This window comes from Pituophis catenifer, unplaced genomic scaffold (assembly GCF_029215685.1).
Source record: "Pituophis catenifer annectens isolate HBS135680 unplaced genomic scaffold, rPitCat1.0.hap2 SCAF_1, whole genome shotgun sequence".
NCBI lineage: Eukaryota > Metazoa > Chordata > Lepidosauria > Squamata > Colubridae > Pituophis > Pituophis catenifer.
Genome location: NW_027256881.1, coordinates 151355220 through 151485467, shown reverse-complemented (window position 1 = coordinate 151485467; position 130248 = coordinate 151355220). Strand labels below are relative to the sequence as shown.

At 38.4% G+C, this 130248-nt stretch overlaps 2 protein-coding genes across 4 annotated transcripts; both read left to right on the top strand.

The window, feature by feature from the left end:
- The first annotated feature begins 447 nt into the window (after window positions 1–447).
- ESF1 (ESF1 nucleolar pre-rRNA processing protein homolog) lies at window positions 448–39301 on the top strand. 2 transcript variants are annotated; one of them, XM_070956487.1, is made up of 14 exons: window positions 448–539; window positions 5866–6519; window positions 7649–8052; window positions 10029–10142; window positions 10964–11064; window positions 13565–13717; window positions 15415–15529; window positions 18079–18226; window positions 20923–21084; window positions 26225–26346; window positions 31435–31528; window positions 33837–33904; window positions 36403–36549; window positions 38698–39301. In XM_070956487.1, the coding sequence occupies exons 2-14, from the start codon at window positions 5901–5903 to the stop codon at window positions 38983–38985; spliced, it is 2535 nt and encodes an 844-aa protein (XP_070812588.1). In that variant the 5' UTR covers window positions 448–539; window positions 5866–5900; the 3' UTR covers window positions 38986–39301. The 2 variants fall into 2 exon arrangements, with proteins under 2 accessions (XP_070812588.1, XP_070812586.1); XM_070956485.1 differs by having other exon boundaries at window positions 448–543.
- A 16858-nt stretch (window positions 39302–56159) lies between these two features.
- On the top strand, window positions 56160–126286 carry TASP1 (taspase 1). Of its 2 annotated transcripts, XM_070956464.1 has the most exons (14): window positions 56160–56232; window positions 57250–57463; window positions 60188–60255; window positions 63895–63963; window positions 74177–74297; window positions 77178–77262; window positions 79107–79186; window positions 84302–84408; window positions 93164–93283; window positions 95276–95354; window positions 98829–98939; window positions 116771–116881; window positions 118184–118257; window positions 125350–126286. In XM_070956464.1, the coding sequence occupies exons 2-14, from the start codon at window positions 57322–57324 to the stop codon at window positions 125440–125442; spliced, it is 1260 nt and encodes a 419-aa protein (XP_070812565.1). In that variant the 5' UTR covers window positions 56160–56232; window positions 57250–57321; the 3' UTR covers window positions 125443–126286. The 2 variants fall into 2 exon arrangements, with proteins under 2 accessions (XP_070812565.1, XP_070812573.1); XM_070956472.1 differs by lacking the exon at window positions 56160–56232 and having other exon boundaries at window positions 57445–57485.
- Window positions 126287–130248: the final 3962 nt, after the last annotated feature.

Sequence of the window (130248 nt, the reverse complement as noted above, 5' to 3'; positions counted from 1 at the left end):
AACCACAGTGTTATTGTAAATTGTATCTCTGTGTCCCCTCCCGTTGTTATACAGGGACAGGAACCAAATTATAATTGCATTTCTAAGTCTTTTTCTGCTCCAGCATTCAATGCATAGATGCCAGTGCTGGTCTATGCTGAAGGATAAATTACAACCATGAACCAATGCTTCATGGATCTGTGTTATAAAAACAAAAACGATAGAGGGGTTGAGGAAGTTGATTATAATCCAGATTTTTAAAACGACCCAAAATAGTAGGGACTGAAATTTCCTTTAATGTAGTTCTCTGAAATAATCAAAACACGTTCGATCTAATGGCTTCCAGTGAAGCAGTACTTCCTCTTTTTTTTTTCTCCTCCCACCCACCCCCCGCCTCCAAACCTCCGGTACCTTTACGAAGTTAAGGTAATTTTGTCTCTTTCCAGTCGCCGTAGGAAATGACGTAAATTCTCTGCGCACGGAAGTCGTTTCGATCCGTGCGATCAACGCGGGGTCCGTACAGGCGAGTGGATATATTGGTAGACTAGCGCGATTGACACGTAAGTAAGTGTGATTTTTACCGGGAGGCGTTACGGGGTTGTGAGATTCCCGCGTGGGTGTTTTCTTTCCTTCTCTGTTGTCTCGTGGCTCAGGTATAGATAATGGGACCTTGGTTTTCATTTCCCTTCGCGTTGCACGTTGTTGATTTTTGTTAAGTGAACACCGGATTCAACTCTGATTCCCGCAACATGATAAATCAAAATGATGTTTGATGTTAACTAACGTGGAATAGCTGCTGCGTTGTTACATTCTCCATTAAAATACACTAGTACCTGTTATTTCCATGCATGCTATATTGGTTAGGATCCATGAAGGCCCTGCCTTCAAAGCTCAGTCCTAAGATTTATTGCTTGGTTTTTGACTAGTGTTTTAAGTCCTGCCCATCCCACTATATCTGTGGAAAGTAATATGAGAAAGGATCATACATATAGTTTAATGATAAGGCTTGATCTTCTAATTAAAGGATGTAAGCGTAACATATGCATTGATAAATGCATAGCACATTTATTCAAGTCTGTTAGGTTTGATATGCATATAAATGGAACCAAAGCAACTTGAAATCTTTTTCAGTGTTATTTCAATTTATCTGCCTCAACATTGGTGGACTACCTAATTCAGGGGTGAAATTCAGCAGGTTCTGACAGGTTCTGGAGAACCCGTAGTGGAAATTTTGAATAGTTCGGAGAACTGGCAAATATCATCTCTGGCTGGCCCCAGAGTGGGGTGGAATGGAGATTTTGCAATATCCTTCCCCCAGGAGTGGGGAGGGAATGGGGACTTTGCAGTATCCTTCCCTGCCATGCCCACCAAGCGATGCCACACCCACCAAGCCACGCCCACAGAACCGATAGTAAAAAAATTTGAATTCCACCACTGTACCTAATGTTATCCTTAATTGGCCTAAAAATGTTGGATGGCACTTAAGGGCGACATACAGTTCCTCATAGGGCCTAGATGCTGAATTTATTGCATTCCTAATTTAAAGCATCACAGATACCAGCTCTTTGAGGATGTTTATGTAAAAATTTGTTTGGCTGCATTTATTAATGAAATGTTTTACATCTATTGCATATTTGTAACATAATGTCACCCTAATTTGAACTGTTTAGAAGAGGGCTGTCAAACTCATGTCATAGTAGCATCACGTGACGTATCGGGATTTCCCCCCCTTCTCTAAACCGGGTGTGGACGTGGCAAGCGTGTGATGCATCTGACCTGCGAGCTGGAAGTTTGACAGCCCTGGTTTAGAACATACATTCAGTGGCTCTAGTAGCCATACACATCTCAAGAAAAATATCTTAAGTAATCTGCTGGTGGGCAATACTGTGGTTCTCCAGAATTGGGATGGTAGCATTCTGACATCTATCCAAACTATAAAAGGATAGTGCTGGGTCAGCAGGCAATACAATAGTTGCATGCATTATGAATTTCAAAATATTTTTCCCAGGCAATAAAAAGGCCCCACTCACATAGGGGGACACACTCTGGACTTGATTTTTGTCTCTGGTCAGTGGTTGAATGATCTTGGTAGAGGGGACCTAGATATCAAACCCTTGTCATGGACAGATCATTCGCTCCTTCAATTAGACTTTCCTACCGCCTGCCCCCGCCGCAGGGAGACGGAACCGACTAGATGGTTCCGTCCCAGGCGCCTGATGGACCCCGAAAGGTTCCTGACGGAGCTTGGGCCGTTTCCTGAGACTCTAACACACGACTCGACTGAAGAGCTGGTGGCCGCCTGGGAAAGGGCGGCCGCTGGAGCTTTGGACCGCGTCGTGCCTTTGCGGCCTCTGACCCGATGCCGATCTCAATTGGCTCCTTGGTTCTCTGAGGAGCTGAGAGAGATGAAGCGTCGGAAAAGACGCCTAGAGAGCATCTGGAGGACTAGTCAATCCGATTCCGACCGGACACAGGTGAGGTCTTATATCAAGACCTACCTAGTGGCGATAAAAGCGGCAAAATCTAACCATTTTTCCGCTCTTATCGCATCTGCAGAGAACCGCCCAGCCGCCCTGTTTAGAGTGACCCATTCCCTTCTTCGGGGGGGAGTGCAGGAAGATCCCTTGCAGGGTCGTGCTGAGGATTTTGTGCAATTCCTGCACGATAAAGTCGCTCGGATTCGGGATGGCTTGGACTCCGATTGGAAGAGTCCATGGGAGGAGACGAGGGCAGGTCTTGAGAATGTTATCTGGGAGGAGTTTGATCCTGTGACTCCCGAGGATGTGGACAGGGTTCTGGGTAAGATTAGTGCCGCCACGTGTTTATTGGACCCGTGTCCCTCCTGGTTGATACTGGCCTCCCGGGAGGTTACACGAGGCTGGCTCCAGGAGATTGTAAGTGCTTCTCTGAGTGAGGGTGCCTTTCCTGCCGCCTTGAAAGAGGCGGTAGTGAGGCCCCTCCTCAAGAAGCCTTCCCTGGACCCGGCTGAATTAGCCAACTATCGTCCAGTCTCCAACCTTCGTTTTGTGGCGAAGGTTGTTGAGAGTGCGGTGGCACGACAACTTCCCCGGCACCTGGATGAAGCTATCTATCTAGACCCGTACCAGTCGGGCTTCAGGCAGGGGTACAGCACAGAAACGGCATTGGTCGCGTTGGTGGATGATCTTTGGAGGGCTCGGGACAGGGGCTGCTCCTCTGTCCTAGTCCTATTAGATCTCTCAGCAGCTTTTGATACCATCGACCATGGTATCATGCTGCAGCGGTTGAGGGGGTTAGGAATAGGGGGCGCCGTTCTGCGGTGGTTCTTCTCCTTCCTCTCCGACTGCTCACAGTTTGTATTGGCAGGGAGACAGAGGTCGACCTCGAGGCGTCTCGCATGGGGAGTGCCGCAAGGGTCGGTCCTCTCGCCCCTCCTGTTCAACATTTATGTGAAGCCGCTGGGTGAGATCATCCGTGGTTTTGGGGTGAAGTGTCATCTGTACGCTGATGATACTCAGCTGTACATCTCCACCCCGGACCACCCCAACGATGCCCTTGCTGTGATGTCTCGCTGCCTGGAGGCCGTGCGGGTCTGGATGGGGAGGAACAGGCTCAGATTCAACCCCTCCAAGACCGAGTGGCTGTGGCTTCCGGCGCCCCGATATAGTCAGCAGGTGCCATCGCTGACTATTGGGGGTGAATCTTTGCCCCCCACGGAGAGGGCTCGCAATCTGGATGTCCTCCTGGATGCAAGGCTGTCTTTAGAAGAGCATATGACGGCCGTGGCCAGGGGGGGCTTTTATCAGGTTCGCCTGATCTGCCAGTTGCAGCCCTTTCTGGACCGGAACGCCCTGCACACGGTCACTCACACCCTTGTTACCTCCTGGTTGGACTATTGTAATGCTCTCTACATGGGGCTCCCCTTGAAGAGCACTCGGAGGCTCCAGCTGGTCCAGAATGCGGCCGCGCAGATGGTTATGGGTGCAACTCGTGCCCACATGACACCCCTCCTGCGCTAGCTGCACTGGCTCCCAGTGGTCTTCCGGGTGCGATTCAAGGTGTTGGTTACCACCTTTAAAGCGCTCCATGGCATAGGACCCAGGTACCTTCGAGACCGTCTTCTGCCACCAATAGCCTCCCACCGACCAGTCCGCTCCCACAGAGAGGGTCTCCTCAGGGTGCCATCGGCCAAGTTATGTCGGCTGGCGACACCCAGGGGGAGGGCCTTCTCTGTGGGAGCCCCAGCCCTGTGGAATGAACTGCCCCCGGAAATACGTAAGATCTCTGACCTCCGGATGTTTCACTGCGCAATGAATACCCTGTTGTTCCGCAAGGCCGGGCTATCAACATAATAGTTTTAAATTGGGGTATTTTAAATTTCTGGGGTTTTAATTGAGCCAAATTTATTTAATCATTTTAAATTTTAATTGCTGTTTTGTCTTGTGTTTTTAAATAGGCTGTACACCGCCCTGAGTCCTTCGGGAGAAGGGCGGTATAGAAATAAAATTATTATTATTATTATTATTATTATTATTATTATTATTATTATTATTATTATTATTATTATTATTCCATCTTTGAGATGGCATGACTAGACTAGCAGAAGAGGAAGCTGAAACCACTCACAGTTCTTGCACCTTAATTTGCTGTATGGCTTAAAACATGAAAATTAGTGAATCTTATTGAAAGAAGCATTTCACATTAATATAGCAGCCATTATGGATACTTCTACTTTTTAGGAGACTTTTTGAAACTTTGGTTTTTATTCCATCTGTCCCATTTCTTGGGGGAAGTAGATCAGCTATATTCATATACCTTGTGATGATGTCTAAATTAAACTACAATTTTACAGAAGATTGAATGTATTTTCCTATTTATGATATGCTTCTGAAAATTTCTATTATCAAAAATAATGTCTTTAGTCTTTATGGAATGTGCCATTTTAATTTTTTATAACTTTATTAAGTTTCAACAAAAAATATAAAGAAGCAGAAAAAAGGAATTAGGCGAAGAAAAGATGAAAATAGCAAAATTAGGAGTGCAGAAAAGAAAAAAGAAAAAAGGAAGAAAGAAAAAGAGTGACTTCCACATTTTTTCAGTAGAGATAAAATATCAAATATATTAACCTCTTACTCTGAAATTAATAATGCACAATATTTTTATAATCATAAACAATTCTAATACTCAAATTCCAAAATTAAAGTTCCCTTATTTCAGTTTCAAGCAAAACTTCAAAAAAAGGTTTCCAAACAAAAGCAAAGCAAGACGAAATCATTTTTTAAACCAAAAATGTTAATTTTTCCATCCCAGCCAATTTCATCAATCTCATCCATTCTTCCATTGTAGGAATTCTTCCGCAATAGAAGTCTCACTGCTATTGTCATATATAGAAATAAAATCCCATACTTTCTTTCAGTCTATTTATTTATTAAATCTTAAAGGAAAATCTCTGGTTTTAATTGAACATTTATTTTAAGACTTCTCTAAACTAAAGTACATAACTGATCACAATATTTCTTAGCTTTGTTACATGTTCACCAAAGATGATAAATATTGCCTTCCTGTTGATTGCATTTTTAACATATATTTGATGCTCCCTTATACATCTTTGATAATTTATCAGATATCAATGATACTTCATCTTATAAAAAGATTAATAGGATTTGTATACTAATGATGAGCATGTTATTGCTTAAGATGTATAAACTTTTATTGAAAATGAATATGGAACATAAATGAACATGAAAGACTATATGATTAAATGGGCTAAAAATTTTGGATACAATATAATGCCTGATCAATGTGAGAATATGTGGAGTAAATTTATATTGAATTATAATTTGAACTATTTTAATTTTAGAAGATAGTGTTTCTTATTTTACGATATAATTTTTTCTTTATTTTCAGGTTCAGGTTTGTTGCATTCTTTTAAAAAAGCAAAAATGGCATCTAAGAAGGAACTCACGAGTGACAAGCGGTTTTCTCGCATCACAAAAGACCCTCGGTTTTGGGAAATGCCGGAAAAGGACCGCAAGATCAAAATTGATTCAAGATTTCGGGCTATGTTTCATGACAAAAAATTCAAGTTGAAATATACTGTGGATAAGCGAGGTCGACCAATTAATCGTACCTCTACGGAGGACCTGAAACGTTTTTATGAACTTTCTGATTCAGATTCTGATATTTCAGAGACTGATAATAAGCAGACTGAAAAGAAAACAAATCAGAAAAAGGTCAAATCTAAAGGGGGAAAAAGTTCCACAAAGTCTTCGGTCGGTAGGCAAACAAGCAAGCAGGCAGATGAGGTTTCATCTGTCTCACAGTCAGATATTTTAAAAAGTGATGATCAGAAAGGCAAATCGTTTAAATCAGAAAAGGATATAAAAAGGAAAAAAGCAACTGAATTTCCACAAGACTTTACAGTAGCACCCCCAAAGCAGAACAATTGTGATGAAATTTCTAAAGATTTTTTATGTAAAAAATCTTCAAAGAAGACTTTGAAGAAGTCTTTGAAGAAGAAGACAAAGAAGACTGTAAAAGAAAAAGCAGTGGGAAATTACAGTAAGTAAAATAATTCAGGCCATTGAAAAAGTGAATAAGGTTGGTTGAATGTTCTGTAATTGTCATTTACATCAAGTTTATTGCTCCTTGGATGGGGGAGCTGTCAGAATCGCCCCATGATTTATAGCTAATGAATTTGAAACCATCCAAAACACACAATATGCTTCTTTTAAATCTTTAAACTAGCTGACAACCTTCATGATGTTATGGAACCATACTATTTCATTAAGCATAGTTTAAGAAAACAGTGCTCTGATGTGTACCACCACATGATTTATGTAATACTAATGACTTCTCAGATTTGTAACATGCCTGGTTCCAGTAAAGATAATAGCGACAAAGCTGTAGAATTTATTCAGATACTGATCATTAACTGTCCTCCCCAAAATTGTTAGGTAAATAGATCCACGATAGTACCTTCACATTTGGAATGAGGCATTGAATATAGTAATTTTAATGATGTTATTAAGATATTGGTTCTCATCCTGCTTTATTGTAATTCTGGTGTTTGTTTTATTGCCATACTTTATTTCTGGTGGAATATTTTGGCTTAAGGCAGAGATCTCATTCGTACTAAATATGTGGATTGATTTTGTGTCGTCATATCATATTTTACTCCTAGCAACTCATATTTTTCCATGACTATCTATCCATCCATCCATCTATTTAAATAGATAAATAAAGCAGATTTCCTAATATAAATTTGTACAGCTCTTTGCATATACACAATTTTAGAAATGCAAAGTAGCCAATATATCAGCACCTTAATTAATTGCAATTCATGTGCTTATTTAGGTAAAAAAAATTAGGACTTAGGCAAACCAGCTAACTCTTATTTTTATGGCACTTTTGGCTTTTTGAAGTGACACTATTATGGAAATTTCTTTTAACTGCTCAGGGAAAATGGGTAATTGTCTATGACAGTTATTATAAACATGCTATTTATAAGCTGTTATTGGGCAAAAAGTCATGTTCAGTTTGTGAAAGTGCTCTCTCCCCCTCTCCCTCTCCCCCCCACTTACAAAAACACTAGACTGTAGCGTGGGAAATAAGAAATTGTGATGAATTCTTTTGCAGAAGAATTACCTTGCAAGTATATGAAATGTCTTGTTGGCTTTCTTTAATTTAGCAAATGATTTCTCTGCCAGCCATGTTAAGGAGGCATATGTGAAAAATAAAAGTTGTGAAGTTGAAGAGAGTTCTAATCTGCAAGAATCAAAAAGCAGTGAGGAAAGTGAAGAGGAAGATAAATTAGAAGATAATAGTGATCTGCAAGAGGAAAGTGATTTGGGAGATAAAGGAGCAATAAGAGAGGAAAGCACTTCAGAAGATGATGAAGAAGTTTCAACGAATGAAAGTCAAATGGAGGATGATGAGAGTGACAGTGGGCCAGATTTGGCTAGGGGGAAAGGTAATCTTGAAACCAGCTCTGAGGATGAAGAGGAAGATGATTTCTTGGAGATATTTCCCAAAGATCCAGAAGTTATACATGAATGGGGAGAATTGGGGAAAGATGCCCCACAAGCAGATCAGGTAAGGTTAATGATACAATAAGCAATCTCTGATCCTTTAGGATGTTGAGTTGAATCAATTACGAATAGTCAATGAACAGGGATGATAGATTATTCCAACAACATTTGGAGGACTACTGCTTACTTGCCCTATTTAATGAATCTTAAGGGCCCACTATTTTAATGTACTATTTCATTGCTATTTGCAATATCCAAGATATTTTTCTTTTTTTTCTTCCATTCAATCATATCCATTTCTCAGAGATTGCCTGGACAAATCCCTGCAGTTTTTTTGGCAAGGTTTCCAGAAGTGGTTGTTTGCTTGATCGCTTTCTAGGACTTAGGAAGATATTATGCACAATTTCTCTAGCACCTGAAAGATTCCACGTGATTGGTGTACACAGTAACAGTCCAAATAAAACTTACTCAAGAACTTCATATGCTAGATGAGTTTGTACATTAGCTTCCTATCTTACAGTCCAGCCTCTCAGCCTGCATGATATTTACAGCTGGTACAACCTTCCACTTCTAGGTATCACTGCATCTGCTCACCCAAACTAAGTTGGGGTGCCTATCAAACCATTTCCTCTTTGGGTATATTAATGAAGCTATCCACACATGACGGAAACATTTTCTCAGTCTTTAAATTGGGTAGAGGGAAAAGGAATCTTCCATTATTGCCCCATTATTTAGATAGAGCATAAATACCATGCAGTATCTCAAATCTTTACAGCTATTTTATTCAGTCACTTATTAGGGATAGTATACATACACCTACCTTTATACATTCTCTGTGCCTTTGTCTCTCTGCTTTTGTGCATTTATTTGGTGCCATTTCTTTGTGCCAGTCTCCTCTCTGGACTTTGTGGGATTTATGTTTGTTCCCTCTGTGTTTGAGTGTGGTTTTCTTTCTGACTCTGCTATCTCCCTTGCTGTGTCTGTCCTCTGTATGTCTCTCCTGCTTGTCCATTTCTCCTTGTGACAGTTTGTATTTGAAAGAGAATAAGGGGGGTGGGGGGGAGAGATGTTTTCCCTGTTTGTGTTACTGATTGTACTTCTACTAGGGTCATTTTGTAATCGCCATTACTTACAAAATAGTTGCACTCACAAAAATTTGTGAGTGCAACTATTAAAAAATACCAGATGTATTTATAATAATACCAGATGTATTAAAACTTTAAAAAATAGCAGATGTAAACATTGGATTCAGAATGTTGCCTGTCCTTGTCCTACAAGTCTGTGAATAAAAAAAAAAAGAATGATTTCTCTTAGTTCATTGACTCAGGGAAAAATAGCATCACCAGAAAGGATTGTCTTGTGTATTTAAATATATTACTCTAATCTGTGTTATCAGTCACTGTTGTTTTAAGGCAGGGGTGTCAAATTGGATTTCTTTGAGGGCTGGATCAGCATTGTAGTTCTCCAAAGACCGCCTCGGGGGGAGGGGGAGGTGGGATGGATGCCTCCTGCAGCACCCTGCCGGCCAAAACGTGGCACAACGAGGGTGCATGTGGCCCCCTGTACCCTGTTTTTAGCCTGGACGGCCTCCTGCAGCCCTCTGCCAGCCAAAACAGAGCCTGGGGGAGGCACATGCTGCCCCCCCCGCACCCCAGTTTGGCTGCCAGAGGCACCACAGGCCAGTCCTTTGCTATTTCTAGGCTGGGCCCATGGGCCAGATTTAAACACCTGGCGGACTAGGTCCAGCCTGCGGGCCTTGAGTTTGACACCCCTTTTTTAAGGAGTGACTTCAACTGACTTGGATGTGATTTATAGTTCTTCAGTTATGGGCTTGGTTGAGAGAGCAAAGTTAAGTTCTGATTTTAAGCCTTCCATCTTCTACTCCGGTTCAAGGCAAGACATTTTGTAGCTTTCAAATTAAACTGTTTTCCCCTGCTAGATACAAACCTACATTCACAGCTGAATTTTGAATGATAGGCCCAATCATAATGTTTCTGTGCATCATATTATCCTATTATAAATTACTTTTTTTTGATGCAGGTCACACACAGACTGGCAGTTTGTAACATGGATTGGGATCGCTTGAAAGCGAAGGACCTACTGGCTTTGCTTAACTCATTTACACCCAAAGGTGGTGTTATTTTTTCTGTAAAGGTAAGCACTTGCAATAAATACCTATTCAGATCAGGAACAGCCAGGGAAATAAATGCCTTGTCATTTTGGTAAGAGACTGGGAGAAGTTTTGAAAACAGCACTTTCTTCTTTCCCTTTGACTGGAACACTGGCAAGATTGCAGCCGCAGCATCCAGATAAGAAAGGGAAAGAAATTGATTAATTGATCGATTATGTGCCATTTAGCATCAACTCTTAGCAACTACATACTATATATAGATTGTCTCTGTTATCGTCTGTTCCTACCCTATACTTTTAGATCACTGTAACTCAGTCCATCCATCTTGCTGCTGGTTGTCCTCTTCTCTTTTCCTGCATCTTTTCCAATACTAGAGCCTTCTCTAGAGAACTGGGTCCTCATAATGTGTTCAGAATAGAAAAAGTACAAAAATGAAAAATATCCAGAGTGGACATTTATCCTTAAGTATGAATGCTATACTGTATTTTTTGTGTGTGTTTATGTATTCATTCAGATCCAGATTATGTATTTTCATTTTTTTAGCAGTGGCATAAGTATAGATTAGAGTCTAATTAGCTGTTCTGGGAAGATATTCATACTCTACTACCGAATCACTTGAAGTTATTCTATTTATAGATACATGTGTTAGGGTGTATATAAGATAAAAATGGAGACTTCCTTTTTTGTTTAGTTTTTCATAGCTTTAGTGATAGCCTGGTGGTGTCGTTTTTTTTTTAAAAAAAATATTCCATCTGAACTTCTTTTTATAATCCTGGTGGTTTGATAGCAAAGAAAACGTAAAAAGCTACTACATGGTATATATCTTCATTTTGTTACTCTTTAGATTTACCCTTCAGACTTTGGAAAACAGAGAATGAAGGAGGAAAAACTAAAAGGCCCTGCAGAACTGTTAAGCCTTCCTCAAAATGTCACAGAAAAAGACAGGTATTTCATGTTGAATTTTGGATGATTCCTTGCATACCCTTTTCTATGCATTAAGTGCATTTAATTTCTTTTGTTAAGGGTTCCTTTTACATAGTCCATAAGGATTTGATCCAGAGTTGCTTTAATCTTCCTCCCTTCCTCCCTCTGTTTCTAAATAGACTTTGGAAAGTTCTGGGCAAAACTAATGAGCACTCAAGGCAGTGCTTTTAATTGTGACTCCTGAGCAAACATAATAATGGAATAAAAAGAAAGCTTACCTTTCTGCTAAAGAATGGAAGGCATAGAGTAGCAATAATCAATTGAAATAACATGGCTATCAAAATGATACCTATTGACATAGACTTTAGAAGCCATATTCTAAGTGCTCTTATTTACCGTGCTGCATACTTTATATTGCTTAAATTTAAATTTCTGTTCTGTATATGCCTGTGTGTATATACTGTTAGTTTCGCCATTGCTGCATATTCTCCAAATTTAAATTCCCAATCAGATATTGTTGGTACTGTGTCTTTTTTTCTAAACTTTCCAAAGTTTGTCCTTGTAGCCATAGGCATGTACCTTAATAAATTATGATATTTTTTTGTTTTCTTAATGTATCCTTGAAGCTGCAGTTACAAGCTGAATGCTTCTCATTTCTGAAATAACTCTGGAATTTTGCATAATGTGTTTCACCACTAGGTGGAATCTTTCTCCAATATATAGAGGCTTTCTAATTTATTGGTATTGGTATATGTGACTACTGAGTAATAAAATCAAAAAGTGTGTTGTGAGAGGAAGTTTAGTTATTTCATTTGTTCATTGCTACTATTAGTACACATCCTGATTTCTAAGTTTAGAATGTAGTATTGCAGGCTAATTCTGCTGACTGCAGACTGCCAGCAGTTCAGCAGTTCGATCTTGATCGGCTCAAGGTTGACTCAACCTTCCATCCGTAAAATGAGGATCCAGATTGTTGGGGGCAATATGCTGACTCTGCAAACCACTAAAAGAGGTCTGTAAAGCACTATAAAGTGGTATATAAGTGCAATTGCTGTCAGATGATATCAATGGTAGCCACTTTTCCAGAGGACTCTCCATTTTTAGGTTGTAAATTGTAGTATAATGAACAGAACTGTAGCATATTAATATTTATTTATTTCATTATATATTCATTAAGAAAATTTTAATAGCCACACAATTCACAGTAACTCTAGGCAGCTTACAGAAATAAAAGCCCATTGCAAAACCCAATAAACCCCCTACCCTTCTGTTGACAACGATCAAACCAACCACTTGATGAGCTCCATGTCATCCAGGAGTCCCCAGGCTTACTGGTAAAAACCATGTCTTCAGGGCCTTTCAAAAGTGTGCCAATCTTCTTTCCTTCTACTACAGAGAAGACCCTTCTTCTTAGTTCCACTAGATGGACCTTCTTAGGAGAGGGGAACCGTAACATCCCCTGCTTTCCCGCTCTGGTGGGTCAGGTAGATTTAACTGGGAAAAGATGGTCTTTCAAATAATCTGACTCCAGGCCATGTATGGCTTTAAAGGCGACAACCAGCACCTTGAATTGGACCCCAAGCAAATCAGTGCAGATCCTGCAAGAGAGGTGACACATATGCAAATTTAAACTTGCACAAAAGCATGTAGGCCACTACATTTTGAACTAACTGCATTAATATGTATTTGGATTTCATCAGGAAATGTTTTTTGATGTTCAATATTGTGATATTTAAGTATCTCAAAACACAGAATTGCCTAACACTGCCAAAGCAGCAGCAAAAGTTTTCTTTCGAAGAACAGTAAATGCTTTTCTAAAATAAAATTAAATTCGTTTCTGATTGGTTTTTTTTTCAATGGAGGGCAAGTCCAGTAAAACAGATGCTACAACTTGCCTATATTTTTAAAAAGCCTTTTTTTAGCCATGTTGCTAGATTCTTGGCTGATAAATGTACCATTCCTGTACAGGTGTGCTGTGCATTGGTGTTATACTATAATGTAGAAAACTATTTATAAATAAATAAATATAGAAAAGATGGCTAAGATTCAAAGAGGGTTGTTAATAGTTCAGAATGCGTTCGTGTAACACTGAATTTGTATGTCTCAGGTAGCAGTTGCTTTTGAAAATGAGGTACTTTTTAAAAGGTGTGGTTTAGGGAATGCTATTCAAAGGATGAATGTGAGGGGGGGGAGGGAATCCTTTGGGTGATTGTAAGTTGCAGATAAATTGTCTCTATATCCCAAACTACAAATAGAGGACTACCAAATAGATGCATGGTATTTAAAGTATAGAAACCTTGCAAATTCTTCACTTATCCCTGCAAATACCAAGAGCGTTAGGAATATTTATTATCTCTGTGCTTTAATCCTAGCTAATGCTTTTTCCCTTTTAAGATGGAAATGATATGATAGTATATTGCTTCTCACTGCCTCTTTTTCTCTAACATTTATTTATATATTGATTTATATATCAAACTTAACCACCCATCTTGCCTCATACTACTTTTCTCATTCCTTATAGCATTTATAAGGAGAAATTGAGAGACTATCAATTCAAACGCCTGAAATATTTCTATGCAGTAGTTGACTGTGACTCCCCGGAAACAGCCAATAAAATATATGAAGAGTGCGATGGACTGGAATTTGAAAGCAGCTATTCTTTTGTGGACTTGAGGTATCGTATATTTATTTTTAAGAGCTAGTTTGGTTTGACCAACTTCTAATTATTTTTCTCATTACAAAGGAAGAAAAATGTAACAGTTAGCTTTCAGGACTTTGATTGTAACCTGGGTGCCCACCTACAGAAATGTATTTAATTTCCTCGTGTTCTCTTGATGGTGTTTTGACCAAACTGAGTTTGATACGTGTGTCTCAAATCCATGTAAAACACTAGATATTTGGTATGGTTGCTATCTGCTTTAAAGTGGTTTATCCAGTGGTCAAATCTGAACTGGTTTATTACTGGTTCGCTGGCTGCACAGTGCGCACCACACGCCAAATGCGAGGTGTGCGCGCGCAGTTCACGCCAAAAGGAGCATGAGGTAAGTAGAACAGCGCGTGAGGGGGTGATCAGCTGTGGCGCGCAATCTTTTTTTTTACTTTTAAAAGGTTTACTTTTAAAAGTTAAAAAAAAAGCCTCTGATGATCGTGCTGCTCAGCTGTGATCGTCAGAGGCTTTTTTTACCTTTTAAAAGCATTTTTTCTACAACCTCTCAAAGAGGTTGTAAAAAAATGCTTTTAAAAGGCTCTGATGATCCCAGCTGAGCCGCGCGATCATCAGAGGCTTTTTTTTTTTTTTACTTTTAAGCCTCTGATGATCGTGCGGCTCAGCTGGGATCATCAGAGCCTTTTAAAAGCATTTTTTAACAACCTCTTTGGCCGAAGAGGTTGTAGAAAAAATGCTTTTAAAAGTAAAAAAAAAAAGCCTCTGATGATCACGCGGCTCAGCTGGGCCTTGTGGGGGGCAGGGATTTTTGCTACCGGTTCTCTGAACCACCTGCCACCATCGCTACCGAATCGGGCGATCCAGTCCGAACCGGGAGCATTTCACCCCTGGGTTTATCCAAACTGTCAGTTATACTAAGTTACAACTCTTGCAATTGTTATTGGGCATGCTGGCTAGGAAATATTGGAACTGTGATCAGGCATAACAGAAGGGCTGCAGAAAGCTATCAAAAGGGATGGTTGAAGACACAAAATTGTGTCTGATCATTGACATGGTCCATACCTTCTGGATTAATGTATGGATTGGAAAATAGTTGCCCACATTCTTTTGCACTTTCTTTCACTTACACTGAATTTTCAGTTTCTTAACAGAGAGAAGATGTATATTAGAAACTGATATTGGGTGAAAGAGAATCCTTTAAAAAAACAAAATAAATAGAATGAACATATGGTAATGCAACAGCAATGTAAAGCTCACTGCTAATCTTTAGATTTAAGCTGCTTCCTCCGTCCTTCGCTCTCCACTGGAGAAAAAAAAAACTGGAATCTGGGTAGTGGTTAGGATTGTCCCCCAGATTAAGTGTTTTTAGCATTAATGATAAGATCAGATTATTATGAATTCATTATTATTAATGATAGGATTGCTGCAAATGACCAAAACCACTGGAAAACACTTGCTGCCCAATGTGCTCTGCACAGGAGATGAGGAGGAGGAGGATAAGATGATGATGGTGGTGGTGATGATAGGATCAGTATCATTTTTCAGTTCCTGTTCTGAGTAAAAGGCTAACATTTTCAGTTTGTAATTCCTCCTTCTCTTATCCAGTCATTGCTTTTTTCACGGCTAATATTGTTTGAAACTAGGCCTATCAATTTTGTCTATTTAAGGCATGTTTAATAATAAGCTGTTTTCTTCTGGCTCCTAAGATTTATTCCAGATGATGTGACATTTGACGACGAGCCAAAGGACATGGCCTCTGAATTGGACGTGGCTGCTTATAAACCAAAGTACTTCACATCCGCTGCTGTGGCAACATCAAAGGTACCTTAACAATGTTTTTATAGCTATTTAGAATTTTGTTTAGCTTTGTGTGTTTCATTTGTAAATATAGCAGTGGTCAGAGTGTAGCTGGAAGGGGGAAATAACTCCATATGTGTTGATGCAATATAAATTGTACTTGCAAAAGAACAAAAACAAGAGCTCTTCCTGGAAAGGATAGTAGTATTTAGATAATGAAATAATAGGGCAGCAGTTTATTATAATTCTGATTTTATGAAGACATCATGCGAGCTTTACATTGCTTATTTTTTGTCATTTTAAAGACTGCCTTTGAAAGCCAATTTAAAAAGTCTAGAAAGTACAGGTTGTGATTCTAAGCGGGGGTTCCATTCTACTGCAACAAATCACAAAGAGCAATAACTTCATTAAATCTATCTCTGTTTCTCTATCACTGTGTACAAGTAGTCCTCGACTTACGCCCGCAATGGAGCCTCATTCTTGTTGCTAAGTCGTGAAGTTAATTTTGCCCCATTTTAGACGACCTTTCTTCCCACAGTTGTTAAATGAATCGCTGCAGTTGTTAAATTAGTAACACAGTTATTAAGTGAATCTGGCTTCCCCATTGATTTTGCTTGTGGGAAGGTCCCCAAAGGTGATCAAATTACGCTGGGACACTGCAACCGTCATAAATAGGAGTCAGTTGCCAAGCATCTGAGTTTTGATCACATGGCTGTTGGATGCTGCAACAGTCTTAAGTGTGAAAAATGGTCATCAGTCGCTTTTCAGTGCCGCTGTAACTTTAAATATTCACTAAATGAACTGTTGTAAGTTGAGGACTACCTGTATATTTGAACCAGGAGTTCAGTCTATGGGAATTGAAAATTCCAAAGCCTGCATTTGTCCTTTTCCTTCCGCAAGCACTTCATTCCATATAGATGGTCTCTGCATGGTCTTTGTGGATTCCTCTTTGTTTAATGGAGTTTCTGTGGGTTTCACATGGCTCACCGCTTACCCCGTGGGATGCACAATGATTGAAGCAGCAGCAGCAATAGCAGATTTATTGAAGAGACAACCTAACCCCAATGAAACTTGCACAACTTATGCTTGCACAAAAGGCAGTGTGCCTTTTGGGGAACACATGAAGTAACAGAAAGCCACTCAGACTTGTGCAACCCACTGATGCATGAAAATCTTGTTTATTGAGGTCTGGCATCTGTTAAATTTGGATATATTATACTGTATATACCAAGACTACTTGTATTCCCTTTTTAGTGATTTTTCTTCCCCAGTTAGTGGTAGAATAGAGGAGCATTTTTTTAAAGTGACATGCATGGATTCATTGCCTTGGTCTTCAGTCCAGTGAATCTGTGATGGAATCTTTGAGTGGAGAGCAGTTCCCATCCTTTCCTACCATTGGCCACTATGGGGCTTAAGTTTGAGAAGTCCTGTCTTAAATTATAAATTACAAATGAACCATTTATCAATAGTTGCAAGGCTGATATTAGAAGAACCTGAATGTTTAATTCAAAAATGGAAGCCTGTTTTTAAACTTCGTTCTTTGGACTGAAATAACCAAATGCATGTAGTTATTATCTGGAAAGACTTCATAACAGGAAATGCTTTGGACAACCCTTTCTATGATTTAGTCTGTTGTCCTAGTAACCAGCTTTTTACCTGTCTCCAATGATCAGTCCCACTTACTGTTATTTTAATAAGGCCCAGGTGACTAAAATATTCCAATATCTTGATAAATCTGAGGAAAGGAAAATAAGAAGGATGAAGTAATATGTGCAGTTGCTGGCCATCTTCTCACTAGCATTAGTTGCTGTATTCCATTCAAAATTAGAGCTGCTCTGACAACCTATAAGGAAAGGCAGACATAACTTTCCCACTTTGGCTCATTCATCTGTTCCTTTTTTTTCTTTTTACGACCTTGAATCCCTTGCTTTGGGATGGGGTCAGAGCAACTAAATGGAGCTGAGCGTTTATTGGCCGGATGCCCTTCCTAACACCTAAGCAGAGTTCACAGCAGATATTTTCTCTTTGTGCCCTGATAGAGTATATTTGTTGTTGCCTAGGATTGAACTCTCAACCTTCCAAGTGGGAGGTGAGCGTCTTCACCTCTAGGCCACCGCACCACTCATAGATTTCTATTTCTTACTCAATACATTTTGTTTCAGTAATATTCAGTAATATTCTGCCAGTGCTTGAAGATTTTGCTGGATTCCCTTTGGGTGTAAATTACAGTTCTTAGCACTACAGCTGAATATCTTATGACCCAGAATGGGAACTGGCATTTGTATGATGATTTCTTTGGAATAAGCAAGATTGCATTTAAATTGTGACTAGAATTTATATAAGGTGCTAAAACAATATGCACATGTCTTGGTTTTCGCTCAGCTTGTTGCACAAGCTTAGCCATTGTAATTGATGGCTTCGTATCATGTGAGGAAATACTCATTTGAAGTGTATCCACTAAACTATTGTTAAGCAAAGTTGTTGACAGAAGTGCAGGAGCCAATTTTTATGTGATTTTCCAATGCATTTTTACAATAATAAGTTGCAGCATATTTATCTTGCCTATTGGTAAGGTAGACATTACGTGGGACGAGACAGATCAAGAAAGGGTGACTTCTCTGAGCAAAAATTTTAAAAAAGATGAACTTCTGGACATGGACTTCCAAGCTTATTTAGCCTCATCAAGTGAAGAAGAAGAGGAGGAGGATGAGAAAGAAAAAGGTATTGCTAACTGATAAAGGTTTATCTAAGCACTTCAGGATGTTAAAACAATATTGTGCTAACAATTTTCATCATCTTTATTAAAAGTTACTAAATTATGCTTTTCATAAATCAAACATTCAGTTCTTTTTTTAAAAAAATATCCTCACCAACACCCATGCTTTACCCAATTAGGAGTTCCATGTGAAACTTCTGAGGAACAAGCATGGGAAACCATATTATCTACTGTACAATAAACCTTCTGATTAATAGGTTCTGTCCCCCGTCCCCGTCCCCCCCAATTATTTTGTGGACATGAGAGGGGAATTATTCCCTTTCATTTTAAACCAAATTGCAGAGCCTTATGATGTCTGAACTCAGATCTATCGAAGTAGGTAGTGAAAAGTAGGCCTTTGACTTACCACCACAATTGAGTCCAGAAACTTGGTTGTTGAGCGAAGCGACATCAGTGAGATGTCGTGTGACTGTTTCACTTGGTGATTGCAATCTCAGCACTCCCAGTTGCGGTTGCTAAGCAGACGAAATCCCAAATTAAGGAGCGCACCATGCTCCTTAATGGGTGGGGAGACTCTAGGAGGCTTTTCTCAGGGGTTGAAATCCTCCAGGTCAAAATCTAAGCAGGATTTTCAGCCCTTGAGTGAGAGATACTCATGTATGGCCTCCACTGAGCCTTCCAGAGCTTCCCTCACTTGTTTGAGACCATTCGACACTCTTTATCTTGTATTGCCTTTCCACTCTCTACTTAGATTTCAGCTTCCTCTTATCTCTAAGGGCTGGCTGAAAAAGCTGCCTGCCAAAAGATGACAGCTCCCTTATGTGTGGAAGGGAATGCCTTTGATAGAATGCAGGAATGGAGCCCAGGTCTTCAGGATCTGAGCTCCATTTCTCCACCCTTCAGGAGATGTCAGCTCTCCTCTGTATGCAGAAGGAAAGCAGGTCCAGCAGGAAGGATATGCTGTAGATCTCCAAAAGAGTTCTATCTGACAGGACCCAGGCAGTGTGCCTTTTCTGCTTGGGGTCCACACCCCCCACACCCCCCACACCCCTGGGACAAGGTAAGGGTTCTCCATCAACCTTGGGTATCCCATGGGGAACCAGCAAGATGGATATATAAGGTCAAGACTTTTATGTTTTTTATTTTATTTATGTTTCATTGTTTTTAGATTGTTATATAAATTTATGATAGGGACACGGTGGCTCAGTGGCTAAGACACTGAGCTTGTTGATTGAAAGATCGGCAGTTCAGCGGTTTGAATCCCTACTGCCGTGAAACGGGGTGAGCTTGTCCCAGCTTCTGCCAACCTAGCAGTTCGAAAGCACAAAAAATGCAAGTAGAAAAAAAATAGGGACCACCTTTGGCGGGAAGGTAACAGTGTTCCGTGTGCCTTTGGCGTTTAGTTATGCCGGCCACATGACCACGGAGAAGTCTTCAGACAGTGCTGGCTCTTCGGCTTTGAAACGGAGATGAGCACCGCCCCCTAGAGTCGGGAACAACTAGCACATATATACGAGGGGAACCTTTACCTTTACTTATAAATTTATGTTTTTGTAAGGTGGCTATGTAATATGCTAAATAAATAAATGTTTAATAAAACTCAGTGTTTTATTAAACCCAAGCCTCATTCATTCCTCGGTTACCCAACATTCTTTAATTGCTGCTGGTAGAATTAAACCTGGTTCTTTCTTATTATAATCAATTCTGCATCCTAATATTTATACAATGTAAACTTTTAAATCTCTGTACAACAGTGTTCTCCACTTCTGCTAATTGCTTTTTTTTCCAATCAGAAACTTTTGTTTAGTTCTGCATCTATATTGGAATTCAAATTCATTTACTCATTGATCAAATTCATTGATTTATCATGGTTAACACTGGTTTGGAAAATACTTTTCTTGCATTATTTTCCTGTTGTAACAAATTACATGAAAAGTTCATTGCTAATCATAGTTGAGTATTCTGATTAAAGCTTTATCATGAAACAAGAGATATATGCTGGCATATTTTCAGCCTAGAACGTTCTCAGATTTTGAAAACATAATAAGTTTTTAATAGAAAATGCAAGGCCATTCATTCTTTTAACATGTTCCTTATGAATTATAAGGTATTGTACATAACATTCTAAATATAGAAATTCATAACATTTATTGGGGACTAAGCAAAAACAGCAAAAGAGAAAGAATAAATCTGGGTTGTTTAAAGAGCAAAGGGAAAAGTGTAATCTGATGGAAACAGCAATGTGTATTTATTTTCTTCAGTATATTTATTGAAAGTATTGCATAGGAGAAAGCCATCTATCTTGCTCTGATTAGCTGCATTTACCCAGAGTTTTCTTTAAAAGGAAACTATTTTTTTAAAACTGAAAAGTATAAATTAAGTCATTGAGTTTCCCATCAAGTGGAGTTCATGAAAAGTGTCATTGGAGAGTGTTCATTTCCAAATCCTGGAATAGATATCAGAACAATCTTTTTTATTTAACATGAAAATCAGGGTGCAAATGCTTAGTTGTCAGATAGTTGTTATGGAGGGAAAAAACTCCAGACTTCATCTGAAGCATGCTCTGCAAGTTTGGAGATTACTCCTTGTTTTTGGCCTGGTTTCCCCATCCCCCCCCTTTCCCCCTTCAAATATGACTGACTTAATTTCAATTTTTATATAACAATTTTTGGAAAGATTCTCACTTCTCTTTTATTTAAAGGTAATGATGAAACCGACATAGCAGATGGTGATAAACCTAAAGAACATTCCAAAGATGAAGAAGACCAGATAGCAAAATACAGGGAGCTTCTTCGGAGTATCCAGGAAAAAGAAAAGAAGCACCAAGACACTGATATGGAAATGGAAATTAAATGGGTTCCTGGTAGGTGACTCTTTCTTTTTTCTAGAACTTCTGATCTCTTCTCCCCACTGAAAAAAAGGCTGAATTGCTTAAATTCCATCATTAAAGTATACACCGATTGCAGCAATCAAACTAATGATTAGTTAATATTAAGTCAAATTATTCTACTTGAAAGTATTTAAATATCAGTTTCTGGAAAAGGAACATGAGCATACAAGAGATTTTGTTTTACATTACATCTGTAGGGTTTTGTTTGGTTTTGGTTTTGGTTGTAAGATGGATTTGTCAACCACGAGCTTGGTTCTATGGCAGGGGTGGGCAACTGTGGCCCTTTTACAACCTGTGGAGTTGAAGTCCACAGGTTGTAAAAGAGCCACAGTTGCCCACTCCTGTTCTACGGTAGTTGTGAGTGGTACAGAGATTGGGTGAAATCTTTGCTGATTTTTTTTTTAGGGATAGCAAAGTCTTTCTGCCACCAGAACAATTGTAGAAAACAGCTGCATGATAACTCCCAGGTTGACATATTAAAAGTTTAGCAGCTGCAGAATAATTATACTCACAAATACTGTACTGTATTTATCGTTCTGAGAGTTGTTGATTTGACAACAATTCAAATTTATGACAGCCTCAGAAAAAAGGGACATATAACCTGTCCTCAAAGTTACGACTGTTACGACTGTTGCACCACCTTTGCAGTCACGTGATTGCAGCTTGGGCGCTTGGCAGTCGGATTTCTGATGGTTTTGCAGCTTTTTGCAGCCACTTGAACCAGCCAGCTTCTGACAAGCAAAATGAACTGGAGAAGCTAAATTTGCTTAATGACCATGCGATTCACTTTACAACCACTGTATAAAAATGGTTGTAAAATTAGGTACAGTTACAGTTAATGACTCCATTGTTTACTGATCAAAATTCTGGTCCCACCCAATCGTAAATCAAGGACTACTTGTACAAGGTCTGTGGAGAATTGCTTTGGCATATGCAGAATCCTTATGAAGAAAGGGAAAAATAATAAGCGGTGCTGGCTTTTTCATGACATATTTTCATTTCTTCTGCTCTAAATCTCATGTCTGCCTTTTCACTTTAGGAAAAGATCTGTGTCCCATCTTGCAGTGAGGTATTGTTGCTAAGGTGAAATCTAATAAATGACTACCGTATTTTCCAGCGTATAAGACGACTGGGCGTATAAGACGACCTCCGACTTTTCCTGTTAAAATATAGGGTTTGGGCTATACTCACCGTATAAGACTACTCCTCTTCCAACGCACACCAAATAAAAATTAAAAAACATCAGCTGGCTCACCCACAATGTAAAAGCAACTGTGCTAGACCCAAAATGGCCCCTGCAACAAGCAGGAACCTCACACAGCCACAAAAAGCCCCAAAACCCAACTTTCATACTTTACACACACAAAATTCCACATACAGCTTTGTGAGATTTTGTGTGTTTGTGTAGTTAGAATGAAACACTACAGAAACACACTAAATCTCAGAAAGCTTCACAAATTTTATTTTATTTTATTTTATTTTATTCTTATTTTTATATGAAAGGTAAATTTAAAACTTCCTAAACTTTAAATAGCTAGGTCTAAAAAAGAACAACTAAAAAAAACCCCAATTAACTATTTTTTTCAAAGCTCTCAAAGGGGAAAAAGACTTACCCAATAGAACAGGGGTCTCCAACCTTGGCAACTTTAAGACTTGTAGCCTTCAACTCCCAGAATTCCTCAGCCAGCTTTGTTTTGCTGGCTGAGGAATTCTGGGAGTTGAAGTCCACAACTCCCTGCCTGCTTGATTGCAGGCAGGGAGTGGCTTGCTGATGGAATGGATTCAGGCAAGCGAAGCAAGGCAAGCGTTGCGACTAGCAGCTAAGGTAAGCAAGCTGGAGGGGGAAAACTTTTTTCCTTTTAAATGGCTCTGGCGATCCCAGCTGAGTTGCCTGATTAGCAGGCAACTCAGCTGGGATCGTCAGAGCTTGGATCGCCAGAGCCATTTAAGACTCGTCAGAGCCTTTCGGGCTGGTTTGCCTGGTTACAGGAGAACAACACCCGGCGTATAAGACGACCCCCGACTTTTGTTAAAAAGTCATCTTATACGCCGGAAAATACGGTAATATGTGCTCTCTATTGGTGGAAATGTTTCATTCTTTTTTTAAAGCAACAAGATTCTAGGGGAATCTAGGGCAAAAAAACTTTTCACCCTGTAAACATTATTTACAGTGCTTTAATTTTGTGACAGATCCGTTAGAAATTTATTGTTCAAAAATTACAAATGAACACGTTAGAAATATGGCATATCCTGCAACTTCTCACCATTTTCTCTTATTTCCTCTAAACAGTGCTTTAGCTTTACACATTGTGGTTGCTTAGACAAATTGGGAAATGGTTTGGCAAGTGGCTTGTAAGACAATCTAATTTATGGCAGAAGTTCATTCCCTTTGTGCTTCATATTACATCCAAGTTGTCTTCTTCCAAATGGAGCAGTTGATTTCATTCTCTGGAAAACTCTTTCAAGTTTTTTTTTTAGGATTCCTGCTATGAAAAAATACGCTTCAACGCCTAACCTTGCCCTTTTAAAATAACACTTTAAGGATGCCATCAACATGTAAAAAGGCAATTTGTTTTTGTAGTTATCTCAGTAATCTCTTAATTTGCTAGCCATAACTTTGTTGCTTTTCTTACAAAGAGCAGATAGGTTAGAACAGACTGATTGCATTTTGGCATGCTATAAAGGGAGAGGGGAAGCACTGATCCAAAATTGTCTTAGCTTCTATCATAAATTGCGTATCGCATCATGTTTCAAACACCTGGTATAATAGAGCTCTATTTGCTGGGATTGAAAAAAAACAGTAGGACAGAAGCATAGGTCTTTCCTCCTTTTGTCTATCTAGATTAGCTTTAAAGAACAACTTGTGCTTTCAGAACATAGCTGTTGATGAGATCATTTTTGCAGAGTCCCATTGCAGTTTTAAACAGCCATAGTTGTTCTTAAACTAAGTCTGAGAAATTAAAGTCTGGATTGCTAAATGCCAGTCGCTTATTAATCCACGTATATGCTTATTAGCTAGCCTGGTTTGGCTCCCCATTGCAAGTTATACTTTCCCAGTTCAGATCTTGAGGTAAATAGTGATTTATATGAAATAAATCACTGTGCTGGAATACATGTGGAGAAGTAAGACCTCACATAACATAATATTTCTATAAAAGACTTCTCAATTCAGATGGCAAAGGTAATTAGACTATTTCATATTTTAATGTAGCCATTTTACAATGATTTTTGAGACTGGTTTATTGCCTTTTTTAAAAAACATATTGAAGCTTTGCATCCTGAATTTCCTCTTACTGTATATGAAAGGTTTTTGTAACTAAACCTTCTCACATGCCCTTCTGTAATCAAAGTACTTGTAAAAGTATAATTAATACATCATAATATGGCTATGGTCTGATTTCGGAGTTGGTTTTTTTTTTTTTAAGAAAAGACCTCTGCACTCACATATGCATGTGAAATCTGGTATCCTGCTTGGTCTTCGTAGGTTAATTAACCATGCAAGTATAAATCTAAAATATTGCAGTCTGTGAAGTAAAAATACATACCTCCTAAAACAAGTTTAACAAATATAAATCTAAAATGTTGAATAAAACGTAAGTTATTCCTTTGACCAGTTATGCCTTGTTTTCATGGTCACTCCCTTAAATTATGCCTAGAAAATTGAAGGGTTTAAGGTAGAAGGTGAAACATTCATTTTCTGGCAAATCACTCAAAAAAGAGATTATCCTCTCCTCAACCATCTGGAACTTACTAGTAGTTTCTCTGGATAGTCCCAAGTACAGGCCACTAGTCTGGGCTTAATAAAAACTATATGAATGACATTTTCTAGGTTTTAAACCAGGAGAAAAAAATGCAGCCTTTTCTTCGGATGGAAATATTGTTCTTTTTCATGGGTTTATCTGGATTCCTTCTGAATTCAGCTGCAAGATAAGTACTTCAAAACTATTAATGAGGTACAAGAGAAGATTGCCATTATCTTAAAAAAATGTCAGGGCTTCATTTTCTCTGCTTCAGTCCTTCTTTAAATACATTTTCTGCTGTCTTTTTTCATGCCATTGTTAACCAACACAACATATAGATACCAAGACTAGAAAGAGGATGGCTACCGTATTTTTCGGAGTATAAAACGCTCCGCAGTATAAGACGCACCTTATTGGGGGGGGGGGGGAGAATAAGAAAAACAAATTCTGCCTCTGCCTACCAGCATCCATCGGTATTCATCTGGCTAGTGTCCTTGCAGCAAACAGCCAACAGCCTGGTCAGCTTCAGCACATTAGCCTGATTTAGCATGAGCAGCTGATTGGCTAGTGGATCTCCTCTGGAATATCCCCAATCAGCTGTTCCCAGAGTTTAGCAACAGTTCCTGTTTAGCAAAGGTTCTCTGGTTGTGAGTGTGCATGGGCCTCATTGGGGCAGATAAGCAGCTTCAAAAATGCAGCTGATCGTCGCAGGGTGCTCCAGTGAGTACAGCAGGGGAAGCTCAGAACCGGTCCGGCAAGGCAGCAGCTGTTCCGGGTTGCCATTTTGGCCTCTGGGCCTTGCTTTTTCACCCTCCGAAAGCTCAGTTTGAGAGGCTGCCTTTGCAAACTCCTTTGCAAACAGAGCTTTTGGAGGCTGTTTGGGAGGCTGCAAAGGCAGACTCTCAAATGGACCTTTTGGAGGGAGGCCGAAGGGTGGGGGCCGGCAGGTAGGCGGGGCTACATTTGATATATAAGATGCACCCAAATTTTCACCCCCTTTTGGGGGGGGAAAGTGCGTCTTATACTCCGAAAAATACGGTATGTATATGGATTCCTATTTACATATTGGAAACCCCAATCTTTATGCAATCTACAGATTGGACAGGCAGGAAAATTGGGTGGAATTCAACAAAATGTGGCAAGGAATTGTTCAAAAGGACTAGTTTATCTGGCTTGCTGAATAAGAACTGGGTTGAATCCAACTTAGTAAGTGCCAGTCAGACCACTCAGAAGAAGTCATCACTGATGGTTGTTGTGGGGTTTTTTTGCCTCTTAGTGAAACTTCACACTCATGCAACATACTATCCCGTTCAGATTTTAAAATACTGGTTTGGCGTAAAGAGCTGCTGCCTGTGTTCTCTCATTGGTTACAGGTCTGAAAGAAAATGCTGAAGAAATGGTAAGAAACAAGCTAGAAGGCAAGGATAATCTGACTCCCTGGCAGCAATTTCTAGAAAAGAAGAAAGAGAAAAGGAAAATGAAGAAAAAGCAAAAGGTAATTTATGACCTTAAGTTACGCAGTTTTAAAGGTTTCTATCTTCAGAAAACCCTGAAGAACTTGTACTTATTTTAGTACACAGAAATCTTTTATCTAGGATCCTTATGCTGGGATTCATTTCAGGCTAGGCTTATTGAGAGGTAAGACTGTTTTTCAGAACATTCCCAATACATGGCTGCACACTGCAAGGGAACCCATGGGTATTAGGTGCTGTCTCTCAGGGAAGTTTCATTTGTTTATCATTTATTTATTGCTCATATATGTATGTCTCACCTTCAGAGAAAAAAGATAACCATGGACGATTTGCAGAAAAAAAAGGAAAAAGATATGCATAATAACAATTTCAGTTGATAAAAGTTAACAAAAAGAGAGTGTCACTGAAAGAGGGAAAAAAAGAATTGTCATAGCAAGAATGTACACCAGTGGTTATCTTCACCTAAGTTGATCTGTGGATTCAACCTCTGCTTGCTTCAACACTGTCAAAAGACTCTCCATGAAAGAATGTAGCCCTCATTAGATAAAATGCAGATCTGGTTTAGAAAAAAAAAACAGTATATAGCTAAACATTTGAGTTCTCTCTCTGGAGTTTCAGAGAAGAGACATTTTACTAATCTCTTGCTTTAAGAGATGTGAAGTTTATCCAAGGGATGCAGGTTTTAGATCTTAGAAATGAGAGTCCTTTGCTTGGAATTGAAAAGACAGCAGTGTGAGTGTGAGATGATCCAATCTAAATAGAGTAATCCATTAGTAGGGTGTTGCTCTGAAGAGCTGTGTTTCCCAATTGCCACTTGTCATGCAGTGGGATGCTTGAGAATGCCTCCAAATGACTTTAGTAGTCAAGCTGGTTGATATGGAACGCTTTCCTCAATGAGCCCCTTGATATTTCTAAGGAATTTTTATCTGCTAGAAAGTTAATTTGAAACACCACAGCTTTCTTGTTACTTGAACTGCAGTTAACGAGAGTATAAGATCAGGCAAATGATTGCTCATCAAGAAATCAAAACACTGTTTTTCTTTTGCCTTTGGTAGCCTTGTGAATGAAAGATAAATTATGATTAAAAGAAAAATAAATATATTAACTCTGCAGACACATCTCCTTTGATACTAGTCCTTGATACATTCTCCATCGCTAAAGGGAATGTTCATTAGTGTTGTTGAAAAACCATCTTGAACGCCAAGACCTGAATAAAAATGATGTCTTTTTAAAAAAGTCTTACGCAATAGACAGATTTTCCCTGCTGATTTTTTTCTTCTTTTTAACACTGGAAAGCTCATCAAAGAAATAAACATTTTGGGATTCTGCTAGCAAACTGATTTCAGAGTCTCCATGATTAAGTTTTCTCATTGAGAAATCAAAAGTAGAAATTCCAGACATGTCTTTATTTTAAGATTAACCTTCTTCTCTGAGGATGTGTTAATTCCGTATGGATTTCTTTTTTCAGAATGTGTCAGCCCAAAAAAAACCAAAAACCATTATATTCTATAAATTGAGTTTTAGAGTGTACTTTATTTTGGAACAGTTGATCAAGCAACTTTTATGACAACATTAGATAATCATCTGTTTGAAGATACAGTGCTTATGATTATTATGATTTTGAGTTATTTGTATGATCTCTGTAATTAAAGTGGGCTATACATTATCTTATGAAACTTGTAGAAGGATCAATGCCTCGTATCAGACAGTTATGCTAGGGTACACATCTCAGACATAAAATGCATATCTTCATGCGCGAGAAGGGCATGTTCTGTCCATGTATACAGTCAGATTCTGCCCAATCCCACCCTTTCAACTGAAGAAATGTTTAATCCTTTTAGATCAAAGAGAAAAGTTGAGTAATGGGGCCAGGAAAAAAGAGAAAACTAACTCTGTTCTCTTAAGCCCCTGATTAAAGGTTGGAATCTACAGGAAGCTGAAAAAGTCCAGGAAAGCCAGAGAAGAATTTTTGTTTCAGAAACCTATTTACCTCTAAGGAATAAATAAACAAGTCTAGCCAGAAACTGGCATAAGAATTTTGATTTTTTAAAATTTTTATATGTGGTATTAGTTAAGCCTTCTAATTTCTTACGTTTGTTTTTTTATATAGATATGTAATTCTGTGCAACCTCAGTCATATATTTCTACCTCATGCTGTGTATTAGATTAGTTTCATCTTTTGGTTAGCATAGCATATGTTTTTGTAAATTTCTTAGAGATAAATGGGGTTTCATGTGCCACATTAAAGTTTGATTTTGATTATGGTGCCTGTTGTGAGAGTGATCTGTATCCCAAAGGAGGACTGTGAAACACCTAGTCTCACACCTTTATGCTATATAAACTCTGTGTATCTCCCCCCCCATCATTTTTATATTTTAATAGTCTATCACAGATACACCAGGTGAGGGGTTTCCTAGAAGATAGGTAGTGAGAGCAGGAACTACCAAGCTGTTACAGCAAAGTATGAATACGGTCAGATTCTGAAGATGCAAAGTGCTTCTGGGAGAGAGGCTTGAGACCCCTAGCCTTCCATCCTATACACAGATTCATGCTGCTATATATTTTTAAGAGCTATTTATTGACTTCTTCATATTAACCTGTTTTTCCTCCAGTCTAGACCTTGTAAATGGGTCTATCATTTTGTCTTCATGGCATCACTGAGAATCACTAAAATGAGAAATAGTGACTTGCTTGTAACCATTTAGTAAACATTAAGTCAAGTGTTTCTTTAATCCAAACTTGCGCTATAGTCATTACATTCCCCCACATTATCATATTGTGATTATCTCAGCATAAACTCAAACTTAATCCGTGTTTCTAAATACTTTTTTAGAAAGCATTATCCTATCTTTCTCATCCTTTTTCGAGACACCTGTAGTTGAAATGATTCCTAGCTTTAGCAAACATTCCCTCCTTTTTTCCATTCCATTCCATGGGATATTTATTCTGAGAAGGAGCTGTGATGTGTAATGAATAAACAGTCGCTTAGTCTAAGAAAGACAGAAAATATTCCTAGAAATATCCCGGTGTCTTGTTTACCATAGTTTTCATTCACTAAAAAAATAGGGAATGGATTTGAATATTGTAGATTCTCCTACCATTCTTGACTAGGCAGTTTATGAGCCATCAAAATGTAGGACAAAACAAGAATCCAATAATAAATTCTTGTCCTCCACAAACAAGAGCCTTTTAAGCAAGGTGCTTGTTTTTGACTGATTTATATGTGAATTCATAGCATGCCATAAATTCTGTTGTTTCCCAACTCTGCAAACCTATAAGTTGGTCTGGTCCCCAGATTTCACATTGGTTCATCAAAATGGCATGAAGACAAACTTATTTTATTGCATGAAGCCCAACTGACACCTAGTTTAATAGTTAATAATGATAGGCAATGTGATTCCCTTCTAATGTTTTGATGTGTGAACTCCCATGTGGCCAGTTATAAAGTATTGTAGAACTAAAATATTTGCAAGGCATTTGATTCTTTACCCATAGATTCAGACAAGACTAAAGAGATTCAGGATTGCATTTTATGCAGATATGAAATTTATTGCATGGTGTTCAGCTGCCTCAAACTTGTTTTACTGAATTGTTATGAACATTTCTCTTTCTCTCTTTCTCTTTATAATTTGTATACCGCCCTACTCCCGAAGGACTCAGGGCGGTGAACAGCCAAATAAAATACATATAGTACAAATGTTAAAAAACCATTAAAATACAATTAAATAATTGGCCCGGAAAACGAATTTAAAACACCCCAAATTCATAAGATAAATTTAAAATTTAAAAATTTTAAAAACAATTTAAAAGAGATGTTGGGCCAGGCCGGCCTGCTGGAATAGAAATGTTTTAATGGCACGGCGGAAAGCACGCAGATCCGGGATCCTCCGTATCTCAGGGGGGAGTTCGTTCCAGATGGCGGGTGCCTCCACAGAGAAGGCTCTCCCCCTAGGGGCCGCCAGTCGACACTGTTTGGCTGACGGCACCCTGAGGAGCTCCTCTCTATGGGAGCGTACTGGTCGGTGAGAGGCTACTGGTGGCAGAAGGCGGTCTCGTAGATACCCCAGTCCTAAGCCATGGAGCACTCTAAAGGTGGTAACCAAAACCTTGAAGCGCACCCAGAAGACCACCGGGAGCCAGTGCAGCTCGTGCAGGAGGGGGGTCACATGGGAGCACCATGTCGCTCCCATAACCACCCGCGCGGCTGCATTCTGGACCAGCTGGAGCCTCCGGGTGCTCCTCAAGGGGAGGTAAACATTGAACAAGAAACTACAGAGTCAGGTAGTGCATTCCAGGCATTGACCACTCTGTTGCTGAAGTCATATTTTCTGCAGTCGAGTTTGGAACGGTTTACCTCTCTTTTCTCTTTCTCTTTCCTCTTTATAATGTTTACCTCCTCAAGGGGAGGTAAACATTGAACAAGACCAAGAAGACAAAGAATTTAAACATAATAAAAAGAGAAGTGTCCCTGCATAATATCTTGGTATGTTTCAGAAATTCAGGATTATCCTGAACATTGGAAATTAAGTACACAAATTTGGCCTATGCCACTTTTTGATCCTTGAAAATTACTGGGTTACCAGCATTTCTAATAAAAGTGAACTAAATGGATTACACATTTTTCACTAACAAAAATTATTGTATTCACTTCTTTTTTGCATTGCTTCATTGTGTGTGTGTGTGTGTGTGTGTGTGTGTGTGTACCATGTTTCCCTGAAAATAAGACCCTGTCTTATATTTTTTTGAACCCTGAAATAAGCGCTTGGCCTTATTGCCATGCGCTCAAAAGCCCGATTAGACTTATTAAGACACAGACACACATATATATGGCAATCCTGCATCATTTTGTGCTAGCAATTCAATTTTTATCATACATTTCCTTATAAAGCAAGATACATTTCCTTTCTTAAACTGTCTACATAGATCCCTATAGTCCTTGGTTGTCTTAATCTCGGCAAAGCAATTGTTTGAAATCATTTTCTTCCTCTATGGAGGGTTTGTGCCTTGCGATAACTTCTTGAAACTTGTTTTGAATAATTTATGCTTGATGTATTTAATCATATTACTACTGGTAGTATTTAATACTGAAAATATAGTGTGTTTTGTTTCAGGCTGCTGCCGTTAAGGAAACGCTGAGTGAAGATGAATGCCCATCTGATGTAGATTTGAATGATCCATATTTTGTTGAGGAACTTGGGAGATCAGGTTAGATGCCAGTTTTGCTATCCTATATTGTTAAAGACGATACAGTACTTGTCAAATGTTTTATCCAAGACGTTCTGACAAAAGCAGTCGGTGCTCCTTCGGCAGCTTTGTACTTGTTATATGTGTTTTTAAAAAACCTGTTTAATCATTTTTTGTTATTTAAAAGTAGGAATAAGAGCAGAAAAACTACTGAACCATTTTTGAATAATACAGAAATAACAGCATTTTCTAATTTTGTCTGTTTCTACTGTTGCCATTGGTTCATTTGAAATTGCTGGAGAGGGCTGGAATTAGTAAATCATATCAAATCAGGATAGAAAAAAAATTACAAGTGAAATGTGATTATATTCCAAAAATGCTTTATTGTACGGTGATAGGGCAGGTTCAGCACATAACTGCAAACGATGCTCAAGCTCTGTAGATGAAACTGTTAATAGAATTTATTAGGTGTAGCCACCAGGGTTGCTTAATTTTCAGAGATGGCGCCCTTGCATTTTATACTCTGGAAGCTGCTTTGACCAACTCCTGATTTCAAAAGTAATTTGCCTTGTCAGGAAATTGCTTCTATATAAAATAACGCCAAGACAAGTACATTACAGAAATTGTGCAGCACTCTAAATTGTGCTTTTCATGTTTTTAATTATTGAAAGCTATCCATTAAGCAGTGTAGGTAGATTTTGTGTTTGTTTGTTTGCTTACTTATTTGTAGCCCCAAATGCGTTCCAGAAAACCCCAACTCCAATTAAAACCTTAGAGGCAAGCATTTTCTCAAAGTTCCATTTATTAGAGTAGGTATACTGGCACATCTGGGAAAACCCGAATCTGAGAGTTCTGGGTTCTCTCTCAGTAAATCAAAATCCCCAAATCCATCCCCTGCACCCATCAATCCATCACATTGTCTAATCACCACCCGTCCCATCTCGAGATATCACTCCAACCACTCCTTCTCCAGTTGCAGGACTGTCATGACCTTGACCAAAAAGAATGCTATTTTGTCTAACTACATTCCCTCTACTAAATCCCCCCTCCTACTTTCCCACACACAAGAAGGTGGCAGCGTGGAAGCTTCCATTGCTAATATGGCTTCCAAAGCTGACAGCACGACAGTTAGGATACAGCAATATCAGAAGAGGAATAGAGGGTGTGCATACAAGTCCATGCATATGTGTGTGTGTGTCTATGTATCAACAACAAATTTAAATAGGTACTATTCAATTAAACTAATCTAAAAGTGAAATGCCTAGTGGAACAACACTAATTTGGCTGGTTTTAGAAACATCTTTAGAGTAGTTGCTTTCCATACCTGCAAAGAAATAATTTTCCATGAAAATGAGGCCACCATTGAGAAGGTCTCTCTTCTGGCCCACATCTGGTGAAAGAGAGGTACCTGCAACAGAGCCTTTTTAAATGACCAAACTAGATAGGGAATATTTGATTTTTGAAGCTGTTGCTTGATGTATACTGGTGTATACATGGGGTGTACTTCAAACGGCTTTAAAGATGATAACTGGTATCTTGAATTGGGACTATGGGCAACCAATGATTTCCGAACAAATAGGCTTATAAACCAGAGTTTACAGAAACTAAAGAGGAATGAAAGGAGTCAGATTGTTTTGTATAGTTAATATATTCAGCTTTCTAGCAAAAAAGAAAAAGAAAATCCATCTGCAAGATGATGAATTTATTATTTTTCAGCCTTGGAAACCAAGTCTCTATATATTGGTAGACACACAGCATTGCGGTTTGCTTTTCTCAAAATGTTTTCATATAGCTTTGATACAGGAACAAGCGTCTTGAATGAATTACTTACAGATATTTCCTATGTGCTTGCCAAGGGAGAAAGAAAGAAAGAAAGAAAAAAAACAGCTTTTACATAATGTTTACTGCACATGATGTTACATTTGCTTATTTTACTTCCTGAAACATGGTTTGAGATTTGTTTTTTCTTAGGTCTAGCATGCATCTCCCTTCTCTCTTTTTCCTTTTTCTCTTTTCAAAAGACTTTGCACCATTATGAGATCTATATTTGTATCCCCTAAGGATCTCAGAAATAAAAAAGAAGTGCTATTGGGGTAAATGTTATCCATTTAAAGTACTTCAGGCCACCCTTTATAGGAGGAGTCTTTTCTTTTGAGGAAAATAATCTCCGACTAAACCTTTTCCCCCCATGAAGATGATTCGTGTCTTATTTTCCACAGATAAATTCTATTATGTTTTTAAAGCCTGACATTTCAGAAAGTTTTCTATTATCTCTATTACAGACCATTATTTATGTGTGTTTTAATACTTAACATTTATTCCTGCTTAGGTTTGAATAAAACATTAAAGAAAGGAGAAGCTGTTGAAGAAGAAGAAGAAGAAATTGAAAAGCAGAAGGTAGGAGTCACTTTAAAGAAATACTAATGTTAGATATAGGAATGAATACTTCTAATAGTACTTGTGCTGTCGGGGGTAAATAGAACCTGCCTTTTGTTCATAAGATACCAATACCTCAAATATGAAAACAAACAATTGCATCCTTAAGGCTGAAAATAGATGTGAGGCTACACTCTTTGAGACACAATCATTTTCAGGAATTAACCAAAACGTTCCTTTTATTATTGCTTTTTTTTTTTTTTAAAGGAAAAAAAAGGGCCCTTACATTCTTGTCCCAGTTTAAAAACGTTTCTCATGTAGGTCTTTCCAGTAGTAACAAGACTGGTACAAATGTTGGCTTTAGCAGCGCTAAAGGATTACAGTATTTTTTGGAGTATAAGACGCATTGGACTGTAAGACGTACCTTAGTTTTTGGGGGAGGAAAATAAGAAAAAAGCTGATTGGCAGGTGGATTGGCCTCCTGGAATATCCCCAATTCAGAGGTGAATTTTAACAACAGGTTCCTTGGTTGTGAGCTCTTTTTGCTTTTTTTTTTTGCTTTTTTTTCTGCCTCTGAAACTTCTGAAACTCTGTTTCAGAAAAAACTTTTTCCTGCCTCTGAAAGCCTCTGAAACAGAGCTTCAGAAAAAAAGCCTCTGATGCTTTGTTTGGGGGCTTCTTTTCTGAAGCTTCTTTCCTGATGCTTTTTTCAGCCTCCGAAACCTCCGTTTGAGAAGCTGGGCGGGGCTACATTCGGAGTATAAGATGCACCCAGATTTTCACCCTCTTTTTGGGGGGGAAAGGTCCGTCTTATACTCTGAAAAATACGATAGCTGTTTTTTTCCTTTTTGGTGAAGCCTTACTTCTGGAGAATGCCAGTGATGAGGAGAGCTGAGCAAACAAGCCTGAAAAATATCAAGTGTCCAAACATAATGTGCTTTCGTTTTCACTGTTGGTGTTTTGATCCATCAGAAGAGGAAGGATCAAATGAAGAGGGATGTTTGGGAAGTGGAATGCTTAAAATCTCTTAAGAGAGAAATAGGGGAGTCTTCTCTCTTGCTGTCCCAATCCATGTCTAAACAGGAGAGAGGAGCAGATGTCACCCCCCCTTTTTTTATTCTGAAACCACACTGTTTTTACCGCAAACATTCTTTGAGAAAATCAGTATGTAAACTACCTGTAAATACCACAGTTCACATTACTTTGCCAGTGCATTTATTAATTAATGCATGTGGCTACGTGGCTTTGTATTGATAAGGTTAACAATGAGCTGCATGTCATCTTCAGACGGTTAATGTACATGAATATCACCCAATGTGCTGAAACAAGAAGCAGCTTATGTTGCAGGAAATCAGGATGATCCCCTAATTAAAATGACTATGAAAATTAGTGGCTGGGAAAGCCTAATAGAAAAATAGAATTTATTTCTTATTCCTTAAAAAAAAGACATGAGATGGAAGTTCCATTGGAAGAACGGATGCCATTTTGTGAAATGATTCTCTTGTATTAGCCAGTGTAGCAAGATTTGTTGACAATAAATCATAGGATGACTTTCTCAGAAAGCCAGCTTTCTTTCTTCTCATTTCTGAAATGCCTATACTTGCAAGACGTTCCAAGAGTTTGCCATGTAGTCTGAATCAGTTTAAACATCACCAGCATCCGTGTGAAAGGCAATGGAAAATGTTTCCTCAGGGACATTCCACATAATGTCATGATATTGTATATCTTTGGAACAATACACGGCTGCTTTGAAATGTCTGTTATTTGTGATCATGTTTAAGCAGTTGCCAGATGTTGACTGTCATGTTAAGGTACTGGTAAAGTCTGAATATAGCTTGACTTCTAGTGATTTGAGGAAAAACTCCATATTGTATTTCTGTACCACTGTGGAAGTAATTTGTTGTTGTCCTTTTCCAGAGTGTTTTTCCCCCCAGTAAAGTTTGCAATATTTCCTGGTGGCCTCCCATTTAAACAATAATAAAACCTTGATTAGTTGTTTAGGACAAGCCAGGGTTTGCTTTTTGTATGCCAGTTAGATTATAGTAGTGAGACATGCATTTTTGTCTTTTTTTAATGCTTCAAAAAGGTGATTGTCTGAAACTGGAACATTTTGACTTGAAAATATTTTGAACATATCTAATAAACACAATTAGAGTTACCATGTGTAAATGCAAATGCTTAATCTGTAGATATATAGATATGTCAAAAAGTATGCCATTTTCAAGTTGCTAAAAACATTAGCTGCTTGTTTTAAAAACATAACAAATAAATTACAGAGATTAGAATTCTAATCTAGTTTTATTGCAGTGAGGGTAATGCAATTAATTGCTTTTTCTTTCCATTTTATAATAAAGCGCTCTTATCCTTGCTAATAAAAATGTTTTGTAAATAGATCAGCTATTATGATTGTCCCAGTCCTGCATTAGCACTTCAGTCTTTGACTGAGATATAGAAACATCTGAAATCTGTATTACTTGAAGTGGGATACAAACAGGGCCTTTTTGTTCTGATTGTAATAGGCTGAAATGGCTTTGTTGTTGATGATGGATGATGATGAGGAAAGGTGTCACTTCAATTATGACAAGATTGTAGAACAGCAGAACCTGAGCAAAAGGAAAAAGAAGCTGCTAATGAAGAAGGAGGAACTGGTGACAGATGACTTCCAGGTAACCTTTTCTGAAATGTAGTAAACACACAGATCATTTTGAATTAATATACACTAATAACCACATGGCTATTAACATAAAAATATATTTTACTATTACAGTGTTTTCCCAAAAATAAGATCTCCCCGGATAATAAACCCAATCAGGCTTTTGAGCGCATGCGCTAAAATAAGCCCCCCCCCCCGAAAATAAGCCCTCCCCAAAAATATTTAACTGCATGCGCAGCCGGTCCCCACCATTTCCTCCAGTTAGCGTTAGGGAGACAGAGCTGGAAATCAGGTAAGAAAGCAAGAGGAGCCCGTCTTGTTCCATGCACCCCAAAACAATAAGACCTCCCCGAAAATAAGGCCAAGTGCTTATTTCGGGGTTCAAAAAAAAATATAAGACAGGGTCATATTTTCAGGGAAAGCCAGTATCATTCCCATCATTTTGATAAATTGCCCCATATCACTTAAGCCTCAAGTAATTGTTTACTCCTGAAATCTTATTTGGGCATAATAGGAATGAATGGTACATACTCTTCCTTTGCCCTTGTCTTTTCATGAATATGTAGAATGTAGGTAAATGGAATAGAAGGAGGCTAATGATAATGATGATATATCTCACCCTTTTTATAGTCATGGTAGTGAACATACCTGATACTCCTTCCTCCCATTTTCACCACCATCATCCTGTGTACTGAACTGAAAGTCACCCAACTGGCTTCCATGCCTAGGGGAAGCCTAGAACTCACAAGTCTCTAGGCCTACGCTAAACTAAGTGGTTTCTTTGCCACTACATTAAACTGACTCTCTAAAACAAGCATATAAACAATTGATCTAACTTTTGCAGTTCATGTGCAATGTTGTTCAATAACAGGCCTAGTAATAGGAACTCCATCACTTTTAATTGGTGACACACAGGTATGTAATTATGAAGAACAAATCCAAGTTTGATATTTTTCTCCACTTTTATTCTTGTTCTCATCCACTTTGATTCTGTCAATCTAAATATATAGCCACAGAAATATTTACATGCAAAAGTTGCTTGTTTTATGCCTATATCCCTTTTCCTGTAATTTTTCCTTTTGATGATACCTTATTTCCATAGTATCAATCTTTCTCATTCAAAAAAGAATTCCTTTGCGTTTTCTATCTGAAAACATATTCTTGAAAAATACTTTCATTACGCATTTGAGGTTGTCTCACATAAGTAGTTTCCAAGAATATTTCACGGACAATAAATCTGTTGGCTCTGTGGTCCAGGTCTCCACACTGTTTCCATCTTAGCAAAAGGAATGTGTCTTTATATAAAAAAAAATAGAAATTGAAGCATACTTCACAATTCTTTTGTATAAGAATTCTATTGCTAGTGTACGCTAGTATTTTAGGAAGGTGCAATTGTGAATAATTCTGCTGGTATGCAAGAAAGAGGAATAGGGGTTGTATATAGAATTAATTCTAAGTTTATAGAATATGGCTTCTCTGACCATTTCAGATCAGCTCTTGGTCTATGAAATAGGGGAATACGGATTGATTGGAAAAGTTGCTCTTCATATGTTTTCAGGAGAGCAGCATGGCCTTGGTTTCTATGTTGTTCTTATATAAGAAGACTCGGAAGAAATAGTAAGAAAGTGAACAGAATGCATAGGCAGTCCTCAACTTATGACTGCAATTGGGACTAGAATTTTGGTCATAAGTCATGACAGACATAAGTTGAGGCATCCACATGACCACAGCTGACTTTAATTATTGTTTTTACAGTGGTCATTAAGTGATTCATGTGGTCATAAGTATGAAACCATTCTTCCAAATAGGAAGATTTTTTTTGCAGGCAAAAAACAAACAATCTGCAGGCATGTAACCATGGGACACTGCAACCAGTTGTAAATGTGAGATGGTTGCCAAGGGCCAAAATCTGGTCATGTGACTGCAGGGGATGAATGGTATTTTCATGTAGGGTAAGACATGCTCCAACATATTTAGCATATTGTGAAATATATGGTCTCTTGGCAGATTCTCCGTCTATGTATTTAACATTACTGAGAACTGCTCCCTCAGTCTGAAGGTCATTGTATGTCCTCTTAAGCAACATCTATCTTGCATGAAATAGTTACCGTTTTCTCATTTTTCTTTTGGCAAATAAAATTTCCTTTATTGCTGTTGGCAGGTAAATGTTGATGATGCCAGATTTCAAGCCATGTATACTTCCCATTTGTATAATTTGGATCCTTCTGATCCAAACTTTAAGAAAACAAAAGCAGTGCAAAAGATTTTAGAGGAGAAAGCTCGCCGAAGGCACCAGGGGTCGACTGAATCAAAAGGAGAGCCGGACAATGTGGCAGAGAAGAAACCTGTTGCCAAAACATCTCTAGATCCTGCATTGTCAATGCTAGTCAAATCCATCAAGAATAAAACAGAACAGTTTCAAGCCAGGAAGAAACAGAAAGTTAAGTAAGTTGACTGAAAAGTTTGAAGATGAAGTGGACTTTCAAAGAGGACACAATTTATTTTAAATTTAAAAAAAAAACCACTGGATCCTTGAACCTTTCTTCACCTTTTTTTCCAGTTCAAGTTCAATGCTTATAAAAATCTTGCCAGAGGAATTGCAAATTAAGCTATCCTAAAAGCAAATGGAACTTATTTCGGTTATATTAAAAAATGAGATTGTTTTCTTTTCATAGCATGTTGTGGGATTGGTTCTTGAACATTTTTAAATGGGGAAAATATTTTGGATATTTGTAATCACATTAATAAAATGGATTAAATAGAAAGCATGTGACTGTTATTACTGTGACTAGTATTGAATAATAACAGTGCTTAAAAGTTGTATGGTACTTTTTTCTTTTACATTCAATTCTCAAAAATTTTCAAAGAGTTATCGAAGTTTGTCATGGGTATTTTTAAATGTTACATTAGTTCTTTGAATCAAACATAAAAATTGAAATTAAGAGTCTGACAACCTATGTACATTACCAAATTGCTGTACAATTCAGAGTTCTGGCTAATCATTAATACACAGATTATTCCTTCAAAATATGTTCTTCTGTAATTTTACAGGATGTGGTAAATGGCTGACAGTGCAAACAAGAATCAATATTCTCCCAGATTTAGATAATTCAGTATTTTCTTTCTGAGAATTGCTAGATGTATATATCTGCGCTCGAAGACTTGAATGTCTTAATTGATTAATTGTTCCAAAAGGACTGAATTTATGAGACAAGCTTGATTGCCAAGCAAAATAGTACAAGCAACGCCATCCTCTATTTTCAAAGCAAATTGGGAGCAGCTGCTATATTCAAGTCTTTGTGGAACAGGTTGCTCTATGTACTGGTTGAAGTATTCTCTCTTTCCCTCTCATGCCAGAAGACACAACTCGGGAGTCCTCTTGTAAGGAGGGCATACTTACTTTTAGAGCAGCTAAACAAAACTAGGATTTTCTAGGACAGTGATGGCTAACCTTTTCGGCAAGGAGTGCTGAAAGCGTGCACGTATACCCATAATGCAATGTGTGTGCCCCGCCCCCAGTGCATGTGCGTGTGATCCCCATGTGTGCACCCTGCCCTCCCATGCATGCTCGTGCGACCCCCGCACATGCATTCCATCCCCTGTGCATGCGTGCTTGTCCCCTGCATGCGTCCCACCTCCTGTGCATGCGCGGCAGAGACCCGAAAACCAGCTGGCTGGCAGGAGGCACGAGCACATGCGCAGCACAAGGACTGAGCTGGAGCGATGGCTCACATACCCGCAGAGAGGGCTCTGCATGCCACCTGTGGCATGCGTACCATAGGTTCGCTATCATGGCTCTAGGAAGTTTTTGCATGTGACATTTGATCCATTTTGAACCCACAGACAAGGATTCAACATCTTATCATTTGGAGCTGAGCTCAGTATATTCCACATACCTTTAGCTGTCATACCAAACTTAAACTTTATGCAAACCCTATCTTTCATTTGAACTGCAGCCCAGGGAGATGGAATGCTGACCTCTTCTTTCCCCATCTCAATTGAAGTGGAATATTCTTTTTTTATATGGTATATATCGATTTTAACTGTACTGAATGCCTATATGTAGCGTCAGAAGAGAGAGGAACAAGACAAATGGCTATAATACAATTTGGCTTGAAATACGTGCTTGAATCACACCTTTGACAGCACAGAGCTGACCTCTTGGAGATGTCACCCTAAAAGCATTGGCTTATGGAAACTCCTAGGGAAGATTTAATCATTTGGATCTGACATATGAGCATGCTGGAGGAACCACAGGTATTTGGACTTGTCCAACCCGGGATTTACTTGGAACATTTTCATGGCAGAGTTTCTACCGTCTTCATTTGAGGAAATGCATAAAACACACATGGTTTACAATCTGTTTGCCATAAAAATAGTTTGCTTCCCCGAGAGCATTTAAATTATTGTTTGGAGCCCTGCTCTCTCACACTATTGATTTCCTCCCTGTCCTTCTCTATTAAAGACACAACCAACGAGTCTACAGTCAACAATGATAAAAGAACAATTATAATAATGCAAGTTGTCAAAAACCCGAGAAAAGTAATCTACAAAAGTAATATGTTGACTTAAAATAATCATTGCCAGTGTGAAGGTCAGCCTAGCTAGGGTTACAAATCTTTGTCTTGAAAACCTATTTCAAATTTTAGGTGTTACTTGACAACTTGGGCGGGGGTGGGGGGGGGGAGAGCTGGAAGCTGAAGTCAGATATTCCAAGAATGCTCAGTTTAGGGGAGGCACCGCTAGAGTTTAAGGGTAACTCCAGACCAATCCCTGTTCTTACAATCTTTTATTTTTAATCTAGTCTTCAGTTGAACAGTTGTTAGATGGATGATGACATTTTGAATTTATGAGTAGTTTTGCAAAATGGCTGTCACTGACTATTAACAAATAGATGCTAGATCTAAATAGCAGGTTTGGATCTCTTGATGAGTCACTGGTTTTAAAGAACATTTCAGTTGTACCTTCTATCACACAACTTTTGCATAATGCTTCCTACTATTTCCATGTGCCTTTGTCCCTTTTTGGGATTGTTGGGTATACTCCCAAACAAAGCACTAAGTTGCAACCAGAAATCATTTTCAAGAAACTTTTGGAGCCAATCTGAGTTCTAGAGGCAGTCTTGGAAATAAATATAATGCTCAAAATTGAAGTCTATATATCTAGAGCAGGGGTCAGCAACCCATGACTCTGGAGCCGCATATGGCTCTTCCATCCCTTTACTGTGGCTCCCTGTCACCAGTCTGTTCCACAATTGATAGGGCTTTCGGTTAGGACAGGTAGAAGAAAAAGGACGCCACTCTAGGAGGAGACTCTATGGTGGTGGTGGGAATCGGACTTCTGGTCGGCAGAGGAAAAAGGATGCCGCACTAGGAGGAGACTAGGGTGGGGGAACTGGACTTCTGGTTGCCTCCAGAATTGAATGGGGGACTTCTGGTTAGGACCTTTGTGGCTCTTTGAGTGTTTAAGGTTGCCAACCCCTGATCTAGAGGCTGACTGGCTGTTTTGCAATATCACAGCTTTCTAGTTCTTTCATTAAAATGTTAGTTTTAATATTAAAAAAAAAACCCTAGTGGTGCCAAGAGAGATCTCCACAGACACATGGAAACCAATGGATATCACACGAATCTAATGTTTCATAAAGTCAGTGGATTTACATTGCTCTCTTATTGGTTGAGTGTTTATTTAAAAATCCTGTAAGGGCTAGAAGCATCAAGAGCTTTATGCTAATTAAATTAGTTTATAAATGATCTGTGCTCTTGAATCTCTGCCTCCTAGTCCATGTTTGAGAAATGGTTTGGGTGAAGCTTGACAAAAACATTTCTATCTGTAATCCTCGGGAGTTCATGGCTTCCATGACAGCCATGGACCTGACCCAGTTAGTTCATGGCCCCACTCACAGAGGGGGACACACGCTGGACCTGATTTTTGTCTCTGGCCAGTGGTTGAGTGGTCTTATTATAGGGGATATAGACATGAAACCCTTGTCATGGTCAGATCACTCACTCCTTCGTCTGGACCTTCGAACCGCTACACCCCGCCGCAGGGAGGCGGACCCAATTAGATGGATCCGCCCCAGGCGCCTGATGGATCCTGATAGGTTCCAGACGGAGCTTGGGCCAATTCCTGAAGATCTGGCACACGACTCGGCCGAGGACCTGGTAGCTGCCTGGGATCGGGCGGCTGGTGGGGCCTTGGATCGAGTCGTGCCTTTGCGGCCTCTGACCCGGTGTCGATCCCTCGCGGCTCCTTGGTTCACCGAGGAGCTGAGGGAGATGAAACGCCGGAAAAGACGCCTAGAGAGCGGTTGGAGGGCCAGTCTCGCTGAATCTGACCGAACACTGGTAAGGTCGCATATTAAGACCTACCTAGTGGCGATAAAGACGGCAAAGTTTAACTACTTTTCCGCCTCTATTGCGTCATCAGGGAATCGTCCGGCCGCCCTGTTCAGTGTAACCCGCTCCCTGCTCCATCCAGGAGCGCGGGAGGATCCCTTGGAAGGCAGGGCGGAGGATTTCGGACAATACCTGTATGACAAAATCGCTCAGATCCGGGGGGATTTGGACTCTGACTGGGTAGATCAGGGCAGGGTGACGAGGAATAGTCTTGAGAATGTTACCTGGGAGGAGTTTGATGCTGTGACTCCCGATGATGTGGACAGGATTTTGGGGAGACTTAGTGCGGCCACATGTTTACTGGACCCATGTCCCTTCTGGTTGGTACTGGCCTCCCGGGAGGTTACACGAGGCTGGCTCCAGGGTGTTATCAACGCTTCGTTGAGTGAGGGTCACTTCCCCGCCGCCTTGAAAGAAGCGGTGGTGAGGCCTCTCCTCAAGAAGCCGTCCCTGGATCCGGCAATATTGGCCAACTATCGTCCTGTCTCCAACCTTCGCTTCCTGGCGAAGGTTGTTGAGAGTGTGGCCGCGCGACAGTTTCCACAATTCTTGGAGGAAACATCCTATCTAGATCCGTTCCAGTCGGGTTTCAGGCCTGGACACAGCACGGAAACGGCATTGGTCGCGTTGGTTGATGATCTCTGGAGGGCTCGGGACAGGGGTTGTTCCTCTGTTCTGGTCCTGTTAGACCTCTCAGCGGCTTTTGATACCATCGACCATGGTATCATGCTGCACCGGTTGGAAGAGTTGGGGATGGGGGGCACCGTATTACGGTGGTTCTCCTCCTTTCTCTCCGACCGGTCGCAGTTCGTGTTGGCAGGGGGGCAGAGGTCGACCTCAAGGCCTCTTATATGTGGAGTGCCTCAGGGGTCGGTCCTCTCGCCCCTCCTGTTCAACATTTATGTGAAGCCGCTGGGCGAGATCATCCGTGGCTTTGGGGTGAGATACCACCAGTACGCTGATGACACCCAGCTGTACATCTCCACCCCAGGCCACCCCAACGATGCCCTTGAAGTGATGTCCCAGTGCCTGGAGGCTGTGCGGATCTGGATGGGGAGGAACAGGCTCAGGCTCAACCCTTCCAAGACTGAGTGGCTGTGGCTCCCGGCATGCCGATATAGTTAGTTGACTCCATCACTGACTACTGGGGGCGAGTCGTTGGCCCCCACAGAGAGGGCTCGCAATCTGGGAGTCCTCCTGGATAGGCAGCTGTCCTTGGAGGAACATCTGACGGCTGCAACCAGGGGGACCTTTTGTCAGGTTCGCCTGATCCGCCAGTTGCGGCCCTTTCTTGATCGGGATTCCCTGTGCACAGTCACTCATGCCCTCGTCACCTCTCGCCTTGACTACTGCAACGCTCTCTACATGGGGCTCCCCTTGAGGAGCACCCGGAGGCTCCAACTGGTCCAGAATGCAGCAGCGCGGGTAGTGACGGGAGCAGCCTGGCGCTCCCATGTAACACCGCTCCTGCGCGAGCTGCACTGGCTCCCGGTGGTCTTCCGGGTGCGCTTCAAGGTGTTGGTTATCACCTTTAAAGCGCTCCATGGCATAGGGCCTAGCTATCTTCGAGACCGCCTGCTGCCACCGACGATCTCCCATCGACCCGTGCACTCCCACAGAGAGGGCCTCCTCGGGGTGCCATCAGCCAAACAGTGCAGGCTGGTGACCCCCAGGGGGAGGGCCTTCTCTGTGGGGGCACCTACTCTCTGGAATCAATTGCCTCCAGAGATAAGGAGAATCCAAGACCTTGGTGCCTTCCGCCGTGCCCTTAAAACCTTCCTTTTCCAGCAAGCCGGGCTGGCCTAATTTTTTAAGTGTTTTTAAGTGTTTTGTTTATTGTTTTTAATTAATGGGGCCAAATTTATATATGTATATTTTAACTGTATTTTAATATTTGTACTTGATGTTTTTACTTGGCTGTTCACCGCCCTGAGTCCTCAGGGAGAAGGGCGGTATACAAATTCAAAATAAAATAAAAATAAAAATAATAAAAAATCCTGACTATTACCACTAGATTTATTATAGAGCTGATAGCTCCTCTTGACCTATGGCTTTTATACACTTGCAGGTAACATACAGGTAATATTTTTTTGGATGTGTTGTCATCCTGAAAAACTAGAAGACATAGTAAGAATTTCTGGTCTAACATAGCAATAGCACTTAGACTTATATACCACTTTACAATGTTTTACAGCCCTCTCTAAGCGGTTTACAGCATCAGCATATTGACCCCAACAATTTGGGTCTTCATTTTACCCACTTCGGAAGGATGGAAGGCTGAATCAACCTTGAGCCTGGTGAGATTTGAACTGGCAAACCGCAGACAGCCGGCAGTCAGCAGAAGTAGCCTGCAGTACTGCACTCTTAACCGCTGCGCCACAGTGGCTCATGCCTTACTTAGGATCATAATGAGCCGATTTGGTAAGATATGAATGAGCAATAAACTGAAAGTCAAGCCTGGGCATTTTATGGCTCGTGGGCCATATCTGGCTCTTCAGCTGTCCTACGGCCTGTAGCGTTGGCAGCGGAGTTCCAGCCCTCCACAGCAGTCCCATTTTCTTATGCAAACCCATGAGAAAATTAATTGCCTAACCCAGTTGTAAGTTATTTCACTCATAATGTCATGAATGGAATTTGCACACTCATTCCCCTTGAGGCATTAGAATAGTATCTGGAGGGTGTGCGGAGAAAGTGTTCTTATTTAAGCAACAAATATTTCTACTTATTAAATTTAGAAAGAAAATAATCATATCTCAACCCACAGTTCGCTTCAAATGCTTTTTCGTTTTCCTTGCCCAGAGTATAAGTATAGTTGAAATCAAGCAGGATGCAGAAGATAAATGACAGTTGTCCAAATGGACCTTTTTTCCATTGTATTTAGTTAACCTGTCCCTCTGCTGCTAGAGAACCAATAATGTGATAATGGCTTTAGGATTTCTGTGATAGCTTCAATACATTGGTTATTGTTTCATTTTGCTGAAAGGAAAACCCTTTGTGAATGTTTTTGGCACCAAGTTCTACTTCTTACTTTAAAAATGATAACATGTATTAAATAATAGAATTGGAACAGAAATGCTTTGCAAATATAAGCAATCCCTCAGACTCATGTTTGCTCTCATGTTTAGTCTGGCATATATTAGTTTGTTCCAACAGAAATTTGGCTTAAAAAGAAAAAAGGTAGCACACTGAATGATGTCTAGGGAGAGACGTTTGAATGAATCATGGAAAATGATTACCTTTCTCTTTCACTTTCAGAGGCTGAATCTCACCTTAGTCTTTACAAAATATTGCAGGGTTACATAACTTTTCTTCACTGCTGCATGGAAATGCTTTTCACATTCTTTTTTTAAAAAAGAGAATTCACTTCTTAGCTTATTATATTATTTACATGAATAGCTATAAATGTTTAGCAGTATTGTGTTAGATCACATTGTTGATACAATCGCTTCTAACAACATCATCACCGCAATAGATACATGTATTTGCATTACATATTAAAAGTTGATTACCTCTTCTAAGGAAATATCAATAACTGATGGTCCTTGAGGATTTGTCTCCAGGAAGCACTGAAACTGGGACAACTCAGAAGTTCATGACTATCATGCCAACCATAGATTTGTCCCAAATTATTGAGGCCATGATTGAAGCTGGAGGTCCTACACTAGACCTTGTCTTGGGGCAGTTGCAATGTGCTTTGAAGGTGGAGGAACTCAACTTGAGTCCTTTGAAATGGTCAGGTCACTCTGTATCTCTTGACTCCTGGCTAAATAAACAACCCTTTCTAGGTCTTGTCCCAGTGTTTAGGGACTGTAAAAGTCAGCATGTAGCAAGACTGAATGGCTGTTAATGTTTTGTTTGTCCAATCTTTCAATCTGGAAATCTTCCACTTTTAGTCCTGAGCAGGAGGGCATTGCTTCATTCAGGATTGGAGTGTAATTAAGACATCTTTCTGGTCTCTCACTAGTCATTCATACTTTGGTTAGCTCACAGTTGGACTACTGCATTTGGTTCTGCATAGGGCGCCCTTGAAGACTATTTGGAAGTGTCAGCTGATCTGAAACGTAGCACAAGCAGTGATGGGCAAGCCTCACTTTATCCATGTAACAACCCTTCTATGTGAGCTGCACTAATTGCCAGTTAGCTTCTGGGCATAATCTAACAAATTGGTTCTTACCTATAAAGCCTTACATGGCATAGGATCCACCTAACTGAAGTACCATCTACTTCCCATAATGTCTGCCTATCCTGTGTGTTCTGATAGGATTGGCTTGCTCAGGTCCCCTTAATCAAACGACATCACCTAATGGAACCTAGAAGGCAAACCATCTATGTTTGGGGCACTTCTGGAGATGCACGTGGTTCCCACCTTGCCCATCTTTAAAGTACTCTTTAAAAACCTGGCTTTTCAAAATAACAGAGCTGGAAGGGACATTGGCAATCTTCTAGCTCAAGCAGGAAACTCCATACCATTTCAGACAAATAGTTGTCCAATCTCTTCTTAAAAACCTCCAGTGTTGGAGCACTACATCCCTTGGGTTAGATGGGTGGATGGGCACACGCGTTGTGAGGAATATGGACAGAGGATTTGTGCTTCCTGTTTCTATTACTGTGGTTGTTTTCTCCTGTATTGTTTTAATTCTGTAAAGTTGCCCAGAGTTGTCTGGAATGGGACATGCAAATTCAATCAATCTATCAAACAGTAGCAATACAAATCACCTCACAATAATTGGTTAATAATAATTAATAATAATATTAATTAATTAATTAATAATAATCAGCTCCCCTATGTGCTTATTTACTCAGATATTCATCTACTTCATTGGACTGACAGCTTCAGATCCCCAACTATCACTGAGGCAGTCATTCATTCATTCAAGATTTTGACATCTTTATACTGGCCTTGGACTGACTAATCATTTCAACTGAAATTTCCTTCCAATAAAGGAAGGATTCTCCAATAGTCCTTTAAAGGAGGGTTCAGAGAACCAGAGAATGCCAAATCTTGCTTGTCCCCAAGGAAAGCAGAGTAATGATGAGATGAGAAGGAGCTTTATGCTATTTTCAGCTTGTCTTTCATGTTTGGAAGCTGTCCTGTTTTTCAAACCCTCTCACAGAATCTTGTTTATAACCCAATACTTCAAATCCTCATTAGTCCTGCTTCAGCTGAATTGTGCTATCAAGTGAACCAATATTTGGCAAATAGAGGCAACATTTTGTTTAGCAGGAATGTTGTGCTTCTGTTTCCCTGTTGCTGCAGCCATAAAGCAGATTGTTTTCTAAATTGAGGAAATAGAGAAAAAGATAGCTAATCAATGTTAAAAACTCAGTGAAAAGTAACTGTGAAAATGTGCATGCTTATGCATTTCAAATGTGATTTAGCATCCAGTCGTTTCCTTTAAAGTTGGCAGCCATAATACGAATACTAAATATGTAAATCAGATGCTTACAGATGTTATGTTACGGTTGGAACCACAAGAAGTTTTGATTTATTTAGTAATAATATAAAGAAAAAGATCAGACAAGCAGAGATAAATAGGCCCACATGCTTTTTATTATTTCTGCCCTCCAGAATTAAATGTATTATTTCCAATCAACTGCGACAGTTGGTTTTTATTCCCTTTCATATTCCCACAGCCTCCAAAAACAACATGACTAAGCCACACTGACACATAGTTCAAATAAATAATGGTACTAAAGAATGAAATGTAAAACATAAAGTGCTAAAAACGTTACAGGCCTTGCAACCTGCCTTTTCTGCTGAAAAGTTTTATTTGAGATGACTAAAATGGTGTTGCATGTTGATGTTAAATGTTCACACTTCATTTTTAAATAATTACAGTAAACACTGAATGCTAAGTATATAAATGATTGCAATCATGGCAACCAGCTGTAGCCACAGCAATGATATTGAAAGAACTTGATAATTTTTCAAATTGCAGGTATACTTAGTTTATACTTTGATTTCTGCTAACTCCTTTAGTGTTGCTGTCCCCTAAGGGAAGAGGGAGGCCAAATGTAGCTTGCATAATAATCCATTGCAGTCAATATTCTCTCATGCATACAGCATTTACAAACGTAGGAATCTTGTTCACCTGAAAATGATCCCTATGGACTATGCACACCATTAAAGATGGATGTTAGAGATCCCTTTCATTGCTCAGGGTTCCCAAACTGAACAAGGGTTCAAATCAAAAGGAAGCCAAAATATGCTGTAGCAACTTCATTCATCCATTCAGATGGCTGCTTCGCCACTGAAAATTCGGATGTTAGAAGTGTAGATCAGCCCCATAGTCTCACTGCATAATATATGGGAAGAGGTAATCCCAGGGAATGTTATGTTAAAAAAAACAAATTAAAAAAACCCACCATCATTTGCATTTACTACCGTGTTTTCCTGAAAATAAGACCCTGTCTTATATTTTTTTGAACCCTAAAATAAGCGCTTGGCCTTATTGCCATGCGCTCAAAAGCCCAATTGGGCTTATTATCAGGGGATGTCTTATTTTGGGGGAAACAGGGTACTTCACAATTTGCTGTTATAAACAACTGTTGCTACTTGTAAGGCATTGTGTTATATATACTGATGCTTATAGCATTTAATGATCAAAAAGTAAATTGGGGGATTTTATCCCTAATTTAGGGTAACGAGAGGAAAGAAGGAAAGAAGTTGAAGCAGGGCAGTTTTGTTCAATTTGAATTCACATTTGGCTACAATTGAGACCTACCTCTATAGGTAGTCCTTGGCTTACAACTATTCATTTAGTGACCATTCAAAGTTACAACAGCACTGAAAAAAACGACTTTATCATTTTTCACACTTAGCACTGTTGCAACATCCCCATGGTCACATGATTAAAATTTGGATGCTTGATAACTGGCTTGTATTTATGATGGTTGCAGTGTCCCGGGGTCCTGTGATCACCTTTTGCAATCTTCTGACAAGCAAAGTCAGTAGAGAAATCAGATTCACTTAACGACCGTGGCAAGAAAGGTAAAAAATAGGGCAAAACTCACTTAACAACTCTCTTGCTTAGCAATGGAAATTTTGGACTCAATTGTAGTTGTAAGTCGAGAACTGCCTGTAATTCAAAGGGCGTCAAGAAGAAAAATGTGTGAAGGAAACTGAGCAGGAAAGGGAACAATGGTTTTTGCATATTTGCTTAGGGGCACATTTCCTACATAAATAGAAAATAAGGCCGAAAGAACCACCAGAGAGAGTTCAAGTCTGTGGGTGAAGATACCATGAGGAAAGAAGACCCAAAAGCTAAAGTAGAAATAAGATCAAGAAAAGGAAGAACACATGGATGGATTTCCCAAAGGATAGTCAATTATCAGAGAATTTTTGCATGAATGGTTTGACTAAGCCAGGAGAGTAGAATGAATATTCATGCAAATCAGGATAGCATGAAAGCTCCAGTGTTCTATATCTTCCTTTCGTTTTCTTTCTGGTTTCTTATTTATTTATTTAATTTATATGCTGCCCATCTTCCCAATAGGGCAACTCTGAGTTGCTTCCTGGTTTCTTTCATTTCATATGTTGCTTGCCTGGCCAGAGTGGTTAAGCTAATTCACAGATAGCCATTTTCATTTTTAGTCCAGCGAATCATTCCCAAGGCATACAGAAGGGAAGACTTGGGATCTCACCAATCTGAAAGCAGCTTGATTTGGGGCAGTGGTGAAATTCAATTTTTTTTTACTACCAGTTCTGTGGGCATGACAGGGAAAGGATACTGCAAAATCCCCATTCCCTCCCCATTCCTGGGGAAAGGATATTGTAAAAATCTCCATTCCCACCCCGTTCTGGAACCAGCCAGAGGTGGTATTTGCCAGTTCTCTGAACTGCTCAAAATTTCCACTACCAGTTCTCCAGAATCTGTCAGAACCTGCTGGATTTCAACCCTGATTTGGGGGCCACAGCAATATTCTACACTCCTACACTCAACTTCCGTAAACCTTTTCATTTGCCAGTATGAGTTGGACTTTGTGTCACCAAGCTGCTTAATGTTTGGCTATTTTGAATGAGGAGTATTAATGGAAGTTCTTGCTTCATTTTGTCTACTTTATTAGCAATAAAAATATCATCCAGGAGCTTTGATTGTTGTGAACAAAAATAGTAGCGTGAAAGCTGAGCATTACATGTTGAGCTGTTCGTGGTTAGAAGTTGAGGCATACAGCTGCTTTTGCTAAGGTTAGTGGACAAAAATAGAGAATTCCAGTCTTGGCCTTTATAATCTTTTGGGGTTTGGCTCTCATAAAGCTAAAATTGAGAAAACAGAATAAAGAAAGCCACATATTACTCAGAAACTCACTGCCATGCCACTGAAAAGAATAGTGAGCCGGTGTTAAAAAACCAAGATTAAGAAAGAATGCTATTTTGACTGATCCAGAGAAATCTGGCTGTAGCATTTTGGTCATGTCAAGAAGGCGATTAGCTGAAGAAAGCATTTTATGCTGGCAGAATATCAGGAAAAAGGCCCTTTCATGTAGTAGAGCATGAACAACTACAAACAGACCTGCCCTCCAGGTTTTTTCAAGTCACTGGAAAGGTTCACTTTTGACTTTTGGCAACAAGTCTCCCGTCTCCTAACTCACAGTTGCTGCTTTTGTGTTTTCCTCTTGTGATTTTGTACTTCTGGTCAGCTCCATTCCAGGTGAGCTCTCTCCTTTAAAACTGTGCAAACAGGCAAAACTAAAAATATGTACTACATTACATTACAATTGTTCAAAGCTTATGGCTGGCCCACTAGAAGGCAGCCACACATATTATCCCAAAGGTGCTTTTTCAAAAGACAGCTGGACTTTGTTTTTCATCTAAGTCATTTATGAAGATATTGAAGAGTACTGGGCCTAAGATGGAACCTTGTGGTACCCCACTGCTTACTTCCCTCCATGTAAATGTAGTATTATTAAGGACTACTCATTGAGTACGGTTTGTTAGCCAGTTACAAATCCATCTGATGGTGATGCTATCTATCCCACTTTTTTGTAGTTTACCAAGAAGTAGGTTGTGGTCTACTTTGTTGAATGCCTTGCTGAAGTCCAAGTATATTATGTCCACAGTATTTCGCTGGTCTACTAATTTAGTCACTGTGTTGAAAAATGAAATAAGATTGGTTTGATATGATTTGTTTTTAACAAATCCACGCTGAGTTCTATTTATTACTTTACTTGTTTCTAGAAGTTGGCACATTTGGTTTTTTAAATTATCTTTTCCAGTATCTTCTCGGGTATTAACGTTAGGCTGATTGGTCTGTAGTTTCATGGGTCTGTTTTTTTCCCCTTTTTTGAAGATGGGAACCACATCAGCTCTTTTCCAGTCCTCTGGTAGTTCCCCAATGCTCCAGGATTTTTCAAAGATGTGGTACAGTGGTTCTGAGATGACATCTGCCAACTCCTTTAGAACTCTGATCAGGTCCCAGCGATTTGTACTCATCAAGATCAGACAGGTGTTTTCTTACCAATTTTTATTTTAACTTTTATTTCTAGTCTGTCTTTTATAGTTACGTTTTTGGTAGGGTGGACTATTGGTTTTTTTTGCATGAAGACCAATGCAAAGAATGAGTTAAGCAGCTCTGCTTTCTCTCTGTTGCCTATTACTTCTTTGCCGTCTTCTCTCTTTAGTGGACCCACTGTTTCCTTGATTTTTTTCTTGTTATTTATATGTTGAAAGAAACTTTTATTATCTTTGACTTTTGTTACAAGTCTTTCTTCATTCTGAGCCTTTGCTTTCCTGACTTTGTCTTTGCAGATTCTGCCTATCTGTTGATATTCTGACTTAGTTATGTGTCCTTCTTTCCATTTTTTGTACTTGTCCTTTTTGTCTTTCAATTTGTCAGAGAGAGCTTTGTGCAGCCATGCTGGTTTCTTCTTGGATTTCTTGTTTTTCTTTTTCAATGGTATTATGCTGGTCTGGGTTTTTATTATTATATTTTTCAGTTTCCCAAGCTTCTTGAGTTTTCCTCTTGAGATTTCCAAGGAATCTTTCCCAAGTTCTCTATGAATTTGTTAAAATCAGCTTTTTAAAAATCTAGAACTCTGGTAACCTTATGTTCTATTGCTTGTGTTTGCGTTATGTTGAATTCTAGTAGGATGTTTACTCTCATTCAAGGTTCCTGCAGTTTCAACTCCCTCTATCACTTCTACTCTGTTTGTAAGAATTAAGTCCAGTATGGCTGTCCCTCCTCTTCCTTTTGGACAACAAAGTTGTCAACTAGGTTGGTCAGGAACCTATTCGATTTCTCACTTGGTGCGGAATTAGTCTTCCAATTGATGTCAGGGTAATTGAAGTCCACCATTACTAGTGTAGTGTGTTTCCTACATATATTTGTTAGTTGTTGGCAAAAAGTACATCTATTTTTTCTGCTTGGTTGGGTGGCCTATAGTATAGACTTATGGCAATGTCATTCTTTTTTTCCTTTTATATTGACCCATATGTATTCTAAGTGGTTTTCGTCTTTGATTCCATGCATTTCTGTAGCAATATAGTGGGCCTTTACATACAGTGCAACTCCAGCTCCTCTTTTATGGGGTCTGGGTTTTTTTGAACAGTTTGTATCCTTCTATCAGTATGCTCCAGTTATGGGTTTCATCTCACCAAGTTTCTGTAATTCCAACTATATCATATCTACCTTCATGTATTAATAGTTCAAGTTCACCCTGTTTGTTCCCCAAACTTTGTGCATTTGTATATAGGCACTTGAGGTCTTTATGTCTGACTCTGGATATGCTTTCTATGTCTCCTATTTGGTATTTGAGTTTGTCTTCCTTGCCATCCCTCCTTATCTCATTATTTGACTTATTTTCTAGGGGTTTTTGCTTGGAATTTGTTCCTGGAGATTGGTCACCCCCCCCAACTTTAGTTTAAAGACCTCCTAATAAGTTGAGCTAGTCATTATCCGAAAATGTTCTTCCCAGTCTTTGTGGGGTACAGCCCATCCCTTGCCAAAAGCCCATCATGGTCCAGGAATCCAAAGTTTTTTTTGGTGACACCAACCCTTTAGCCAGTGGTTCACTTCTGGGAATCCTTTATTCTCTTACAGGATTTGCAGTAGATGATAAAATTACTTGTGCACCTAACTCTTTAACTTTCTTGCCTAGCTGCTTGTAATCACTCAATATTGTTTTCAAGTCCTTTTTTCTTCATTTGTCCCTATGTGTAGTAGTAGTAGATAAGGCTAGTAATCTGTGGACCTAATTATTTTGGTTAGCTTCTCAGCCACATCCTTGATTTTTGTTCCAGGGAAACAACATACTTCCCTAGATTGTATGTCCAGTCTGCAGATGGCTGGTTCTATTCTTTGAGAATAGAATCTCCCATCACCAACACTTGCCTTCCTTTTTTAGGGGGTGCAGTCTGGGGTGCCTTTCTGTTTATCCCAGGTGAGTTTGTTGATGTGACTTTTTAAGGGATATTTGATTATGTCTCTTTTCTAATTGTTTGCATTGGGTTTTTTTTTGAGGGGGAGGTTGTGGGTCTGAGTATTGTCAACTGGGGGAGAAATCAGCTGTTGAGTTTTAATGGGGGTGCTTCTGTGGGTTAGATTGGGCAGCAGGGGTTTGTTAGATGTGTGATGTTTCTTTCTTTGATTATTGGGTTTCCTTCTATGTGTGACATACCTCCGTTTGTCTTCCTCCAAGGGTTTATCAGCAGAGTCAAACCCTCTGGGAGTTAATTTTGTTCATTATATAGCTTTCTTGCATAGGTTGGATTTGGCTAGAGTAGCCTCTAGATCCCTTACTTTTTCCTCTAGTAGTTCACATAGTTTATACTTAATACATGTATAATTTGGGTGTTCTTTGGGCATAAGCACTTACATGGAACATATATTGCGTACCACAATAGTATCAGTCACCTGTTCCATGAGTTTGTTCCTTTGAAGGTGAAAATGTTTTGTATCTTTTTTTCTCTATCCTTTTTTCTGTGTGGTCTTGAGGGTAGAAGTTGAAACCGTTTATGTCCAGGATGTGAGGGGCTCCGTAGATATTTTCACAGTGCAGTACAAAGCATTCTAATCACTCTTTCTTAAGCAGACACCATGGGCCTAGTCTATGCAATTAACATTTAGATTTAGGGAACTGTTTTACTGAATCAATTTGTCTGGGTTTTGAACACACTGCACCACAAACTAAATATCCATTTTAACAGTGTATTTATGTGAACCCCTTTCCTCCCTCCTTTTATCTCTTGCCAGGTAGTTTAGATTGTAAGCCTGAGCAGAGAGTTATAGTTGAATTACTTCCAGAGACCTTTGGTAAAAGGGCTGGAAACAAAAAATACTACTGTGTTTTCCCCAAAAATAAAACCGTCTTATATTTTTTTTGAATCCTGAAATAAGTGCTTGGCCTTATTGCCGTGTGCTCAAAAACCCAATTGGGCTTATTATCAGGGGATGTCTTATTTTGGGTAAAACAGGGTATCAACATTTGAGTTTTTTCACTTCAGTTGTCAGCAAATCTACCCAGCATGCTAACACTAAATTTAGGCAACTCAAAGGCATGTTCAACAGAAAGTCCATATGGGCTTATGACCAGAAAAGCAAATATTGATTATCTACCAGCTGCTTTCATTTTAAAAAAATAAAAGCCAAACTTCTCCAACAACAGTCCTGCAGAGAACAAGAACTCTAGAGCTGAAAAATTACTCTCCCCCTCCCTTTCTTTCTCCTTTGGAAAAGAGGTAGGGTTTATTTTAATATATTATTTTAAATTCCCCGCCTTTTCTTCCATCAAGAAAAAAAAACCGGGCTGAGATTGTTTCGGCTTCCGCCACTCTAGCCCTTCCTCGCACATGATGCAAAAGATTCAATTCGGAACCGGAAGTGATCGGAAAATAGACTTGGTTGGGTTCACCCCCACCCCTCCCCGATACAAAAAGTCACTGAGAGGCTGATGATAAATGCGTGGGTGTGCGCGCCCGCCCGCCCGCATCCAGGACGAGACGAGCCTTGTAACGACACCTCACTGGAACTGATGAACGAAGGAGCGACTCCCGCCGGCAAAGCAGCAGGGTATTTCCCCACTTTCCTTGAAGGGGGGGGGAGGCGATGACGTCACGCTCCGAGGCAAGGGGCGCGTTGGTGATGTGATCAGAGTGCGACTCCTGCCCTTTGCCCGGCCGGAGAGAGGAGGGGGGGGAGTGGAGCGGGACTCTCCTGCAGGATGCCTGAGCCTGCAGCCATGTGGGCTGGAGGCAAAGCATGAGGCTTGTGGGAGGAAGCTGCAGGGTGTGTCTCGTCTCGGGGGACTTATCTGCCTAGTCGAGGGTCCAACCTGGCCGTGGGCGAAGCCTCACGGAAATGGAGGTAGAGCTGATGGCCAATGCTTTCCATTCTAAAGCGGGAGATAAGGAGCCTTTCTGCTTAACTTGCATGCATTCTTCTGGTTCAGCTATTAGATTTCCAAGCCCAAACTGGGGATTTTGCGGCTCTGGGTCATATGTTTCCGGTTGCTATGACAATATTGGGGAACGAGTCCTCTGCTTTCTTCCGTGTCTCTAAAAAAAAGCTTTATGGAGGAAGGAATGCAAAACACCCACCATTTTATGGTGTTTTCTTATTAGAAGGGGAGCTTCACCCTGTTTGATTCTCGAGGAAGATGCTTGATGGGAACCAGCGTAGAGAACAGATTGTGTGTAAGGTCTCTTGGGCATGAAGTTTCCATGGCCCAGAACCAGTTTTTGAGACACACTTTTAACACTGTCTCAGCAGACACTGTATAGGTGTCTTTCTTATCAAAGGCATAGGATTGAAATCCCAATGTTAAGATTGATTTCAGTGCAAATATGAAATAATGGTCTGCTTGAGCTTCCCTACTGCAGCTTCCAAATGATTGCTTATACTAGGGACTCTAGTAATACTTGTATAGCAACTGTTATTAAAATCTTGTGAAAGAATAGAAGTTAAGAGTGAGTAGAGGGGGAAGACACTTTTTGGGATAGCCTTATTTTAGTTGTTAAAGGAATCATACTATTTTGCCTGAAACTGAATTTTCCTAATCTCTGCCAGGGTGAAAGACTCCTAATAAATCTGTGAAAGCTTATAAAAATTTAACATTATCACTAGTTCATTTTAAAGTTAAAAATTGGTTATACAGCTTAATAAGTAGCAAATTAATACATCCCTGTATTGTATAATTTTGCTGAATATATGGACTTTTGTCAGGCTGTTACTGTTAGTCATGGATGTGGAAAAAAATCTTGCACCTGAATAGTGTTTGGTTCTAACGCAGCTGCTCTGAACAGAATGTGTTTCTTGAATGGAATCCTCCTTAGCCAAAAGTAGATAAAATAATGGGATACTTTTGCTTGATTTTATTTTCAGGAAGACTCTTTTCCCATGTTTTCCCTTGGATGGAAGCATGCTCTGTTCCACAGGAAACGATAGCCTTGAAGTATGATCATGGAAAAGGGAATAAGCTCTGTAGAAGTTCCTCCTGTGTCAGCTCATGCCACTGCAGTAAGGATGATGGTAAAAGAACATGAAGCCAAACCGGCTCAAAAAGTGAGACGAGTGGGATTTGTACTTGTACATGCAGGTACATGTCAGAATATCACAAAGTAGGTGGGCTGTGTTGTTAATGTTTTAGTACTATATATGGTACTTTGGGAGAGGTGGGAAACAGGTGACGCACAGGTAACTTGGGGAAAGAATGGTGAATATATGTTTATATTTCATGACATGTTTCTTAGGCCAGTTGTGGCTGAACTGTAATCTGCTCTTTTCCTTTCAGTTATGATAATCCAATTAACTTTTTTATTCAAATTAGGGATTTGAAGGGAACCAATGTAGGAAACAGTTAATCAGAAGGCTTCCTCCTTTTTAAATTGGCCGTTTTGATGGATAGATTTAGAGCATGATGCACGAAAACATGCTTTTAGAAAAAAGACTTACCAGGCATTTAAATTGAAAGCTATAATCCCTTCAATAGAAAACAGAGGTGCTGATCTCTGAAGAGAGTGTGTTATTGACAGGGCCAATCTTTAATATTTTCTTCCTCCCCCTTTGCTTGAGCAGCATTGAGATATTGCTTTTGCCATTGCTCAGAACTTATCAGTTTATGGTTTGCTGAGATTTTTTTTGAATAAAGGGCAAAACATTTTACATCTTGCCATGGTTTATCTAATAATTTTATTAAATTTTATTAAACCTTTGCTGAACATGCTAAACTGTAAATCATAGTTACCAAATTTTCATCCTGAGGATCATGCCAAATCCAACCAAAGCACACACATTATGGTTTATTTTTATATATTTCTCAATGCTCAGTAAAGTTCTTATCAAAGAACAATAAGGATTACTGCAGTTTAATCTTACAAAAAAGATATAATTTTCAGTGTCTTTCTTATTTTAATGTCAAACTTAATAGCACAGAAGTAAGGTCACAGTCTTTTTAAGAATCCAATATTTAATATGATCTGTTTTGGAAAAGGCAATATTTTCTACCAATCAAAGAATGCAATAATATACGTTACTATGATAGAGATTCTGTCATACAATAATATCTTGTATGGTTCCTGTTATAGTAATGAATTCATAAGTAATTTTTTTTTATATTTTAGATCTATCATCTTTGATTTGGCAGTGTTTTTTTTAGGAAAATCTTGTTTTTGACATAAGCTTGACTCCAGGTGATTCCATGGGCATGTCAGTATCATTTTCTTTGGAATAGTTTGGATGTGATTTACATTCTCTTTACTGAGGTATTTTTTCACTTCCTAGCCTAATATTTTGTGCTCATATTTACTGGAAATCTCCCAATAAATTCCAATCCTACCACCTAGTTTGGCAAAATTTTCTTATTAACACTTTTGCTAGAGAGTTAAGCAAGATTTGTTTAATATTCTGGACAAGTATTATGCCATAAATATACTAAATGTTTTGCACTGTTAGATGAATATTATTATAAAGCACTGGTACAAGAAGTGGAGAATTTAGCCACTAAGAAAAAGTTCTGTAATAACTGTTAGTTATGGAAGATATTATTTTAAACATAACAGCATACTTGGATAATAGTAGTAGTAAAAATTTCTGGCATGCTCCCTAAAGCCATAGTCCAGTGAAGCAGTCCATAATGTGCAAATGATGTAGTTCCACTGTTAGGCATGGAGAGACAATAATACCACTTAGTTGAAACTTCTCTTAGCAATGCATATGTGAATAAAAAGTTTAGAATGTGAATAAAAAGTTTAAATATATATACATTTAAGCAGTCTATGAATTGAGGCTGAATTTAACCAAATAATTTACAGTGTAATCAAGGACTTGTGTAGGTATAAATGGCACCACTTAGAAGGCAAAGTGTTTTACAGAAGAGTAAACACTTTTGCATTTCTGTTCTGTGGGCCTGCTAATATGTCTTGATTTTTTAGCTTTCCTCAAATGATAATAGAATTTAAAAGGATAATATTATATCATCATGTTAAAACCCACTTCATACATCTGTGGTTAATAAGAGATACATAGTTAATCCATTTCTCTTTATATTTTGATGTTTTATTGTGATTGATGTGATAATGAATGGTATGGTGGTCAAGTGATGCTCACCTCCCACTTGGGGGATGCTCACCTCCCAGTTGGGAGGTTGAGAGTTTTTGGTTTTTTTTTAAATTTGATTTATATGCCGCCCTTCTCCAGAGACTCAGGGCGGCTTACAATGTGTTAAGCAATAAATTCAATCCTAGGTAGTGGCAGATGTTTCTCTATCAGGACGCAAAGAAAAAAATATCTGCTGCGAACTCTCAGCTCCATCCAGTCACCCCAACTCTATCTCAAATTAAGTGATTATAGGGTCATAAAAGGGAGATTGTAATTGAGGTGATAATGACAAAGATGTAGGCTTGCATACAGACAGGGACAGCATTGTTTTCTTCATTTCATGCTACTTCAGATCCCATTTACATGTGCAGTTTCTTTTTTCAGGGCTAGATATTTGAACCAATAGTGCTCGCTATGTAGATGTCTAATCTGCAGTGAAGTTTTAGTTGACATTCCCTTAAAGAGCTGATGATCATAGGGCTGCATGATTCACAATCGGATTCCAATATCCAATATTCCAATATTACTCTTTGGAAAGATAAATCCACCCAACCTGTTGAAAATGCCCTTGAAGGGGATACATCTGGTTTGTAGTCCTCTTACAAGGTAGATATATTTTTGATATGGAAAGGTTTTATTTTAGAAAGAGCTTTCAAACAAAATGATTCTGCTTATAGTATTTGATCACTTTTACCCTCTTCTCTTACATATTCTTTGCTAACAGGTGCAGGTTATCATTCTGAATCCAAAGCCAAAGAATATAAACATGTGTGCAAAAGAGCATGTCGGAAGGTAAGATTGTTAGAAGGTAATTGTTTGAAATGTTATATCTTTACTTCTACTTCTCAGTAATCCTTAAACAATTCCTAATTGCACTTTTTAAAAAAATTGGCTATATATATTCATAAAATATAGAAATGAAATTATTTAACAAATTGTATATAAGAAAAATTATTTGTATCTGTATAGCATGAAACGTCATCAGACAATAGCAGTTTGAACTTGCTAATACTTTCTTGTAGAGTTCAAGAGACACTTGGCACTTATGGAAGAAATACTTTTATTAGTGCAGTCTTTGTTGGGTTGAAAGTTTAGACCATGATTGGGCAATTTAATGTCCTACAGCTGCTTTATATTGGAGCACTCTTCCCGATCTTTTGCCATTGACCATACTTGTTTGGGTCTAATGAACTTGAATGCAGACATTTGGAGGGCACTAGAGTGAGTATTTGTAGTATAGATTATGGAGTTAAGGTGTCAACTCGCAAAGCATCCCTGGCTTGCTCTCGAGTTGCCATAGGCAAGGGGGATAGGAAAACAAACTTTGCAGCTGCATCAAGAAGCTGGTATCTCAGTCAAAACATAGCACATTCCAACTGATAAGGCAAAACCGTCTCCACGGAAACCCACAGTGGCTGGAGGGGAGTGATCTCTACAACCCACAAAATTGCTTCGTTGGAGAATGTGACTGATGAAGGGAGGGGGGAAACAGGGTCAGAACCGGGACATAAATGAGGTCAGAGTTGGCTTCATTTGGTCTGTGCCGATTTGAAGCTTCTAATAAATAACTTTTTTTGAAGCCTGGTGTGAGGCTCATGATTTAATTAGGGCATTGGAACCCTGACGTTAGGTTTGTTTGTTAACTGTTGGAACATCTGGCGATGCCTTGATCTTTCAACTCTCATTTTTCCAATCTGCAAGTTTAATATGTTTTTAAATATGAAAATAGCACACTTTATTAGTCCTACAATCTTATATGTCACTGATGTCTAACCTTTTTGTCGTTGTGTGCCAAAAGAGGGGGGAGCGTAGGGGTGTCAGCGTATGGCACGGTGGGCCCAGTAGGCCCATTTTGCGCCCTCCCCAGGTTCCAGAGGCTTTCTAGGAAACTGGGGAGAGCGAAAATGGGCCTTCCGCTCTTCCCCTGAGGCCCTCCAGAGGCCAGAAACAGCCTGTTTCCCAACTTCTGGTAGGCCCAAATATCAGCTGGCCAACACGCACATCCGTGCTGCAGCTGAGCTAGAGCAATGCTTGCGTGCCCACTGATATGGTTCCACATGCCATCTGTGGCACGTGTGCCACAGGTTCGCCATCACATTTATATGCATTTACCTGACTATAAATCCTGCTCAATATGAGATTTATACTCAAATATAAGAATATGCAATAAAGACATTTGCACTATTAATGGCTTTGGTTAATGTTTTTCGCCATGGATTTGGTGTAAAATATGTCATAAGTAGTGATATATTATTAATTATAACCATACATTTATCAGTATATAACTTTAACTACAGGTATTAGATTTTATAAGATTCTCTGCAACAATGGTTCCATCTCAATATACAGTAATTGTGTAGAATGGCAGTCTAAAATATATGGTCTTCCAGATAGTGATGGACAGAAGCTCTCATGGCTGGTAGTCTGGAAAGAAGAACTATTTAGTCCAACAAATTCTAGCTGGTGGTTGGTTACTTATTCTTGACTTAGAAATAACTTTGACTTAGCTGTAAAAGTGCTTTCCAAAAGCTCTTGTATTGCTTTTGTTGTAAGCCAAGCATACCGAATGAAAGAATTCCCAAAATGATAAAGCAGCATTTGAAAATGTTCTGCTTGATTATATAATTAGGAAGCTACACTTAACGGTAGAAATCCAACTGGAAATGGAATAGAAAATGAGTTCCCAGTCATTATCAACATTTTGGTTGATTCTTCCATACCCCGGAGATTTAATGAAGATGTTGGAACACTGAAGTAAAATATTCCCAGGGATATCTCTGTTTCCAGTCTATCAACTGTCTTGATAATTTTCAACTTCTGTTCTTGGAATACAACATAGTTGCCTGCTCAGAAGATAACACAAATAAATGTCAGACTGAAGAAGACTCCTGAGGAATGTAGTGCTAGGTTAATGCAGTGAGTTTGGTAAATCAATCAGTTTGAATAGAAATTTATTTTAAAAACATCCATAATCAATTACCATATTTTTCAGTCTGTAAGACGTTCCGGACCATAAGACGCACATTAGCTTTAGAGGAGGAAAACAAGAAAAAAAAATCTGCCTCTGCCTCCCGGCATCCATCCGGTATTCATCTGGCTAGCATCCTTGCAGTAAACAGCAAACAGTAAACAGTCTGGTCAGCTTCAGCACATTATCGCAGCCCCAGCACGTGGCTCATCAGGGCTTCGCTCCGTTGTGCCCACCACCGGTCAGCTGAGTGACAGCTGGATCCCAGCCTCCCGTAGCCTTACCAATCAGTGGGCTGGCTGACGGAAACGCTACCATTGCTGCCTCCTCTGGGTCTGCTGCCTCTGCTGGGAACGCTGGAGCCTTTGCTGCTGAGCAGCTGATTGGCGGTTGGATTGGCCTCTTGGAATACCGCCAATCAGCTGCTCTAGGCGGCAGTGGCTAGAACAGCTGATCGGCGGTATTCTGGGAGGCTGATCCAACCACCAATCAGCTGCTCGGCAGCAAAGGCTCCAGCATTCCCTGGTGGCGGCAAATGGCGATGGCGACGAACACCATCGCCGCATCAACCCCCTTCCCCCCACCGCAATGTTCGCTCCATAAGACGCACAGATATTTCCACCCATGTTGGGGGGGAGTGCATCTTATAGACCGAAAAATACAGTAGTGAGTAATTTTCTGCTTTGCTTCCTGTTTCATCTAGGATATGATTATTATTATTATTCATATCCTTTTTTAAAATATACTTTATTATTTTTCTACAAAAAGTAAAATATAAAAAACAAAAAAGGAATTAAGGAAAAATATAGAAAATGTAAGGGAATGAAGAAAGAAAAAATAGGAAAAAAGATAACTTTCTTCAATATAATTACAAATTAACATACATTACCCTTTTTTTTTTTTTTTAATTTGATTTATATGCCGCCCTTCTCCGGAGACTCAGGGCGGCTTACAATGTGCTCAGCTTTTGATCTAACATTCAATAATACCTAGTATTGTTATCAAAAACAATTCTAATTATCATTCAAATCATCAGATCTCAAAATTAATATTTCTTACAATTTTCAGAAAAAAGTCCCAAAGTGGTTGCCACATAGAAAAACTATGGGGAAGAGTTAGACAAAGACTTTCCTTTAATCAAGGTAGTTACTTTTGCCATCTTAGCCAGTTCCATCAACTTCAATTAAATTAAATTCAGTTTGATACTCATATCCTAATACCATTCCTTCTTTTAAACAAGGATGTTCACAATGTAGTCAGATACCTTAAATTAAGTGACACCACAAACATAAGTAAAGTGTGGTTCCTTTGTTTTGCCTAAGAATAGTCATTATCCACTCTTTGAAACTTTGAACAATTCTCTTTTGGGACCAAATGACTCACTGGGCTTTATTGTGTAGAAAGAAAAAAGTATGTACAATATTTAAGAGGCAATACTTTATACCTAAAATTCTGTCTTCTAGGCAATTGAAAAGCTACAGGCTGGGGCTCTTGTAACAGATGCAGTGACTGCAGCGCTAGTTGAACTAGAGGTACTTACATTTATTCAGGTGTTCTTTTGGTGGCAGTTTGACTATATTTTTCTGTTCATCTTATATTAAATGTATTAATTGACAACATACAAATTTTTAATATGTAAGAAGATTATTAGCCCTGATTTGCCCCTCTCTCCAGGGGGTCTGATCAGAGCTAAATATTCTGACTTTTCAGTGGAGTTGAATCAGGAAGAAAGTGTCTTTTAAAAGGTTCAGGGTTTTGTACAGTAAATTACAAACATACTTGAAGGAATGTTTCTGACTATTTAGACTTTATAAAGCTTGTTCTTAAAGATTACCCACGTTTATTGGATGGATAAAGGAAGAGGAAGAGAAGAATTAACTTTTCTAGGCACTTGTATCTTCTAACCTAGTTCCCATTCCGTTCAGCTGTTATATAATATTCCAGAAAATAAAATATTGGACAAAAGTTAGAAATTGCTCTTCCTCTTTTATTTGTTCATGATATTCTGATATTAGGTGTGTGTGTATGTGTGTGTGTGTGATTTTTTAGACTGAAAGTAAGTAAATACTTTTTAAATAAATCAGTGTCAGTTGATGTATCATTGAGGCAGAGACAGCAGTTAATATGTTCCAGTTAATTTGAATGGCTGCTCTTATCTCTTACTGTGAAAACAGTTGATGCTAAAATAATAAATTGACCAGATGGAAGCACAGTTAAAATATTTTACCTTTCATTACATGGGAAAATATAATATATTCAAATACTTAAGGAAATCTGGACAAAAATGACTCTTCATAATCCTGGCAAGGATTTTATGGTGATTATAAATACCTCAGGATATATTTTATACCGTAGCAGACTTCTGGGGACAATTGACCTAGACTTTGGAAATGGTTGTTTCAAATAGTTTGAATTTGTTTTTTTCCCCCTTTTTTCAATACCTATCAGTAATTAAGGGCCTTAATTCTACTGGTATGCAATGAATTACGGATTTACAGCATGTTGATTTAAGGTATTTTCTTTTATTGATCGCATCCCTGATGTAAATACCTAGAACAGGAGCTTGTGTTTATGTACCAATGTAAGAGACAATGTGTAGGGAAATAGCAGATATTCTGAGTAGGTTCTAACAAGGTACATTCAGTTGTATACTTAATGGCTCGTATTAAATTCTTTTAATAACATTTGACCAGAGGTAAAACTTTGGATGAAAAAAAGAATTTAGAACAGTGGAGTAAATCCTCTTTTAATTGAGGGTATATATTAACAACAATCTAGACATTTCCCCTTCTTACTAATAATACAGATTGCAAAATGTAATTTCTACTTCCAGAATCAGTGTCTGCCAAATCTTTGACTAGTAGTTTGTTATTTCAATTTTAGTTTTTTACAAAGTTAAATGTAAGAATAAGGGAGATAGATGTGAACGCTTCATCTTTTACTGTATATCTGAATAAACAAAGAAATAGCTTTTAAAATAGAGTTTGGGGGCTTTCTGCTTTCCAGTGTTCTGTCCTTTTATTTCAACAATCGTTAACAAAAAAATTTGAAAACCCCGTCTTAATTCGATATAAAATGGAGAATAACACAACAGAATTAAGTAGGATGGTTCCAACTCCATCTGTATGCACTTCTTTTTTTAAAATTTATTTTATTAATTTTCAACAATTAAACAATTCTTATTTGTCTTTTGTGCACAACTGTGACCATTTACATATCTTAACACTACGATTCACTTATACTCTATACATTTTTACTAAAACTACTTCTACTTTATCTGGTTTCCCCCCATTTTTCTATTTTCGATCCAATTGTACCATTTCTCCCATATGGCGTGGTATTCTGAGTCGATCAATCCTTTCAATTCAAGTGTCAATTTGTCCATTTCAGTGCAATCAAATACTTTTTAAATTATCAAATCTTCAGAGGATATATTTGTACTTCTCCAACATTGTGCAAAGGCCAGCCTAGCCACAGTTATTACGTGTAGAATGATATATGTTATTTTTTTGTCATATTTCCTTTTCGTTATCCCTAGGAGAAACAATTCCGGAGTGTATTCAATCTGGAAGCCTGTTATTTCCTGTAACCAACAGTGAATTTTCTTCCAGTGTTTTTTTGTTTCGAAACATAACCACCATGTATGAAAGAAGGTACCTTGCTTTTGTCCACATTTCCAACAATTTGGGCTATGATTTGGATATATTTTTGCTAATCTAGAGGGTGCCAAATACCAGTGATAGAATATTTTAAATTGGTTCTCTATATTTTGCCGATTTCGTTAATTTATAATTTCTATTCCAAATTGTTTCCCAATCATCAAAGTCAATATTATGCCCAACATTTTTTGCCCAAGCTATCATAGATAGCTCCCTTCACTATATTTTCGGCTCTGTCAAATTCTAATAAATAGTTATAAATTTTGGTTATCGATTTTTTATCCGGGCCAGTCAATATTTTATCCAATTGTTGTGGCATCGTTTCAATTCCATACTCCTCTTTATCTTTTATGTACCGCGATTTTAATTGCAAATAAGGCCACTAATCTATATTTATTCCCTGTTCTTACAATTCTTGTCTATTTTTTAGATTCCCTTGGCTATCCAAAATTTCATTATATTTGGCCATTTTACTCATATCTAGAGTGTTGGGTTGGATCATTGCCTCCATTGTCGAAACCCATCGAGGGATTTTCATATAGTGGTTTTTCTTGATTTCTTTCCATATTTGTATTAGAGCTTCTCATATTTTATGTTGAAAAAAATATAAATGAGATTTATTCTCTCTGTCCCATAAGAAGGCATGCCATCCTTTTTGTAAATCATGTCCTTCCAGCGTAAGTAATCTGTTTCTCAAATTGATCCACTCCTTAATCCAAACTAAGATTGCCGCTTTATAGTAGAATCGCCAGTCTGGGAGCCTTAGGCCGCCTCTGCTTCTACTGTCCTGAAAGTCTGTTAATTTTATTCTTGCTTTCTTACCTGCCCATATACATTTTGTTGTAATTTGGTTCAAATCCGTAAATTTCTTGTCTAATTTTATAGGTATGGTTTGAAAAAGATAGAGCAGTTTCGGCAAAACATTCATTTTAATAGTTGCAATTTGACCTAGCATAGTAGGTGCCCCATCTTTCCAAATCCAATTTTATTTGTTGTATTAATTTTACATAGTTATCTTCCCTAATCGAGGAACACCTCGCTGTCAGCCAAATACCTAAATATTTAATTCTTCTCGTACTCTGCAATCGTAATTCTTTCTCTAATTCTCTTTCCTGTTGTAATGTTATATTTTTACTATCATTTTTGTTTTTGTCTTATTAATTTTAAGGCCCGCTACTTCTCCATACTTTTCTATCTCCCATATTAAGATAGGTCCTGTCTCCCTTGGGTCCTCCATAAAAAATACCAGCTCGTCTGCAAATGCCTTTAATTTATATTCTTCCTTTCTGATTTTGGTTCCTTTGATCTCTGAATTTGCTTTAATTTTTGTCAGTAGCGACTCTAATGTCAAAATGAAGAGCAGAGGTGACAATGGGCATCCCTGGCGAACTCCTTTCTTTATTTCAAATGTTCTTGTAATTTCTCCATTTATTATGATACTTGCTTTTTGGTAAAAATAAACTGCTTCAATCATTTGTTCCAATTAGAGAATTTCATTTCTCTAATTTGTCTAATCACATATTTCCAATTTAAATTGTCGAATGCTTTCTGCACATCCAGAAAAACAAGTGCAACTTACTTCTCTGGATGTGCCTCATAGTACTCTAATATGTTCACTACTGTTCTTGTATTATCCCTAATTTGTCTCAATGGGAGAAAACCATTTTGATCAGAGTGAATAATCTCATTTAATATCTTTTTCATCCTTCCTGCTATGATAGTCATGAAGATCTTGTAATCAGCGTCTAAGAATGAAATTGGCCTATAATTTTGAATTCGGTTTGCATCAGTACCTTCTTTCATGACCACTATTATATGCTTCTCTCCACGAAACAGGCATTTTTGCCTCCATTCAAACTTATATAGTTCTGAAAGTATTGGTTCTATTATTTCCCCCATGTTTTTATAAAATTCTCCTGGCAAACCACCTGGTCCTGGCGTCTTGTTATTTTTTTGTCTTTGAATCACTTCTTTTTACTCAATCAATGTTATCTCCCCATTTAACATCATTCTCTTTTCCTCTCCTAGTATAGGCATACTTTTCTTTTTTAAATAGTCATTTTTTTCTATCTTAATTTCCTCTTGTTTGTATAAATTCTCAAAAATATTTTAATGCAATCCTTCTAATTTCCTCTTTGTTTTGTAAATTTCCTACCTCATCCTGCAATTGATGTATTATCCTGTTTTCTCTTTCTTTTTTTAATTTGTACGCCAATCACCTCCCCAGTTTATTTGCATTTTCAAATTGATATTGTTTTGCATATTTAATATTTTTAGCGTATTCTACTTGTTCTTGTTTTATTTACATCAAGGAATAGAGTCAATTCTTTTTTAATCTTCTGGTGATATTCATTCTCTTGTAGTATATGTGGATTCAAAGTCCATCTTCTAATTTTCTTTTTTTGACCTCTCCATATTATTCTCAAGGGATTGTGATCTGCCCAAATATTCGGGAGAAGCTCTATATTTTCTAACTCTTTGCTTAGTTCTCTATTTGTCCATACCATATCTATTCTCGAGAAAGATTTATGTGGATTAGAATAAAAGGTAATTTTTATTCTGTGGGGTTTAATGTTCTCCATACATCAATCAAATTTAACTCATCAACCATATCAAAGAAGGTTTTCGGTAATACATTCCTTTTTTTTTCTCTTATCACTAATATAATATTTTTTTTATATCTATTATTCCATTGTAATCACCCACTATACATATATTCTGTCTCAATAATCCTTTTGTGCATTTTCTTATAAAATTCCCTCTGCTTTTTATTAGGAGCGCATATATTAACTAGTAACATTTTAATTTCCCCTATTGTTAATTCAAGCAATAATACCCTTCCCTTAGGATCCTCATAAATTACGCTGGCTTTTATTTCTTTTCTAATATATACCACAACCCCTCTTTTTTTTCCCTCTGCCAATGCTGCGAACAAATTCCCCAATTTGTTGTATTCCAAATATTTTTGGTCTTGCTTTTTAGTATGTACCTCTTGGAGACATATAATATCAACATTCTGTTTCACTAATTTCATGAGTATTTTTTTCCTTTTCACTTGATCATTCAATCCATTTACATTTATTGACAATAGTTGGGTTTCTTTCTCCCTTTTTCTAGTTATTTGCCGATCTCTTAGTTTTTATTTGTTCTAGTATTTCTTTGTACTCTGGTCCTAGTGCTCCTTTCTTCATCTTGGTTCCCTTTTGTCACCTTGGTTCTTTCTTCCACTTTTTCACCCCTGGATTCTTGTGTCTGTTCTTCTAAATTAGGTATCTCCAATTTCTCTCTACTACTTGAATCTTCCTCCATCCCCATCAGTTGATGGTATAGTTCTTGGGCTTTATCTAGATCGTCCACTTAAATTCTCTTGCCTTGCCAAGTTATCGACATTCCCTCTGGGGTGATCCACCGAAATAATATTTTCTTTCTATTCAATAGGGATGCTAGAAACCGGTAATCCTTCCTTTATTCCTGAATCCGTCTGGGGACCTGCTTCAGCATTATAATCTCTTTTTCATGGTATATCATCGGTTCATCTCTTGTAATTCTATAAATAATATCTCGGACCTTCTTACGCGCAAACCTGATGTGTACTTCTCTAGGCAGATGGTGGCACTTTGCATAGTTGGTTTGGACTCTACACTTGGTCCAACTCATTTATAATCTCTCTTTTGTCTCTCTGAAGTGCTTCTGCAATCAATCCCACCATTACCTCTCCTAGATCATCTTCTTTCGTTTCCACAACATTTTGGAACCTCAGATAAAAGGTGGCTCGATCCATTTCCAGGTGTAGCAATGAATTTTCCAGGTCTTTGTTTACCGCCATCATTTTTTGATCTATCTGTTCTAACTTTTTTTCAGTTTGTTCAGTTTTCATTTCCATCGACTTGATTTTTTGTTCATTCCTTTGTATCGTCTCTTAAATTGAGCCCACTTTATTGTCCAAGTTTTGTATGTCAGTTTTCAGCTCTCCATGGTTTTTGGTCATCGTCTCCTGGAGTTTCACCATAGTTTCCTGTATCATTACAAGGGTAGACTGCATCGATTGGGGGGTCAAACTGGAGCTTGATTTTTCCGTGGGCAACATCCCTTCTATTGTTCTCTAGGTTGATGGAGGGGCCACCACCATTGGATTAGATGCTGCCTTTTTCCCTGCTCTCAGTGTTGTGGTAGTAATAGTTGTCATTTCTTTTAAGATTTTACTTTGTTCTCCCAATATTTTATAAATCTTTTCCCAAATTACCATCCACTACTTTTACCACTACTAATAATTTCCTTTTATCCTTCAGGATTGATATTTTAATGTATATATTTCTTTCTTTTATCTAAATTTAGTTAAACCACCTATATGATACTTATAATTTTCCAATATCTATCTTCTTTCTCTATCGATATTATAGTACTTTCTTCTTTCATGTTTTGTTCAGTTTAAACTCTAGTTTCTATTCCTATTATCGTTAATTACTTATCCAAAAATTTATGGCTATAGCTCGATATAAAAACATACAATACAATATAATATAGCTAGAAATCACTCAGTATAATTCCTCTATGTTCAACCAATTGAATTGATTTAGTTAATTAAACTAAGTTAAACTAGGTTAGCTATAGTCAATATCTATTTCCAATAAATATTAGTTATAAATAGATCTGTATTAAGTATAATACCTTCAATACAATCTAACTGCCTTAAGTTACTAAGTTACTATTAATATCAATCTACATGTTTGTAGGTACTCTCTTACTGCAAGAGCAATATCATGAAAAGGCAATTCAAAAGATCCTATTACCAAAATATTAATCACAGTCTGTAATATGGAAATCTGTTTGACGATCTGCAGAGGATGAACCTTGTATTTTAACTATTCAAGTCTTCCGGATTTTCCAATAATCTTAATGTTCACTTCTTCGTTTTGACTCTATCTCTGTCGGCTTTTCTGCTTAAATGTTCAGTATTATGTCCGGATCTCTTAGTCACTACAGTTCCTCTCTCTTCTCCTCTCATTTTATCGTTAAGTATCACTGTTCTCCTCCACCAGACGCCGATCTCCCCAGTTGATTCGTTTGCACCTCTGTCAGATCCCCCGCTTCACTTCAGACTCTCTCCTTGCCTCTCGTATTCTCCCTGGTTGCCCATTTGCCTTTTATCTCGGATCGTCTTTTGCTAACCTCCAATTTTCTTATTAGTTGTCAAAATGTGTATTCCACTTTCTCCTTCTCTCTCTCCTTTTCTTCCTCCATTGTCTAGCACTCTCCCACTCACTTTCTCACTTTCGCATTTACAGTCTTTTTCCAATCTCTCTCTCTTTTTTTAGTTCCTCCTTCTCGGCACTTATTTTAATAAGTCATGATTTCATCCCTTTAAGTCATTGCTAGTTTTCTGCCGGAGCTTCCTTCTGCTTTGCCAAATAACTAAAGATTACTCACTTTGACAATTCCAATCTCTGCCCATATGGGAGTTCCTCATAAGAAAAAATGGGCACAGTCTGTAAATAATATTTTCTTCCAATTCTTTTGTGAGCTGTCACGGCCTCGGATCCGCCATGTTAGAAAGAGATGACAGGACACATTCGCGCCGGGTTAAAGAGGGTTTCCCTCAGTCCAGTGGGCAGTTGCATACCGCCTCGCTGACCACTGGGCTTCCCCTCTGCTTCTCATGGCTCTCCAAGTTCAACACGCCTTCGAAGGGTCCCTATGCATGAAAAAGTCAGAGTCAAAGGATGGAGCTCATCCTTTTCCCTCTGCACCGCCCCGACAGCACCACCGGAAGTCCTGCATGCACTTCTTATGAATCAAGGAGGAAGAATATTTTCTTCTAGCAGCAGCTGCTCATATCTCATGGGTTGTCCCTCTGAAGAGTTGCAGACCACGAGGGAAAAAGCAATTTCAGATGTATCTGCATTTGTGAAACCCAGTGTGCTTTACAAAACACCATTTTCTTCCTCCTGGATTTGGCATATTATAGAATTAACATCCTTGATACTGTCATTGGAGGTGGAAGAATAAATTGAAGCCCCCTGACATGTAAATGGAGCAGCATATAAAGCAATGAAGATTCTTTTTTTTTCTTTTTTTTTATTGAAAAAGTTTTCAATTACAAATTTTTCCCCCTTTCCCCCCCTCCTCCCTAACCCCCCCTCACCCCCCCCTGTGACTTCTTCAAAAAAAAAACCTGATACATAACAGATTTTATAATATTTTACCATCCCCTTACTCCTCCAAATACTGACCCTTACTTCTAATGATATTATTAATATTATTACTTCCCCCTCTTACCATGCACTTCAAAATAACATTCTATTATAACACTATATAATAACTTCTGATTTAACACAGTAATATTATTATAACTCCTAATTTAGCAATAATCTGCCCTTATTTTCCTCCTCCCCCATACTTATGTCTATATATTAATATAACATTTCAAAACAACCTTCCACTTTAGAACTATATAATAAATCCTACTTTAACATTTAATCTTTTGTGTATATTAATATGACATTTCAAAGCAGCCTTCCCCATGAATTCTAGTTTTACATTTGTTCTGCTCTATCCATTTCCTCCACTCCCATAAATATATCTCTTAAGCATCCCTTTTCTTAATCTATACAATCAATACACTAGCCTGTCTCCACCCACTTTCCTACAAAATTACCATACACAACAATTCTTAATATCTTTGTTCTTCTGCCCATCCTACTAGAAAATATTCCCTTATATAGACAAAATCAATGACTTTAAACTTATAATCCATATAATATCTTCTTTGATGTCTTTCCACTGGATTGCTGACTCCATCATCCGTATTAGGGTAACATAACATCCCAGTTGCAACAGAATATTCAAAACCCTCAGTTATCATCTGCCCCCATCAATAATGAATATCTTCATATATATATATAAAAAAGAAAACAACCACCCGAGTGACTTTATAATTGTATTCCATATAATATCTGTAATAGTGGCTTTCTTCAGGATTATTAATTCCCATCGTCATAATGGGGTAACAACCAGATCTTCTGCATGCCCCAACATAACTCTCTTGCCTTATAGCAATGAAGATTCTAACCAATATTTGCATCTTCAACCAAAAATAATACATTTCTTTTGCACAATGCTCTCATCTCCAATTTACATTGGAGTCTAAATTTTGAGAGATTTTTCATACAATGTGTAGTATCAGACATTCATTTCGTATGTCGTATCCGTATACTTCAGCAAATTTATGCACATAAATTATTTTATGTGCATATCTGAAAATTGTTTTCATACCCATATAGGGTAGATCCAAAGGGGATTGCTTGAATAATTTTGTTTTCTCCTGATTCTAAAGAAATTGTGGTTAGATTTCATTTAGCAAAAGCCATTTTTTATTTTGAAACTTCAATAAGCAGTAGAGTTTCCTTTTGTTTCTCTTCACAGGCACTTTCTGTGTATTGTGGATGTGTATCTCCTTTAGGAAGGAGAAAAATGAAGCCCCTGATGAATGATGTGTGTGCTTGTGTGCGTACAGATCTTGGAACTAGTTTCTATGTATCCAGTACTTATATACAATTTTTGACTATAGCCACATGGTTCAGTTCATAAAGTAAAAGATTGGATTTTTCATACCTCCTTAACCATCCTTGTTCCTCCTCTTGCTTTTATGAAGTTGTTTGGCAGTTACTGTTGCCATCTGGCAGGCTCTTCACTTGGTATCCTCTCCCTTAACTGCATGTGTGACAACAATATGGATCTCACTATCTATATTGCGTAGATGAAAATGGAATGGTAAAAATGGGTTTTTAAAGAAAACCCAGCGCATGTATTTGTAATATCTGTATCTCAGATGAGTAAATGTGTATCAATTCAAAACATCCTCTCCCTTTCCCTCTTTACAGTTTTGCTTTCACTTGCACTCTGTTTTTCTCTTTTCTGTTTTTTCCTTCTCCTATCCTCTTCTGTTTCCTATAGGGAATCCTGAATTAAAATTAGTGGGCTGAAAATTGGCAACACATTGGCTCAATAACAATAATTTGACCCAAGTTGTTTGTTTGTGATAGCATAGATGTTTGTTTATATGTTTTTTCTTTAAATTTCTTTATAGGATTCACCCTTTACAAATGCAGGAATGGGATCTAATCTAAACCTCTTAGGTGAAATTGAATGTGATGCCAGTATTATGGATGGAAAATCACTAAATTTTGGAGCAGTGGGAGCTCTCAGTGGTATGTAGAATAGGCTCTCAAAGGTGTAACATTGATATCAGAATGATATTTGACTATATATTTAGTCATGTCACAACCAATCTCACGTTGAGGCCAAGATAAGTAAGTTGATAAAGGATAGAAATATGAGCCAAGTCACATACTAGTGATTATTACTGTTATTGCCAGCTGTTGCTTAATTTTGAATTTTTTGTGCACTGCCTAGAATCACAATGTTCATGTTCCTTGGCCATTTTTAAAAAACAAACACATTTGAAATGTTCTTGGCATTAATGAATGGTACTTGAAATTTCCTGAAGTAGGTATGCTATTATGATAGAGACAAGCAGAAAAATATAGTAGTCTGAATCTAGAACATGGAAGAAATATTAAATCAGTGGAAAGTTTCCAATTGAAATAAGTGTGGCTTTAGATAATCAGGATGGCAATTGGTTTTTCTTTGTTTTGGCTGAATACACCTGTTTTTGGAGCATACTAATACTGTAAAGGATTATATTGCACTTATTTTTGTATATCTTTGAACATGAATACAGCAAAAGTAGATAGAATTCTTGAATATGTATCACTTTAATAGTGTATATCAGGGGTGAAATGCTCCCGGTTCGGACCGGACCGGACCGGCCGATCCGGTAGAGATGATGGCTGGTGGTTCGGAGAACCGGTAGCGATGGCGGCATGAGGCTCCGCCCACCCGCCCAGTCGTCGTTACTTCCTGCTTTTACTTCCAGAGAACTGATAGTAAAAAAATGCTTAAAAAGTTAAAAAAAAAGAGTTCCGACCATCAGCTGAGCAATGCCCCATCATCGGAACTTTTTTTTTTCCCCACTTTTTAAGCATTTTTTTTCTACCGGTTCCAGACAAACAAAGCGCTTGGCTGCTCTCCCTTTTCACTCACCCTGAGCTTCTTGCTGTGGATTTTCATGCCTTGCTTTACATGCCCGGGATTGTCGCCTTTGTCTTCCTCCTCCTCCTCCTCCTCTCCAAGTGGAAAAACGCCAGGAGCAAGTGCAAAAAGAAGTGCTTGCTTGCTCCTGACGTTTTTCCATTTGTAAGGAAGCTTTCGTACCTGTGAAGGCAAGTCTGGCTTCCTGTGCTGCTCGCTAAAAACCTCACCACTACTGCTGTGCACACAGTTTGTGTGTGTGTGTGTGTCTTTTTGCTCCTGGTCTTTTGCAGTAGCCTGTGCCTGCTGTCCCATCCCCGGCCAGCTGAACCAGAGTTGGAGAATTCACCCCTTCAATCCACCCCTGCCTTCATTCCTCTTTTCTTTGGAGGCCAACCTGAAGGAGCCCCAAGTCATTCAAAGATCTTTTAAAGCCTGTGTGTGTGTGCTGCACTGAATGTTGGTGCAGAGGCAGAGAGGGGGAGGGAAATGACTCCTCCAATCCACCCCCGACTTCATTCAAAGGTCTTTTAAAGCCTGTGTGTGTGTGTGTGTGTGTGTGTGTGTGTGTGTGTGTGTGTCTTTGCTCCTGGTCTTCGCAGCAGCCCATGCCCGACATACACACACACACACACACACACACACACACACACACACACACACGCCACGCGCACAGCTGTACTGGTGAGATTTTTAGCACAGGAAGCCAGACTTGCCTTCACAGGTACGAAAGCTTCCTTACAAATGGAAAAAGTCCAGGAGCAAGCAAGCGCTTCTTTTTGCACTTGCTCCTGGCATTTTTCCACTTGGAGAGGAGGAGGGAAGAAGAAGTCGAGGGTGACAATCCCGGGAACGTGAAGCAAGGCATGAAAATCCGCAACAGGAAGCTCAGGGTGAGTGAAAAGGGGGAGCAGCCGAGCACCCCCCCCGGTCATCTCCCAGACTGGGTGGCCGAAGTAGAAAGGCTTGCAATCTTTGTGGCTAGGAGGCGTTGGATCTGGCTTGGCGAGGGGGGCCAGGCTGGTCAAGTGCTGATCATCGGAAACTTTTTTTTTACTTTTTAAAACATTTTTTACTAGTTAAAAATGCTTTAAAAAGTAAAAAGTAAAAAAAAAAAAAAAGGCCAAGCCCACAAGCTCACATGACCATCACCAAGTCACGCCCACCAAGCCACGCCCACAGAACCGGTGGCAAAAAAAATTAGATTTCACCACATACATATACCGTATTTTTCGGCGTATAAGACGCACCGGGGTATAGGACGCAGCTTAGTTTTGGGGGAGGAAAATAGGGGGAAAAAAATCTGCCTATCAGGTATTCACCTGGCTAGCGTCCTTAGTCTGGTCAGCTTCAGCACATTAGTTTGCTGGTTTTTATCCCTGCTTGGGGATAAAAAACAGTTTCTAAAGCACTGCTAGTAAAGCTTCACAGCTGAGAGTCGGAGGGAGCAGGCAAAGCACAGAGATTGCTTCACTTGCTAGCACCTTGTTAGGACTGAAAAAAAGCTTCGAAAAAGCTACATTTGGAGTATAAGACGCACCCAAATTTTCAGCCTCTTTTAGGAGGGAAAAAAGTGTGTCTTATACTCCGAAAAATACAGTATGTAAAACATTCTCTTATAATGTAAGTTAACATGGGAAACATTCTAAATTGCAATATTCATTTGGAGAAAATGATATTTGTTCATATGTTTATGATTGTGTGTTCAGTTTGTTTTACAAAAGAAAAAACTATGTTCTGATCTTTAGTATTGACAAATGAACTCATCCTTTGTTTTTGTTGAGAAAAGTGCTCCTAGTATGGGTGATATGATTTGGATCATCATTTAAACATAGGATTCACTCAATAAACTCATCAATTTTTTTCTTATTAGTTAGTATCGGTTTCTTTCAAACATTAAAATCTGAAAAAAAAGTAATTAAGGAATATGTTTAATGTATTGCAAATTTGTCTGTAACGCAATGTTGCAGTTGTCTTAGATGAACTCTGTTTTTCAGGAATCAAAAATCCTGTCTCCGTGGCAAATAAATTATTATGTGAAGGGCAGAAGGGAAAACTATCTGCTGGCAGAATTCCGCCTTGGTAATTACTTTATTCTGCTTTTTCTTGTTGTTACTGTTTCTTCCTCCTCCTTCATTGTAATGCAATTTTTGAAAGTTATTCTTATTGACAGAAGCTTGTTGTTTTAAAAAAAAATAGCAATAACATGCTATTTAGATGAGGGCTGGATTAGTTTATTGGTCTTGGAACATCTTATGTTTTCACTATGGCTGTAAATAGAATTGAGAATTAAGGATAATATTTCTACTTATAATTTCTTTCATTGTGGTTGTTTATATATATATATTTACACAATTGCAAAGCTTCTATTCTGATGTTTAAGCTTTGAGTCCAGTAAATGTCAAAACTAAATATTGATTTGAAAACATAGATTTCTTCATCTACTCTCGCTTCCAGATTTATAAAATTTAACATATGCTTCCATTTAAGGGTATAGACAAAATGGAAAATATATTTCATTTTGAATGCAGAACAAAATAGCCTTGCTAAACATTTCATCAGAACACTCTCTATTGGCTGTGTTTTGACACACTAATGAAAAGGTTCAAGTATTCCAACAGAACCAAATTTGAACATCACCCTATATTCACATCAAAAATAATGGGTACCAGAACAAACTTATACCTTTCACACTGTAGGGCTCAAAACCAAGTAGATGACAGATACCCAAACTTGATAAAAGTAACTTATTTAAATTGAGATTGGGAGGAATAAACATTAGCAATTCCTTTCAGGAAACAAAAAAATATATCAATCCATACCCCAGAATCTTTTCAGAACTTGTGGTGTTTAATCAACATTTTAACAAGATGACATAGCTACAATTTCAGCCATTTTCTGTTTAGGTAACACATTTTGATTTGGAAATAAACAGAGCTATCCGGGCAGACAGAAATTGTATTTTCTGTATTCCTTCCTGTAACATTTTTAAAAATACTCAATTCATTGGTCATTTTCTCTGTAACTTTAATTTTCTCTGTAAGGTCAGCATAGACTCCTTTACAAGCAACAAATTTGGCAGATTTAAATATTTTAAATTAGCATATTTTACCTTGGAACAAAACTCTTGGAATGCATATGTTGTTTTGAGCTTGGAACACTCAAAGAGGCTCTTTGAATGTTCCAAGTTCAAAGCAAAACACATGTTTCAAGAATTGGCTGGTTTGAGATTGAAGTCATGATAATTTTTATTCTGGAAATAATATTTTTAAACTGATTTACTTTTCATAAACAATTCAACATAAACTATAACTATGACTATTTTCTAGGGAGGTATTCTAAGTATGAGGATTTTTTTTTCCTGAAAATCCAATTCTAATGAGACTGCATTACAGAAAATCTTTTAAAAAATGGCTACTATTTTACTATAGCATGTGAAAAACCTGAAATCCATCTGCTTTTTCAATGCCTTGAAATTTCTTGGTAGTCCTACGGAATCGCTGTAAGCATTGAGTTCCTAGTTTTTCTGGGAACTTCAGTATAGATCTTATTTAAAGGTTTTTGGAAAGCCAAGAAGCCAAGGCATGTGAAAGCTGCTCCTTTCAACACCAATAAAATTTAATTTGCATCTCAATTAAGTATTTTGGACCTGTAGTATTTCTTCACAGATTCAAAAATGTGGCCTAGATTGTGGGATTATTAAGAAGAGTAGATGCCAGTGATAATCAGATTACTTCTGAAACAATCCTGTTTAGGATGAGGTGCATCATTTAACACTGTAAAGAATATCGTGTTTTCTGTCATTTCCTGCTTTGATTTAATTAGAACAATTCTACTAAATATTTTGCCATTATAGTGAAAGTTATGAAAATATTTCCTGTCAGTGTCTTCTCCTAGCCACTTGTTTGTTCTCTCCTATTTTGTAGTTTCTTAGTTGCTGAGGGAGCCTTCAGATGGGCAGTGGATCATGGGATATCAGCCTGTCCTCCAGGTGTCATGGCAACAAGTGAGTATCTTTTTATTAGAAATTAGCTGTACGCGGCCATATGTTACTGTGGCCCAGTCTAGTGCTTCCGCTGAGCTAAAAGAGTGAGGCTGAAGTTCCAAACTCTCCATGAACATTTGGTGGGCGTGGCCAACTCGACGTCACTCACTTTCATCAGTCACATGACAGCCCCCGAGCCATGCCTAGCCAGCTGGTGATTAGGACAGAGAACCGGTTGCTAAAAAACAATGGGAACCACAAAATCCTCCCTCTCTGTCTCCCCCTCTCTCTTTGTATCTCTCTATGTCTCTCTCTCTCCCCCGTCTGTATCTCTCTATGTGTCGCTCTCTCTCCCCCTCTGTATCTCTCTGTCTCTCTCTCTCCCCCCTCTGTATTTCTCTGTCTTTCTCTCTTCCCCTCTGTATCTCTCTGTCTCTCTCTCTCCCCCCTCTATATCTCTCTGTCTCTCTCTCTCTCCCCCCTCTATATTTCTCTGTGTCTCTCTCTCCCCCTCTCTCTGTATCTCTCTGTCTCTCTCTCTCCCTCCATCTCTCTCTGTATCTCTGTATGTGTCTCTCTCCCCCCCCATCTCTCTGTATTTCTCTATGTCTCTCTCTCCCTCTCTCTCTGTTTATCTCTGTCTCTAGCCCGGCCTCTTCTGGATCCCCCGCCATCACCCTTACCTTTTCAGGCCAGGCCTTCGCAGCTTTCTGCACCACAGCAGAAACTCGGGGGGCCCCTCTGTCCTCCCTACAAGATGTTCTCTGGGGGCTCAATGAGGAGATGCATAGCAGGGAAGGGAAGGGAAGGGAGGGAGGGAGGGAGGGGATGCAGCGGGGGTTCGAGGCTGGTTTGGGGCTTCCCGCCCGAAGGAAGAAAACGGCAAAGCCAGGAGCCATGCACACCCCACTGGACCCCTGCTGCGCAGTTCTCCTCCCCCGCCTGCCAAGGGCAGGGGAATGATTAAATCCCCCGCTCTTCCAGGTGAAACGAAGGAGGGCCGGCCATCCTTCCTCTTGGCCATTTCCACCCCTCGAAGCCACCCCGGAGCCCCTTTTCTGCCAGAGGCCGAAATTTTCATGTAGGCTCCGTGAACTGCCAGAGCACCCACCTGGGAATCAAAGGCGGCGCTGGTCAAAGGCGACCCCGAGGCTCTAGTTGCCTCCATCTCCCGCTCACCGACAGGATTTGCATAGCGCTGGTTAGCGGCTGGTCTTTCTGACCTCGGGGCCCGTCGTAGCGCTGGCCAGGCATGATTCGGGCCAGACGAGGGATGGAGGGTTCCTGCTCGGAGGACCCAGGCAGCCTTGTTGCCAGGTGTTCTTTGGAGGGACCCCCGAGAGCGGCTGGTGAGGGGGATGGGCAGCAGCGGTGGGCGACGCTAGTTTGCAGGGCGGCCGGGGGAGGGGGAGGTCAGAGCCAGGGTCGGGCGGGCCCCGCCCAGCCCTAGAAGCGCCAGCTGCGAGGGCTTCCCAGCGGGGAGCCGGCTGCCTACCTGCCGAGCCTGGTGGCAGGATATGGCCCTCGGGCGTCTCTGCCTTCCAAATGCGCAATTCAGCATAAATGGATATCATATTAGCTGTTAATTTTCTCTAATAACTTTATTTATAACTTTATTATGTTTGGTCTTTTCACTTTATCTCCTTACATCATGGTAATTGTATAAGAGAAGAGAAAAATAAGGTCTTGTTTTAGTGTTTCTTGCATTAGATTGTATCTTCCCTGATTTTCCACTTTAAATTGAATGTGATATTACTCGAACAGTTAATCAAGAATCATTCTCTGGTGTTTGCTGCATCAAAACAGTTTTGAGATTGGAATCTTGTCATTTTGGAACAAACCTACTGAAATGTTAGCAAACAAGAGAGTACCATTATATTACCTTAAAATATTTAAATTTCTCATTGGTACAGAGGCATTATGAGTTTATAGTTGCGATAAAAATATTTTTTACTGCATTAATTGTAAAGTAATTGTCATATATAATGTTTTCTATGTAGTTCTATTTTCCCCATTTCCTTTTGAAAGAGAATGTCATATTTTTTCAACTTCAGAGCCTTTTCAGCATACACCAAAAATGACTGCCAGGGGGTGCTCTATGATTGATCGGAATTGGACTGCTTTACTGAGGATTAGATATATGCCCCCTTTTTTGTGGTTACCCTTAATTTTCTAAGATACTTTAAATAGTTATATTGCACAACTCTAGAAGTATAATTGCTTTAATGCTGTTAATAATATAGGCAGGGTGATCATTCATGATTTCTAACGTTAAATTTATAATTGAATTTCTTCTGTTAGATTTCAGTATACTGCAGATAAAATGAAACTGAATTGCATTTCTTAACATTTATTCAGTTGAGTGCATTGAAGGTAGAGGAACACAGAAAAATATATATTGTTTCAAGTAGAATTTTGGAAAATAGCCCTGTAAGAAAGATCAAGTATATAGAAGAAATAGCAGTTGCAGGCTGCATTGGCAGAGCTTTTAAATTCAATCTGGGACAAAATTAGAGGCCATTGTCTTCCTTTAAACCACAGGTGTCAAACTCGCGGCATCATGTTGCTGTCACATGATGTATCATGACGTTTTTCCCCCTTCACGAAGCTGGGGTGGGCATGGCCTGCGCGTGACGCATCCAACCCATGGGCTGCTAGCTTGACACTCCTGCTTTAAGCCAAAATAGGAAAGTGCTGAATTCTATTCCTCTCAAAGCTTGTGCCAACCTTTCATTTTTTCCCCCTCTCCATATAGACTGATGATCTGTATAGGAGAGCTAACATTGATGATATGGTTCACCTCACCTTTTTCCTACAATCTATTAAAGTCTGCCTCGCAGCTGGGTGGGTAAACAATGAGAAATCCCAATATAGTGGCATCTAGAAAAATAGAAATGGCACCCTAGCAGATAACCAATTTTCCATTGAGTAGAGTGCAGAGAAGATGACACCTCCTCTTCAAATGAGTTAAGCTCTGTGTATTTGGCATATGAGGCTGGGAGCAGTATCACAAGACAGCCACCTTGGTAGGAATGCAACAAAAGCAACTGAAACAAGATGGAAGTCTGTTCAGAGAATTTCCTGATCTATTTCCTGAGGCAAAGTACTTATTTACACTACTCCTCAACCTAAAATATGTTCCCACTAGGTATAACAAGCTCCATGACAAGGACAGAGACATAAGATTCAACGTTGCAATTGGCCTTGATGTCAAATCTGTATATGTACCTAGGCAATACTCTTACAGGACCACTTAGTAACTCTGCTGAGAACATCAAGAGCTTATTCCCTTTCTCATCAATTACTGATATAAGCACTAGCATTTGCTACCATGTTTTCCCCAAAATAAGACCCTGTCTTATAATTTTTTGAACCCCAAAATAAGCCCTTGGCCTTATTTTCGAGGTGCATTATTTTGGGGTGTGTGGAGCAAGACGGGGCTCTTCTTGCCAACTTACCTGATTTCTAGCTCTTTCTCCCTAACCCTAACCAGGGGAAATGGCGAGGACCGGCTGTGCATGTATTTAAATATTTTCAGTGAGGGCTTATTTTAGCGCTTGCTGTCAAAAGCCCGATTGGGCTTATTATCCGGGGAGGTCTTATTTTCAGGGAAACAGGGTAGCGATGCACCTCTTCCTTTATACGGCACAGATAGTATGCAAAAGGATAGATTAATATGAATTGGCACCAGAAATTGCAGCATTCAAAAATTAAAAGAAAATGTATCATCTAAGGACATACTCCAGCTGATGTTAATTGGGCTTGAGGATCTTGGAAAAACATTGCAGCATGATTCTGTTGAATTAATCAAGACATAAAGTTCCATATTCTGTAGTGAAATAGTAGGCTTTTATCTCAGTACAAAGATTTTGTGTGATTGTGTTTATTTTTCACCAAAAGGCAGTTTTCCAAATTGTTTTATTCATTATAGAATAAAATGTTTGACTTGTTTATATCTATAAAGCAGTCAGTGAATACCTGAGTTTAAACAGCAAGTCTCTTATCCAGAGAATCATTCTTTGAAGATGGAATGACATCACTTTACTCATGGGGGAAGGGAATGCCTTTAAAGTCATTTAAGTTTCATGGTTTATAGATATTACAGATTGATGACTATTACTGAAAGTTGCATAAAACTGCAGTGCGGTTTGATTGCTTGGGAAAATAGGCAACTTTATAGGGAGCAGCTATTCAAGTAGATTAAAAACCTTAAGTTTGTCCCAATTCAAGGAAATTGCATTTTAAGGATTTTATTAACACCACGAGATGCTGACTCAAAAAGACTAAACAGGGTTGTTTACCTAGATATTTGTGAGAAAAAACTGGAAGTGTTGAGAGAAGAGAGCAAAACACACTTATTCAATAATAAAGATTTAGGAAAGTCTCCACTGATCTCAAGGCAGCACCTGATGATGCATGATGATATATGCTAAGAACCTGGCAAAGAGGGATCTCTTCAGTGTCTAAGTGGTAGATGCTTGTGGTTCCTAGCTGAATTTCTTTGTCTTTTGATAAGAGAGAAATACTTGAGAAAAGATAAACAGTTGCAATGGCATGTACACATGATAATTTTAGTCTGGGAAGGGTTTCTCTAAAGAGGGCAAGGTAACAATTCAGATCCTTAAAAGTTGGCAGGCAATCTTGTGTCTAGTGGAAGTAACAATTTCTTAACGGCCCTATTAAAATTGCAACACTCAGATAAATGTCCATAATTAGAGCTGAAAGGGTTATTAGAGATTGCCTTTGAGAGCATCCATTTACCATTTCAATGTGTGAAGGCTGGAGAAGAAGAATTCAGAGTCTTGCTAACCAGTTCATTTCATTGAGATTGTGGTTATTATCTGCTCAATTAACTTTTATTTTCTTGAGTGTATCAACTACGGCACTGTTCATGTCCTAATTTTGTGAAATTACATATATCAGGATCACATGTCTTCCTCCTTTTCTCTGATTGTCTGAAGGCGATGTCTCTTTTGGTTAAAATTGTATAAGATTGTATTGCTAGTTAAGGAATATTTAGATCAATAGACAGATGCGGGATATACGCTTGAGTTTGTTGGATAAAAGACAGAAGAATTTATTAAAGTTAATAGCTTTAGTTCTTCAGAAATGTAAACTCTATTAAATGTTTTACAGGACTTAGCTTAGCGGCTTTTAAAAGGAACAAGAGGAAACTAGAGCTGGCTGAAAAAGTAGAAACAAATCTTTTTCAGCTGAAGAAAAGACGACAAACAAGTGAAAAGGTCAGTATCTGTGGAGAAAGATGTTAGTCATTCTTAATACTTTAGCAAAGTTCAAACTTTAACAGCTCAATAAACTGAAAACAATGTTGTAATGTGTATATGTGTGTACTTACATATGTGGCTTTTTCATGTCTTCTGATTAATGTTTCTTTGTAGTGTTTATTTGAGGAACAATCAGTCAGATTGTATTTATGTAAAGTCCTTGCGTACCTGGACACAGGTCTAGACACTGTAATATGTGGAATAAACTTCCTTATATTCTTATACTTGTGTCAGTATGTTCCCTGTTTACAACTGGTAAAATACAGATAACAATACATTGGTTTCCAAAATATTTCCTATGTTAGATACCTAATTTGGGATTACACTGAACTTAAGTCATGCTTGTAACATATTAACCAAAATAGGTCAGTACTGACCAGTACTCTTTTTACTCAGTAGGAAACATCATGAAATCTATTGTCTAGTCCACGGTCACTAAATCCTGAAGTCCAACGCTGCCCAACAGATACCAGCTGTGAAAGTCTTTATCAGTATTTAAATTTAACTATATTTTCTCTTGTCAACCCTTTGCACTCTGCATAATACTATTAATCTTGAAAGTGAGAATTGTGATATGTGTGTGCGTGCGCACACGCCTATATTTGACTAAGAGATAGAGAAGTGAAAAAAAACGAAAAAAATATAATATGCCAGGTTTAAAAAATTGTGTATGTGATTAGATCCATTAAAACACATGCATTTTAATCATAACTGATTTAAAAGCCATTGTTGTGATTAATTTTATGTATCATTGATTTACTGAGCTGCCATTACACACACATTTGAATCCAAGCCACTATTTTATCTGAGAGCAAATCTACTGCACCATTATAGCTTGATGATATATTTTACTATTTTCACTTTTTCAGAATGTGCATGACAAATGCAAAATGAAAAGATAAATATCTGTTGAGACATTTTCTCCAGTTTAAGATTTTGATGAAAATTTCTCAGTTTAAAGCATATTCTGTGGATCTGGAAAGGGCTGAAACCTTAAATATCAGGTAGGTAAACATGTCTGGGCATTTAATTAGCATTGACTGATCAGAATAGTCCTCTAGTCAAAAGGCAGGTTGACATTTGTTTACTAAGATTAATTTCAGCAGCCTGGTTTTCTTGCTGCTGAACATAGCTTTTGAATATATGTATATATATATATTGAACGTATTTTGCCAGAAAGAATTAAAGATGTGTGGAGAACATCTGCAAAACACATTGCTTTGTTATCTCCTTTTGTGGGGAAGTTGATTCAGAGAAAAAGTTTACATATTATTCAGGTATTTATTTTGGGTTTTTTTAAAAAAAAAATCTTAAAGAAAACAAAGATCCTTAAAAGTATTGCAGGAAGGCTGATAATGGTATCATTTCATATTATAAAGGGCAAGTCAATGCTTCCAATATGCCAGAACATGAATTTATCAACCTGTTATTTGAGATTTCAAGTATCTTGTTATGACATTGAATGGGAGAATGCCACCTTCGCAACTGAATTGAGAAATGCTATAAAATTTGAGTTCTATGTAGGGCTGCAATATCATTCTGGTCTGGTACCTTATACCAAGAGTTTGAAATTCAAATGAATTTGAGGACCATATTGCATAAAATGAGCTAATTAGTGGGCAGTATTTGAACATATGCAAAATGCAATAAATATTATTTTTATTAATAATATGTATGTTTACAAACAGTACAAAAACTAAAGGACAGTAATTGTTGCTAAAAGCAAAACTACATTGCTTACAATAATACAGTAAAATGCTGTATTGCCCTGGTTGCAATCTCCCCACTTGTTTGTTGTCCCATATCTCATTGCTATGTTGCTCTGCTTTCAAAGCTATAGGCAGCTAGCACAGACAAATGGTGACATCACAGGCAGTGTTCCTTCTGCTCACCAGCACAGTCATCATGGGCTCTCATGGCACCTGCACATGTGACAAGACAATGAGGCAGGATGGGTTCTGGTAGTGCCTTAAAAGCCCAAAGACTTAAGTGGTCCCAGATGTGGCTCACAGGTCAGGTGTTGAGGTGTTTATAAAGTACTTCCAATCAGGGTGATTAAAAATGGATGCTTTTTTTTACAAAATTCAAAAAAATTGGATTTTTAAAATTTAAATCGGATTTTTTTTGTTTTTATCAAATTTATTTTAATAAAATGCTTTTGGAGTAAAAATCTATCAAAAGATAGTTTTCTATTTAAGATACATTAATAATTTAGTTTACTCAGCATGAAATGGAGCTTAGTTATGTAGCATGAGGCTGTATATTCTGCAATATTTACATTTTTGGTAAACTCATTCAAGGAATCCAAGCTCTGCAAGCTGAGATGACATGCACTGCATTGATGCATTCACAGTAACCATGAGTTAAATCATAAAATGAAGTTCAGGAATATTCCTTTATCCCATTGTTTTGCAAATCTATGTACACTACAAACTGTATGATTGTTTGAAGAGAAATGCATCTGTACCACCAGGCTCTTAAGTGTGAGAAGGAAGGGCAAGCAGTAAAAATGAAAGTGAAATCTTCTAAGCAGCTTATAAATATAATATTAAAAAGCACCTGTCATTTCAGATCCATCATGGCAACGCCTGTTAGCGGGCATCCACTCACCTGCTGCCTTCTATGTCCTCACTTTGCTGTGTCACTGCCGCATCACCAGCCGTCCCATTAAAGTGAATGGGACTGTTGGTGAGTCAACAGCGGGTCAGAGGAGGAGCCACTGCCGGACAGAGATGACAGTTGTTATTTAAAAATTATGATTTAAATCGAGTTGATTTAAATCAAGCCTTTTTATTAGTGATTTAAATTGTGATTTAAATCGACTTGATTTAAATCAAATCCACCCTGCTTCCAACAATGCTTTATATATGTTACCTCTTTATTTTATAATAATATCATTGTTTCTGGAGTAATAGATGGAGAGAGTTGAGAACCCATCCCAGAAAGCAATACAAACCCTTCTGTAACTTTGCCAGGAAAATGTACTTGATAGCATTTTCACCTCTTTTATGGTTTGATGCCAGATGTTGAAGTTGACACAGAACAACACTCTAGTCATATCGCTATGCTGCATAACTAAATGAAAATCTGGATTGTTTTACTTGAGCAGTTCATAACAAGTAATACACAGTGAGTTTTATAGTGAGTAGGTTAAGTTTTACGGCTGCTGAAATACAAGTTATTTCTTACTAAAAAAAACTTTTCCCCTTTCCTTCCCTTTAATTGATACAAGGAAGGAACAGAATTGCTATTCTGTAAAAGGAATAATTGCTTCCCTTTGCGAAAATGTAGTTTAGTTCCCGCTGCTGTTGAGGAAATTGCATTGCACTGTGGAAAGAAATGAGATTCCAGAGAGAGACAATTTGGTATAGTGGTTGGAACACCAGACTAGAAACCGGGAGACCATAACTTCCTTGTGCACAAAAATAGCTGTGTGACCTTGGACCAGGCACTTTCTCTGAGTTCTAGGAAGCAAGCAATGGGAAACCATTTCCAAAAACTAAAGGGACTAGTCCAGGCACTGGAATCAATGGTTCCCAAAGTTACCTTTTGTCTCTGTTCCTTAGATAAAATTCCCCCCAATGTTGGAATCTTTAATACCTCCAGAACATTTTTTTAATCGTTGCAGAGCTGCTCTGGGAGAAAGGAATGAACAAAATTTCCTTTTTCCTTTTGAATGTGTCCTGCCCACCAGGATCTCCATGAATTCCAATCATGTGGATTCTGGATCTAAACCATCAGGTTGGCCTCCCTTATTTAGATGTTGACATGGAAAATACATGATGGGCATCTGTATAAATGCATAAATCTTTTAAATGTTATTTTGCAGACTAGGTATTTCTGACTGCTAATTTTAGAATGGGTTATGGTGCGTTTTTACTTTCTATTCTTGAGATCCATTGTATTTTTGTATAAAGGGTTAGAACAAGGTGTGAGAACCACAAGAGGCATGGCTAGTGATGTCATTGGAATGGACAGCAAATAAATGTTGAACACTTTGGAGGATTAGGGGACAATTTTACAGGAATTTTGAATAGTGTAAGAGCTGTTGATGAATTGATACATCTATATTCATCACAGATTGGAAAGTTTAAGTATTAAATGTACTAATTGATCAAAATTAAAATATTGAATAATTGTACTAGGCCATTAAAACAATATAATTTTAAAAATCATAACTGCCCAAGGTTTGGCACAATATTGAATGGCTGCAGGAGTCTTAAATATAGTACCATTAGATGCTGAGATTCCACTGAAGGGTTGCAGTTTAACAGCTGTGAACCTTTTTTGTGTGTGGATTAGAGTATTCTTATTGCCCTCCCTGCTTCAGGTCCTGAAGTTTGGGGATCTTAGGAATGTATAGATTATGGTTCCTTTTGTATGTTTGATTATTAGAAATATAAGCCTCCCCTCTTCTATTTTTGCTTAGTTCTTTGGTGTTAGATCCATTTATTTTTAGTTTCCATATGTGTACAATAAACTTGGTGTCCATGGGGTGATTTTTAATAAAAATTTATTTTTTTTAGAATTTAATTATGAAAATGATTTTGAAAAAAAAATCACTTGGAAATGAAAGCCACCATGATAGAGTGGTTATAGTGCTAATTTAGGGGTGGAAAGGGACAGCTTCTAGTCCTCCCTTAAACATGGAAAGTAGCTCGGTATTCTAAGGTCAGTCAGTCTTCAGCGCAAATCTGTATGCGGCTCCAAGCAAGACGGCTGATTAAATAATTTGAGGCATTACACATTGATATCTTTGCCTTAAAATCTAGATAAGTTCCATGCAAAAACAAGCAGGCCAACAACCATCTGGGACAAATGCATAAGAAAAAGATCGTTCTTTTGAATGAAGAAAGTTAGATTTATCTAAAGCTACAACAGCATTTGTTGTAAATTGTTGTAAACTATTGTAAACAGCAGTAAAGGAAGGTTTACAAGAGCTGCACTTAATGTTTTTGTGCATTTCAAAGTCTATTAATAGGTGAGATGTTATTGGAATATAGATAGGGTCATGTCCCCAATATTGACAACTGTTATTCCCCCTGGATTTCAGAGGGAGTTGCAGAGAGGGGCGACTTAAGACTTACTGCAGTTTTTATCTGATTCTCAGTTCAAAATGGCAGGAAATGGTGTTTCCATTTTTATTTTATTTTTGGCATTTTCAAGAGAAAGCTAGAAGACTTGCAAAGTAAGAATTTGAAGGCCACAAGAACCATAGGAGCTCCAGTTGACCAAAATGGTCTATCATTGCTTCTCATATGTTTTCATAATAAACACTTTGTTTTCCATAACTTATTTGAGCTTCTGCATGGCTAAATGGGATGAACTTGGTTTACAACTTTTATTCTTTCTTGGAACCATAGTCATTCAGATTAAAGAGGATTTACGATGGCCTTCGGTTGCTTCTTGGAGAGCCTTTGTTCTAAGGACTTTAATCTTCATTAGAAGGAAGCATATATACAACTCTTTCCACTGTATTAATTTGAATGGGAAACTCATGTGCAGTGCTCGCTTGTAATGGGAAGATCTGGCAGAAGATCTCTTGAAAGTCCAGTTGATAAATAATTAGTAAAATGATGGTTGGAACTCTAATCTTTGTTTTTGCCAAAAGTTGTAGCCTCTAAAAATAATTACTTTAAAAACAAATGTTTTGTGTATTTGATTATATCAGATCTCAAGATACTCTTGATACTCTAGCAAGATACTCTAGTATCTAGTAAAACAAGGATAAAACAAGATACAAACCTTGGAATATATTAAATCTATCAGTGAATACAGGTGAAACTCGAAAAATTAGAATATCGTGCAAAAGTTCATTTATTTCAGTAATGCAAGTTAAAAGTTGAAACAAATATATGAGATAGACTCATTACATGCAAAGCAAGATAGTTCAAGCCTTGATTTGTCATAATTTTGATGATTATGGCTTACAACTCATGAAAACCCCAAATTCACAATCTCAGAAAATTAGAATATTACATGAAATCAATAAAACAAGGATTGTACATAGAACAATATTGGACCTCTGAAAAGTATAAGAATGCATATGTACTCAGTACTTGGTTTGGGCCCCTTTTGCATCAATTACTGCCTCAATGCGGCGTGGTATGGATGCTATCAGCCTGTGGCACTGCTGAGGTGTTATGGAAGACCAGGATGCTTCAATAGCGGCCTTCAGCTCTTCTGCATTGTTCGGTCTCATGTCTCTCATCTTTCTCTTGGCAATGCCCCATAGATTCTCTATGGAGTTCAGGTCAGGCGAGTTTACTGGCCAATCAAGCACAGTAATCCCATGGTCATTGAACCAGGTTTTGGTACTTTTGGCAGTGTGGGCAGGTGCCAAGTCCTGCTGGAAAATGAAGTCAGCATCCCCATTAAGCTCGTCTGCGGAAGGAAGCATGAAGTGCTCCAAAATCTCCTGGTAGATGGCTGCATTGACCATGGACTTAATGAAGCACAGTGGACCAACACCAGCAGATGACATGGCTCCCCAAATCAACACAGACTGTGGAAACTTCACACTGGATTTCAAGCATCTTGCAGTGTGTGCCTCTCCATTCTTCCTCCAGACTCTGGGTCCTTGGTTTCCAAATGAGATGCAAAAGTTGCTCTCATCAGAAAAGAGGACTTTGGACCACTGAGCAACAGACCAGTTCGTTTTTTTCTTTAGCCCAGGTAAGACGCTTCTGACGTTGTTTGTTGTTCAGGAGCAGCTTGACAAGAGGAATACGACATTTGAAGCCCATGTCCAGGATCCGTCTGTTTGTGGTGGCTCTTGATGCACTGACTCCAACCTCAGTCCTCTCCTTGTGAAAGTCCCCAACACTTTTGAATGGCCTTTTCCTGACAATCCTCTCCAGGCTGCGGTCATCCCTGCTGCTTGTGCACCTTTTTCTTCCACCTTTTTCCCTTCCACATAACTTTCTATTAATGTGCTTTGATACAGCACTTTGGGAACATCCAACTTCTTTTGCAATTACCTTTTGAGGCTTTCCCTCCTTATGGAGGGTATCAATGATGGTTTTCTGCACAACTGTCAGATCAGCAGTCTTTCCCATGATTGTGATTCCTACTGAACCAGGCTGAGAGACCATTTAAAGGCTCAGGAACCCTTTGCAGGTGTTATGGCTTAATTAGCTGATTAGAGGGACACTTTGCGCCTAGAATATTGAACCTTTTCACAATATTCTAATTTTCTGAGATTGTGAATTTGGGGTTTTCATGAGCTGTAAGCCATAATCATCAAAATTATGACAAATCAAGGCTTGAACTATTGCACTTTGCATGTAATGAGTCTATCTCATATATTAGTTTCACCTTTTAAGTTGCATTACTGAAATAAATGAACTTTTGCACGATATTCTAATTTTTTGAGTTTCACCTGTATATATTCAGAAAAACGTAGTCCTAAGTAAGGATACTTAGGGATGAAAAACACACCCTTTTCGCTGCTGTCCTGTCTGGATCTGCATTGAGCAGTAAGTTCCATTTGAGTCCAATAGAGCTTACATTTCATTAAAAATACATTTCAGGACTAGGTAATTTGCAGCCCATAACTTAATTTTATTTGATCCTGAGCCTGATTCTGGAAGCATTTTGGTAATGATTAATCCTCCTATCTCATTCCTCGTACCCTGCTATGTAAAAAAATAAGAGACAGCAAACAGTATCCTAAAAAGAAATAGAAAAATGAGCATTAGAAAGAGAATAATAACTTATTATTGCTTATTTCAACCCTAGTCACTATTAGCAGAATTTTTGGGGCATTTTTTGTGGTTTTTAAAAAATTACTCTTGAAATGCCACTGTAATGTAGTTAATGTTGTAAAAGGCATTGCATAAGTTATCTTCACACTACTGGTAAACCCCCAGTTTAAGAACAAGTTCCATTCCCCAAATCTTTCCCTTAGGTTGAATTTGTATGTAGGCCAGAAGAGTATTAAACTACCATAGAAGTAGTATTGTGAATTTGAGCCTGAGTGGTGTAGGAGGCTAATGCCTCCTACTAAGGCAGCATTTAACATCCAGCTGCCTGCAATTACTGCGAGTTCAATTCTCACCAGGCTCAAGGTCGACTCAGCCTTCCATCCTTTCTAAGGTGAGTAAAATGAGGACCCGGTTTGTGGGGGCAATAAGATGACTTTGTATAAAATATACAAAAGTATGAAGGCTATTGCTTAACGCATTGTAAGCCGCCCTGAGTCTCCGGAGAAAGGCGGCATATAAAAATAAATAAAAATAAAATAAATAAATTTGAATCATTGTGTATTTATCTGGAATTTTGCTATATACAATTGTGCTATAAGATGTCCTTAAATTGGGACGTTTTTAACCTGGGGACTTGTATACATTTTGAGTAAAGCCCTGTCTTATTTTGCTTATTCAGAGGAAGAAAATACTTCATTAGAGGTGTTTTGTTATTATTGAAGTTTTATTCGGAACAAGTTGGTAAAAAAGTTTCCCTGACTAGAGCTATTGTTGGTGAGACAGCCTTCTGTCTTGTAGATAAACTTCATATCTTAGGTGCAAAAACTGACCTTAGCAAGTGATCTCAACCAATGGATGTAGAGTATGTGCAATCTGGTCAAGAAAAGTAAACAGTCCTGTCCTCTATTGATAGTTATTTGGCTTTAAGCTCCCATATGACTTCAACTGCAAAAATATCTCACTGCTTAAGGATATCTTTTCAATGTCTTTGTTTTTCTGTTGTATAGGAAAATGAGTCAGAAACATTGGACACTGTTGGAGCAGTTGTTATTGATCAAGAAGGAAATGTTGCTGCTGCCGTTTCCAGTGGAGGCTTAGCTTTGAAACATCCTGGGAGAGTTGGTCAGGTAGGTTTAATTTGATGGTACATCTTCACTTTTTTGAACCAAACTTGCTGTCAAATAGAGAGCACATTCTTCAACTTGATGAAAACAATGCTAGTTCAGGTTAGAGATTTATATGATAATCCATTCTCAGTAGGAACTACCAAACACTTAATAAAATACATTTTAGATGTGGTCCTGCTTGCTTCTTAAAATTGACTTGGAAACTGTTTCCTATTCTGTGTTTTTCATATACTTTCTAGTCAGTATTGACTTCTGGCAATTGTCTAGATGGGTTTCTACAGTTTTTTTAGCAAAGGTTTTGAAAGTGATTTGCCATTGCCTAGGGTACCCTATGTTGCCATAGGGTGGCATGAGAGAGACGGGCTGCCCTAAGGTCACCCCATAGATTCCTGGTTTCTAGCCTGATGTTTTATCCACAACTATTCCATTACTTTCTGAAATACTCTTGAGGTTAGGCAAGGCAGGGATTTTTTTTATCAGATTCTTGCCAAGGGAAACCTCATGGTTTCCCCTTATCAGTGTTATAATGACTAAGATGCAGGACCAGGGGTCTCAGGTTCAATTCCATCTCAACCATGAAAACTCATTGGATGATGTTGGAATGGTCACTCTCTCAGTCCAACATAGATTACATGGTGAATGTTGTGGAGATAAAATGAGATAAAATCTCCATGTAAGCCACTTTGTGCTCTGGAAGATATGGCAAGATATGAAACAATAAACAATTACATTTACAAGTATACAATACATAAACTTACAGACTGATATTGTTAATTTTCTGAGTTTTCATGATTTATGAAAAAGGTTTTGGGATACAGTCTGAACAACTAAAACAGAAATGTTGGGGAAAACTGATAATTTTGCAAAATGATGAAGTGAGCCCTGGAGCAGCAACATAAGCTCTGCCCCTTTTATATATGATTGTAATATACCAATGCCCATATAAAAATGGCAGAACTTGTGGCATGGCATTCATATTGCCATTTGCCCTCTTCCTGCATATATCTTTGAATTGAGATTCACTATAAAAATCAGTGAATGGGATACTATGCTATTTTCTTGCCATTGTTTCAGCCAATTTGCTCTAAAATTTACACCATTCTTAAAATAATTGTGTACCCATCCTAAACAATTCCTTAAATTACTTTTGGAGGCAGACTTAAAAAAAAACAGGGATCTACCAATGTGGGAAAGAATTTGGCAGAAATAATCCTTCTGAGTCATTCCTACATTTGTTAGAAAGAGTTCTTTGAAGTTAATTTATAAATAGTACTGTACTGCTGTATACATAATAGATTTACAGAATATACTCCCAAAATGGTTAGAAAGGCAGTGAAAAAGGTCATGGTGGAGGTGCCTTAGATAAACATCTTTTGGAATATGGAGAGAGGGGTACTTACCAATATTAATTCCAAACAATTTGTAGAAGAAGTAAAATTATGCTTGTGGACAAGCTTTTCTAAGAACAGTTTAAGAATGTTATATGTTAATTACCTTCTGATAATATAGAAATGTTGTAAATTATATTGAAAATGTGCCATTATAAAATAAAAGTGTATGGTATCGATGGAAAATTAAATACAGAAGCATATTAAAAGTTATGCAGAACCAAGAGGTTTTTATGATATGTAGCATCCTTTTATGAATTTCATTAGTAATGATCCTAAAGATTAAATTTCTCAGGACTATAATGTATTCTTATCCAATATTGTAGCTTATAATATTTTGTATCATTATTTTATTTGTTGAATATTGTTTTTATAAGTTATTTTATTGTGGATTTTTCTATATATAAAAAAAGATTCAGCTTGTCTTCTGCAAGGAAGCTGTAATGTTCATGGGTTCATGGTTTAGGGGAATACAAAGAGTTTGCTTAGAAATAAGGGACCTTGTCAGATAATATGCACAAGCCTAGAGTTTGTATTGAAACCTATTTTCTAACATTTGATTAAACTTTGTTTTTTCCATAAAATCCTCTTACTATTCTATCAGGCAGCTCTTTATGGATGTGGTTGCTGGGCTGAAAATATGGGATTTCAGAATCCTTACTCTACAGCTGTGAGTACCTCAGGTATTTACTATTCTTATAAATATTTGTCTGAATGCTAATTCTTGAAATATATTGATGCTACCTATCTTGAAATATCTAAATATTTCTGTTCAAAAACTTCTGCATTTGTCTGTTTGAATTCCAATCTCAATTGTCATTTCCTCGTATGTGACTGAATTGATTTTTCAAAATAGTTACTACCAAGTTTTGAAATATCGATGGGTGCCACTTTGGAGTAAAAGCTCAAAATACTTCTGTATAGTAGATAATGGTTCTAACATCTGTCTGGGCCAAAATGATTTAATTTGATTTTATCTGGTTTTTAAATTTTTTGTATCTATGTATTTTATTGTTTGGCTGTTCACCGCCCTGAGTCCTTCAGGAGTAGGGCGGTATACAAATCAAATAAACTAAACTAAACTAAACTAACATGGAGAGATGAATTTCTCTGCATCCTCCAGCAACTTTGCTGCTGTATCTGATCATTTAACAATAGTTCATGTGCTGTAATTTACCGCCTAGCTTCCTTCTTTTTTGCATGTGGCTTGCAGAAAGAAGCCTGGCTTTTCATTTCTTCTCCACTCAATAGGAGTTGCTTTCATGTCTGAAAATTGAAAACGTGTGTTTTTCAGTGTGGTGTATGAATGCAGATGCCCTCTGTCACACCTGCTTCTAATTTCCTGACTTGAAAGGAAAGCTCATCAAAAGAAGCAGAAACAATTTCTTTGACACACTGCTCCGAAATGCCTCGCTTTACAGAAGTTCTTTGCAATGCCATCTTGGTTCCATTGGTAGATGACTCTAAGATGCTAGGCTTGACTAATAAGTCATGTTTTACTTTGCCCAATACTGGGTTTGTTTTTTTTTTAAAGAAAAAAAAAAAGACTTTTGTGAGGTTATTTTAAACTTTAAGAAATCTGCTTAAAGGGGATTTGGGTAGGCGCTTGGCTGTGTGATAAGCTGAAATGAAAAACATTGCATGTAGTAGTAACCAAAGGTCATGTAAACTGATAAGAACGTTAACACTCACAGCCCTTGAAGTTTTCGGGCTTTTCATGTTTAATTCTATCATTCCAGGAAGAATGCCAGCACAAAATCATGCACCTCCCAAAAGACTTCCTAACCTTGGAGTACTACTGTAATGCACATCGGTCCTTTTAAAAATGTTTCTTAGCTTTAGAAATAATCGTCAATGAAAATATGAGGGCCCCAGTGACATGTGATACAGGTGATCCACAGCTGAATCAATCCTTCCTTCTTTTTTTCCTTCCTTCCTTCCTTCCTTCCTTCCTTCCTTCCTTCCTTCCTTCCTTCCTTCCTTCCTTTCCTTTCCTTTCCTTTCCTTTCCTTTCCTTTCCTTTCCTTTCCTTTCCTATCCCTCCCAGTCAGGGCAGGTAGGTTGATAGGAAAACTGGTCAGGAGCCCATGGGTAGGAGGTGAACCCAGTGGGGGAAATAGGAAACCATTTGATTAGCTTCACTGAAAAAGTTCTGCTTGTATAATAAGCTATGGTGGTAGAAATGGATTGAAGCTAAAAGACTAGGTTTGTGCGTGGAGATTTTTTTGGTACAGAAAAATGTCCAGACATCTGAGCTTTTACCTAAAATGGTACAGATGTTATACATCAGTCAGAAGTATTTAATCTTGTCGATGATCCTACTGAGGGCTAGAGAGAAACTATCAGAATATTTAAAGAGTTACCATAATACGGATTTACCTATAGCACTTCTAACAATTTTTTTTATCAGCCTTTATGGAGGGTGGCATGATGATTCAGCAGTTAATACACTGGGGTTGTCAGCTGCAAAGCCAACAGCCCAGGAGGTTTGAGACCTCAGAGACACGAGACGAGTGAGCTCACCCTAGCTCCTACCAATCTAGATGTTTGGAAGCATGCAAATGCGAGTAAATAAATAGGTATCACTTCAGTGGGAAGGTATCGGCACTCACTGATCTCATGCTGGTCAAATGATCATAGAAGTGTCTTCAGACAGTGCTGGCTCAACAGCCCTTGAAATGGAGATGAGCACCGCCCTCTATAGTTGGCAACGACTACAGAGTAAAATTCTCACAGAGGCTCCTTTACTCTTTACCTTTACATTTTCAACAAAAGAGAAAACAAGCAGCATAAAGATGCTTCCATCAGCCAGTGAGCTGCCAATGAAATCAGTGTAGCCTTTTTGACAAGCTGTCCCAACAAAGAAATTGGCAAAGAACATTCACCTGTCACCTTGATGTTTAGAATTGGTTACATTTCTGCGTTTTGCTTGTAGTTTGAGAAACACTTTTTCTTTGAGGGTGGGCTTTAATAAACAGTAGGAGTCAGTGTTATATAGCTCCCACGGGTCTATTCATATGGAAGGTATCTGCCTCCTTGCCCTGTTTTAAAAATGCATTGGAACAAAAATAGTGGAAGTATCTATGGATCTTAGTCAGCAGCATGTAGTAGTAGTAGTACTGTAAACTATTCCAGAATGAAAAATTTAAACTGTTAGGTGTGTAGAAGTCGAGGCTGTCAGTTTAAAGGTGCTAGTCTGTTTTCAGCAAGATCTATTCTGGAGTGACCTTTTAGCACTTTGAAAAGATGGCTGGGGCAAGTGTGATCCTTTGTTAAGTACTACACTGTTGGCTTAGCATCTGTTTATAATAAAGTAGGTTCTTTGTGTAAATCTCTACAGTAAAATATCTTGACATGATGTCTGTAGTAGTTAACATTGGTGCTTTCTTTCAGAGAATGTAGAGAAGTAAGCTATAGTTGATCATACAGTTTTCCCAAGTGTGATGGAAAAAAAAATGACAGGACTCTTTGGAAATTCAAGAATATTCACCAAAACAAAAACTTCACTGAAGAGACAGGACAGAGTATTAGACATATACTCTGTCCTGCCTCTTCAGTTAAGCTTCTGTTAATAGGAAGAAATGGGGGGGGGGGAGTATTAACTTGAGTACTATTTTTATGTTGGAAATGCAATGCAGGAATAAGCTATTTAGTTTTGCTAATTACTGAACATATTAAAGTTACCAAGTTCAACCCCAAAGGTTAAAAAAAGATATACCATGTTTATGAGTTTGGCTTTGGTGTTTATATGTCATAACATTGTTCTTTGTTATTGATTTATAATATAACTCAAGTGGCTTGAAATTTACATAAGCATAAGTGAGAAAACATTGTGAAGGCCCCTACGTGTTGCTAACTGAATCTTAAATACACATACTCTTTTTTTTAATGTAAAACCAATGGATCATGCTTGAAATAATAATCTTTACTATACTGAAATCATCCTGGGAGACTAAATGGTGAATTAATACTCTCTGAAATTATGGGTTCTGATTGTTTTGTTTGGTTTGGTTTTCAAGTTCTTTCTAGTTCATTGGAATCTTTTGAGATTTGTACTTGGAGAAAAGTACTATAGCAGTTCCATACAAACTATTAGTTAAGATAAATATATTTTTCTGTTTTGCACATGTATATTAACCATCCTGATATTTATATAGGTTGTGGAGAGCATCTTGTACGGACATTACTGGCCAGAGAATGTTCATGTGCTTTGCAGAATGAAGATGCTCATCAAGCTCTGCTAGAAACTATGCAAAACAAGTTTATTAGTAAGTACAAAATTTAATTGAGAGCTGGCTTCTAATTGTTTCTAGCCGTGTTAATGCAATGAAAACAAGAGTTCTATGCTACTTCGTAGGATAGGACATGGGTTTTTTTTTAATCTAAAAAGGATTGTTCCCTAATATTTTTGCTTGTCTTTAGAGTGCATTTGGTTTCTTTTAACACAAAAGATAATTCTGTTGCAGAATAATACTTTTTGCATCTTAAGAGTCATGTGGCACCATCTCCAGCCTGAATAATAATCATATAAATGAAATGCTTTTGTACTAAGAAACTAATGGTGTGATAATACTTGTATGAGATTTCATCAATGTACTGTTTCTTCCCCTGTTCTTTGATAATGTAAGTTTTGCTCCGTTACTGAATTAATACCTTGTTGCTCTACTTATTTTGTTGTTTTACTCAAGATAGCTTAAAAAATAAAATAAAGCATAAAATGACAGTAATATAATTAGGCTTAAATTCAAAATTATTATAAATTGATTTAACAATTTAAAACTTGGGAAAAGAGGGTGTTTTTCCATTTTTTAAAATATTGGTAGAATGTGTTTTCTGATAAGATTTTTTTTTAAAAAAGTGCAGGTTGTTGAAGGAGAAATCTTCCGTAGAATTGAAGCACCCATTATTTTTCATTCAGTTATTGCTGTCCTTCCTTTTGTTTTCTAAACTGGTTCTTTTGTTATAGAAATTTAATAAGTAAATTTAAACTTTATGCACTAGATTAAAATGAGTCTTATTCTGGATAGGTCACTTCGGAAGTATTCTTTAATTCTTAAAGCAGAAGAGGATTCTTTCCAAAGCAGCTGGTATTACATATATCTAGTCTCTTCCATGTGCACCATTTTAAAGGGCTTTTAATTTTATGCAAAAAGAGGGAAGGGAATGCGGTGATTGATAAACTTGCTTTTTAATGAAGTGCAACAGTTTGCTAGAGCTCTCCAGTCACTGAGTGAATGGATGTTGTGTCTTTGCCGGTCTGTTCTATGTTAGTTCTGACTCAACTGAGCAGGAATGTTTTCAAGCCTTTGAAGAGAGAGCCTATGTTTTAATCCTTCCTGATTCCGGTTCTGCTTCAGACAAACCTTTCTTCTGATCCTTATTTTAACATTCAAAATCCTTTCCCTAAATCCTACTGTAATCCACTGCTTTGCAACTCATTCCTTCATTTAGAAGTCAACTTGCATTTTTTCATTTTTGGAATATGGCTGCTGCCTCTGATAATGTCATGCAAAATTAAATACAGGCTATTGATTTCTATACATCACAAGATGGCTTGCTTTGTATGAAGAAAATTCCTTACAATTCCCTTTATACACCCAAAGCAGTTCAGTTTTATTACAGCCATTGACTATAATACTCACGTTCATAGCAATAGCAATAGCAATAGCACTTAGACTTATATACTGCTTCATAGTGCTTTTACAGCCCTCTCTAAGCGGTTTACAGAGTCAGCCTATTGCCCCCAACAATCTGGGTCCTCATTTTACCAACCTCAGAAGGGTGGAAGGCTGAGTCAGCCTTGAGCCTGTTGAGATTTGAACTGCTGAACTGCAGCTAGCAGTCAGCTGAAGTAGTCTGCAGTACTGCACTATAACCACTGCGCCACCTCAGCTCTTATGCTCGATAGACAATATAAATTGTAATACCAAATTAAGCCATACCTTTTGTAGCAATGTAAGTGTGAGCATAACAGAGGTAGGCCCTCCCTGAGGCAAATTATTTCCATCCAATTTTTAAAGACACTCAGTGGTTTATTCTTCCAAGCTTTCAGCTCATACTGGAGCCCATCATCAAAGAACTTCTCTCCCTCTAGAATATGTGCACTGGTCTGTTCTTCATATATGGTTCCTGCTTGTGTGTAGCTTTTTTTTTTTTTGTTGTTGTTGTTAATTAGGATGTTCATGGCTGGCTATTAAGTTGTTAATCATTGTTTCCTAGTATCACCGCACTCTTAGCTCCTAAGAACCTAATAGGCTCTTTACTCTGGTGGTAAATCAGAACTCCTATTGATTGAAAAGGGATTTCCCAGGCGTCAATCATTTCTCTGGATATTTTTGTCCCTGTTCATCCAACAATAGTAGTTGCTACAAAATTGAATGCATATCCTTGTTCATTTCAATGTGAGGCTACCACATTGTTTATGTGTTGCTTACCCAGGATCAAAGATAATATTCATTCCCCCTTTTGTATGAAAACCTGGCAGGCATCATTCCTAGAAGAGTCTCTGCCTACAGATTCTTTCCTCTTAAACAGTAAGACATTTATAGCTAGAGATCAGATATAGATTTCATTGAGGGCCGCATCAGGGTTGTGTTTGACCTCAGGCCGGGGTGGGAATGGCCAGGGTGGGTGTGGTCAGCTTGACATCACTCTTGTCAGAGGGGGCACCTGTGGTGGCCTGAGCATTCAGCCAGTAAAAATGGGTTCCCAAGCTCCGTTTTTGGGTGCAAAAGTCTCCTGCAGCCCTCTGTCAGTGAAAACAGCTTGGTGGGGCTCTGTGTGCCCCCCCAAGCTCCATTTTCACTGGCAGAGGGCTGCAGGAGGCCGTCGCGTCCTAAAACAGTCTGGGAGGGTGGTGCATGTCCCTCCCAAGCTCAGTTTTCACTGGCAAAGGCACCGCAGGCCGGTCCTTTGCTATTTCCAATGTGGCCCCTGGGCCTTGAGTTTGACACCCCCGCTATAGATTATCTGGAAGGTAGTGAAATGAAGGATTGAAGCTTCAGATTCCTCAATTCACATTTGCTGACTGTAAATCAGTCAACCTCAGAAACACAGGGCTGGTACACAAGTAGCAGCCACGTGTGTTTAAATGAATGAAAAATTCACTATAAAATCTAAATGAATGTTAGATGAAATTCTAAGGGCAATGTTGAAGAAAATGGAAGACTGTGGGATTGAACTGTATGTATCACATTGTTTATATCAAAGTTTTTAAAAATTATTCAAATTAGTATAAGCGAGATGAAAAATCTAAACATACAAATGAGTTTTTAGTACAATTTATATACATACAAAGATATCCGTTAACCTATCCAGTTTCAGAATAAGCAGGGTTATGCAAAGTGCAGAAAAAGAAGTAGTAAACAAACAAAAGGCAATAGATAAAAGAAAAGCAAATGGAACTAAATCTTGTTTACATCAACACTATTCATATATTGCTCCATAATTTTCTATCCTTGCAAATTATCCCTGCTTTTACCACAGTTGGCATATCAATTCATACATTGTTTTTTTTAATCTCTTTTTTTTAAATCTCATTAACTCTATAACCATGACCATGTCTTTCTCAGTTTTTCTCTACGTTGTATGTTTTGTAGTTTGATTATTTTACATTCTCTTAATATGAACAAAATCAAAATCAGTAATTTTTTAAAATTGTTATGAACTGAATGCACTTTTGTTTTCAGTTCACAACAACTATTCATTCTTGGTATGCAGTATATCTAAATTCCCTACTCCCATTGCATTCAGTTTACTTTAACATTTCTCCTGATATACCAATTCTCATTTCCATTCAACAAAATGGGCTACATAATACTTGCACTTTTCACCCAACATTTATTCTACACGATAGACTGCATAAGATATACTACTTTTCTGACAGCGAAATGCCTTAACATTTCTCATATTTTCATATACAGATTTATACAGTAACTGTAATTTACTACTGTCAAATGCTTTACTTCCATTTTCTGTAAAAAGTTTGTAAAAAGAAAATATTCTGTAAAAAGAGGTAACGGTTTTCTAGACAGAAAAGCTAAGAGCAATCAAAAGGTATAATATGAATGTGTGTATTATTTTATCTAAATATGCTTTCTAAATGTGATTTTGGTTCCCCCCTTTTGTTCTAATAATCTAAAATCTATGAAATAACAATTCTTGTCTGTAATCTATTTTATCTACTATCAATAGTAATTAATTTACTATTTACTTAGTTTAGTTTACTTTATTTTAATTTAAATTTAATTTAATTTACGTAGGCAGCTCCCTAAGTGGCTCAGTGGCTAACAAGGTCGGCGGTTCGAATCCCTCATAGGTCTCCAGCGTGAGCAGGGGGGTTGGACTAGATGACCTCCAAGGTCCCTTCCAACTCTGTTACTGTTAATTGATTGGTCTATAGATAAAATAGCTGTTCTCTATTCTAATTGCAAAGTATTAACATATTTTTAATACAGGTAGTCTTCAATTTATCACCATTTGTATAACTACCACTCAGTTATGATGGCACTGAAAAAGTGACATACAAACTCTCCTGGGACTTAGAAACACTGCAGTGACCCCATGGTCATGTGATCACATTTTGGATAGTCAAGAACTACCTTTAAAAGTAATCAAAGAGACATAATTCAAAATATATGGATACAACAGTGCCTTTTTTAGTATGCTGGATTATAGAAATGGTAAACAGTTAAAGCAACTGAAATGCTAAAACAGATTGTTTTATGTATAACATCATTCAGTATCAGTGTTTTTAAAGACATGCCATCTGATCCAAAAAAAGCCTATATCTACTGCACAGGGTTTGTTAAGAGCTGTCAGATCTTAAAATCAATACCACATTTTGCAAAAGTGCACCTAAATGGTAATGCAAAAATGCTGGGCATATTCTAATTTTTACTGATAAGAGTAGTTGCTTGAACTGCAATTTATAGTGTAAATTTTACATCTCTGACAAATAACTATGAATAAAGTAGGTTAGTAACATTATGACTTTTGTTCTTTTTATCATCAGAGTTTTATCGATCTCTTATCTACTTATTATCACAAAATAAAACTTCCCAGAGAGGCATATAAATATTTCTTCTTACTTGGGAGTACCTGAGTGGATATTCAGAATTTTATTAAAAAGTGCATGAAAGACCACCCTAGTAGCAGCTGTACTTTCTTCATCTTATTTTTATAGCTAACAGGACATTTGATTTAAGTAATGGTGGATTAGAAGCGGAATACATGAATTATGCTGTTTTTGTGTAGGTTACCTTTGGTTTAATAAAGATAAAAGATGGAATATACAACTCTGATATAGAATGAAAATAGTGTTCTGTAAACATAAGTATCTTTCAGACAGAACAGAGGATTTTATACCTCATCTATTCCTTTCAAATTCAGCCAAGTTTGTGGAATGCAAGCTTCTCAGTAAATGTTTATTCTATTTGCAGGCTGATTTGGGAGCCTAACAATTGAAATATGCGTAGTTCTTTAGAACTGCATGTAAAGTATTTTCAAACTTTTAAAAAACTCAACTATTTTTCTTTAATAATGCATGCACTGTTTTGCAAAAATACATTTTTGATAATCTCTTGCGTATGAATTAGAGTGTGGAATGTTCGCATGATGAAAAAAATACTCATGCTTCAGGTTCCTTGTTAATTCTCATATGTTGAGAAGCTTTGAAAAGGTGAAGTACTATAGAGTTCAGAGGTAGCTACATACATACATACATACATACATACATACATATATATATATATATATATATATATATATATATATTCATCTTTCGGGTGAACGTTGACTCTTGATGGCTACTGGGATTACGCAGATTACGATGCAGGACTAAACTTTGCAATCTTCTGCTGTTTAGCTTGATGCCTTAATCACTATGCCAAACTGGCTGTATATTTACTTATGTAAATACTAAATATCCTTACAACATTACTATGGCAATCTGAGTGCCTTTTTTTCATGGGTGTGATAGTTTATAGTGCAATCCAGAAAAGTTTAATAGCTTAACTTCCAAAATAATAACTTCTTTAGATCAGAGTCTACATCTATTGTTCAGGGGGAGAGGGGAGTGAGATTATTTCCAAAAACAGTTCATTGTTTATTTTTAAAATTGATGATAGGTCATCATTTCTTAACAACCGTTTGTTTGATGACCATTTGAAGTTATGGCAACACTGAACAAATGGCCTCTAAATTACGGCCATTGCAGCACCCCAGGAATCATGTGATCAAAATTCAGGTTCTTGGGATGACTTCCGGTGGCTCCGCAGATCGTCGAGGACGGTCTTTATAGACCGCCAGCCACCCGATCTGTTAAAACCGCCCTGACAGCGCTAAACAGCTGTCCGGCGGTTTGAAAAAACTCTCCTTCGGGCAAAGAAGGAGAGGAGAGCCGGAGGGGGTGGGTAGAGCTCCCCGAAAGTCACTGGATTAATTCCAGGGACTCGGAGGGTGAGAGCTCCCCAGTTCACCCCTCCCATCGCTCCGGATCGCTGGTGCCTCTGTCTTCAGAGCAAGACGTCTGCGTCCAATTCTGCCAGCAAACAGTGAGTTTTAATGATTTCCAACAAGGCAGACAGAGCGGAAGCAAGAGTGCAAGCTTTTTAAGAGAAACAGAACTTAACTCTGTGAATACATTGTTGCAAACGGAGCTCTCTGGAGTTGGAGGCTGGGAGGAAGCCTTTGTTATGGGCGGAAGGGAAAGTGAAAGTTAAAAGGAAACTGCTTGTTAATAGCCCTCTGCCTGAAGAGAAAACTACTGGGTTTTGAGTATAGTTTGAAGAGAGGATTGTTTATTTTGGAAAAACTTTGGAATATACTTTCTAAGACTGTTCACAAGATTTTTTGGCTGTAAAAGGAAAACTTTTCTTTAAATAAAATGGCTGCTAAACAACTAAAGCCACCAACTTCTAAAGGGGGAGGAGGTTCCCCTGTAGTGACTCAAAAACAACAACTTCCGGCTGATACACAGTCACAAGACCTTAAAGAATTTATAATGGGTGCCCTGAATAATCAGACAGAAATGATGAAAGGATTCTCAGAGGAGTTAAAGAAACTTACAAGTGTGGTGGAGGAAAAACATGATGAAATAAGAGATGATATTGTTTATGCAGTTTCAGGATTGGCTACTCACATGTTAAAAATTGAGGAGAGAGTGCGGGAAATTGATGATGCTAATTTGGAGATTGCAACTAAACTGGGAGAGGTTATGATACAGACAGAGAAAGTGGATGACGAGATGGTTATGTTACAGTACAGGTCAATGGAATTTGCCCTGAGGCTGAGAGGTTTGAAAGAAAAGAGTGGTGAAAATTTAAAAGATGTTTGCTCCAATGCTTTAGCAGAGCTGATTCCAGAGAGGCCAGAAGATGTGGCAATTCAAATGGACAAAATTTACAGGGTCAATTCCTGGCTGGCAAAACAAAAGCAGCTACCAAGAGATGTGGTGATCTACTTTACAACAAGGAGAGTTAGAAATGACATTTTGCAAGCGTCTTATAGAAATAAGATTAAAGTGGAAGGACAAGAGCTGGTGGTCCTGAAAGAGCTTCCTCCTAAAATGTTAAGAGATAGAAAGCAGTTTGGCTTTTTGGTGAATGAACTAAGAAACCAGCAAATTCAGTACAGATGGGATGTCCCATTTGGGATAATAGTGCCATACGCTGGGCAAAGACATCGTTTAAACACAGTTGGAAAAGCAAAAGATTTTTATGCCAATGTTTTAAAGGCTGGAAGGCCACCCTCACCAGGGGGTGCTAGAAAGCAATTGGAAATTACTCAACAAGAGAAAGATGGAGGGCAACCACAAACCTATGCTCAAGTGTTAGCTGGAGGAGCTATTCTGGAAGAAGATCCATTACTGACTGGGGGTCCACCACCAACCTTGGAGTCATTAACGATGATTCAGCTGCCAAAAGATCAACGATTGACAAGGGCTACTTATAAACAACATATGGCACAACAGCCTCAAGATTCAACTCAACAAGCCCAAAAAACGCAAGCAGTGGGAGGAGCTAGGCCGAAGTCTAAAATGGCGGAGGAGGTTCAGCTGATGCTCTCGAAGCTTGGAACGCCCAGAGATGGCAAATAAATTTCTATCTTGGAATGTTAACGGTTTAAATTCTCCACAAAAAAGAAAGAAAATATTTCATTATTTGAAGCAATTTCAGAACGATGTTATTTGTTTGCAAGAAACGCATATTAAATCTTCAGATCAAAAGTACTTGATAAATTCGAAATTAGGTACACACTTTGTGGCATCAGCATCAGAAAAGAAAAACGGCCTAGTAATATATGTTAAAAGAGGCTTAGTGGCCAATTTAATTGAGGCTGATACTCAAGGTAGATATATTGCAGTTGAATTAACAACACAGAGTGGGAAGCTGCTTGTAATTGGGGTATATGCACCTAATCAACAACAAGATAAATTTTACAAACTTTTACATACTAAAATACTACAATGGGATTATAGATCCTTATTTTTAATGGGTGATTGGAATGGGGTATTAGATACCCAGAAAGATAAGAAAAGTCTTTCCAAGATCTCAATGCGTGCTAAGTTGCCTAAATCTTTTTTTGATATTTTGGAGGATATGGAGCTTAGAGACATTTGGAGAGAAAGGAACGTATTGGAGAGCGATTTTACTTTTTTCTCAGATAGGCACCAATCTTTTTCAAGGATTGATTTTATATTAACTACAAACGATCTTTTTTCTAGGGTGAAGAGTACGAAGATATGTCCAAGAACTTTAACTGATCATAGCCCGGTTTGGGTGGAACTAGAGCAGGAGAGAGGGGAAAGGAGGTCTTGGAGGCTAAATGAGAATTTATTCAGATATGAAGACAATTTGTGTGAGCTTAAAAAACAAATGAAAGAATTTTTTATTAATAATATGAACAAAGGAACTTCGATGGAGATGGTATGGGATGCGTGTAAGGCTTATATGAGAGGAACATTAATTTTTTTGAATAATAAATATAGATTAAAACAACAAAATAGACGGAAAGAGATAGAGGAGGAAATTAAAAAGAAGGAACAATTGCTTATAATTAATCCGGGAGATAAAAAGGCAAAAGATATGATTAATATTTTAAGAGAGCAATTTAATATGTTAATGGCGGGGCAAGTCGCAACTAGCATACAATATGCCAGACATAATACGTTTTGTAATGCTAATAAACCTGGGAGATGGTTGGCTTACACGATGAGGAAAAAACAGAAATCACATATTATAGACAAAATAGAATTTAGAGGTAAAGAGATTTATCAACAGAATTTAATAAAAAAGGCTTTTTTGGAGTTTTATACAAAATTATATGCTAAAGAAGCAATTCAAGATGTTGATATTGATAGATATCTAAAGATGGAGATTCCTGAATTAACGTTGGAACAGAGAGATAGATTGAATCAACCTATAACTTCTGAGGAAATTGTTGGAGCAATTAAACAATTAAAAATAGGTAAGGCTCCGGGAACAGATGGACTAACAGCTGTTTATTATAAACATTTACAATCCGAAATGTTAGAACCATTAAAAATTTTATTTAATAAAATACAATTAGGAGGAGGAGTACCACCTTCTTGGAAAACAGCCTTTGTTTCACTAATTCCAAAGGAGGACCGAAATTCCATTAAGCCGGAGAATTATAGGCCAATTTCACTTCTGAATACTGACTATAAGATTTTTGCTAAAATATTAGCTAATAGACTAATGCCAGTTATGCAACAAATAATTCACAATGATCAATCTGGGTTTATAAAAGGTAGACAAATGAGATATAATGTTAGACAAATTGTAAACTTATTGGAATATTTGGAAAAACATAATCAAGTCCCTGCAGCGTTTATATTCTTGGATGCAGAGAAGGCATTTGATCGTTTGAACTGGCAATTTTTGTTTAAAATAATAGAGAAAATGCACTTTGGGGAATATTTTACACAATCAATTAGAGCGATATACCAACAGCAATCAGCACAAATCATAGTTAATGGAGGTTTAACAGAGGCTTTTAAAATTGAGAAAGGAACAAGACAGGGGTGTCCTCTGTCCCCACTATTATTTATTTTGACTTTGGAGGTATTACTGAATAAGATACGTGATTCACAAAAATTGAAGGGTATTGTAATTAGACAACAAGATTACAGATTAAGAGCCTTTGCAGATGATTTGGTTATTACTTTATCTCAACCTATAGAGTCGGCTCCATATATATTGGATATAATTAATCAATATGGGAAAGTATCAGGATTTAAAGTTAATTCACATAAGACAAAGATGATAGTTAAAAATATGACTACATTTGAAAGAGACAAATTAGCAAGATTAACAGATTTTGAAATAGTTAAAAAGGTTAAATATCTAGGGGTATACATAGCAGCTTCAAATACAAAATTATACAAAAACAATTATGAGGTACTTTGGCAGAAGGTACAGAAGGATATGGAAAATTGGAAAAAATTACAGTTGTCTTTATTGGGAAGAATTGCAGCAATTAAAATGAATGTTTTACCTAGATTTTTATTTCTGTTCCAAATGATACCTGTGCTTAAGAAAGATGAAAATCTGAGAGAATGGCAGAAAGGTGTTAATACTTTTATTTGGGCTGGGAAAAAACCCAGAATAAAAATGAAAATTATACAAGATACACGTGAAAGAGGGGGTCTTAAAATGCCTAATTTAAGATTATATTATGAAGCAGCGGTTTTATCACAAATCAGTGATTGGTTTAATTTAACTGAGGGGAGAATTTTGAATTTAGAAGGTTATGATTTGTTATATGGATGGCATGCCTATTTGTTATATGACAAAAAAGTGGATAAAGTATTTAAGGTTCATATATTAAGAAATGCTTTGTTAAGGGTTTGGAAAAAATATCAATATAAGTTAAATTATAAGATACCTTTATGGGCAAATCCTAGACATGCAATAGAAAATATAAGTATAGAACAAAAACAGGAGGTGATTACCTATAAAGAGCTTCTTATTATGGAAAGGGGGGTAATGTACTTGAAATCTTTAGATATACTGAGAGAAGAAGGTATAACTTATACATGGTTTCAGTATGGTCAACTTCAAGCTAGATGGAAGGAAGATCAAAAAATTGGCTTTGTGCAAAATGAGGAGAATCTGGTAAAACAAATTAGAGATCAAAAACAAATGCATATTAAAAGGTTGTATAATGCTTTATTGGAAATAGATTCTGAGACGGAATTGGTTAAAGACTGTATGATTAAATGGGCACAAAATTTTCAAGAGCCAGTAATGATGGAAACTTGGGAAAAGATTTGGATTAGAAATGTGAAATTTACACAAGCACAAAATTTAAGAGAAAATTTTTATAAAATGTTTTATAGATGGCATTTAGATCCTAAAAAATTATCATGTATGTATTCTAATGTGCAAGCTAAATGTTGGAGATGTGACTGTGATGATGCAACTTATTATCATATATGGTGGACTTGTAGAAAAATCAAAGCATTTTGGATAAAGATTTGGTGGGTGATGCAGAATATTCTCAAAAAGAGACTGAAATTTACTCCACAGTTGTTTTTACTGGGTATAACTACGGACTGTACAGTTGCAGAGACTAAATTGATTTTGAACTTGATATCAGCAGCAAGATTGTTGGTAGCACAATACTGGAAGAAGGACTTTTTGCCTACTATTGATGTCTGGATATTGAAAGTAACTAATTTAGCTGAAATGGCTAAAATTTCAGCATATCTGAAGGATCACACACAAGAAAGGTACATACAGGACTGGAGAAGATGGATAGATTATATACAAAATAAGTATCAGACCAAAAAATATCAAATAGCTTATGAATGATTTCTTTTATTTGTATAAGCGTTATATAAGTGACATTAGAAGTATTATGTTTAAGAAATAGGATTTTATATATGGGGGGTTAAGAATTTTTTTTATAGGGATGTTAGTTTAATGATTGGTTATGCAATTTAGATTATTGTTAAAGATCAATAGAAATACCTTGTGTTCTGCTCTGGGAAGTCGGGGAGGGGGAGGGGGGTTGGGGGGGGGTTGTGGGGAAAATATGTTTGTTTTTAAAACTTTTTCAATAAAAAAAAAAAAAAAAAATTCAGGTTCTTGGCACCCCGTCCATCGAGTAGAGGTCTGGGGGATGGCAGCGACAGCTGGCTGAGACTGCTAAAGGCCTCAAGCCCCCACTTCAGCATCATTGACGCTGCCATCATCACTATGGCCTGCTGATCACAGGATGGCCAAAAGAGCACAGATGGCGCGGAAGAGATAGGCAAGTGGGAGTTCAAAATGTACAAAAATGTAGCCTGTTACATTTTGAGGCTCAAGGCTAGGGGGGGACCAAGCCAGGAATGACTTGGATTGGGATGGGACCTTGCCTAATGACCAATGGGAATTGGTTAATGACGACAATGGGGATTGTTGAGATTTCTGTTACTAAGCAATGCAATCATGTGACATTGTACTTTTCAACCCGTAGTTTAGCAATGGAAATTCCAGTCCCAATTACCTTTGTAAATTGAAGACTACCTGTATATGTATTTCTGCAGAGGAGCAGAAAGAAAATATTATTGGGTAATAGTTACAGCTTACTGTACTCAGTTCATAAGCTAGTTAAGTACAGATAGTAGAGATTGCCTAGTAGGCCTTTACGGAAATCTAGTTGTTCTAAAACCTATGGGACTTTTTGCAAATGTAGATGAAATAATTATCTTACAACTTTTGAAATGTTTAAATTCTGCTTTTACTAGAAACTGAGTATATTTGAAAAACGAACTTAACAAAATACTTTTGAATTGCTGCTGGGTTTCACTAAGCTCCATAGAACATCATTGTTATTTTGGTCTTCATTCTCTCATGTTCCGCCATGGCCTTCTGGTAGCCTCTTTTCCCTGTCTCTTAATGCACATTTTACGGTTGTAAAATGATGAAATATTTTCTTGCTCAGCAGCACGAGATGAAAGTCAAATGTTTAGCACATCCTTCTACTATTGCTATAAGTAAATAACATATAACAGACTGTTTTGTTTGTGTAGCAAAGAAAAAAAATACATCACTGATATTGCAGTATTAAAAAAAAGTACTTACATTACAGTGATTAAAGCAAGTTAAACATAAGGAGAAAAACAAACACAAGGAAAAAAATATAATTTCAACAGATGAATTCTAGACTATATTGAAATATATTGCCTATCTTAAAACTATGAGTACAACATGACAAAAATGTATGGTTAGTTAGCAATAATCTGATGTAAAAGAAAGCGTTCTGTGAGTGAAAGGATATATTTCAATCTAATCACTGCAGGTAAAATTAGTTGATGCAGCTGAAATTTAATTTAATTTAATTTAATATTTAAATTTATATACTGCCCTTCTCCCAAAGGACTCAGGGCGGTGAACAGCCAGAAGTAAAAAACATCAAATACAAAATATAAAAACAATTTAAAAATGAATTAAACAATTTGGCCCGGCAGTTAAAATCCCCCATTAAAAATCCAAATTAAAATACACAATTGGAGAGATTAGGCCAGCCCGACTTGATGAAATAAAAAGGTTTTGCGGGCCCGACGGAAAGTACGTAAGTCTGGAATCGTCCGTATCTCTGGGGGGGAGCTCGTTCCAGAGGGCAGGTGCTCCCACAGAGAAAGCTCTCTCCCTGGGGGCCGCCAGTCGTCATTGTTTGGCCAATGGCACCCAGAGGAGCCCCTCTCTGTGGGAGGCTCTCGGTGGCAGAAGGCGGTCCCGTAAATATCCCGGCCCTAAGCCATGGAGCGCTCTAAAGGTGGTCACCAACACCTTGAATCAGTGGAATATATATAGTCTTTAAAATCAGTGGAATATATATATATATATATATGATTGAGTTAGAAAATCAAGGAGTATATGAAATCCCATGCACCGCCTGCCCCACCACATACATCGGACAAACCAACAGACGAATAAGTGCACGCATAGAAGAACACAAGAACTCAGTCAGAAAAGAGGAACCAACTTCTTCCCTGGTCCAACACCTTAAAGCCACAGGACATGATATTGACTTTAAAAAGACCAGAACTATTGCCAAAACTGAACACTTTAACAACAGAATAATCAGAGAAGCCATTGAGATAGAAAAACGCCCACACAGCATGAACAAACGAGACGATACCTCCCGCCTACCAGCCATTTGGAAACCCGCCCTTATTGACAAACGAGTCCCTAACACGACGAATGACACCAGACACACACTCACGAGTGCCACACCTGATGTCACCACCACACATCCACGCAGAAAGCAGACTCAAACCCACACTGATAATGAGCCACGACCAAGGACCAGAAGCCAGACCGCAGCTGCATCATTAGCCACTTTAAACCCCTCCAATCCATACATGAAGCAGACTGACACCCACCATGAAGAGCTCGCACGGCCACAAACACGAAGCCAAACAACAACAACGCAGCTCACCAGCTCAAATCCCCCTGCAACTCAGACTAAGCTGAGCACAACCAAGCCCCCACCCAAACAGAACACAACCCCAGCCAATCAGAGCACAGCCAAGCCCCTAACCAATCAGAACACACCTCCACCCAATCAGAACACAGCCAAGTTCCCACCCAATCAGCTCACACCTCCACTAGCAGTTAAAAGGAAGAGACAGCTGCGATCTCACATTGCTCCTGGAAGCACGAAGCCGAGAACACCAGCCTGAAGATGACGAATGAGACTTCGTCGAAACGTCGCCGAGACACTTCCAATTTTACGTGGGAGAAGACCCGAATAACCAAAGACCTACATATATATATATATATATATATATGTTTTCTCAGGTTTTCGCGGGTGTTTGTATGTAGGTCTTTGGTTATTCGGGTCTTCTCCCACGTAAAATTGGAAGTGTCTTGGCGACGTTTCGACGAAGTCTCATTCGTCATCTTCAGGCTGGTGTTCTCGGCTTCGTGCTTCCAGGAGCAATGTGAGATCGCAGCTGTCTCTTCCTTTTAACTGCTAGTGGGGGTGTGAGCTGATTGGGTGGGAACTTGGCTGTGTTCTGATTGGGTGGAGGTGTGTTCTGATTGGTTAGGGGCTTGGCTGTGCTCTGATTGGATGGGGGGTTGGTTGTGCTCTGATTGGCTGGGGGTGTGTTCTGTTTGGGTGGGGGCTTGGTTGTGCTCAGCTTAGTCTGAGTTGCAGGGGGATTTGAGCTGGTGAGCTGCGTTGTTGTTGTTTGGCTTCGTGTTTGTGGCCGTGCGAGCTCTTCATGGTGGGTGTCAGTCTGCTTCATGTATGGATTGGAGGGGTTTAAAGTGGCTAATGATGCAGCTGCGGTCTGGCTTCTGGTCCTTTTCTTTCCCATGTGACCAGATTATGAAGGTGTCATCTACATATCTGAGCCAGAGTTTGGGTTTGTGATCAGATTTTTCTAGAGCTTGGGTTTCAAAGTATTCCATATAGAGGTTAGCAATGACAGGTGAGAGGGGTGATCCCATGGGATCAAACCCACACTGATAATGAGCCACGACCAAGGACCAGAAGCCAGACCGCAGCTGCATCATTAGCCACTTTAAACCCCTCCAATCCATACATGAAGCAGACTGACACCCACCATGAAGAGCTCGCACGGCCACAAACACGAAGCCAAACAACAACAACGCAGCTCACCAGCTCAAATCCCCCTGCAACTCAGACTAAGCTGAGCACAACCAAGCCCCCACCCAAACAGAACACACCCCCAGCCAATCAGAGCACAACCAACCCCCCATCCAATCAGAGCACAGCCAAGCCCCTAACCAATCAGAACACACCTCCACCCAATCAGAACACAGCCAAGTTCCCACCCAATCAGCTCACACCCCCACTAGCAGTTAAAAGGAAGAGACAGCTGCGATCTCACATTGCTCCTGGAAGCATGAAGCCGAGAACACCAGCCTGAAGATGACGAATGAGACTTCGTCGAAACGTCACCAAGACACTTCCAATTTTACGTGGGAGAAGACCCGAATAACCAAAGACCTATATATATATATATATATATATATATATATATATATATATATATATATATGTATATGTATATGTATATGTATATGTATATGTATATGTATATGTATATGTATATGTTCTTCTAGCCAGGTTTTCCCTACGTAGCCAAGGTTTTTTTGTAGCTCCAGCTCAGTAGAATCACATCTACTCGGTTCTGGGCTTTTTTCCTTTCTAACACCTAGCAAGCTCTAACTGCTAGGTGGGAGACCTAAATAGATCCATTTCTAGCTCGTTAGCTGTCATCAGTAGGCCACACCCATATCTTATGTATCCTCCCTGTAAAGGTACAGTATCAATTTTCTTACTTCTTCGTAGGGTTAATGTGTGTTTTTCTTCTAGCCAGGTTTTCCCTACGTAGCCAAGGTTTTTTTGTAGCTCCAGCTCAGTAGAATCACATCTACTCGGTTCTGGGCTTTTTTCCTTTCTAACACCTAGCAAGCTCTAACTGCTAGGTGGGAGACCTAAATAGATCCATTTCTAGCTCGTTAGCTGTCATCAGTAGGCCACACCCATATCTTATGTATCCTCCCTGTAAAGGTACAGTATCAATTTTCTTACTTCTTCGTAGGGTTTATGTGTGTTTTTCTTCTAGCCAGGTTTTCCCTACGTAGCCAAGGTTTTTTTGTAGCTCCAGCTCAGTAGAATCACATCTACTCGGTTCTGGGCTTTTTTCCTTTCTAACACCTAGCAAGCTCTAACTGCTAGGTGGGAGACCTAAATAGATCCATTTCTAGCTCGTTAGCTGTCATCAGTAGGCCACACCCATATCTTATGTATCCTCCCTGTAAAGGTACAGTATCAATTTTCTTACTTCTTCGTAGGGTTTATGTGTGTTTTTCTTCTAGCCAGGTTTTCCCTACGTAGGAATATATATATATATAGTGTTCCACTACTGTTGCTTGATATGCAGGCAATGAATATTTAACGAATGTGCGATCAAAGACTCTCTGCCCTTAACTGACTTGTTACATTTGCATTTAATTTTGTGGGATAACCATAAAATTCTTTCCACGTTTTAAAATATATGACATTAATTTGAAACTGAACCAAAAATAAAAAGTGGTATGCGTAAGTTTTAGTTGGCTAATTTAAAATTAATTACAACTTCTGGTGTAGCACCTTTTAAAAGTATGTTTCAAATTTGAAAAGAACATTTGTGAAGCAGTTGTGTTTTGCTCATTTTTTCAGTGTTTCAAAGGAATTTCTCAGCAAAATGGGCAGGGTATTACAAATAGCAGTGGCTTTGGGCAGCTTTCTTTAAAGTTCGCATTATAGGCCCAATATATTATGGCATATTGTTTAATTTCAGATGAATTGTCCTTTTTGTGGGTATAGTTGCTATTGTCTTGCCCTGAAGACCATAATGTTTGAAAGTACAGTAGAACCTCTGGTCACGAATGCTTATGACCACAACTGAATCACGTTCCAACAAAAAACTTCACAATTTTTTTTTTCACAGCCGATTTCCCCTTCTGTGCCATTTTTTTTTTTGTAAGGGCCAAATTAGGTTCAGGTCACAACCAAATCGGTTTGCGGCCAAAGTTATGGAACGAATTATGGTCATGACCAGGGTTTCTACTGTAGTTGAAATTCTTCACTTTAAATGTTTGTGTGATCCATCATCCTTTAGTACATCTTGACAGGAGAAGCTCGCTTTTTTTGATACTATCAAATTATACTGATAGTATCGTGATAGTATTTGATTCATACCTTTGAAATAGGCAAATTAAACACATGGAGGAAAACAAAAGACAAAATATTATTATGATATTTTTATCATAACGTTATGACAAGATGAATTTTATGCCATATTGAAATATCTTGCCTGTCTTAGAACTACTGCATAACAAAAATGTATGGTTAGTTAGCAATAATTTCATTTTTGCAATTATCTGATATAAAAAAAAATATTCAGTGAGTGGAAGGGAATCTTTCAGTCTGATCCATTGCAGGTGAGTAAAGCAGGTGGTTATATTTCTTACATTTTATGCATTTATAGGAGACAGCCAGTATCCATTAAAAGAAAAAAGATACATTTTCTGTGATTCTTTCCTTGCCTCCCATTTCTCCATAGGTTCACCTTTTTTAGCCAATGAGGATGGTGTTCTGGGAGGAGTGATAGTTCTCCGCTCTTGTAGGTGTTCTGCAGAGCCCAACTCTTCACAGGATAAACAATCCCTATTAGGTAAGTACGAGAAGTGAGCTTCGAATAAGTTATCCAGTTGTCATTAAACGTAATAACTAGATTATACCTCTATGACTTGGAAAACCAAAATAAAAAACAGTGCAGAATTTAAATACTTACCAATCTTTTCTGAAGAAATTTTACTACATTTTAATTACATCTAGGTTTCTGAAATAGGTATAAAGGAGGAGGTGCACCTACAATTATGAAATTGTCTGGGGCAGACCGTAATTGTGAGTCACTTTTCTAGGATAAAAATCATTCCCTCTTTTTTTTATAGGGCAAAAATAGAAGGAGGGGCAACATGATGATTTTGAGCAACTTCTCATTAATAAAAGGAGCCATGAGATCTTTTCCTTCCAGCAAATAAGGACTCCTCCCCCCCCCCAATGCTAATGCAGACAGCAGAAACATTTCCTCATTGTCTAAAATTGCCTTGGATGGCACAAAGAAGCAAAAATAGCGTTGGTGTTTCTAGCATTCAAGCACTGGAACATGGAACTCAAGGAGGTTTTCTTTAGGCCAGTTTACTGTTGTGACCTAGGCTTCCTGAGTCATTAAAACACATGAGTAGTCCCAAAAACCTCCTTTATTGCAACAGCTGTGAATTACGTTCATTCACAGCTGAGTCCCAATTAGTTGCAAAAAGTCCTTCGGGATAATCACCAACCTTTATCTCCCTTGACACTCTGCCAAAGACCTACTTGGCAAAGCCTCACGGAGTCCAGAATCAAACGGAGATGCTGACTGGGAACAGAATTAACAACATTCCTTTCCTGCAAAGAGCCCATGTGCCTTTGCTCCTCTTTTAAGCCTTATGGGAGGGGCCAATCATCTCCAGGCCTTACTCCCGAGTTGTCCCTTTAGTTTTAACTGTTCTTTCTTTCTGGTAGCTCTGTGCATGTGTGCACTAGGAACTAGGAACCTGTTCCTCTGCTCTTTGATATCCGACTCTGGAGGCTCCGGAGTCTGCGTATAACTCCCAGATGGCCCTGGCCCCATCTCTGCCTCTGATGCAGAGCCCTCGTCTGAGCCTTCCCCAGACTCCAGGACTGGCCCATGTTCCTCCCCAGCCTCCTCACTGTCTGACTCCACTGCCAGGCTGCTTGCGGACCACAACATTTACTTATTTACATATTTCTCTCTCTAATAAATTTGATGCCTTTCAAACACCTTTCAAATAACCATCCAGTTTTATTTCAAAGAAGAAGAGGCTCTTGCTTCTTGTTTTTCAGCACTTTGTTGGGAAAATAGACAGGATACTTCAGTTAGTAAATAAACACTTTTTTTTCCTCCTCATAGTAGAGTTCCTGTGGAGTCATACAACAGAAAGCATGTGTGTGGGATATATGTCAGCACAGGATGGCAAAGCTAAGGTAAGCCACAAAGAGTAACTTGTGAAAACTAGTTGCCGCTTAAAAATGAATTCCTTATTTTATTCAGCAGGCTGGTTTTAAGTTATTCCTATACCGAAGTAAAAATAAAGTAGCTGAAGAAAAGTTAATTCCATTGTTTAATTTGTCATGTGGCTTCCCATGGCCACAGAAACTCTTGTGCAACTCAGGTAGCATGGCCAAACTATGGTTGATGTCTGTGAGATGCCAAGTGGCTCATGCTGTTTCTCTTCTCTTTCATGGTTGTGCCCACAGAATGCTCCAAGTTGCCAAACCATGATGTTTGAACTGGCCTGTTTTCGATAGCGTAATTGAAATAGCTAGAATAAACAAATGGAAAATGAATAGCTAAAAAGGTTACACTAAAAGGATTCTGCAGAATTTTTTTTTTTTTTGCCGTTACTACTTGCTCAAGTTCAAACTGCTCCAGAACTTTTGACCACAAACTGTGCTTTGCATGAGAGGGAGGAAATGCTATCAAAAGTTAGATGCATAACTGAGGTGAAATTGAGGTCACAAAGTTTTAATGAGCTGGACGAAAGAGTGGATTGGTGGAGAAAAAAAGTAGACTTGCTTTCAGAATGGCTAAGAAAAATAAACTTGTCCACTGAATGGCCCATTAATTAGGCCATTGTGGCCAGGTTCCTTACAGCATGGGTGCACGATATGTGGCTTCCAGATGTTGCCAACCACAACTCCCAGCATAACTAATACTGTGGATGCTGAAGATGCAGTTCAGCATCATCAGATTGTGGGCATGCCTAAAGCACAATTTTGTATTTGCAAGCTGTTATTTAAATTACTAAAGCTGCAAACTAGAATCATTTCAGTTTCCAATTGTTCAGTTTGGTCATTTGAAATTGTCTTGTTTGTTTGTACTATTACATTACAATACAGGTAGTCCTCAACTTATGACCGTAATTGAGTTGAAATTTTTTCTTGGTAAGCAAGATAATTGTTAAGTGAGTTTTTCCCCATGTTACAATCTTTCTTGCCACAGTTGTTAAGTGAATTACTGTGGTTGTTAAGATGAATCTGGCTTCCCCATTGACTTTGCTTGTCAGAAGGTCGCAAAAGGTGATCACATGACCCTGGATATTGCAGATGTCATAAATGCGAGTCAGTTGTCAAGTGTCTGAATTTTGATCACATGATCATGGGGATGCTGCAATGGTCGTAAGTGAAAAACGGTCATAAGTCACTTTCCCCAGTGCTGTTGTAATTTTAAATGGTCACTAAACAAACTGTTGTAAATCAAGGACTACCTGTGTAGAGCTTCTCATGCAGGCACCTGCCACTTTTGATATTCTTAGCTGGGGTTTTTTAAATAATTTCTCATACTCTTTGTTTCTCAGAAAACAAAGTTTGCATTTCACATTTTCCCCCATTATGATTTCTTTCAGTATTTAATGGTATAACATCTATATTTTTAAAAAAACCCATTAATTTCAGAGCATCTTAGAGATTTTATATGCTATGAGAGAAAAGCATTAATATTTTACTGGCACAGAACTAAATTAAATATTAGAAGTAATGTAATCTCTCTAAGGTTTGTGTTATACTTGTATCTGTTTTGATGATGCCCACTGTGACCTAGATGCTAAAAAGACTAATAGCTCAGGGTTATGCCCAGAGATCTTTTATTTTCTTACTTGTACATCTTTCATTGGACATCTGGTGTGCATTGTTTTCATACTGCTGGCAAATTCTCCAGCTGGCCAAGTTGATTGGGCTGAAAGATGCAGCTGCTCTTCTTGGTTCACTTTTAAATTATGTTTGTGACCTTCCCTCAGCAGTGTTAATCCCTCTCTCTCTTTTCTTTCTTTGAACCTATGGTTGCAAATGTTTTCTTGAACCACAAATGCTATGCTTGGTCCCTACGAAGATCAACAAATAAGATGCTCTTGGAAAAGGTAGAATTCTGTGATCTTGGAAGGTGTGAAAACTTAGTAATAACAAGGAAGGTTCAACTTACACTGTACTATTTAAAAAACCCTGAACAAAAACACAAAGTGAAGTACATCAAGATAAAACAGAAGCGTTAGGCCGACTGCCCAAATAATGCTCAATCATTGTTTTTAGAATTGCAACTAACACATAACTGTGAAACAGATGACAAACCTGTATTTCTCACTGTTCCGTATTTAGTATGTGCAATTTATGTTTGAATAAACTTTCCTATTTAAATAGATACCTATTTGATTCTACCATCCATATCTGTGGTATATCTGTTGTACTTTTTAACACCTATCAAGTTTCTTAGACAAGTACTTGTTGGAGTTCTGAAAATTTAACAGATGGAATTTTTATTTTTAAAGTGATATTTAGATATTGTACCAATATGTCTTTGGAGTTATTAACTAAACTGTTTTTTCTTTTATATATTTTACAAGAATGTATATTTCACTCTGGATCTGACTGGGGAATTTTAGGAGAAAAATCTAGTAATTTTTGTATGTGTCAATTAACAAACTGCACTTCACATGTTTATTGATTTTTCTTTTTCTTGAATGCTTAGTATACTGTCACTTTATTTTCAAGTACCTGCTTTCTTTATCTTTGACTAACCACCATAGTTGGCTGTTTATCCATTGACAATAATTGTTTTCCAGGAAAGTGTAAGAGAAGACAATATCAAGAGTTGCTTAATTTATAAACGGTTCACAATCATGGTTTCGCTTAAAATAATAACTCACAGAGTTTGTAAGTGTAACTATTGTATCTTTTCCATCAACCATATTTAGGCAGTCTTAAAATACACTTTTGAGGAGGAAGATGGGAAATGGCTGGTTGGAAGGAAAGAATTCATTTGCTTATAGAAATGTTATTTTGGGCCACAGTTCAGTTTAACTCATTTGTACCATTTCTGTCTTTCAATGTGATGCCTCCTAAAATTAGCAGTGTGTTTCTTTGAAACCATATTGAAAAAGTAATGTAGAAAAATCTGTATTCAGATCTTCTTGGAGATTATAGAGAGACTTAAGTGAGCACTTGAGGGAAGAATTTGTGGTATAATTTAATTGTGGGTTTATGTATGGGTGGTAGGAATGGAAGTACTTATTATTGTGGGGTACACACTCTTTTGTTTCTCAAATGCTGTACATGGTTGCCAGAAAGAGAATTGCTCATCCTAATGGAGCTAACTCAGTTTTATCTCTGCTTTAATATTTTCTTTGAGTTTGACTTTACTAATTCTAATGGTGGTTATTTCTAAATGTGTATTGTTTATAACTTATACTTTGTACTTCAACTGTAAACCTCTTGTTTAGTCAAAGATGAGATAAATTTCTAAAATCCATGTTAAGAGCATCATATTCCCCTTGGATTTTTATATTTGGCTTTCCAAAATTTGTACCGTCTAGAATTCCAAGTTCTAAACTAATCAATTTAGAGTCTATTTTTTGAGTGCTTAGTTACTAAAACTGGTGGGTTTTCTAAATGTAATTACCAATTTAAACATACTCGTTATTCTTTGAGTTAATGCCACGAATCCTGAATCTGTCCCTAGTTTTTGCTAGTTTTATGTTGTAAAATGTATATATTTTTCCATTCTTCAAAACAATTTTAATATTAGACTGTTGAAAAAGTTCAAATGAAGAACAACTTTGTATGCCACTGTTTGCAGTGGAGAGCTGTGTATCCCTACAAAGAACTGAAGATTGAATAATCACCCAAATATGTGAGAACATGGGCATGTCCATGGAAAGAAGAACTAGAATGTAAGCGCCAAAGCTAGAGGTGGACAAAATGTCCATCTCCACTAAGGGCCCTATGACCTAGGGTTCCAGTAATGTTTAATCAACAACTGTTGGCTGATTAGAATCGTCAAAGAGTTTGGAAACAAAGCCCTATGAGGAAGGTTAAAGGATTTGGTTATAGTTAGCCAAGAGAAAGGGTAACTGAAATACAGTAGCAGTCTTCAAATATCAGAAGAACTATTACACAGGAATGGATTGATTTCTCTTTTGCCTCAGAGAGCAGGATTAGAAAAAGCTAAATATGCAAAGGAGGAGGTTCTGATTAGATATCAGGAGAAATGTCCTGATCACATAAACTGTCAGCTATTGTAGCAGGATTCCACATGATGTGCCTCAGATGGAGCCTGGATGGTGATCTGTCAAATGTGCTCTGGTGGATCATATAGTGAGCAGGGTGCTGGCACAAATGATTTGGAAAGTCTCTTCCTACTCTAGAACTTTGTGAAAAAGGAAATGTTTCAATGACAACAATGCACAGATCATTAATTCTGGAGGTTTTATACCTGAAATTGGCTTTAAGAGTACACTCTAATATTAACAGTTTTATTATTGGTAGTTTATTATTGAAGGGCATTTGTGTTATCAAAGTATCTGAAATATTTTCCTCAGTGTTCTTTGAATGCCAAGTGCAAGATGTTCTAAAGCAGGGGTCTCCAACCTTGGCAACTTTAAGACTTGTGGACTTCAACTCCCAGAGTTGCTTTGCTGGTTGAGGAATTCTGAGAGTTGAAGGCCACAAGTCTTAAAGTTGCCAAGGTTGGAGACCCCTGTTCTAAAGTACTTTCATTTGCTGATGTTTATAGGTAATATCCCATTGCGACTACACTACAATTAAAAAGCTAACCACCAAAAGTCTTTATTTTTGTGCCAGTTTGCAGGTAACATGGTGCCTCATCTCTCAGCAACGCATTGGCACTGGTGTACATAGATATGTGTTGTACTTCTGCTAAAGTCAGTCAAAACACTTGTCTGTCATGAAGTAGTAAACATATTTTTTAAATGTGCAGAATACATGGTTTACATTTCTACCATATGGCACCAGAACTGTCAAGTTGCACTGTATTGTGTAACTTTTTTGTCCAGTGCTTACTTTGATAAAGCTTGCATTCTTTTAACCATATTGTTTTAGCTTAAAAAAATAGACATTTAAAGTAAAAAATTTGTATAAAATTCCATCCAATTCATACTTGCATTTATAATTCTATAACACTATTGCTTTTTAATATTGCTTGCAACAAATTGTATTGTGTGTCTATTCAGCTTTTTCCCAATCAGCTATACTATTACATAGTTGATTTAAGAATCATTGTTCAAATCTAAAATCTTAAGATTCAGTATTAATGAATAGGAATTATTGTTTAGAACCTTAAATTTATCCTTCTGATTTCAAATCATGTATATTTCTTATTTATTTGCTAACTTTATGTTTAAAACGAACCCTTAAAAGGATTGCAATTTATAAATGCACACAAATTTACAAAAAGCACAATAAGCAAATGTAATGAAATGAGAAAAATGCAGACAATGAAAGCATTAACCTCTAAAGAGATCTGGTGAAATTTTTTTACAGAGTTTTAGGAAGCAGAGAAAGTTGGTTCTAGGGAGAATGCATTCCATAGCCTGCAACCAAGGGGATGGAAGGGAACCTGTTTTTTATACATAGTACATGACCTCTGATAGCAGGAGCAACTTCTGCTCTCTAGGGTAGAAGGACTCTAGAGATTTTAATGTCTAGACATATTTGTAACATGAAAAGTTATGTCATCCCTTCAAGGTAGATCAAACTAGAAAACCATTGCTATGTAGGCTAATACAACTTACATTGTAAAGTTATAGTAACAAAATAATCTTAAATCTGAATGTGCTTCCATCCCTTCTTTCTTCATCTTCATGCGAACTAGGAAGAGACCTGTCCAAAATGTTTAATCATATGACATTCTTGCACAAGACTCAGGCTGCTTTTATCTGACCATAAGGCCTAGGTAATGGCTCTTCCTTCTGTCCCTCATGGCCATTCCCTCTATATTCTATAGGTGATGAATCAGGGAATCATTTAGGGCTGTAAAGTTTAACATTTTAAATTGCACTTGAAAGCATCTCACAAGCAGTGCTGATATTTTGGTGCAGCTATTTTGGTCACCCTGCAATCTCACAGCCTCGTTCCTATATTTTTCATCAATTCCAAGTTCTGAATACTTTTCAGGAATAGCCGATAAAAAATGCATTGTAGCACTCAAGACAGAAAGCAGCTTGGTCATGGGTAACTGCTATGCAATCAGACCAGCTCAGGAATAGTTATAGTTTGTATGCCAGATGCAATTATGTTCCTTGTCATAATTCCTTCACTATCTATCAAGTTAGGGCTGAGGATCAAATTGCATCCTTGGCTGCGGTCCTCTTTTTGCCGGGGAAAATGCCAACCTATCCAGAACAAGCTGAACTCCAATCCCTTAACCTAGTTTCCTATTGACCAAAGGAATCTTCATTCTGTTTGGATTAAATTTCATTTTATTTTCCTTCATCTAATCCACCACTGAATTTAGGCAATGTTAAAAAGTATTCAATATTTCTCGGGAATCAGATGGCACCGACTTCAAAACTTGGAGAGTCAAGTTGGAATTTTATAGGACTTTGTAAACCAGTGACCTAGTTGCTAAAAAATAAGTCACCCAGCGTCAATTTCTTGACACTTCTTCTGATATTGGGACTGAAACCATTGGAAAATTCTTAAAGGAACACAATTCAGAAGAATTGTCAACCCGAAGGATTGTCAAACTCAGAAAACTAATACCATTTGGATTTCTAGACAGGTCTTTTTTTGCTAGTAGGGAAATATAGCAGAACAATTCTGCACAACTTATATCTAGTGTAATTAAGGTGGGGTTATGCTTGACTCTTTATCTCATGCTTCCCCCATCCCTTGGACTCCAGAGGCAGTTCCACAATGACCGTGTTCTCCCTTAACTATCAGGGTTTCTCCTATGTATCTCCTTTTAGGCATTCCATCACTATGATATCAGAAGCTGGTTTGTGTTTACTACAACAGGCAGAGATGGTCTTGCCAGTTCATTTATCAGTAGAAGTTACTCATAAGTTGACCCAGTCCCCTATTCCTCCAAATAATCAATTGCCCTTCAGGTGCATCTAGAATTGTAAGGCAGCCTCATCTCAGACACTTTGAGTGGAATAGTAAAAATTATTTGTAGCATATTTAAGAATGTAGGCTTATTCTTTGATTCTTGTTAATCAGTGTTTGTTTGTTTTTTGGTCCACCTTTACTTCTGAAGCTCTCAAATTCTCACATATTTCTTTACAGACTCACATTTCAAGGCTTCCACATGGCGCTGTGGCAGGACAGTCGGTAGCAATTGAAGGAGGAGTTTGTCGATTGGAAAGCCCAGTGAACTGAACCACTATGTAATGGGTCAGCACAAATGCTATTTGTATAATAAGATCCTTTGGGTTTTAAGAGAGAGTGAGATTTCTATTATTTTATATACTTTTATTGCAACCACATGCACCCTAACTTGAAACAAGTGCTGCTGTAGCTTTAGATTCTAAAATTTTGTTTGAATGTATATGGGAACACGTCTCCCAGGAGAAAAGAAATTCGGTTCTTGCTTGTATGAAATATTTTAATGTTAGAAAAGATTTTATGAGTTACTTGATCAGTCTGTAAGACAATAACATCCTGAAATTGCCAGAAAGAAATGGTTTTTAAAAATAGAAGGTATGCTGATCACAAATGTTATATTGAGATCATACAGGGTGGGTTGAAATAAACAAGTGTCAGAATGTACTCAATACTATTTGATAGTCTCAGGATGGTCCTATGATTGCTTAAGCATACCCTGATTTTCCAATGGGATATAATAATTTCTTTCTAGCAAAGAGGGATTAATTCCAGTGAAACAGTCTAGGACAGGGTTACAGCCAGATTTCTTATGTTCAGTTATTCAGTTGTGGTACTTATTTTGGCTTAAATGTTACATAGCTTAAAGCGTTTATGTATTATGAAAGGCTCTGTAAAGATAACGTACAGTCATGAAGTCTTTACTTGTGTATAACTGCATATTGGGATGTACAGAAGAACAACATTTATTGAAAGAGTTAGTACTATTCTTTGATTTAAATATATTTTGAGAGAATAATATAGAAATAAACTATTACTGGACAATGCAAAATGTATTAAAGTGGTGATGTAGAGGAACCTAATTCTAGCTTTCTTCTGTTCCTTAAATTCCAAAGTTAAAGTAAATGGGTATGCATGTGTGCAATTAAATTTACATGTAATGTAAGTGGTGTTACAAGTGGCCTTTTAAATGATTTTATGCAGCTAGAATCTATGAATGGTACATATTTTCTTATACTGTATGTTGTAAATATGGTTAGATTTTTTTTTTTTTTTTACAATTGTTCAGGTTTCTTTCGATACGTACTTGGGTGTAATGGCTGTAAGACAATCCCTTTAAAAAAAAAAAAAAGTCTAGCAAATGAGCTATTTGAATAGTACCAGGAAATGATACAGGCATTCTTTAGAAGCCCTTGCTCAACAACCTGCAAATTATTCTTAAACATCTGCACTGTACTTGGGTCTATTTTAATATTGATCAAAAAATAGCCACTTTAACACACCCTTAGAAATATGTAGATGGCAGACAGGGAGAGAATTATATGTTATGCTACTTAATGTACTATGCACATAGTTTGGATTTTCCTAATAGTAGTCCTTACCTCCAGACCAAAAACTATGATGCATACTGTATTTGCTCGATTCTTGCATCATGGCTTTATCCCTTGTCCAGTAACATTATATGAAGACAACTCACCATAGGAAACCTGTTCCAACCACAGACTCTTACTTTGATGATAATATTTCTACTCTGATAATAGCAAATAATTTTTTTATTCAGTATCATAAAAATATTGAAAATATACATGTTGCTACTAGGATGGTATAGTCATCTGTTTTGAGCACTTTGGTATGTATGCCATTAAATTACACTTCAAGGTAGATAACCTGATGTGTTTATAGTATCATGTAAATATCCATGAAAAATGAATGGATGCATACCAGAAAAAGTTACCAACTGCAGGTGGTAGGATCCTATCCCCCTCTGCTCATTAGTAAACAGAATATTCAGCATTGAACTAAAATATTTGGTCCTGAAACATTTGGGGGAAAAATGAAAGCTAAATCATTATAAAGGTGGTAAAAGTTCAATTTCTGTTAATGAAGAAATGCAACTAGTAATTTTAGACCCTCCTTCAGAGTGAATTTAGGTAAGGTATGCCTAAAGAATAGACCTGGTGCTGTGATACATAGAGCTTCAACCAGAACATTAGTAAATGCTAGCTTTGATTTCTTAAATTAAAAGGATTCAGGGATTGGGAAATGGGATATCTTGCCACAACCAACTCGCCGTGGACAACTCACCGTGGGACAACTCGTTGCAGGACAATGTAACAATACTGTTTAATTATTTAAAATAAATAAAAAATTTAGTTTATGCAATTCACATTTCATTCTGTCCCTCCTTTTGCATCCTTTCTTTAGTCCATTCTATTTTCCTGCTGGGGAATTCGAGACTCCAGGCATGGGGATCCACTCTGTCTTCTGGATCTATGGACTGGGTTCAAACTGAAGAGACGCCCCCTCTGCAGACACTCCCAGTTTCAACTCAGTCCTGAGCTCGTTCGGACAGTTTTTGGGTTGCTTTTCAAAGTGAGGATTTGGATTCTTGTAATTTGACAAGCATTGTGGCCGTTCGGAGTTTAAATTGTAGATCAGGCTCATTATCAGTTGGGCAGCGTTTTACCTTGTGGCTGCAGCTGTTTGGAGTCCTGTTGGCTTGCAGGGACTTTGGAGGCGCTTTGACAGCTATGGCACGGCTCTTAGAGGGCTGCCGCCATTGAAGGCGCACCAGCCAGTTACAGACGTTTGTCTGCTGCCCGGCTTTCAGGACAAAAACCACCTCTCCCCCAGATAGACTGTAAGTAGAGGGAGAGGATGGAATTGGACAGCGTGGGCAAGGCGGAGGCACTCAGATTATTTTGGCGCCAAATTTCAGAGCCGTTGGGGAGGCTGCCAAGCATGGCGGCCATTTTGTCAGCCATTTGATTGCTGCGGGGTGAGAGCTGTCATAGGGCTCGGTTTTCGGTCCTCCAGTACAGTGAGGTCCTCAGACAGCAGCGTGAATGGCCTTGGGCCTGAGCCTGCTTCAGACCTCCAAGGCGAAGAGGATTGGAAAGATCACCTTATTGACAACATGGCCCTGTTATTAGAGTCATAACTGACAGGTGATTAGCCTAGTGCGGCCATTTCGGGCAGCTGAGGCTTGAAAAACTACATTATTGCTCAACACAGCTGGTTTTGGCCTGCAGAGCAGGTGGTCAAGGAGACTGATCCCGGTCTGTGCTCGGAACGGGTGGTAGATGTTGATTACTCCTGGGCCTTATAGACTGCATTGATCTGCATCCTTGCAGTCAGCCATATTGTCTATGGCATCAGAGCCTTCCCTTAGTGACCCGATCGAGTTGGGTGAGGTTTCTCACTCCCAGAGAGTTTCGGGGTGCAGCTCAAAATGCCGTTACCATAGTACAAGGGGTGGCAGCAAAGCTCAAGGCCAAGGCCCTAGCTCTCAAACGTCCGTCTAAGGCTCAAGGGAAGGCGGAGAAACGCCTGCAAAACATTTTAGAGAGGCAGGTGGAAAAGAACCTTAAAGAACCTGAAAAGCGCAAATATTTTAGCCCTCAAGAGCCTTCTCAAACTGGTGATATTGCCCAGGCTGAACCGGGGCCTTCAACCAGTTTCCAGCCATCTAGATCTTTGTCACCACCCCCTCTGGGTGGAGAACCCAGTATGGGAACAAGGCCTTTGTCAACTCCTACCACTTCGGTAGCTGCGCAAGCGGATTGGCACGTTGGTAGCCAGGAGGCAGAAATGCCAGCGATGGTCCAACAGTGGATTGCTGAGGTGGTGCAGAACGGCTTCGAAGCCGGCAAGCATCTCAATAAGCAATCGATACAGAGGGCTGAAGTGGCTGTACTGGACAGGGACCACAGAGTCCCAGAACCGGCAGAGCAAGGGTCAGAGCAGAGCTCTGACTCCTCAGCATCTCCTTTAGACACTGATGACTCCCTCTCCATGGGGGAAGACCAATGGGAACAGGAATTATCAGATGAAGAAGGCCTGCGGCTAGACCAACCCACCTTCAAGGGGTTGTTCAGACCACATCTCTTTAAAGCCTTGCTATTTAAGGCAAAGACCTCCACTAAGCAAGGTGCCTCCTCAGAACAGGCAGGTTCAAGAGCAGAGCAGGATCTGGCTGAGCTGCTCTTTTCTGAGCCTGCCACCAAGACTGAGACAATCCCGGCTGCCCAATTCTTTTTAGACATGGGGGACTCCCTGGGGGCATACCCTAATATGATTTCCTATGAGAGGAAATTTTATAATAGTACGCTAGATCTTGTGGAACTCCTTCGAGTTCCGGAGGTGGATGAACCGGTGTTGGCGTTGGCATCATCTTCCGCGACGTTGAACGTAGATTAGAGCAAGCTCTCAGGAAGGCACACTAGGCGGCTGCCTGGGGAATCAAGGCTGCCATGGCGGCATCCCTTTTTACCAGGGTGTGTCTGCTGTGGCTCAAACAAATGCAGGAGAGGGTGCTGGTGAATGATCTTAGGCCACATCAGGATTTCAATAAAGTAGTAGCGGCTGCAGAATTTACAGCAGATGCTAGCCTGACCTCCGCTAAGTTCGGAGCATGGGCCATCACATCCATGGTCACAGCCAGACGGCTTCTCTGGCTCAGGAATTGGCAGGCAGACACCAAGCGGAGATGGTGCCGGGCTTCTGTTCCCTTTAAGGGATCTAAGTTGTTTGGTGCGGCTTTAGATCCCTTGTTGGCTGAACCTAGAGACAAGAGGAAGGTGCTACCTGCCCTGTCACGGCAGGGAGACACCTGGTCCTCAATGCCCTTTCGGAGACCTTATTTTCATCCCTACGGGGAATCAGGATTCAACAGGTACCAAAGGGTATTTTCCTAGGGTCAGGGTGGCCAATCAGGACAGTTCTACCAATCTGGGTCTGGGTTTACTGACAGAAACAGGTCATAATCCCAGTCTAAGCGACCCTTTCGTGGGGGAAACAACCATTCCTTTTGCAGATCCCATTGACGACAGGGACAGGGTTCCCATTGGTGGCCGACTGGGC

Coding starts and splice junctions, on each gene's coding strand:
- ESF1 (XM_070956487.1), top strand. CDS start 5,901: ATGGCATCTAAGAAGGAACTCACGAGTGACAAGCGGTTTTCTCGCATC. Junction 6,520..7,648: donor AAAAGCAGTGGGAAATTACA/GTAAGTAAAATA, acceptor TCTTTAATTTAG/CAAATGATTTCTCTGCCAGC. Junction 26,347..31,434: donor AAATGAAGAAAAAGCAAAAG/GTAATTTATGAC, acceptor GTTTTGTTTCAG/GCTGCTGCCGTTAAGGAAAC.
- TASP1 (XM_070956464.1), top strand. CDS start 57,322: ATGATCATGGAAAAGGGAATAAGCTCTGTAGAAGTTCCTCCTGTGTCA. Junction 63,964..74,176: donor CAGCGCTAGTTGAACTAGAG/GTACTTACATTT, acceptor ATTTCTTTATAG/GATTCACCCTTTACAAATGC. Junction 77,263..79,106: donor GCTGGCAGAATTCCGCCTTG/GTAATTACTTTA, acceptor CCTATTTTGTAG/TTTCTTAGTTGCTGAGGGAG.